The sequence below is a fragment of the Nicotiana tomentosiformis genome, chromosome 5 (assembly GCF_000390325.3).
Source record: "Nicotiana tomentosiformis chromosome 5, ASM39032v3, whole genome shotgun sequence".
Classification (NCBI taxonomy): Eukaryota; Viridiplantae; Streptophyta; class Magnoliopsida; order Solanales; family Solanaceae; genus Nicotiana; species Nicotiana tomentosiformis.
The window spans coordinates 129,438,818-129,560,887 of record NC_090816.1 but is presented as its reverse complement, the minus strand read 5'-3'; the positions used below and the strand labels follow the sequence as shown (position 1 = coordinate 129,560,887).

Below are 122,070 nucleotides of genomic sequence, written 5' to 3'. Positions count from 1 at the left end.
GTAACAGATCTTTTACAAGATCAATTTGGATTGACTCTAGTTCGTCTTAGAAAATGATATATTTTGCCGGCAAGATGCCAATTATCTTTCCTTCCTGCCAACACAACCCCATTTTCCTTTTAATAATTGAAAGTTGGGACCAAAAAGTGAAGGAAATTTCTTGAGACAAGCAGCATAATTCTTTGTTATTTATAAATGCATAATGTATTTGGTTCTTTATAAAGATTTGCAATGAAGATTGGTTTCATTCCTTAGAATGTGCCTCTGAATATTTTTGATGAATTCTTGAACATGCACTTCTTTACATGCTTTGATACTCCTATAATTGTAGCCCATATTTGACTACATCCACTGAATTCTTCTCTTTTTTCATTCTATTTTTCTAATGAAAATATTCTCTTGGTTCCTATTTAATTATTACCAATAAGAAATCAGAAAATTTAAATAGAATCTATGCAATATGGCCATCTTTAAATCCCCCCAAAAGGGAGTATATGTAATTTAGTTGCATATTATACAAGGTGACTTTCATAACATAATTTTAACAGAGATATGTTAATGTCACATAATTCTTTTTGTCTTTTTTTTTAAAGAAAAAAAATAATTTTACGTTAATGTTTGATCCGCATAATACAAATATTGTTGCGATGTGTCCACATATATGGTAATAACATAAATTGAGTTTAAATAGAGAAATGATATTTTATATAGTCAATCCTAATTTATTTGAGTTCAATGTGTAGTTATTAATGTTGTTACGTTAATATCTGGGTAACGAAAATACTTCCCGTATTTTTTATTGTTGTAAAAAAGAAAGAATCATTATGAATTCATGTACAACTTTTTTTTATATCATGTTATGCCACATATATTGGTCGGGCAGATCTAAAAATAATTATATTCTGTTTGCCACTAACAAGCTGTAACATCACTTATATTAATTTTATATGATAAACTATATTCTTAAGGACAACCTATTAAAAAACTTACAGAAAAAAAACATTTTTTGGACGGAGATTAGTAATTTTCAAATAACGTGTTGAATGGTAGGTTGTCTGATTTTTAATTAGGCCTATGATTCTCTGCCTGGTCAAATATATGGGACTAAGAAGGAAAAGGACTTTACTTTATATTTTTACATTATTACAGCATTTTAATATATTGTAACATGTAACTTATCACATTTTTTGAGTTACTAATTCTCACTTTTTAGGAATGATTAGCTGTCATCATCATTTAGATAACTTGATGACATAAAAATTATTTTACACAATCAATATATATAAATTAAACTCAGATAAAAATAGTTGCTATAATCCAAAGGCTCAAATTCACAGACTGCAAAAATAACCACTTGAACTAAGCCTAATACTCCTACAATAATTGAATAGTACTGTAATAAAGATCTAGGTCCAAGTGCTTTTTAGCTGGAACCAGGACAGAGGAAACAACATTGTATTAAGTGCATAATTTAGCAGTCACCATCATTTTCCAATAGTTCATTACTTCATTATCTCAAGGCACATTAATCTCCATTAAACACTTGGATCCATATTTATAACATAAATCAAAACCTAACACGAAAATGATGCAGATCTACAAAGGGGAGGGTAATAAATTAAAAAAAAAAATTGCTCAGATACTCAGCACCTCCACCTACAACCTCAGGGTCGTGGGTTCGGTCACTAAAGACGCAATAGCTCCAACAAAGGGGTTTAAAGGGGAAGGGAATACAATAAATAAATAAAAGAATTATCGCAAAATCGTGCTCGTCACATGAGTTAACATTTGACTTGTAACGCGATCATGCTCATGTTCCCTGTTCGAGCCTAGGAATGAAGAACCTTTTGGTATAGAGCATTTTGCCCTGTTAATAATAGACCTACTCAATGCAAATTTCAATTAGTTAGGCTAGTGGACTTTGATATCAGAAAAAAACGTATATATATTAATAATACTTAACACAATGGCGCTTAACTGATGCTTTCATTATAACAACATACCCAGTATATTCTCACAAGTGAAGTCTGGGGAGGGTAGTGTGTACGCAGACCACCTACCATAGCAGCCATTTGTAAGAACCAAAACATAGAGTACCTAACAAAATTGGACAGAACCCTAATTCGGCTCCATGTTACAAGATGCCTTCTCTTCATCTCTACACTTCCTGTGGTGCAAGGCTGCAATTCTTGATATTCTCCGCGACAAAAAGTAGTTAGGACAGTGCTATCCAGAAGTATTTTGTATATATATACTATGTACAATTTGCTATACTCTAATAGAAGTAGTTGTTATCGTTGTCATTTACAGCGTCTTTACAAAGCATTGATCGAACATCTGCAATAGATCTAGGTGGTTCCAAGTCTTTCTCTTGAAGCACATTGCCTAGAAATTTTTGCATTTCTGATGCAAATATGTCGTCTAAAATCTGCAAATTGAAAACAAAGCCATCAAGGGAAATGTACACAGTAAACAAACAAATTAAGCTAATAGGCCCTTCTTTTATCTTTTTCTTTTTCGACAGGAATTTCATAGAACCTCTATTCTCCACAGAAAAGTTGGAAAAAGTAGCGAAAACATTTTACAACGGAGGGAGAGATGTGAACCAATGGTTACATAGAGAAGGCAGAGATATAAAATGGTTTAGATAGGAATCGTCTAATTAGCTCCTCTATAATCATTCATTCACAAATAATAATCATCATATGAAAGTTTTGAACCTATAAAGAACCTGAAGATCACCATTCCCTTATTTTCGTATGACATGAAGATTCTAGATTACACAACTTAATTTCCTGGCGGAAAAAGTAGTACGCAACGCAAAGTTTCAAACTATGTGATGATTCTTGAATACAAGATAGACTTTACTAGAGGAAAAGTAGCATCAACTCACAGATACTGCAACGCGTGATGCTTTGTACCAAGATCTATTGTCTTTCTTCTCCTCCAAAAACTTCCGCACATCCTGCAATTAAACAAGTGCGAGTCATTTAAAAAGTGCACGAGATTAGGGAAGAGTTATTGGATAAGCCATTATTAGCTGTTTGAAAAAATATGCTATTTACTAACCTGCCCCATTCGATCCCAGAAGCCTCGGCAAATAATTATGAAAACTTGTGTATCAAATACCATATGAAGTTGCTCTATTGTATTTTCCAGCATATCCTTCAGCGGCTGAATCCTAACTCGTAAATCAGACTCCTGTGTACCTTCCTTAGCATCTTGGATTATCTTCTTCAGTTTAGTGGGACTCTGCAATCTTGTCTGTATATAGGAACAGTTTATTCAGACCCCTCTTCGTAGATATCTTTAACTCTAGAATTACAGGAAACCGCTATTGATTAAATCTTCAAAACTCTTGCAAACAACAAAGAAGAATTTTAAAGAAAAACTGAAGAGCACAAGACTGTAATGCATTCTAATAGAATACCTACATTTTCGACAAGTTTATCCATAATTGCTTGCATATAACCTCTGAATTTGGTTCTCAACATAACTGTAATTTCACTGATACGATCTCCTGGGGTGACGTGTCCACCATCTGGCAGGCAAGAACCCCATGACTTGAATTGCAGTTCTATCTGCGGCCGTAGAACATCCAGCATTCTCTTCATGGAATTCAAAAGAATTCCCAGCTGAAAAATAAGTCAGATCGTTGTTCTCTTGGAAGTTGAAAACAGAAAAATAGAGGATTCATACATTTACAAGGCTATTGCACAAAGACCGCGGAGCTCACCTCTTTGCAGACAGCATAAGGACATACTGTGCCTTTGGTAATTTTCTGGACATACTTGAGACCTAATTTAATGGGCATTACATTCTCCTTTAATGGAGATAAAACATCTGCATAGTGCTTATCCAAGGCTCCAATAACTGCCTTTTCTACATCTGCTATAGCCTTTTGAAAAGACGTGGAAATATAAGTGTCGTTAGTCACTGTAACAAGTCGTGAAAAATAGACAAACTTATTTAACTTTAGTGAGTAAGAAGAGATTTCACATATATAATCTTGCTTTCTAGAAGTCCATCATTAATATGAGAATCATATATAACATTTCTAAAGTGTTCTCACGCCAAATGCTCCACAGCACAAAGGGAAGGGAAAAGACAAGATGAAGAACTCCCATCCCCCCCCCCCCCCCAAAGTTGTTACTGGCTTTAATTTAAAGAGCAGTCAAGTGCACAAAGGAGTTGAAGATGAAGAATTTGAAGAGCAAAGTTTGTACATACAGTTTCCAACGAGAAAAGGTACTCAGGCCAGCGTCTTATGACAGCATCATATTCAGCTAATGTCTCCTTTATTCGTTCATAGATATCATCAACAAAAGGAGTTGTCGAATGCTGTGTATCTACACAGGGCCACTTTATCTGCAGATAATACAACTATAGTCAAGTACAGAATTCTAAGAAAGCAGTTCAGATCTCTCTCATTAAGCACATTTAAAAGGTCTTATACAGTCGAGGCACTTTAAGCTCCTCATTTGCCTTAATAAATTCTTTAGTAACCTTATCACAATAAAACACAGATTATTTAGTATAGGAAGGAAATGGACCCGTGTAAAGTAGAATGGAGACAGGATTCATGCAGCTGAACCAACAAGTTTGGAATTGAGAAGAAGTTTATCAACTGATTGTACGATATAGCCACTGGGACTTGGAAGTCAGGTACTTAATGTACTGATAGCTTTCTCCTTGAGGAAGCAATGAACAAAATGTCGGATTGCGAAGCTGTAAAATGTAGGAACAAAAACCACTAGAAATTGAAAGACACAAGACGAACTACCTATGGTATACATCTCTGTCCTGTATGCACACAAAATCACAATACATATATTATGTGCATTAGCTAAGTCATTTGAACATACTGTTGACAAATCACAACAATGTGGGGATTGACATACCTTGTCAGGTTTACAGAATTCGAGCAAAGCAAGACGCTTCTCCTTGATCCAGAGGGTAATATACGGATGGAACAACTCTTTTGCGTCAATTCCACCTTTGACAGGACTGAAAGTTTTTTCACCTCTGTTAAGATCATACACACAGGACGAGCAGTAAAAATTGAACTAAAGAACATGCATTACCTGATGTTCCAGGCACTAAAATCCTTCTGAAGATCAGCTGTCGCGACAATGAGTTCTGCTACAGGAGACGAGGGACCAGTGGGAGGATATGCAACAAGGAATGCGCGCAATCTGCTACATAGCTCCATGGAGTATATAGCTGAAGAAAGATTTGGGAGGTCTAGGAAACTACACAAGATTAAGCCAGAAATAGCTATGAGTAATGGCATTCCATATAGTAATTGCCTGATAACATATCTACATGCTATCAGAAGATCTTTCCGCTGTCTTTATTTAATGTCTTCCTCTTTTATCTTCTTAGCAGCAAAGAGAGATGATTACTAGTATCAAGAATAGACCAACATCCAGAGTTTTTTTTTAAAAAAAAAATTATGGGAGACTTACATAAGAACCAACAAAATACACGAATATTTCTAAACAATTCTATACTAACAAGACTAGGTCAAATTTTATCCATAAGAACAAACAAACAGATCATAAAGAAGGTGGGTGAGACAATAATTTATTTCCTCATACGGACCACAAAGCACAAAGTGTAATTTCCTAAGAAAGCTCCACAATATATCTGCAACAAAATGATTCACACCTTTACTTACCATGCTTGAATGAAGGTATTGAGCATGCAACTTGGAGTAAACCAGTCAATAAGTTGGTGTTAATTGATGCAAATCAAAAGATATGCATATCCAATTATGATTAGAACCAATATGAATAGACTTTGATTGAGACAAGTTTAAATGGAGCGACATGGATAGTGAGAATTCATATAGTCGACCCCCGCTAGCTTGTGGTTGAGGCTTAGTAGTAGTAGTTGCAGTTGTTATATAAGTAGACTGTGTTGTATTTACATGGTTCACCGACTCAATTATCCAAATTAGCAAGCAAAAGGAATAATAGATTGATCCATCAAAATCGTTATCACAGGCAAAATGACCAGCGAACTTCAAATAACCAGCATTGACCATCTAAATTTCCAGCTTTATAGATGACAAAGGACCACATTCCAATGAGGAAAGGGGGGTAAAGTACCTTGGAAGTATATTCTGATTATGGATCTCCATGTCAGTACGAACTTCATTTCTGATATTCAAACAAAGTAACACCATCTTCTGGTAAGCGGTGGAGCGAGCCACAGGATCCATCAATATGTTGTCATTGTTGTTGGAGACAAACTCATCTGTTTCTGCCAAGTGTCTTCTGGATCGTTTCTTCGCAGCAATCTACACAAAAATTGATGTGCAAAAGTAAGAAGCTTCTCCAGAAAAAAAGGAAGGTCTCACATCTTCCGCTCCTTTTAAAAGAAAATAAGTAGGAAGATAGTTTCCAAAACCTGAAAATATTTGCATAGCTTCAACTGCGCCTCCGGAGAAAGTATATCATTAAGACGACTATACAGCTTCAAAGCAGGAGACAGTGCGGGAGCTGCAACTCCAGTAGCAGGTCTGAACACATCCGCCATCCCTGGTGGTAATGATTCGTCTAAAGACTTGTAGTTCTCAAAAACTAGTGCAACGATCAGCTCGATCTTTTCGGAAACTTCTCCTAAAATACGATTCTGGTTCATGATAAAAAGTCAAACAAAGTATTGCAGTGAATACAAACACGTTTCATTATCCTGGACAAACTGAAAAGTAATAAAATAACACTAAATTCTGGAACACAAACTTGCATGTGCATAACATGTTGAAAAAAATTACATGTTAAAAAGACTGAAAGAGATATGAATTTGGAAGATAAACCTAAAATATAGGACAGAATTCATAGAAAGTGGACATTTTTAACACTTTTTCATATGAATTAAAATTGTTTAAGATAACCAAAAAATAAACAGAACCACCTATACAATGTATGGGTGTCTAACGGGCCGGGTTGACCCGGTTCCGGACCGGACCGGCCCAGACCGGTTTTAGACCGGCCTGGTAGGTAGGGGGCTGGGCAGGGCTGGATTGGGACGGGGAAAGGGTTGTGCCGGGTAGTTTCGATATACCGGTTTTAACCGGACTGGTCAAAACCGGTACTGTCAAGTCATAGTTGAACCGGTTAACCGGACCGGCCCGGATCGGTTCAACAGCTATTTCAGATTTTTTTTTTTTTTAATTGACTGTTGGCCTGCCATTTTGACCGTTGCCCAACGGCTATTTTGCAAGAATAGCCCTTTGTTTGGGCATTTATTTTCAAAAATAACACTTTTAGTATTTACTAATTTAGCCCTTTGAAAAACAATAAATATACCCCCCTCTTCTTCATTTCTTCACTCATCTCTCAATTCTCAAACCCAAATTCTCAATTGTCATTCTCTCATTCTTCACCTAAATTGCAATCAACTATTTGCCTCTCATTAAACTTTGAATTTACTCTTTTCTTTAATTTAAATTTAGTTGTTGTAAAATGTAAACTTTAATTTGCAAGTTTGAATTAAAAAAAGAACTTGCAAATTATAAGTTCAATTTTTTTCCATCTTTATTATATTCTATTATCTTAAATTCTTAATGAAATATTCAAATATAAGGATTTTAAAGCCTTTGAAATTTATTCAAACACTCTTTTTATAAGATTGTTTTTATATTTTACATTTTTACTTTATTTTAATATAAATTACAGTAGTTATACAAAATACAAATAAATAAATAAATAAATAAAACCGCCCCGGCCCGGCCCCTTAAGCCCGGAACCGTTCCGGTTCAATAATTCACCGGAGGGGCTAGGAACCGATAAAACCGGTATTAAAACCCCGGTAACCGGCCCGGTCCGGAGACCGGCCGGTCTCCTTTTCCAATAGCCCGGACCGGACCCTTGACACCTTTAATACAATGTAGTGACATTTTTACCACTTTCTTTTTTGTTTGTCAAAAAGGTAGTTAGAGAGGTATTTAGGAGGCGAAAAGTATGTGATAGGCTTCATTAAGCAATTGCTTCACTCTCCCTTAACTATTAGTATAGATAAAGAGTTCGTAAGAAGGATCACAGAAACTTATGTTTGGAGCAGCCGAAAACATAAAGTAACTACAACTGCAAATTACCCCATATTTTGTGAAATCAAAGTGCCTCCTATTACAGCTTTAATTAAACAAACCAATCTGTCTGACCACTCAAACTATGTTTTATCATTTACATTCGGTTTTTAATGCCACCAAACATGATGTTTTTCATTTTCTCGAGATAAGCTGTAATTGCCTCCAAAAATATTTATGGCTAGGGAAAAAAATCTTTTTTCTTTTTCTATATATATATGGTAATCCCCACTCTGCCAACGGTCCCCTCCCCAGGAGCCCAATAGTAACTCTTACCACTAAGCTATCCATTCCTGCTAATAACTATATGGAAGAAGTCAATTAACTAAAGGGAAAAAAAAAAGTCCCACAGCGAACAATTCAAACCAAAATCCTCTTACCTCTTGATGACTTAGGGTATTCTTAGTTCTGCCTTTAGAGACCACAGGTAGTAGCAAATCATATACCAACCTCAGACAGTCCGCTGTAGGCGTCGCAACATCCATGACATAAGAAAGATATCTAACACACAAATTGGAAATTTTTAGCAGAATTCCCCGTGTGTTCATTTATCAAATCTCTGAGTGATACCAAGTATAAAATGTTTTCCAAAATAATCTACATACCTTAGCCTAGTGTATGCATCTGAGACTCCATAGTATGATGCAAATTCAGTTACCAACCATCTCCAAGCACCATGAAGTAACAAATTTCTCTGCTGAAACTGTTGAACTTTCATTGCTACTTCCAGAACACAATCATATGCAACGGTTTCTGCGACAGGACCACCCTAGCAGAAAAATAAGCAACAAATCAACTTCAAGAAACCTAACTTCTGGTCATCCATCATACCACATAATCGTGAACATACAGAAAAATCAATGAAGAAATATATATACCATGTTTAGTTTATGGCAGAATATACCTAGAAAATATGTTGCATTGTCATTGTTATAAAATTATCATAGCAAAAAACTGAAAATATGCTTCTCTTTCTTCAGGGGATGATCTAATTATCAATATGTTCAATTATTCGGCACTACTTACAGGGGCAGCATAACAATAAACCTTTTGTTAAAGCTAACTCCGAATAACAATAATTTGACATTCACCAAATAAGCGTGTGTATAATGACCACGCATATGGTTATATAAGCATGAGTAATATAGAAGTATTCAAATAAAGCAACTTAGTGATGGCATACAATATGAATCTACAAATCATGGAGAAAAAGCTACGATACTTGAGCTTTCACAAAAGAAATTTTGTGTTTGTTAATTCAGAAAAAGGTAGGTGGATGAGTACCAATAGTTAGATTCTGGAAGTTTTTTTACAGCCAAATAATACAGAAAAATAAGGTTTTTGCAGGATTTTTGATACCTTAGTGTGGCTATTTTCATCAGGACTAGTAGAATAATTTATGTACAGTTGTACTCTTCCAACAAGTTCATGCTCTGGTTCATGATATATGGACCACCAACGGAGTTTGTCTCCCTGCATTTTTGCAATCAAAATTAAGTTTTTTTTTTTTTATGAAATAAGGGATATCATTAATGACATCAAGTAGATGCAATTAGTACAAAAGATATCAAATGCAAAAGTGAGTTTGTTAGCTCAATTACAATGTGGCCTATACTAAAGATAAGGAGCTAACAAAGTCCAAAAACTTATCAGTGGAGTTTACAGGAAAGAGATTACTCCAGCTATATAAAAATAAAAGACAATTAGCCTTGAGAGTGTGGTTAGGAGTTGATATTCCATCAAAACATCTTCGGTTCCTTTCTGTCCAGATACACCAAAAAATACAGGCAGGAATCATTTTCCAGTTCTTTCTAATGGACCTACCAACTTTCCAAGAACTCCAGCACATGAAGGCATCCTTAATCCTCTCAGGCATTACCCAAAATTAAGTTTTCCTCCAAATAAGTTAAACCTCAATAACAGAAACAATTACAGAAGAGATCCAGAAAGTATACCGGATCATCAGCAATATCAGCAACCTGAGCTACTGCACGGCCACAGTAGTTTCCCTTTGAGTCATGTACTTCAAGAATTAAGTCATCCCCAAGCCCCTCTGGTAAGCTGAATTGTATTACCGATAATATAAACCGTCAATGTCGAGAAGATGAAAAACATGTACTAATAATTAAAAATTGAGCAAACAAGTCCACATACAATAGATGTGTTTCAGCGGATCCAGCTTGCATTTTTACTGTGTCCTCTTCAGGTAAGCTTTTCAATCTCAATGAACAAAAGTATGTCTCTGCATCAAGACAAAAAAATCGAATTCAGTCGCATTGTCTAGAAAGAACAAAGCACCATCCCGATTTGCAGCAATGCACTTATCATATTATTTTACTGAAGCTTAGGCACAAAGTTTTAATATCAAAACCTCTGAAGTCCTAAGAAGAAAGAAGTGAACTGGTACATTATTCCTCAAATTTTCCAATTCCAAATCCTATGCAAAATAGGCTATCAACTACCCACTAGATCCATAGTAATTGGACCATAATAAGTGCTTTCCACCTTAACAGTCTCCGAGGACAATTGAATAGAAGAAAAGGAAAGCAAAGTTGCTAATAATCATAACTCCAAGAAGGCAAGAACTCAGCTAAGAGTTGCATACCTGGAACTACTTCATATGATGTTGAACTGCTTCGTAAAGTAGTTGCACCAAGTTTCAAAATCTCAGAAACGTCTTTTACATAACGAGTACCGGCATGGAGGTATGCCAAGCTTTGACGTGATAAAGAACCATTTGGAGGAATCCTTGGAGCCACACGTACTTTTCGTATGGCTCCCCACTCAGAACTGAGAGTTGATTTCACGTTAGACAACTGAGAACGTATAGCCTCCAGTTTTACCTTCGGTGGTTTCAGAGTGGAAAAGCTGCAGCCCGTGGGTGGGTCCAATGCCATTTTCACTTTACGCACTACAAGAGAATCATACAGTTCAGTTTGACAACTGATTGGTTTAAGCAAGAAATCATCAAAACTTTAACATGAAACCTCTAAAGCACCTTGTACTTTCAGTTTGCCAAAAATTTTCTTTGGCTTCATCGAGGCTCCCTCACCGACAAGTTCCAAGGACTTTTTCTTCAATAGCTCTTCCTCCGATTGTAACAATACTTGCCTTACACTGAAATATTTGCAACATAAGGTCAAGAATTACAAATAAATAAAACGCATGGGATGAACCGACATGCTATCACAATATGCAAAAACATTACAAATCAAACAGTGTACACCATTTACACTCGGTATGCAGCACCAGCAACAAAATCATCATTAAAATAAAAGCGCAACTTAAACTTTCTGTTATAAGTTGACAATAATTGGTATCAGATAAGTCTTAGCTTCTGAATCGTCCTAATGTGATCACACTCTATACAGATAACCTCCGGCAGCATATTAATTAATCTGTAAAAGAAAGCATATTAATTAATCTGTAAAAAACAGGACTATTTGAGACTCCAAACAAGATAATAGCTTCTTCCGTATTTTGCCACGATGTAGAATGTACAGAGCATGGAAACAGAAATAAAGCATAGTGTTGGAACGAAACGCACCCAAAACCATCTCGCAACAAGGCACATTCATTTTCCAAGAAAGCTGGAGCCTCGTTGAAACCCTTCGCCCATGAGTGAAGACATAGTCGAGCACATGCCTCGTAAGCAACAAAAGCTTGCCAACTACCTCGTACACTGTATCCAACTCAAATTACAAAAGAAGATGATGAATACATCAAATACTCTTAACAGAAACTTTATGATAGAAAAATTTTAGACCACTCTGAGTGAAATACCTTGCATGATATGTTGGAAAGAGGGCAGATGAAGAATTAGAAGGTACACCACCAACCCTGGGAATGACAACAAGGTTGTCACTTTATGTCTTCAAAATCCTCGACGATTATTCAGAAAAGAAAACATGTCATGATTCATACCTTCCGGACGGATCAGACTGTCCATCTTTTGCAGCACCTGCGGATGCAGTATTATATACTTTAGCTTCATCCATTGCTACAGAACAACCTGATATTTTTGGGAAGGATATATCATCTGCCGCAAAAGGTTTACGTTGCTCAGAAATTTGATCGCGTTGTTGTAATGAACTACCTAACGGGGGTGCACTGGGAATATCACCATTGGACAACTTCAGGCTCTGCTTCATCACAGAACAGAATCAGTAGACAGAATAAGCGTAACATATTTGCATAGGAAAGGTTACTACAAAACAACAGAGCACTTGATCCTCGATGTAACAGTTATACAGACACGTGGTTATGGAGGCACATACGATCATAGTTTATACCCAAACAACGAACCAATCAGAGATTTATACTTCTGGTCCACCTTCTCGCAAATGGTTTTAAAGGCTTAAACTTTCAGTCCACCTTCTTGGAAACTTATGCCAAATAGAAACCTAAGATACTTGGTATCATAAGTAGTGGCAATCAGCACCCTACTCATGAAGAGAAATAAGTTTAACAAAAAATGGGATTCCTCTGATTAGCACTCCAATAACAATATTGTTAGATGTTATCTCCACTTTCCTGGTAACTTTAGAGTCTCATTAATAGCCATCTAATGCAGAGGCGGAACCAGGATTTCAAGCTTATAGGTTCATGACTCTAATGCTTTTAAGTTACTGGATTTTATATTAATAGTTTGTATATATTCAATAAAATTTTTCGATAAATACAAGATTTGAATCAAACCTACTAGGTTCAGCGGAACCCATAGTCGGCACTCGGCACTCTGGCTCCGCCCCTGATCCAATGGGTCCTCATAAGAGACTATAACCGTTGTATTTCCCGAGAAGGACAAGCATAAACAGGCCAAACATAAATTTTGCCTCAAATTAAGTCTTATTCATTCACAAGGATATCAGGTTGAGCATTAAAGTAATCTCCAAGAAGATTTCACAGTGGTAGTTATTTATTTCACTCGACAAGTAGAAACCATCCCTAGCTTCCACTCTCCTGCATTGTTTACCAAGAGGCAAAAGTAGAACTGCAAACCTGTCTCGAAAATGGCACCGAAGCTGTAGTTTTAGAACTTGCAACAGAATTTGATGGTTTTTTAACTCCATAACCAGGCTGCACACTCTCAAAATTGTTCTTTAGAATACCAACATTGTGAAACTTATCATCTTGAGGTGAAGTTTCAACTGAGTAATGTCCACCATAAACCTCATCGTCCGAATCCGAACCAGTATCCATATCAGACCCCCACCCATTATCATTACCCAATGGAAAAAGCCCAGCTTGAAACTTAGAACCACATAGTATTCCAAAGCCCAATCCATCATTTTTTCGGCCAAGAATAGGATCAGATTGCATCCTCCGAGTATACATTGTAAAGTAATCTGTTCTTCACACTATCTCCTACCTAATTCAAATCAAGGGGAATCCAATTTTATCATAAAAACTCAAACACAACAAGCACAACACAAATAAGAATACAATCTTTTTTTCTATTTTCACAAACAAAAGACAGTTTTAACATATGACATTAATCACCCAGAGCCAGTTAAAAGCATTGTTGCACCAGAACAAGTAAAAAAAAACAAATAAAAACACAATCTTTTTTCAGTTCTCACAAACAATAGACAGTTTTAACATTGTGATTAGGGCTTTTGCACTAAGTAAACCATTAAATACCACACAAAAGTACATAACAATGAGAGATAAGAAAATTGTTAGCAGAAAAAATCAATAAAAAGTAAGCAGAACTTACAAAGAGCAAAGAAAGCCCAGTTCTTTAATGAGAAAGATTGAGGAAATCACAGTTTTAAAGATTCTCTTTTTAATACACCCAAATTCCCAATTGTCCCAATTTTCCGATCTTTCCTAAGAAATCAAGATTTAGCGTAATAAGCAAAGTTAAGTTGCCATAAATAACCAGGAACTGGAAATAGAGCAAAGTATAAAAAAAATTGACTAAAAAAGGCAAAGAAAAAGACAGAAGAAAATAAATAAATAAATAAATAAGCAAAAGATTGAAACTTTTTCTCTTTATGTGCATGTATATGACAGATTGTAATGCACTTTGGACTGAGGTGTGAAAGTGACAGCAAGTTAGAAGGAAAACCCTCTTTCTCACTCTCGAGCATAAAGCGTTTAATGGTGTTTTCCTTTTTGTTTTTTCACTTTTTCATAAATAAATAAATAAAGAGGTTGGAGGGAGAAAATGGAAATAAGTGAAAATTAAAAAAGAAAAAGATTTCAAAAGGAGATTGGTTTATGCAAAATTATCTATACAATCGAGTAATTTAAAAAGTAATTATTAATTATTACATTTAACAAGTATTTTAATTAATAAAATAAATAAAAGATTAAATTTCTTATATTGTTTGAATATATACTTAATTTTCTTTAGAAATTCCCCAAAAGATTGAGAAACAGTTTAAGGCACTATTAGTGTATTCGAGGTCGCTGAAAAATTATATATTTTTTGTATTTTAATACCTATCAATGAAAATACTAGATCCAATAAATTTCTCCTATATTGTTTATGTCATCGGTTTGAAACTTTGAGTTCTTGTACATTGTTGTCTAGCTAATCTTTTATGGGATTTTTACACTAATAGCCGGTCGGATACGTTATTTATCTTTTCTAGACGATATACATAGATGATAGATTATTCACTAATTATACACGGTTATACATAAATTATATATGAATCATATATATATATATATATATATATATATATATATATATATATATATATATATATATATTATACATACACCGGTTATATTTAATTTAAATGATTGGGTGGACGACTATTTAGGCTAAGTTCTCATCTTTTATACCTTATTTTGTGCTTTTAGTATAGACTCCCTTATTCCTTTTATTTATGTTTTATATATTGATAGATTAATAACTTTTTTATGATATTAGTGTAATTAACTTATTATAGTAGACTACTCATTGTTTTATTTTATATTAAATAAAAATTATTTATAACTATCTTTTAAGTAACTTGATTGTATAAGTATTTTGCCATTTATTAATTATGTAAAATAAAAAAGAAGAAAAAAGAGGCATAGATTGACGGAGAAAAGGGCAGAATAGACGTAGAGAAGATAACGTCAGTATGACGTGGCAAGGGCATGTTTGTCTTGTACTAACGGTCAGTCGTTTAGTGGCGCGTATTTGCCGCGGGGAGAGCGGTATTGGTTACAATTGGGTGCACCAAGTTTCTGTGCTACTTCTTTTTTTTTTTTAAAATAATTATACTATTATTTTGCTATTTTGTTTGTTTTGAGAGAATTATTTTCTATTTTCAAATTGACTGATAGGTGATAGAATGTATGAAAGAAACAATCTAATATTTAGATTATTCGGTGCTTTATCTTATTGACTAAGAAACGTTTCAGAAAAAAATGAAATAATATTATTAAATGTTCTGTGATTTGGAAAGATCTAAAAATAGATTCCTTTGAGTATTAAAATGTGTCTTTTTGGACTAATGTTTTTACTTTTTAGTTGCATTCCTTAACTTTTGGTCTGAATCTCAAAAATAAATAATTGATTATTGTCTACATATGCTAGAAGACTTTTCGTCGAATTAAGGTCGAACATATCAATAAGCTTGATCTATACTGCAAGCTGTTTCCTGCTACAAAAAACTCGAAAACTCAAGAAATTTATTGGACGGAAGGATTCACTTCTCTTACGGCCAACATAGTGTAAGATTTCATATAGATGTTAATACACACAACGAAAAAGACAATAATAATTCTAGACAAAATTTTTCGTATTTAAATTTTATTTACATGTTAAAGATCGGATCTAAAACATACCTGGTGAAAAGAGTCTCGTTTCAAAATCTTCTTCCATAGTGCGAAGATTCTATATGTATCTACACCGAGACCGATCCTTGCTATCAACTCTTTGATCAATGAAACCCCTGAACAAATTAAACCAAATATTGTATTAAAATTTTTCCCATTCCAAATGGGATGAAATTGACGACAAGTTCCTTTTGTGAACTTTACACGTGATTTAATCCAATTTCAAATTGGAATTACTAACAAGCCTTTTATTAATATATATTTTATATACATCTCTTATATAAAATAAATATTAATTATATACATAACATATATATGTTTCAACCAAGAAATATAATTCAATTTTTATTCCAAATAGAAAACTTCAATTTGTACACAATATTAATTATACCCTTTGTGCTAGCAAAGAATATAATAATATTTTATTTGGACTAATAACTTTATTTATTTGACTAATTAAATTCTTTAATTTAATTATCAAATAATAAATTAATTAATCCTTAGCAAAGATCAGAACACTCGTTAGTGTGCGACCCCATAAGCTCAATACTAAAGCGGTAGTAAATTAATCATATCAATATACTAATCAAGGGTGGCGTCTAGCAATACTCCTTAACGACAGGATAGAATGAAGTATACAATTTACTCTCAAGAACCATTAGAAGAATAATGTAGTAATTCCTTATGTCCGTATAGCTCTAAGTCACCCTAGGATATGGTTTAACTGTCAAATCCTAATAGGCGACCAACTATGTGTTAATGTCAAATATAATCGACCATTGAATGACCTAAGAAACTCTTTTCTTCTTTCATTCAATTGCCCTGGCCAAGGTCTTAGTTTGGTTGTTTATAATTCATGACAACATGGAGCTTAAACTCATTACTAAGAGTCGACAGATTCCATCTTGATCAATCACTAATTCTACAAATATTTAATCGTACCCAATATCCTTTCAACTATCGCCCTAGGGCTATAGGTGTCTAGTATCAAAGCACAATAAATAACTTGTCAATTACTATGACGATCTCATGTCAAAGGAAACTCTTACATTGCATTCTTCAAGAGAATATCCTATTGACAGTTTATGGTAATTCTAACTATTAGGAATTATCCAATGAGTCGGTTAAATGATCATATCTCTATATGCATCATCTATCTATGTGATTACTTAATGAGATCAACTAATCTTTATCCCATAAAGACGATCACATAAATATTGATCTAACTGTATTACTAATGTCCAAATTAACAATCCTACGATCAAGAACAAATTTAGATTAAATTGTAAGAGACTTTACTCTCATTATCATGATCTCCATCACAATGACAAGTTTAAACATTTATTCAAGGACCTTATTAAATTGATAAAGTAATTAATAATAACTATGATAAAAGAATATCAAATACCATATATATTTTTATATCAAATAACGTTCACAAAAATATGTTCAAATCATCAAATATGAGATTGGATCTAAGGCATATCTAATAGTCCTCCACGAAACACAAGATAACTTTACAATTGTCTCAAAGTATCATTTCTAATATATCATTGGGAAAGGCTCGGATATATTGAGTACATCCTATATACGTATCATAAATCTTTACTGAATATAACATTTGTGCTATTGTAATATTTTCTCTCGTTATATATGGGGAAAAGAGTAATGGACTCATATTTAATTGAATTATAGATTAATCTCAAACAATGAGTATAGGATTCCTTAACTATATAGTTCCCTAGATTCTTCTTTTGAGTCCAATATATACGTGCCAATATACTACGTATTGTAAGACGTACAAAAGGTGAATATTTTCTACTCCCTTTGATCCTTTATGTTTGTCATTTAAAGTTGACATCATTTAATTGTAATTAAATTATGATTAAGTTTGTTTTCTTAGTTATCGACTATATGCTATCTTGAAATAGATTTAAAATATAATTTATGTTTTTTTTGAGTTTATGAAAAGTGATTTGTTTTTAGGTAAAGTAATCAATAAAATGGACCGCCAAAAGCTTTAATGAATATTAAGTGCAAAGAGTAGAGCTAATAAATGCTAAGTTTTAATGAAGTTAATTACATAGTCATGTTTAGTTGGGGATTTAATGAGTCAATTAAGAACTTATTAAATACTGGTGACCAATTGTGATTTTGGCTTTAGTAGTGCATACAAAAGTGTACACTATAGTGACTACTATCCCGGGGCCCTGTTTCCAGGTTATATTTTGTACTCCTCTTTCATTTCTAATTCTTTTGTTTATGACCGTGGTTTCGGTTTGTGCGCACCTTAATTGTTTTACTAGGTATTTGCTATCTTCAATCAGTATAAAACTATAGATATGTTTACCCTAAAATCGGATAACAATTAAATTTATACGCGGTTTTAAGAATACGTAATATAACTTGATACAAACTGAGAGAACAAATTAATATTGAAATTAATGAGAATAAAATAAATACAAACCACACAAATTGAACAGCCTTAGCCTTGAAGGTTGGTCACTCTCTAGTCAAGAAATGCCACAACTGGTGCCAGAACAGAGCAATGAGATAATAATAATTAGAAATGGCAGTTTATTGCTTTAGGATGCCTGCTACAATGTGTTTTACAAATAATCAGACCCCCTTTTATATAGTAAGGGAGTCTCATTCTTGATACAATTACATTAAAGGTATAAAATCACATAATTTACTAAATGACCAGCCTCTCCTTGAGACGCGCCGAGATTTTCGTCGTGATATCTAACCAATTGCGGATATTTTAGCCTTCCGTTATTTGGCTCGACAATGTTTCCTCGATTTTATTCGGTCCCGGAGTTACGAGCTCAATGATTTAACTTCGCGCCTTGGTTTGATATAACTCGAGGTCGAGCTTCGACCTATCACGTTTCTGTCTCGACTGGTCATACAATAGACGAGCCCGATTTCGACCGTATACAGATAATCTCCTCGTTTTTCGGAGAGAAGATGATGAGAAACGATATGAACTTCCGAGCCTCACTTCGATAACTCATGACGTAAGCGACAAAAGGTAACTGAAACGCCCGGACGGTCCAGTCTCCAAGGCATTAAATGTGTGTTAGTTGTTGGTTGACCACTACGGGTTTTGAACCGTCATTTACAAATTATAAATAGTTCATCCTTCCATCCATTAATACTTTTACATTCAAACGTTTGTTATTTTGCTTTTAAAAAAAAATTCATCGCCATCATCCTCTGGTTTTCTGGTTTAAGTTTAAAACTTCTTCCTTTATAGTTTTCTCACAATTTTCATAAACTATCCGCCAATTCCCTCTCTTTCATCAGTACCATCTCTTCACCCTTCCTCAGAAGCAATGGCAAAGACTTCTAAATTTGTTCCTCAAAAGGAAACTCCTTCTTCCTCGAGACCGTCTAAAGAAGAAAAGGCTTCGTCTACTACTGTCGAGGAAAAGACACTGGAACCTTCCTCAACTGTGTTCGTTCCTGCGGGGTGTCCAACCAGGATCGACTTCAAGATCGAGAAAACCCCTTCCGTACTGGATCGATGCGAGCCGGTCTCTAGGTATATATGCTCCATCACTGGCGATCTCCTCCCCAAAGTCAAGAAAGATTATAATTGGGCCAGTAAACACGTGGTGGTACCTACTCCCAAAGAGTCAATCACTACCCACGTGAAGGGTTTTCTAAGTGTTTACACTTATCCCTTCACGTTAGGCCCTTTAGACCCAATTATCGTAGCCTTTTGCAAAGGTATGAAGTGACACTCGGGCAGATTAATCCTTCATTTTGGAGGATTGTTATTATGCTTTATTCTTTGTGAGCAAACTCGACAAGTGCCCCTTCACCATCGACCATCTCATGCATCTGTACAGTCCCCGACTCTACCGAGGGGGATTGATAAAGCTTGCCCATCGGGCTACTAAGGCCCCATTCTCGAGCATAGATAAGGACCGAGACCGAGGCTAGTTGGGTTGGTTCATTCGAGTAAAGACCTCGGATCTAATCCCGGTCGAGGAAATATTATTTTTCGAGAAATGGAACATGAAACGTAAGTATAACTTCACTTTTAAGATTTTGATTATTGTTTTTCCCTTTCCCCTCTCTTAATCGATGCTTCGTGGTGCAACTGTCATTCGGATGCCAGATGCAGTTCCCTGACTCAATGAGTGGGTCGAGGGCATCATATCTCAAAAGCAATATTCCGAGCGCGCATGGTGCGAACTTTCAAAGGGCCGGTGGGAGGGCCGTTCTCACGGTAAGATTCTTTCCTAGTACTGACATCACTTGGATTTCTTTCCAATCTTATTCATCGCCTTTTTCTTTGTAGGCCTTGGGAAGGATGTTGCAATGAGGCCCTCATCTGCAGATCAAATCGTCCTTCCCCAATCTCCTGCTCCGAAGCAGGATAAAGAAAATAAAAGAAAAGGGGCTCCGAGTTCCCCGAACTCGGAGAAGGAAAAATCGAAAAAGAGACAGGCGCGCAAACCCAAAGAAAGCATCGGTGCCCTCTCATCGAACTTAGTCCACCGACTGAGGGATGAGTCTGAAGAAGAAGAAGATTTTGAACTGGTGGCTCGGGTGCGAGTCCATACCGCATTGCCCCAAGCCAGAGAGGCTGTTTAGATGGCAGTGACCGGGGTCTCTGAATCGGAGAAGGACGAGGCTGCTATGCCCCAAGCTAGGGAGGTGAAGAGGAAGCCGGGGCCGATATTCCTCGAGTAGGGGAGAGTGGCCCGAAAGATGCACTTGGGGCGATTGATCTCACCGGATCTCCGTTATTCTCCGATTCCATGATCAACGAGGCATGTATACTAAAGGATCGTTTGCACAAGGGGCCTCAGGGGGCGGCAGATCTCAATAACTTCTTCGATGGTTTAGAATCCACTGCCTCGAAGGATGTTACCGGGTTTGGTAATTTACCGGTGCCAAAGAAATCACCGTCTTCGGAAGCCAGCGGGCCTTCTTCGAGCCCGATGTTAGTGGGACGGTTCCCAGCTCCGAGTACTGATCCTGACCAAAAGCGGTCAATAGTTATCTCTATCCCAGAGGACGCTCGGGTTCTCTCCGCCCCCGTGGGGGTTGCTAACTATCTTCGGTGCTTGGTGACCGAAAAGGACCAGGCCAAGATGGACGAGGTGGAAGCGTCTTGCCTGTTCAATGAAGCTCAACATGTGTTGAATCGGGTAAATTCAAGTGCCTCTATACTAAGTACTTAGATTTTAAGTTACAAATAATGGTAACATTTTTCTTTATGCTCGCAGGCCTCTGTACTTCACCATGAAACTTTTCTCCGATATCGGGAGGAGTTATCCCAACACGAGGTCGAGGTTTGGGGGTTGACTAAGAAGAGGGACACCTACAAGCTTCTCAGCGACAAACTCCAGGCCGAGCTAGAAGCGGCTCGGAAGGAACATGTCGATCTGGTCGAGCAGGTACGACGAGTATTCGAACTTAGTGATGATGATTCAGACACAATGGCTAACGACTCGAACCCGCAGGTTCAGAACAGACTTGACCAAATCGAGCAACTCCAGGTGGATGTGGACACAGTGAAGGCTGAGGCCGGGGAATGGAAGAAAAGTATGGACCGCCTGGCTTCGGAAAAGGAGACCGTCCGAGAACAATTGGCTTCGACTGAGGTTCATCTTCGGGCTGCAAAATAAAAAACCTTGGTGCAGGCTAAGAAGATCGAGGAGCTCCAGTCTCAACTGAGCTTGGTGGTCTCTGGCCAACAAAATCTAGCCAAGGAACTTGATGTGGCCAAATCGGAGGTTGTTGCGGTTAAGGCTGAGGCTGGTGAGCGGGTGGATCAGTATAAGGCCGATACTAAGGCGGCTCAGGTCCAAGCGAAAAACTTGATAGAGCACATGAGGTTGCAATCCCGAAGGGAGGCCCTGGAAGGAGTTCAAGCTCAGGGCTTCGACCTGCTGACTAAGATCGAGAATGCCAAGTGTCACGACCCAATTTCACCTTTAGGTTGTGATGGCGCCCAACACCACAGTTAGGCAAGCCAACTTAATAAATTAAGCATATATACTAAATTTAAAACCAAGAAAAATAATAAAATACCAAATTCTACCAATGTGTATGCCAAGACCTGGTGTCATAAGTGTATGAGCATCTAGTACATTATACAAAATCTCAAATATTGTCTAAAATAAAAATAGACAGAATAAAAAATACAAGGAGAGACACTAGTAGCTGCGGAACGGCTTAGAAAGGCAGCTCACCACTATGTCCCTGGATAACGTGGGTGTAAGACGATAGGTCCTCCACTAGTACTTGCCCCAGGTCCTGCACAAAATGTGCAGCAAGTGTAGTATGAGTACGTAAACAACGTGTACCCATTAAGTATCAAGCCTAATCTCGAAGTGGTAGAGACGAGATGGCCGACTTTGACACTCATTATGGGTCAATAATAATAATTGAAATACAAGTAGGATATTTAAATCAACATGATTTACAGAATTTACAATAATTTATTTAATCAGCGGAAATAATCAAACTCCTTCAAATGCAACAATTCTCAATATATTAATTAAATTCCTTCAATTCAAATAATTTTTAATTTATCAATTAAATCTCATTTACAGGAATAACAATTAATTCCTTAACAAGCAGGCATAATAATTCATTAGATTCCAAGGATTCTCAAATTCATCAATTGACTTCGCAAGCTGAAATAAGCTATTAAGGTACCGTGTGATTATTATTATTAAGCACGATTTCTGTCGAGGACGTACGACCCGATCTAAAGTGTCGTGTACACTGCCGAGGGACGTGCGACACGATCCATAGATGCATCTATCCTGCCGAGGCATTCGGCCCGCTCCACAAGAAAGGAGGACATTTTTCTTATGTACCTCCGGAAGGAGAGTATATTTATTATAAGATAAATTTGGGAGGAAGAATAATTTCTTTTAACAATTAATTAATTTAAACAGAAAATCAAGCATATGAGATTTTCTTCCTTTAATATCTTTATCTAACAATTCACAATATATTCATATATATTAATTAATACTAATTAAATAAAGAATACAATGTACACAAGTAATTTATGCTTTGAGTCCTAAACTACCCGGACTTTAGCATTAATAGGAGATACGCACGGACTCTCGTCACCTCGTGCGTACGTAGCCCCCGCAATTAGCAATAATTATTCAATTTAATCCCTATGGGATAATTTTCCCCTTACAAGATTAGACAAAAGACTTACCTCGTCTCAAAATCCACTTTCCGATTACTACGTCGCGTTGAATTCTCGATTCGATGCCGAAAAATCTAAAACTATCCAAATATTATACAAAATAATTAATATATGCTAAATGATTCAAAATTTATCTATTAAATAAATTACCTTATCCAAAATAGTAAAATTCCTAAAATTTACCCCGGGCCCACGTGCTCGGATTCTGAAAATTTTAGATGAAAACGTTACCCATAATCTCAAGAACTTAAATATATAATTTATACCCAATTCCATAACTATTTTCGTGGTTAAAATCTCACTTTTATAAAAATCTAGGTTTTTCATCTAAATCTTTGATTTCTAAGATTTACTAATTATAATCTACCTATAATCTATGTATTTAACTCAAGGAGTGTGGAATTAACTTACCTTCAAATTGCTAGTTGAAATCCCCCTCTCAGAATCTCTGAAATCGCCCGAAAATGGAGGAAAAATGGGCTCAAAATGTCTGAGCCCTGATTTTAACACATTCTGCCAAGTAGGGGTTTCGCACCTGCGGAAAAGCCTCGCAGGTGCGAGCTTAGCTTAACTGCCCAGCTCCGCATCTGCACTCTTGATTTCGCACTTGCGCATTCGCAGGTGCGCCCGAGATTCCGCACCTGCGATGGCAGGCCTCCCCTTCCCCCTTCGCTTCTGCAAATAAATCTCGCATCTGCGAGTGTCGCTCCTACGAGATTCTGTCGCACCTGCGGCTGGACAAGCACATGTGCGATTCTGACAGTAGCTGGGAGCTTCAGTTCTGGCTCCCAATTTCTAACTTGGTCCGAGCCTCGTCCAATTGATACTCGGGGTCCCCGGGACCCCGCACAAACATACCAATAAGTTTGAAATCATAAAACAGACTCGCTCGAACTCTCGGAACGCGTAAAAAATATCAAATCTAAGAATCATATCCTAAACCAAATTGATTCAAACTTAAGAATTTCAAGTTCTTCACTTTACCTCCAATGCGCCGAAATATACTTAAACTACTCGGAATGACACGAAATTTTGCGTGCAAGTCTTATATCACTATACGGAACTATTCCCAAATTCAGAATTCTAAACGGACTTCAATTACTCAAAAACCTACCCCAAACCAAATTTAAAGAATTTTAAACCTTCAAATAGTTGATTTTTACTATTAAGCGTCAAAATGCTCCCGGGTTATCCAAAATCCGATTTGGACATACGCCCTAGTCCAAAATCATCATACGAACCTATTGGAACCGTCAAATCCCGATTCCAGGGTTGTTTTCTTAAAATGTTGACCGAAGTCAAACTTGGCCTTTTAAGGCTAACTTAAGGAACCAAGTGTTCCGATTTCAACCCAAACGCTTCCAAATCCCAAACCAACCATTCCCGCAAGTCAATAATCATTAAAAGTACATACTAAAAATTTAATTTTAGGAAACGAGGTTATAAAAGTTAAAATGACCGATTGGGTCATTACACCAAGGTATTCGAGGCCTAGGCCAGGAAGTTGGCTTATCTCGAGGAGGAAGATTCCGAGGGATCAGAAGACTCGGAAGGGCCCGAAGGCGGTGAAGGCCCCGAAGGCGACGACACGGCTCCCGATGAAGATTAGGCCACTTAGGATCTTTTTAGATATTTTGTCTTTGCCGTTTTGGCTATTGTAAATTTCTATATCGGGGCCATTTGGCCCTTGTAAAAGAATTTTTGGTAAATATATACAAGGCTTTCTTTCCCTTTCAGCTTTCAGATTTTTCCTTTGTTTTTTCATTTGTATTCGCAAAAAGTCGAAATGCCTTAGTATGAAATAAGTAGGTTATGTTTGAAGGTTCGAACAAACCTTGCCTTTAATGTTACTTTATGTTAAGGTATTGTAGGGATTCGGTGTTACCGAAATCTTTTTCCTAAAATAGTTTAGGGTTGCAGCTTACTGAGGGTAGCTTTTAGAACCGGTTATGAAATTTTTTTCAAAGTCCTAGTTTTAATTACGGGTCTCAGACGTCTCTAAGCCGTGCTAATATGGCCGTAGCCTTTTAGTTCGGGAGCCGCCCATCAGACATGCTTTCCCGAGTTATCCAGGCTTGCCCAAGATAACAGTCCCCGAGCGGGGATAGTCGTGGCCTTTAAAATTCGGGGGTTGCCAAATAGGTCTTATGCCCCAGAGGTCTAGTAGCTTGGGCCGTCCGAATTTTCGGTCGGCAATCCCTGTGAGCACCTAATGTTTTATCATATTTGGAGTTTTTATCACTTTCAGTATTTAAATATTTTTTAAGTTTAATCTTGATATTTTAGCTTGTATTTCACCTTTTTATAGGTTTTATTTGATAAAATTGAAAATCACAAAAAGAAAAGAATATTTAATTCGGACTAGTTCTCCAAAAGTCTTGCTTTGCTCAAATATCCAAATCATGACCTAAATTGGGCAAAACCTGAACCCAATAGCCAAAAGTCCAATTTTTCTCAACCCTCTAGCCCAATTCCATACCCACTAGATCTGAGCCCAATACCCTTTAAGCCCACCAAAAACTTAATCCCATAACTATAGTCTCATCCCCCACTTCCCTAAAAAGGAAGATCAACTCAAAACTTAAGAAAAAAAAATGAGGAGAGCGAGCAGCCCCACATACAGAACAAAAATTGGTCGACCACCCATTTCCTCCATTGAAGCACTCTCTCTTTCACTTTGAGAGAACCGACCATTCCTTCGCTTTTTCTGAGAGCGCTCATCTCTCCCCTCATTTTAAAGGGAACAACTGCAACAACACCAACACAACAGCCAAGATACTCATTTTTTTTTTCCAACTTAGCGTGGCCATGAAAATTAGTAAAAACCTCCCAAACTCCAGCTCTTAAAACCAGCAAACCCCAGCTCATAACTAAGGTAAAAACCCCTTCAAAATGACTCCGAAATTGCCGCTACAGTGAAGTTGCACTAGAGTTCCGTCTGTCGAGTTCGCCGCCGTCGTTGGAGTCTCGGTCATGGTTCTGTGATTCAGTGGTCATCGGCTCTTTGTCGGAGCTTTTCTCTGTTGCTATACAATTTGCTTTGAAAATAATTTTATCAAAAGGTCCACCTCTCAAACTTGTTCTTAAATTCATACATTATAGTTAATTTTAATAAATGTTAAATCAAGTTTATGATTATTTTGTGATGGAATGCCTTTTATTTAGTTTAATGTATTATTTCTATGATGCCTACTGGATTTGGTGTGTTGTGGCATTAATTTAATTGGTTATGCAACATTGGTACTCTATTTAGTTTGATGAGAAGGCTGCCTATTTGTGAACTTAGTTGCCAACGAAATATATTTCTTTATGAACATAAAATTTCTTAATTGAGTTGGGATGAATCCGTTGGAGCTTAAAGATCATTTCCTATGGACGTTCACTAGCTCTTGATATGATTTCAGACGTATTATCATTGTTCTCTAGTATCTTTTGAGGCAATGGAGTTACTAAGAGTTATTACTATTCGCTTTGCTTGATTTGTTGTCACACTAGCTTTGGATGTCATTACTTTATCTGATCTTAAAATGCTTAGTGTTTTGTTGCTGTAACAACAACAACAACAACAACAACACCAACAACCCAGTATAATCCCACTCGTGGGGTTTGGGGAGGGTAGTGTATACGCAGACCTTACCCCTACCATGAGGTAGAGAGGCTGTTTTCAATAGACCCTCGGCATCCTTCCCTCCATGAACTCCCCACCTTGTTTTGTTGCTGTAAAATGGTTTTAAATACAAAACGTTTGGTTAGCTCTTTCCTCTCTAATGTTTTTGTTTTGCAATCCTCGTCAATTGTATGTCTTAATATATTTTCCATCAATTACCCTTGGCACTGCTGGTTAAATTGTGGCGCTAATCCCTTTAGCTGAATCAAAAAGCTTTTCTTTTTCCATCAATTACACTCGCAGTTTGCTTTAGACACGATTAATAAATCATCGTGACTATGGGTACGGTACCCGTGGCATGATCACGATACGTAAATCCCAATTAGAGTGTGCGTTTCACATGACTCGACCAGAACTTCGAAGAATAATAAAAATTAACATGTTGTGAATCGTGAGTGCATTTCACGTGGCGCGATTCGCAATGTATACAAAAATAAACGAGTGCGCGACATCGCAAATTGTTCAAATAAATTTCATAAATACTAAAAGCGGTTAAACAGTAAAAATGCACAATATATTTCAAATATATATTAATTCAGATAATTAGGGCAATTATTAATAGTTGAGCGACCGTGCTAAAATCACGAAACTCGGGAGTGCCTCACACTTTCTTCTGGGTTAACAGAATTTCTTACCCGGTCTTCTATGTCCGCAGACCATAAATAAGAGTTAATTTTTCTTGATTTGGGATTCTAACATAAACCGGTGACTTGGGACACCATAAATTATTCCAAGTGGTGACTCTGAATCAAATAAATAATCTCATTTCGAATAATGTCACTTTAATTGGAAAAACTCCCCATTCTTCGAAAAAATGAGGTGTGACAGCTCTAGTGACTCTGCTGGGACAAGAACCCAGAACTTCTGATTCAGGGTCAGAATTCGAGCTTAGAATAATTGTTATGCTTGGCTTTCTTGTGATTGTCTCATATTACATGTTTGGGCCTAATGTGCTAATTGCCGCTCTTTACCGCTTTGATATTCCCGTGAACTGTATATAAAATTGTTACGACACCCTTATTCTCTCTCAGACTTCTAAATCTTCTATGAAGCATGCGCTTCGCATGGCTTCTTTTCTGTTAGATTCATACCCCTAAGTTTAGAACGAGGATCAGACAAGTTGCAAATCCGGTTAAGCTTCTGTATTCCCGGTACGCTGCCCCTCATCGGCTCGAGTTGTCCTCTCGGGTAAGCCTTATCTAGAACTCCAAATCGTAAGGTTTAAACTTAGAAGAACAAAGCCTCATGTTGAATCCCTTGCATCATGTGCATTTGACTTTGGGGACTCAACATAGGGGTTGGGTCCGTCTAGGACAAGTGTACCCCCAAATAAAAAGACCATCCTGATGCATCTTACGTGCTACTTGCTGCATTTGTTTGTTCTGGTTTGCATGAAGACTCGCTTCTAGAATAGGGAAAGAAAATCAATAAAAACAGGAGAGAGAAAATTGACCCGATTCCTGAAAATCCCGGTATTTGAAAAAAAGGAGAATAAGATCTTGAAACTCTGTCGAATTTTTAGAAGGTTGTCACAAATTAGTCCAAATTTTCAAAAATGACATTGTCCCTCGGTCCTGAAAAACTGACCGAACTACGTGGGTCTGATTCTCACCGTATGTGAGATACGTAGGCAAACCTCATCGGTTCAGGCCCCAATTTTAAAAAATCCAAAAATATTTTTCTTTTATTCATTCTTTGGAAGTCTTTCCTTAGAAAATCCCAAATAAAAGAAATTTTAAAACCAAAAAAAAATCTTTCTTTATAGAAGTCTTTTATTCGAAAAAAGAAACAAATCAAATCAAAATCCAAAAATATTTTCTACCTTTTTAGAAGTCTTTCTCCCATAAATCCAAAAAAAATCCAAAAAATATTTTCTTTCTTTTCAAATATTCTCAAAAAAACAAAAAAAACAAACAAACAAATCAAATTCCAAAAATATTTTCTTTCTTCTTTATAAGTCTTTCTTTCGGAAATTAAAAAAAATCAAAATCCAAAAAAAAAAGAGTTAGTTTATTTCCTTTATTTTTGATCTTTCCGAACTACGCAAGATCTGTTCATGTTCTCACATGATACGTAGGCAACCCACATCAGGTTCGATCGAATGGTTTAAAAAAAAGAAAAAAAGAGAAAAGAAAGAAAAAAAAAAAAGAAAAAGGAAGAAAGAAAATGTCCATTCTAACATGTTTGTTGTTTTGAAATAAAACCTAGTTAAAGGTGGTCGGTTTGTTGGTTTTCAATAGCGAGTCCAGGATCCCTCGGAAGGAACAAGAACCACTATTGTTGATCCAACTAAGGCCACGAAAAGGCAAGTAGACAAGGTGGTGATAAAAATGGAGGCAAATGTTGGCTAACTTTTACCAGTTTTAAGCAACAGGACATGATCTGCTTGGATGATCTGTGTAACGATCTGACCGGTCATTTTGAGAGTAATAGCCCTGATCCCCTATTAACTGCTTTCCCCAAAAAAATTTCTGCTATTTTGACTTGCCGGGATGATCGGTATTGAGTTTCGAAGTATTTTGGGACACTTAGTCCCTAAATGAGAGCTTACGCCTTAGGATTTGGATCGTAGTCGAAACTGTGTGAAGACGACTTCGGAATGGAATTCTGTCAGTTCCGTTAGCCCTGTTAGGTTATTTTGGGTTTAAGAGCATGTACGGATTGTATTTTGGAGGTTCGTGGCTCATTTAGGCTTGAATGGCGAAAGTCGAATTTTTGGAGTTTTGGCATGGTAGTGAAATTTTTGATATCAGGGTCGTTTTTCGATTTCGAAAGCTGGAATGGGTCCATAATGTTGATTATGACTTGTGCGCAAAATTTGAGGTCAATCGGACGTGATTTGATAGGTTTCGGCATCGGTTGTAGAATTTTGAAGTTTCAAGTTCTTTAAGTTTGAATTGGAGGGTGATTCATGATTTTAGCGTTGTTTGATGTGATTTGAGAGCTCGACTAAGTACTTATGGTATTTTAGGATTAGTTTGTATATTTGGTCGAGGTCCCGGGGGCCTCGGGTGTGTTTCGGATGCTCAACGAGTCATCTTTGGACTTAGAGAAGTGGCAGATTTTCTGGTGTTTTATTGCAGAAAAATCCTTCATCGCGTTCGCGAGAGGTGCCTCGCGATCATGTAGTGTATCTGGGAAATGCAGCGAAGTTTTTCTTCACGTTCACGATGTTGTTCCCGCGTTCGTGAAGGTGTGGGACCTTAAGCCTACGCGTTCGCGATATGGTCCTCGCGTTCGCGTAGAGGAACGGGGCAGAGGAAGATTCGGGCATTAAGCCTACGCGTTCGCGAAAAGAGGTTACCGCGTTTGTGAGGGGTCCGTCAGTGGAAGGTACGCGTTCACGAGAGTCCCCTTGCGTTCGTGAAGGAGGAAATTTTGGCCAGTGGAAGATTGTTCATCGCGTTCGCGAAGAAGAACGCACCTAGGCATAATTTAAGGTTCAAAAACGAGGGTTGAGTTCATAACACAAAATTTTGATTGAGAGCTTGGTAGAAGGCGAAATTTGGAGAGATTTTCGGAGGAAGTTTTTGGGTAATGATTCCTAACTCCTTTATGGTTATATTTCACTAATCTATGGTTGATTTCATCATTTAATTTTGGATTTGGGGTGAAAAATTGAGAAAGATTCTTAGGCCGAATTTTGGGGTTTTGATCGAGATTTTGGTATCGGATTTGAGCAATTTTGGCAAGAGTAAACTCGTGAGTGAATGGGTGTTCGTATTTTGCGACTTTTACTCGATTCCGAGACGTGGGCCCGGGGTGACTTTTTGGGCATTTTTCCTAATTTCACGCTTTAGCTTCGAATTAATTAGCTAAATTAGTTACTCGTAGTTATATTTATATTATGCAATTTATTTGAATAGATTAGGGCCATTTGGAGTCGGATACTCGTGGCAAGAACATGTTATCGAGGTGATTTGAGCGGTTTGAGGTACGTGGCTTGCCTAACCTTGTGTTGGAAACTTCCCCCTTAGGATATCTTGATATTATTTGGTGTGTGGGCGCCGTGTACGTGAGGTGACGAGTACGTACACAGGCTATTATTGCAAAAATCCTGTCTAACCTTTTGATATCATAAATTACTTCTCTTATTAAGTCGTACTAATATGTTTAATTGTGTAGTTTAGACTAGAAAAGCATATTTACGTGTTTTAACTGCCTAATTGACATTCTGTGAGTCATGTTTAGCTAAGTCCTTATTTGCCTTATCTGTGTCCAGTATAAACTGTACAACTTGATGTCATACCTATAATTTCATCTTGCGTTGCATATTTACTTTGGGACTACAAACGTATTCCGGGAGATCCCCTTGTACTGCATATTTACTTTGGGACTACGGACGTATTCCGGGAGATCCCCCAGCATTGGGACTACGGACGTATTCGGGAGATCCCCCTGTACTGCATATTTATTTTGGGACTACAGACGTATTCCGGGAGATCCCCATGTACTGTATATTTACTTTGGGACTACGGACGTATTCCGGGAGATCCCCCTGTACTGCATATTCATTTGAAACTACGGGACGGTATCCCGAGAGATTTTCCCACTGTGTTTACCTTATTTTAAGCCGAGGGCTCCATTAACTGTTAAATTTTTGAGAATTTCTTTAATTATGTTACCGTAAATTTTACTTATATCTTTTACTGTTTAATTTATTATATTTCCTCCGGTAGGGCCTTGACCTGACCTCGTCACTACTCGACCGAGGTTAGGCTTGGCACTTACTGGGTACCATGGTGGTGTACTCATGCCTTTCCCTGCACATGTTTTTTGTGCAGATCCAGGTGCGAGCTATCAGCCTCGGGGTTAGTACATGCTGCTGATTCTAGGAGACTTCAAGGTACTTCTACTTGCGTCCGCAGATCTTCGGAGTCCCCTTCTACTCCCTCGCCTAGATACTTTTTTTATAATCTTCAGACATTTGTATAGAGCTACATAGATTACAGCAGCTTGTGATTTAGTGATATTCCGGGTCTTGAGAAATTATTTTGTATATGTCGAGTGGTACTACTCTTGGCTATTTATAATATGTTGTTTATCTTTAAAATATTGTGTTTCTTTATATTTTTGCAATATTAGGCTTACCTAGTCGTAAAGACTAGGTGCCATCACGACACCTTACGGAGGGATAATTTGGGGTCGTGACAAGTTGGTATCAGAGCACTAGGTTCATAGGAGTCGCGATTCATAAGCCGGTTTATTAGAATCTCGCAGATCGGTGCGGAGACGTCCGTACTTATCTTCGGGAGGCTATGTAACTATTAAGAACAGTCATATTTCTTGATTTCCTTGTCGTGCGAGTTATTGACACCAGAAATTCTAAGATTCTATTCTATTCTTTCTCACAGATAGTGAGGACCCGTACTGGGAGGAGCGACGATCAGGCACCCGAGCTCCCTGCCAGAGCCGCCAGAGGCCGAGATCGGGGTAAAGGATGACCACGCGGTGCAGCCCAAGCACCTGCGAGAGCTGCGTCAGAGGAGCCCCCAGCAGCTCCAGCTGGAGGGCCAGCACCGGAGATCCCTATTGCTACTCCAGCCCTCCCAGAGACTTTAGCTCAGTTCTTGAGCATGTTCAGCACTCTAGCTCAGGCTGGACTATTTCCGATAGCTCCCGCTACATCTCAGATCGGGGGAGGGCACAGACTCCCGCATCCCGCACTCCTGAGCAGAGGGTTCAGGTTGATCAGGCCCTAGAGTATATTCCTATGCCCCAGTGGATCCGGTTCAGCATGAGATCAGGGTAGCTGCTTCTGAGGCAGAGCAGCTCAGACTTGAGAGGTACAAGAAGTACCACCCACCTACTTTCAGTGGACTAGCTTCATATGATGCTCTAGGCTTTCTTGAGGAGTGTCATCGTATTCTCCGTACTATGGAAATTGTGGAGATGAGTGGGGTTTCTTTCACCGCTTTCCAGCTGAGGGGAGCATCATATCAGTGGTGGCGTGCCTATAAGCTGAGTAGTCTGGACGAGGCAGCCTCACTCACTTGGACTCAGTTTTCAGAGATTTTCTTGCGTGAGTATGTTCCTTAGAGCCTCAGGGATGCTTGGCACACAGAGTTTGAGCGGTTGCGTCAGGGTGCTATGACTGTGTCGGAGTATGCAGTCCGTTTCAGTGAGTTAGCTCGCCATGCGCCGGCTTGGGTTGCTACAGTCAGAGAGAGGGTTCGTTGCTTCATTGAGGGACTCCACCCAGTATTCGGACCAGTATGGCTAGGGAGTTAGAGATGGACATCACTTATCAACAGGCAGTGAGTATTGCCAGGAGGGTGGAGGGCATGTTTGCCCGGGACAAAGAGGAGAGAGAGGCCAAGAGGTCTCGAGAGACTGGTCATTATTCAGGAGCTCGTGCACCAGCAGCACGCTATGGTAGGGGTTTTGTGAGTCACCCTGTTCATTCAGCTCTTCCAGCAGCCAGCGGTGTTCCAACTCCTCTTAGACCTCAGGAGCCCTATTATGTACTGCCAGTATCCAGTATGCCTCTTACTCGAGGTGCTATTACCGGCCAGTCCAGCAGGCCAGGTCTGAGTCAGTCTCAGCCGTCGCGTCCTCCGAGAGGTTGTTTTGAGTGTGGTGACACTCGTCACCTGGTTAGAGATTGCCCCAGATCCAGGAGGGGTGCACCTCCACAAATTTATCAGACTCCACGTGCTCCACCGGGTCCTCCGGCCATTCTTCCAGCACCAGCTACCACCCTACCTCCTCAGCCAGCTCGATATGGAGGTCGAGGAGGTCGAGTTCGCCCTAGAGGGGGAGGCCAGGCTAGGTACTATGCCCTTCCAGCCCGTTCAGAGGTTGTTGCTTTAGATTCAGTCATCATAGGTATCGTCCCTGCCAGTCATAGGGATGTATCAGTATTATTTGACCGAGGCTCTACGTATTCATATGTGTCTTCTTATTTTGCTCCACATTTAGGGATATCTCGGGATTCTTTGAGTTCCCCTATTTATGTATCTATTCTTGTGGGAGATTCTCTCATTGTGGACCGCGTATATCGGTCGTGTTTGATTGCTCTTAGTGGTTTTGAGACCATAGCCGATTTGTTATTATTCAGTATGGTAGATTTTGATGTTATCTTGGGCATGGACTGGTTGTCGCCTCATTATGCTATTCTTGATTGTCACGCTAAGACTGTAATGCTGGCTATGCCTGGTTTGCTGAGATTAGAGTGGAGAGGTACCTTAGAGTATACTCCCTACAGGGTTATTTCATTTCTTAAGGCTCAGCGAATGGTTGAGAAGGGGTGTGATGCGTATTTGGCCTATGTGAGAGACGTCAGTATTGATACCCCTACAGTCGAGTCGGTTCCAGTAGTGAAGGACTTCCCAGATATGTTTCCAGCTGATCTTCCGGGCATGCCGCCCGACAGAGATATTGATTTTGGCATTGATTTGTTGCCGGGAACTCAGCCCATATCTATTCCTCCATACCGTATGGCTCCTCCTGAGTTGAAGGAGTTAAAGGAGCAGTTGCAGAAGTTGCTTGATAAGGGTTTCATCAGGCCCAGTGTATCACCTTGGGGTGCTCCGGTCTTATTTGTGAAGAAGAAGGATGGTTCTATGCGTATGTATATTGATTATCGGCAGCTGAACAAGGTTACAGTGAAGAACAGGTATCCTTTGCCTCGCATTGATGATTTCTTTGATCAGTTATAGGGTGCCAGGGTGTTTACCAAGATTGACTTGCGTTCTGGCTTTCATCAGTTGAAGATTCGGGAGCCGGATATCCCGAAGACTGCTTTCAGGACCAGATATGGTCACTATGAGTTTCTTGTCATGTCATTTGGGCTGACCAATGCCCCAGCAGCCTTTATGCATTTGATGCACAGTGTATTCCGGCCTTATCTTGATTCGTTCGTCATTATGTTTATTGACGACATCCTAGTATATTCCCGATCTCGGGAAGATCATGAGCAGCACCTGAGGACCATGCTTCAGACTTTGAGGGAGAAGAGGTTGTATGCAAAAGAGGTTGTATGCAAAATTTTCTAAGTATCAATTCTGGCTTAATTTAATGGCATTCTTGGGCCACATAGTGTCTTGTGATGGGATCAAGGTAGATCCGAAGAAGGTGGAGGTAGTGCAGAGTTAGCCTAGACCGTCATCAGCTACGGAGATCCACATTTTTCTTGGTTTGGCGGGGTATTACCGTCGCTTTGTGGAGGGATTTTCATCCATTGCAGCACCTATGACTAGGCTGACCCAGAAGGGTGCTCTGTTCAGGTGGACCGAGGAGTGTGAGCAGAGCTTTCAGAAGCTCAAGACATCTTTGACTACAACCCCAGTATTAGTATTGCCTACAGGTTCATGGTCCTACACTGTCTATTGTGATGCCTTGAGGATTGGCCTTGGAGCGGTATTGATGCAGGACGGTAGGGTGATTGCCTACGTGTCTCGATAGTTGAAGGTGCATGAAAAGAATTATCCAGTTCATGATCTCGAGTTAGCAGCTATTGTTCACGCCCTGAAGATCTGGCGTCATTATTTGTGCGGTGTTCCCTGTGAGATTTACACTGACCACCGGAGTTTGTAGTACTTGTCCAGGCAGAAGGACCTTAATTTGCATCAGCGTATGTAGTTGGAGCTACTTAAAGACTATAATATCACTATATTGTACCACCCGGGGAAGGCCAACGTAGTGGCCGACGCCTTGAGTCGCCGGGCAGAGAGTTTGGGGAGTTTGGCATATCTTCCGGCAGCTGAGAGGCCCTTAGCCTTGGATGTTCAGGCCTTAGACAACCAGTTCATGAGATTGGATATTTCAGAGCCTAGCCGGGTATTAGCTTGTATGGTTGCTCGGTCTTCTCTTTATGACCATATCAGGGAGCGCCAGTATGATGATCCTCATCTTCTAGTTCTTCAGGACTGGGTTCGGCTAGGTGATGCCAGAGATGTGACTATTGGTGATGACAGTGTGATGAGGATGCAAGGCCAGATCTGTGTGCCCAATGCAGATGGGCTTCGGGAGTTGATTCTTGAGGAGGCCCATAGCTCACGGTACTCCATTCATCCGGGTGCCGCGACGATGTACCAGGACTTGAGGAAGCACTATTGGTGGAGAAGAATGAAAAAGGATATAGTTGGGTTTGTAGCCAAGTGTCTCAACTGTCAGCAGGTTAAATATGAGCACCAGAGGCCGGGTGGATTACTTCAGAGGTTAGAGATCCCACAGTGGAAGTGGGAGCGGATCACCATGGACTTTGTAGTTGGACTTCCACGGACTTTGAGAAGGTTCGATGCTATTTGGGTGATCGTGGATCGGCTGACCAAGTCAGCTCATTTTATTCCAGTGTTGACCACTTATTCTTCTGAGAGGTTGGCTGAGATTTATATCAGAGAGATTGTCCGCCTTCATGGTATTCCAGTATCCATCATTTTAGACAGAGGTACACAGTTCACATCACTGTTTTGGAGAGCCGTACATCAGGAGTTGGGTACTAGGGTGGAGTTGAGCATAACCTTTCACCCTCAGACGGACGGGCAGTCCGAGTGCACGATTCAGATTCTTGAGGATATGCTCCGTGCCTGTGTGATGGAGTTCGGAGAGTCATGTGACCAATACTTGCCACTTGTAGAGTTTGCTTACAACAACAGTTACCAGTCCAGCATTCAGATGGCACTGTATGAGGCCTTGCATGGCAGCGTGTCCGGATTGTGTTTTGGAGGTTCGTAGCTGATTTAGGCTTGAAATGGCGAAAGTCGAATTTTTGGAGTTTTGGGCCGGTAGTGAAAATTTTTGATATCGGGGTTGTTTTCCAATTCCGGAAGTTAAAGTGGGTTTGTAATGTTGATTATGACTTGTGCACAAAATTTGAGGTCAATCGGACGTGATTTGTTAGGTTTCGGCATCGGTTGTAGAATTTTGAAGTTTTAAGTTCTTTAAGTTTGAATTGGAGGGTGATTCTTGATTTTAGCATTGTTTGATGTTATTTGAGAGCTCAACTAAGTTCGTATGGTATTTTAGGATTGGTTGGTATGTTTGGTCGAGGTCCCGGGGGCCTCGGGTGTGTTTCGGATGCTCAACGAGTCATCTTTGGACTTAGAGAAGTGGCAGATTTTCTGGTGTTTTATTGTAGAAAAATCCTTCATAGCGTTCGCGAGAGGTGCCTCGCGATCGCGTAGTGCATATGGGAAAGGCAGCGAAGTTGTTCTTCGCATTCGCGATGTTGTTCCCGCATTCGCGAAGGTGTGGGACCTTAAGCCTATGCGTTCGCGATATGGTCCTCGCGTTCGCGTAGAGGAACGAGGCAGAGGAAGCTTCGGGCATTAAGCTTATGCGTTCGCGAAGAGGTTCCCGCGTTCGCGAGGGGTCCGTCAGTGGAAGGTACGCGTTCGCGAGAATCCCCTTGCGTTCGCGAAGGAGGAATTTTGGGCCAGTGGAAGATTGTTCATCGCGTTCGCGATCGTGATGTCGCGTTCGCGAAGAAGAACGCACCTAGGCATAATTTAAGGTTCAAAAACGAGGGTTGAGTTCATAACACAAAAATTTGATTGAGAGCTTGGTAGAAGGTGAAATTTGGAGAGATTTTCGGAGGAAGTTTTTAGGTAATGATTCCTAACTCCTTTATGGTTATATTCCACTAATCTATGATTGATTTCATCATTTAATTTTGGATTTGTGGCGAAAATTGAGAAAGATTCTTAGGCCGAATTTTGGGATTTTGATCGAGATTTTGGTATCGGATTTGAGCAATTTTGGCACGAGTAAACTCGTGAGTGAATGGGTATTCGTATTTTGTGACTTTTACCCGATTTTGAGATGTGGGCCCGGGGTGACTTTTTGGGCGTTTTTCCTAATTTCACGCTTTAGCTTCGAATTAATTAGCTAAATTAGTTACTCGTAGTTATATTTACATTATGAAATTTATTTGAATAGATTCGGGCTATTTGGAGTCGGATACTCATGGCAAGAACATGTTATCGAGGTGATTTGAGTGGTTCGAGGTAAGTGGCTTGTCTAACCTTGTGTTGAGGACTTCCCCCTTAGGATATCTTGATATTATTTGGTGTGTGGGCGCCGTGTACGTGAGGTGACGAGTACGTACACAGGCTATTATTGCAAAAAATCTATTTAACCTTTTTAAATCATAAATTGCTTCTCTTATTAAGTCATACTAATATGTTTAATTGTGTAGTTTAGACTAGAAAAGCATGTTTACGTGTTTTAACTACCTAATTGACATTCTGTGCGTCATGTTTAGCTAAGTCCTTATTTGCCTTATCTGTGTCCAGTATAAACTGTATAACATGATGTCATACCTGTAATTTCATCTTGCGTTGCATATTTACTTTGGGACTACAAACGTATTCCGGGAAATCCCCTTGTACTGCATATTTACTTTGGGACTACGGACGTATTCCAGGAGATCCCCCAGCACTGCATATTTACTTTGGGACTACGGACGCATTCCGGGAGATCCCCCTATACTGCATATTTATTTTGGGACTACGGACGTATTCCGGGAGATCCCCATTTACTGCATATTTACTTTGGGACTACGGACGTATTCCGGGAGATCTCCCTGTACTGCATATTCATTTGAAACTACGGGACGGTATCCCGAGAGATTTTCCCACTTTGTTTACCTTATTTTAAGCCGAGGGCTCCCTTAACTGTTAAATTTTCGAGAATTTCTTTAACTATTTTACCGTAAATTTCACTTATATCTTTTACTGTTTAATTTATTATATTTACTCCGGTAGGGCCTTGACCTGACCTCGTCACTACTCGACTGAGGTTAGGCTTGGCACTTACTGGGTACCATGGTGGTGTACTCATGCCCTTCCCTGCACATGTTTTTGTGTGCAGATCCAGGTGCGAGCTATCAACCTCGGGGTTAGTACATGCTGCTGATTCAAGGAGACTTCAAGGTACTTCTGCTTGCGTCCGCAGATCTTCGGAGTCCCCTTTTACTCCCTCGCCTAGATACTTTCTTTATTATCTTCAGACTTTTGTATAGAGCTACATAGATTACAGCAGCTTGTGATTTAGTGATATTCCGGGTCTTGAGAAATTATTTTGTATATGTCGAGTGGTACTACTCTTGGCTATTTATAATATGTTGTTTATCTTTAAAATATTGTATTTCTTTATATTTTTTGCAATATTAGGCTTACCTAGTCGTAAAGACTAGGTTCCATCAGGACACCTTACGGAGAGATAATTTGGGGTCGTGACAAGTGTGATGATAGGGAGCCGTGAGAATTCTTCCAAGTCCTTTGGCAAATTAGTTACTGTGAAAATTCCCATGTTATAAGTCCTAAAATCCGATAGCCCAATGGGGCGCGGTTTGATCAAAAGTCAAAATTTGAGTGCTGAATCAAAAACAATAAAAGGATTGAGTGTCGTAGTAGTGCTGATGTGCAAATTTGTGGCTAAATATCGCTTAGCAACTTGAAAGTCACTCATCTTTTAGCCAGGGAGGAGTCTTGGTAACTTATTTTGTCGTCTTTTCTGTTATCTGGGTTATCCAGGGTTGTAAATCATATTTCAGTTTGTTTGTCTTGTCGTCAAATCATTCTATCCGTTATTCAATGAAATACAGTTTGTCCTTTTGTGTCATTCTATGCTTAGTTCTTTTGCCGCTAGTTCTAGTGACATGATATGCATGCGAAAATTTTGGCAAGATCTTAGAAAACTAATTTAGTCTTGAACTAGATAACTGAGAACAAGGCACTTTTGAGGATGAGTAAAGAGTCGAAACACTTTGAAATTAAACTCGAGAAACACTCACGTGGAACTAGAATAGTCATACCCCTGGAGGTTAATGATCTTTACCTTCAAATCATTATTGAATATCGGGTTTCAAAAAGAATCAATTAAAGTTTGGGGGAAGTTTGACATTAATGGATGGAAAGTGTCTCTCGAGCACGACACGTCATGATCCAACTGTTAAAAATTGCACTAGACAAGACCAAGAAAGTAGATATGTTCATCTATACTATGATCGCAAAAGGATACTATGCTTGGCGTTCTCGGGGCTTTGAGGCCCCTTTTCTGCTACTTAAATACTTTATACCCTTTGTTACTCCTTTTGAGCCTGTGGTATTTTCTTTGACCACCCTCTTTTGTAATCAAGTTTAGAGTCAAAAATTCAAAATCAAAAAATGAAAAAAAAATACATGCTCGGCAACACTTAGAAGTTCAAGTGAAAAAAGAAAAGAAAAGAACATTCAAAGGTCCATGCCCCCAGGAGATAGAAGTTGGGGCAACTTGTTTTGAAAAAAAAACAAAAAAGGAAAAAAAGACAGAGAAACAGAAAGAGAGATGAAAAAATAGTCAGCTGAGATGTTTGAACTACGTTTGACATGATTCCTTAAAAAAAGGATACGTAGGCAGCCTTACACGGTTCGATCTAACCAAATAAGAATTTTAAAAAAATCCCTAGTATCTTAAACTGGGGCAAAGATTTTATTTCAGCTTTTGAAAGAGTCGATTCCAAGAGTTGTAAGTCTATAACCTCCTCATTTTGAGTCTACTTTGAGCCTTCATGTCGTCCCTTCTTTCCAACCATATCCAAAACCTTCCGAATAAATACCTCCTGACCAGCCTTCAAGAATGCCAAGGGACGCATGCAATGAGCAGCAGTTTTCACACGACATAGAACACTGTCAAGTTGCTCACAAGAGAAAAAAAAAGGAAAGAAAAAGAAAAAGAAAAAATAAGAGAGTCTTACTAGTGAAAATCCTCATGGGCACTGTAAGGCGACGGTAAGTAGAGAAAATAAATGAGAGAGTCTTGTTGGCGAAAATCCCTCGGGGCACCACTAGTCGAAGGTGAGTCGTGAGTCTGATGCAAATAATTGGCACAAAGATGCTCGATTTCAAAGCTCGAAGGAGTGACAAGAGAAAATGTTAGAGTGATTTGAAAGATCAGACCGCTAAGTCTAAAATGCATGTCATGATCATTAAGGCTAGCTGCCACAAAAAAAATCTTCCTCTTTTCCTTCCCGACAGGGGCATTTCTTGTTAATATTGTTTCTTCGCATCATTGTGTCCTTGGCTCTAAGTCAGTCCTTGTCAAAACAAGCGAGAAAAGATTTCAAAATCTGCTACCTGCTTTTCAGTTGCACAAAGTAAATTTGGCCAACACACTCAGTTGTTACATCCAACATGTCTTGAGGATTCGTGCAATACGAAAGTTTCCCCCAAAAGACTCTTGTCAGCCTACTTGGCTAAAGTAAGCAAAGATAACCTCAAGGTTAATTAGGGACTCTGTAGTACCGAATGAGGACTATGAAGTATGCACATCGTGCAAAAGGCACTTACCAGTTGTGATTCTCTCTGACAGACAAATTGCTCCAAAAGCAAAAGTCATTCAAGTTATCAGAAAAAGTTATCTAAGCAAAGAAATATCTTTTGAGATAAGGTTGATTAACCCACAAAATACAAATGGAACCGGTAGCGAAACAGTCAGTGTTGATACAGAAAGTAAAGGTCCCTTGAAAGCAACAATAGAGTCTCCCAGCAGTGCAGCCAACTACCAATGCAGTCGGTCTTCCAGAAGCGAATGGGCACAAGGCCAAGCTGCCAAAGACATCAAGGCCACAAATCGGCCACCACTTTCAAAACTGACAATTTTTTTTGTTCGAAACAGGAACAAAGCAGCGCAGGGAAAGTGTTTTAAAAAAAGAGAGAAAAAAATTAAAAAAAAAGTCGTCGAAGGGAAGTTTCTCGAAACTTTGCCTTTACTTTTCTTGCTAGTGTGCATAAAATCTTACCATTGCTCTTCACATTTTTCCTCCTATGGTAATACACCCTAGTCTGATGGATTTTCTTCCCAATAAAAATGATGAATCTTTCTCCTAAGATAAGAAAACCTAGTCTGATAATTTTTTTTCCTAAGATAGAAATCTTAGTCTGATGAATCTTTCTCCTAAGATAAGAGAACCTAGTCTGATGAATCTTTCTCCTCGGATAGAAGTCTTAGTCTGATAAATTTTTCTCCTAAGATAAGAAAATCTAGTCTGATGAATTTTCTCCTGGGATAGAAATCTTAGTCTAATGAATCTTTCTTCTAAGATAGCAAAAAAATAATCTAGTCTGATTAATCATTCTCCTCGGATAAACGTCTTAGTCTGATGAATCTTTCTCCTAAGATAACAAAAAAAAAGACCTAGTTTGATGAACTTTCTCTTAGGATCAAAATCTTAGTATGATGAATCTTTCTCCTAAGATAGAAAAAAAAAACTAGTCTGATGAATCTTTATCCTAGGATAAACGTCTTAGTCTGATGAATCTTTCTCCTAAGATAGAAAACCTAGTTTGATGAATTTTCTCCTAGGATAGAAGTCTTAGTCTGATGAATTTTTCTCCTAAGATAACATAAAATAAAAAAGACCTAGTCTGATGAATCTTTCTCCTAGGATCGAAGTCTTAGTCTGGTGAATTTTTCTCCTAAGATAAGAAAACCTAGTATGATGAATCTTTCTCCTAGGATAGAAATCTTAGTATGATGAATCTTTCTCCTAAGATAACAAAAAAAAACTAGTCTGATAAATTTTCTCCTAGGATCGAAGTCTTAGTTTGATGAATTTTTCTCCTAAGATAAGAAAACCTAGTCTGATGAATTTTCTTTTAGGATAATTAAAAAAAAGAAGCCTGGATTTAAAAAAAAGGGTCATTTGTTCATTCCCTCAGAAAATAAGCATTGGGCAATTTGTTTAAAAGAATGATTTTCTCAACAAAAAAAAATCCTTCTTGGTTCATTTTAGACATAGGGTCTCCATTTCCTAGTTGATGTTATTTTTGACATAGGGTCTACACTCCCTAGTTGATTTTATTTTAGATATAGGGTCTCCACTCCCTAGTCTTATTTTCCAACATAGGGTCTCAACTCCCTAGCTAATTTTATTCTAGACATAGGGTCTCCACTCTCTAGTCTCCTTTTCAACCTTTGTTTCCTTTTCCAACATAGGGTCTCCACTCCATAGTTGATGTCACTTTAGACGTAGGGTCTCCACTCCCTAGTTGATTTTATTTTAGACATAGGGTCTCCACTCCCTAGTTGATTTGATCTTAAATACAGGGTACACCACTCCCTGATATCTTTGCCAATATAGGGTATACCATTCCCTGAGCGCATTTTCCCAACATAAAGTACACCAATCCTTAGTTGAGACATCTTTTTGATAATAAAGGAACACCATCAAAAAATAAATCATCATGATCTTTTCAGGGTATACCATTCCTGACATTTTATTGCTTTTAATAAAGAAGTAATTTAGAATTTTGTTACATTAACTCACGAAATTTTCCTAGTAAAAATTGGGGCAAAACAATTTTGTCCGTTTGTTTATTTTGGTGTCTGAGCAGATTTTACCACGAGGCACAGGGTTCGAGACGACCAAAATAAGAAGTCTCGATCCAGAATAAAAGAATAAAAGAAAAGAAGTAAACCCAAAATGCAGAAGCAGATGAAAGATGTGAGCTGCTCAAGACATGCCTGAAGTCACGAGCACTGCATTCCCCGTTTTTATCAGAAGAAGCCGTGAAAGATGAACTAGCACCTGCAGCTAGCAAGCATCAAACTTCAAATCAAAAGTCTGCATGAAGAACCATTCAAGACTCAAAATCAATCTTCAAAAGATTTATAGATATGAATCTTGTAACTCATAGCTGATAGGTTGGTTTAGTTTCTTTAGATTTTAATTTTGATGTAATAATAGGACCACGAACCAGAGTCTCGACGGAACCTCACTCGACTCTCCAACTCATCATTCCATAATTCTCCTTGAACTACACGCGACCTGATTCTCTTATAACCCTGGATATGTATGATGTCTAAAATCAGGACTCGATTGCACCCTTTCTTTTGTTTATTTTCCCTTTTGAATAAAGATTTGGTCAAATATTAGTCACATGGATCACTTTGTCTTTTCTTGAAAACTCTTCATGTTTCCAAGAAAAGAGTACCATATTTGGAGTTTTTATCACTTTCAGTATTTAAATAGTTTTTAAGTTTAATCTTGATATTTTAGATTGTATTTTACCTTTTTATAAGTTTTATTTGATAAAATTTAAAACCACAAAAAGAAAAGAAGATTTAATTCGGACTAGTTCTCCAAAAGTCTTGCTTTGCTCAAATGTCCAAATCATGACCTAAATTGGGCAAAACCTGAACCCAATAGCCAAAAGCCCAATTTTCTCAACCCTCTAGCCCAACTCCATACCCACTAGATCTGAGCCCAATACCCTTTAAGCCCACCAAAAACCTAATCCCATAACTAGAGTCTCACCCCCCACTTCTCTAAAAAGGAAGATCAGCTAAAAACTTAAGAACAAAAGGGAGGAGAGCGAGTAGCCCCACACACAAAACAAAAATTGGTCGACCATCCATTTCCTCCATTGAAGCACTCTCTCTTTCACTTTGAGAGAACCGACCATCCCTTTGATTTTTCTGAGAGCTCTCATCTCTCCCCTCATTCTAAAGGGAACAACCGCAACAACACCAACACAACAGCCAAGATACTCATTTTTTCTCCAACTTAGCATGGCCATGAAAACTAGTAAAAATATCCCAAACTCCAGCTCTTAAAACCAGCAAAACCCCAGCTCATAACTAAGGTAAAAACCCCTTCAAAATGACTCACAAAACTGCCGCTACAGTGAAGTTGCACTAGAGTTCCGTCTGTCGAGTTCGCCACCGTCGTTGGAGTCTCGGTCATGGTTCTATGATTCAGTGGTCATCGGCTCTTTGTCGGAGCTTTTCTCTGTTGCTATACAATTTGCCTTGAATATAATTTTATTAATATGTCCACCTCTCAAACTTGTTCTTAAATTCATACATTATAGTTAATTTTAATAAATGTTAAATCAAGTTTATGCTTATTTTGTGATGGAATGCCTTTTATTTAGTTTAATGCATTGTTTCTATCATGCCTACTAGATTTGGTGTGTTGAGGCATTAATTTAATCGGTTATGCAACATTGGTACTCTATTTTGTTTGACGAGAAGGCTGCTGATTTGTGAACTTAGTTGCCAACGGAATATATTTCTTTATGAACATAAAATTGCTTAATTGACTTGGGATGAATCCGTTGGAGCTTAAAGTTAATTTCCTATGGATGTTCACCAGCTCTTGATATGATTTCAGACGTATTGTCATTGTTCTCTAGTATCTTTTGAGGCAGTGGAGTTATTAAGAGTTATTACTATTCACTTTGCTTGATTTGTTGTCACACTAGCTTTGGATGTCATTAATTTATCCGATCTTAAAATGCTTAGTGTTTTGTTACTGTAAAATGGTTTTAAATCCAGAACGTTTGGTTAGCTCTTTCCTCTCTAATGTTTTTGTTTTGCAATCCTCGTCAATTGTATGTCTTAATATATCTTCCATCAATTACCATTGGCACTGCTAGTTAAATTGTGGTGCTAATTCCTTTAGCTGAATCAGAAAGCTTTTCTTTTTCCATCAATTACACTCGTAGTTTGCTTTAGGCGCGATTAATAAATTATCGTGACTATGGGTACGGTTCCCGTGGCATGGTCACGATACGTAAATCCAATTAGAGTGTGTGTTTCACGTGACTCGACCAGAGCTTCCAATAATAATAAAAATTAATATGTTGTGAATCGCAGTTGTGTTTCACATGGCGCGATTCGCAATGTGTACAAAAATAAATGAGTGCGCGATATCGCGACTTGTTCAAACAAATTTCATAAATACTAAAAGCGGTTAAAAAGTAAAAATACACAATAGGTTTCAAATATGTATTGAATCAGATAATTAGGATAATTATTAATAGTTGAGCGACCATGCTAAAACCACGGAACTCGGGAGTGCCTCACACCTTCTCCCGGGTTAACAGAATTCCTTACACGATCTTCTGTGTCCGCAGACCATAAATAAGAGTCAATTTTTCTCGATTTGGGATTCTAAAATAAACTGGTGACTTGGAACACCATAAATTATTTCAAGTGGCGACTCTGAATCAAATAAATAATCCTATTTCGAATAATATCACTTTTATTGAAAAAAAACTCCCCATTCTTCGAAAAAATGAGGTGTGACAACTCTGGCAACTCTGCTGGGGAAAAGAACCCAGAACTTCTGGTTCAGGGTTCAAATTCGAGCTTAGAATAATTGTTATGCTTGGCTTTCTTGTGATTGTCTGATATTACATGTTTGGGCCTAATGTGCTAATTGCCGCTCTTTACCGCTTTGATATTGCCGTGAACTGTATATAAAAATATTACGACGCCCTTATTTTCTCTTAGTCTTCTAAATCTTATGTGAAGTGTGCGCTTCGCGTGGCTTATTTTCTGTTAGATTCATACCTCTAAGTTTAGAATGAGGATCGGACAAGTTGCAAAGGCGGTGAAACTTCTATATTCCTGGTACACTGCCCCCCATCGATTCGAGTTGTCCGCTCGGTAAGCCTTGTCTAGAACTCCACAACGTAAGGTTTAAACATAGAAGAACAAAATCTCATATCGGATCCCTAGTAGGTACGCTTGTTTGCATCATGTGCATTTGACTTTGGGGACTCAACATAGGGGTTGGGTCCGTCTAGGACAAGTGTACCCCAAAATAAAAAGACCATCCTGATACATCTTGCATGCTACTTGCTGCATTTGTTTGTTCTGGTTTGCATGTTGACTCGCTTCTAGAATAGAGAAAGAAAATCAAGAAAAACAGAAGAGAAAAAATTGACCCGACTCCTGAAAATCCTGGTATTTGAAAAAAAAGGAAAATAAGATCCTGAAACTCTACCGATTTTTTAGAAGGTTGTCACAAATTAGTCCAAATTTTCAAAAATGACATTTTCCCTCGGTCCTGCAAAACTGACCGAACTACGTGGGTCTGATTCTCACCGGATGTAAGATGCGTAGGCAAACCTCATCGGTTCAAGTCCCAAATTTAAAAAATCAAAAAATATTTTTATTTTATTCATTCTTTAGAAGTCTTTCCTTAGAAAATTCCAAATAAAAGAAATTTTAAAACCACAAAAAAATCTTTCTTTATAGAAGTCTTTCATTCGAAAAAAGAAACAAATTAAATCAAAATCCAAAAATATTTTCTAACTTTTTAGAAGTCTTTCTCCCATAAATCCAAAAAAAAATCCAAAAAATATTTTCTTTCTTTCCAAAAATTCTCAAAAAAAAAAAGAAAAAACAAACAAACAAACAAATCAAATTCCAAAAATATTTTTTTTCTTCTTTATAAGTCTTTCTTTCGGAAATTAAAAAAAATCAAAATCCAAAAAAAAAAGAGTTAGTTTATTTTTTTTATTTTTTATCTTCCCGAACTACGCAAGATCTGATTCATGTTCTCACATGATACGTATGCAAAACTGATTCAAGGGAAAAAGAGAGCAATGCGTTCTTTCAAACCTAAAATCTCGTACTTTTCCTTGTCAGTCAACTACAAGAGTTAGTCCTAAATAAAAGAAAATGAATGGGGTCGTACCTTAGCAATAATATCGTTTTAGGTGAGTCACATTCCAAGTGCTCGGTAGCTATTCACCGTTCATCGTCCCGAGCTTGTATGATCATTGTTTAGTGATTTCGTTCATATGATACTGCCCTTCCCAGTTCGGCCTCAACTTTCCCTCGTTCGGGTTCCAAGTGTTCAACCTTCAACGTAACCTTCCTTAGCACTAAATCTCCGACGTTAAAGTACCAAAGGTTGGCCATCCTATTGTAATATCTTTCGATCCGATGCTTTTGGGCAGGCAGCCGAACAAGGGTGGCCTCACGCTTTTCATCCAATAGCTCCAGGCTTGTGTTCATGGCCTCGTCATTTGATTATTTTGTTGCATATCGAAATCAGATGCTTGGCTCTTCAACCTCGACCGGTATCAAAGCTTCAACTCCATAAACTAATGAGAAAGGAGTGGCTCCGGTACTGGATTACAAGGCCATACGATATGCCCAAAGAACTTCGGGCAAGAGTTCCTTCCATTTTCCTTTGGCGCCGGTCAACCTCTTTTTATGGTTCTGGAGTATGGTTTTGTTGGTTGATTAGGCTTGTCCGTTCCCACTAGGGTGATAGGGCGTTGATAGGATCCTTTTGATCTTGTGGTCTTCGAGAAATCTAGTCACCTTGCTAACGTCGAAATGTTTCCCGTTATCGCACATGATCTCGGCTGGCATTCTGAATCGACATATGATATGGTCCCAAATGAAATCGATGACCTTCTTCTTCCTGACCTTTTCGTATGCCTGGGCCTCCACCCACTCAGAAAAATAGTTAGTCATAAACAAAATAAATTGAGCCTTACCGGGTGCCCATGGAAAGGGGTCGACGATGTCTATTCCCCACTTCATGAATGGTCATGGCGGTAAAATCGAATATAGCAGCTCCCCGGGTTGATGTATCATCGGAGCATGTCATTGGAATCCATCACATTTTAGTACGAACTCCTCTGCATCCTTTTCTATGTCGATCCAGTAGTAACCTGCCATGATCACCTTCCGAACCAATGATTCGGCGCTCGAATGATTTCCACAAGTGCCCTCGTGAATTTCCCTCAGGACATAATCAGTATCTCCTGGACCCAAACATATTGCTAGCGGGACATCGAACATTCTTCTGAATCAAGTTCCATCCTCAGACAAACAAAATCGGGATGCCTTTGTACGGAGGGCCTTTGATTCTTTTGAATCCGAGGGCAATTTGCCGGTCTTTAGGTATTCTATGTATTTGTTTCTCCAATCCCAATTCATGCTTGTAGAGTTTATCTCGGCATGCCCCTCTTCTACCACTGAGCTCATGAGTTGCACCACTACTCCCGAATTAAGCTCGTTGTCTTCGACCGATGATCCTAAGTTAGCAAGGGCATCGGCCTCACTGTTTTGATCTCGGGGGACGTGTTGTAAGGTCCACTCCTTGAACCGATGTAATGCTACATGTAACTTATCCATGTATCTTTTCATTCATTCTTCTCTGACCTCAAATGTTCCATTAACTTGGTTTACCACGAGAAGGGAGTCGCACTTGGCTTCAATCACCTCAGCCCCCAAGTTTTTGGCTAGTTCGAGACGTGCGATCATGGCCTCATATTCGGCCTCATTGTTAGTCAATTTCACAGTCCTAATAGATTGTCTAACTACATTGCTAGTTGGTGGATTTAAAACGATGCCGAGTCCGGACCCTTTTGCGTTCGAGGCACCGTCCGTAAAGAGGGTCCAGATTCCCGAGGACGTCCCCGAGTTTACCAACAACTCTCATTCCACCTCGAGTATTAGGGCCGGCGTAAAATCGGCCAGGAAATCTGCCAAAATTTGAGATTTTATGGTTGTTCGGGATTGATACTCAATATCGTACCCACTGATTTCAACGGCCCACTTAGCCAATCTTCCCGAGAGTTCGGGTTTGTGCATAATATTTCGTAATGGGTAAGTTGTTACAACACATATGGGGTGACACTAAAAATAAGGTTTTAGTTTCCTAGAGATGCTTAGTAAAGCGAGCGCCAGTTTTTCTAGGTAAGGGTACCTAGTCTCCGCCTCTCATAGGGTCCTGCTAACATAATAAATTAGAAATTGCGTACCTTGTTCTTCCCAAACTAGGACTCCACTTACCGCTATTTTTGATACTGCTAAATACAAGTATAGTTGTTCGTCTGCCTTCGGCGTGTGAAGCAGCGGCGGGCTCGATAAATATTACTTAAGTTATTCTAAGGACCGTTGACATTCCGGGGTCCATGTGAAGTTGTTTTTCTTCTTTAGTAATGAGAAAAATTTGTGACTCTTATCGGAGGACCTCGAGATGAATCGCCTCAGGGGGAAATGCATTGGGTTATCCTTTACACGACCATCATATTGTCTACTACCGTGATATCTTCGATAGCTTTGATCTTGTCGGGGTTGATCTCGATTCCTCAGTTGGATACCATGAACCCGAGGAATTTACCTAAACTGACTATGAACGCACATTTTTCCGGATTCAGCTTCATGTTGTACTTCTTCAATATACTGAAAGTTTTCTGCAAATGCTTTAAATGGTCCTCTACTCATAGGGACTTTACTAACATATCGTCAATGTAAACTTCCATGGATTTCCCTATTTGTTCTTCGAACATCCGGTTTACTAGGCGTTGGTAAGTGGCACCGACATTTTTTTTTAATCCAAATGGCATTACGTTATAGCAGTATGTGTCATACTTAGTGATGAAGGAGGTCTTTCCCTGATCATCCAGGCTCATTCGTATTTGGTTATACCCGGAGTAGGTATCGAGAAAACTGAGGATCTCGTGGCCGGTCGTGGCATCGATCATATGATTGATGTTAGGCAAAGGGAAAGAGTCTATGGGACATACGTTATTTAAATCCTTATAATGTACACACATTCTCAGTTTGTTCCCCTTTTAGGGACTACTACTACGTTTTCTAACCAATCCGGGTATTTAACCTCCCGAATGGATCCTATTTTAAGGAAGTTAGATACCCCATCCTTGATGAAAACGTGTTTGACCTCGGATTGGGGCCTCCTTTTCTGTTTGACCAGATGGAATTTCGGATCCAGGATTAGCTTGTGGATTGTTACCTCCGGGGGAGTCCCTATCATGTCAATATGGGACCACGCGAAACAATCTATGTTAGCTATAAGAAATTAAATGAGTTTTTTCTTGAGGTCGGGGTTTAGCCTGTGCCCAGGTATACCTTTCGATTGGGAAGATGTTCGATCAGTACGACCTGCTCCAGCTCTTCGACCGTTGATTTTGTAGCATCGGAATCAACGGGGATTATAAAGGATCGGGGGACCACGTAATCGTCGTCTTCGTCAGTCCCCTGCTTATCTGGTTGGGTCGAGGCTGGCATCAATGATTGCTATTTGGCCTCTTGTTTTGCTTCCGACCTTGGCTCCTTTGATGTTGCAAGTGTTGATATCGAAATTAGTTCATCGACTGCAAACATCTACTTTGCTGCCGGTTGTTCTCCGTAAATCGTCTTAATCCCTCTTGGCGTTGGGAATTTTAACATCTAGTGAAGGGTCAAAGGCACTTCCCTCATGTTGTGGATCCATGGCCTCCCGAACAGGGCGTTGTATCTCATGTCACCCTCGATCACATAAAACTTGGCTTCCTGGATGGTACCAGCGGCATTGATTGGTAATGTTATTTCCCCTTTAGTGGTTTCACATGCCATGTTGAATCCATTCAAGACTCGGACTGTGGGTACGATTTGATCTTGTAGACCGAGTTGTTCCACGATCCTTGATCGAATGATGTTGGTCGGGCTACTTGGATCAATTAACACACGTTTAACACGAATTTTATTCATGAGTACAGAAATTACCAGTGCATCATTGTGGGGTTATACGATCCCTTCGGTGTCCTCATCGTTGAAAGATAAAGTTCTTTACGGTACGTAGTCTCGAGTTCATTTTTCCCTAGTGATGGATACTTTGGTGCGTTTCAACATCGTCCCCTGTGGGATATCAACCTCGCCGATGATCATGATGATGACATGCTTAGGTTCTTCTTGTTCTACCCGTTTGTTAGAATCCTTGTTCCTGAAGTGATTCTTGGCTCGATCGCTCAAGAATTCTCGAAGGTGCCCATTGTTTAATAGACGAGCTACTTCCTCTCTCAACTGTCGACAATCTTCGGTTTTGTGATCGTGAGTGCCATGATATTTGCACATCTGGTTAGGATCCATTTGGTTTGGATCGGTCTGTAGAGGTCGAGGCCATTTGGTATCTTTGATACGCCCGATAACTAATACGATAGTGGCAGCATCGACATTAAAGTTGTATTCCAATAGCCTTGGTGCGTCTTTGGGCCCGATGGGTCTGTCAAAGCCATTTTTGGTCATAAGTCCCCTGTTATTCTAACCTCGGTCATTTCTCCTTTCGTTTTTCATGGAGTTACGCCCGGACCCATTGCTTCTCCGATCCCCATTATATGGATGATACCGATCTCTATTTGTCCTTGGTTCTTGGTCAATATCTCTCTTGATTCTGTCGACGGGTCTAATAGGATAGACGGACCCAGAAGGATCCCCGAGTTGATCGTCTTCGATCCTGATTTTTGATTGGTACCGATTATGCACATCGGCCCAAGTAATAGCCGGGTACTCTATCAGATTTTGTTTCAACTGTTGTGAAGCCACCGAGCTTCTAACGTTGAGCCCTTGGCTAAAGGCTTGAATGGCCCAATCATCAGCGACCAGTGGTAGGTCCATCCGTTCCATGTGGAATCGAGATACGAATTCTCTAAGCATTTCATTGTCCTTCTGCCTTACTTTGAAAAGGTCCGACTTCCTGGTTTCGACCTTGATGGCTCCCGCATGTACCTTTACAAAAGAATCTGCAAGCATAGCGAAAGAGTCAATAGAATTAGGTGGAAAATTGTGATACCATATCTTGGTTCCCTTTGACAGGGTCTCTCCAAATTTCTTTAACAAAACAGATTCGATTTCATCATCCTCTAGATCGTTCCCTTTGATGGCACATGTGTAAGAGGTGACATATTCGTTCGGATCAGTCGTTCCATTGTACTTAGGAATCTCGGGCATGCATAACTTCTTGGGGATCGGTTTTGGAGCCGCGCTCGAGGGAAAGGGTTTTTGCACGAACTTCTTGGAATCCAAGCCTTTCAATAACGGCGGTGCTCCCGGTATTTGATCTACCCTGGAATTGTAGGTTTCTACCTTTTTATCGTTGGCCTCTATCTTCTTCTCCCCTGATTCTATCCGTTTCGTCAATTCCTCGAGCTTCTTTATAAATCTCGGGGTTAGCCCCTGATTCATTTTCGTTCGTCCTTTCTATGACCGGTTGATCCCTGCAGGTGACTTCCCGGGGAGGATCGGGCTCAACCTTGCTTGGTGCACGGTTTTGGTTTTGGTTTTGTAATTGGGATATTGCCACCTGTTGTGCTTGCAACATTTCGAAGATCACTTGTAGACTGATCCCGTCCCCTTCAACATTTTGTGTGTTTCGAGTTGCTGATCGGACTCCACCACGAATGATATTTTCGGGATCAATAGGCAAGTTTGCATCGATAGCCACATGTGAATTAGCATCAATCGGATCTACGATCGGAATTCCAGCGGGATCGGCAGGTGTTATCTGGTTACCAGGTGCTATGTTGTTATTTTCATCTTGGTGACCGGACTCGTTGTCAGCGTGCAAAGGTGCTGATCGAGAATTTGACATTTTTGTGTTTTAGCCTGGAATCAAAGACACTTCAAAGAGCAAGTGTAAAGTAGTGTGTGTTATAGAGATTTATATCAAATAATCACTATTATCCTCAGCCCTACGATGGGCGCCAAACTGTTTACCCTAATATAAGATAACAATTGAATTTATACGCTGTTTTAAGGATACGTGGTATAACTTGATACAAACTGAGAGGACATATTATTATTGAAATTAATGAGAAGAAAATAAATACAAACCACACAAATTGGGCAGCCTTACCCTTGAAGGTTGGTCACTTTCTAGTCAAGAAATACCACAATCGGTGCCTGAACAAAGCAACGAGATAATAATAATTAGAAATGACAGTTTATTGCTTTGGGATGCGTGTTACAATATGTTTTACAAATAATTAGACTCCCCCTTTTATATAGTAGGGGAGTCCCACTCTTGATACATAATTTACTAATTGATCGGCCTCTCCTTGATACGTGCGGTTTCGACCTTGAAGGTTTCGCCGTGATATCTAACCAACTGCGGATATTTTGGCATTTCGTTATTTGTCTCGACAAAGTTTCCTCGATTTTGTTCAATCCCGGAGTCACGAGCTCAATAATTTAACTTCGTGCCTTGGTTTGATATAACCCGAGGTCGAGCTTTGACCTGTCACATTTCTGTCTTGACTGGTCATATAATAGACGAGCCCGGTTTCGACCGTATACAAATAGTCTCCTCGTTTTTCGGAGAAAAGATGACGAGAAATGATATGAACTTCCGAGCCTCGCTTCGATAACTCATGACGTAAGAGACAAAAGGTAATTGAAATATTCGGTCGGTCCAGTCTCCAAGGCATTAAATGTGTATTAGTTGTTGGTCGGCCACTTACGGGTTTTGAACCGTCGTTTACAAACTATAAATACTCCATCCTTCCATCCATTAGAACTTTTATATTCAAACGTTTGTTCTTGTGCTTTTAAGAAAAATTTCATCACCATCATCCTCTGGTTTTCTGGTTTAACTTTAAAACTTCTTCCTTTATAGTTTTCTAACAATTTTCATAAACTATCCGCCAATTACGCCCTTTCTTTCATAAGTACCATCTATTTACCTTTCCTTAGAAGTAATGGAAAAGACTTCTAAATTTGTTCCTCAAAAAGAAACTCCCTCTTCCTCGAGACCGAGAAAACCCCTTCCGTACCGGGTCGATGCGAGTCGGTCTTGAGGTATATATGTTCCATCACTGACGATCTCCTCCCCAAAGTCAAGAAAGACTCTAATTGGGCCGGTAAATATGTGGTGGTGCCTACGCCTGAAGAGTCAATCACTACCCACGTGGAGGGTTTTCTAAGTGTTTATACTTATCCCTTCACATTGGGCCCCTTAGACCCAATTATCGTAGCCTTTTGCAAAAGGTATGAAGTGACGCTCGGGCAAATTCATCCTTTATTTTGGAGGATTGTTATTCTGCTTCAATTTTTGTGAGCAAGCTCGACAAGTGCCCCTTCACCATCGATCATCTCATGCGTCTGTACAGTCCCCGACTCTACCGAGGGAGATTGATAAAGCTTGCATGCCGGGCTACTAAGGCCCCATTCTCTAGCATAGATGAGGACCGAGATCGAGGCTGGTTGAGCCGGTTCGTTGGAGTAAAGACCTCGAATCTAATCTCGGCCGAGGAAATGTTGTTTCCCAGGAAATGTTGTTTCCCGAGAAATGGAACATGAAACGTAAGTATAACTTCACTTTTAAGATTTTGCTTATTGCTTTTCCCTTTCCACTCATTTAATTGATGCTTCGTGGTGCAGTTATCGCTCGGATGCCGGATGCAGTTCCCCAACTCAATGAGTGGGTCGAGGGCATCATATCTTAGAGCCATATTCCGAGCGCGCATGGCGCGAACTTTCAAAAGGCCGGTGGGAGGCCCATTCTCACTGTAAGATTCTTTCCTAGTACTGACATCACTTGGGTTTCTTTCCAAGCTTACTCATCTCCTTTTCTTTGTAGGCCTTGGGAAGGATGTTGCAATGAGGCCCTCATCCACAGATAAAATCGTCCTTCCCCAATCTCCTGCTCTGAAGCAGGAAAAAGAAAAGAAAATAAAATGGGCTCCGAGTTCCCCGAACTCGGAGAAGCAAAAATTGAAAAAGAGGCAGGCGCGCAAACCCAAAGAAAGCATCGGCGCCCTCTCATCGAACTTAGTCCACCGATTGAGGGATGAGTCTAAAAAAGAAGAAGATTCCGAATTGGTGGCTCGGGTGCGAGTCCACACCGTATTGCCCCAAAGCCAGGGAGGCTGCTGAGAGGGCAGTGACCAGGGTCCCTGAATCGGAGAAGGGCGAGGCTGCTATGCCCCAAGCTAGGGAGGTCAAAGAAGAAGTCAGGGTCGATATTCCTCGAGTAGGGGAGAGTGCCCCGAAAGATGCGCTTGGGGCGATTGATCTCATCGGGTCTCCTTTATTCTTCGATTCCATGATCAACGGGGCAGGTATACTAAAGGATCGTTTGCATGAGGGGCTTCGATGGTTTAGAATCCACTACCTCGAAGGATGTTACCGGGTTTGGTGATTTACCGGTGCCAAAGAAAGCACCGTATTCGAGAGCCAATAAGCCTTATTCAATCCCGAGGTTAGTGGGCCGGTTCCCGGCTCCGAGTACTGATCCTGACCGAAAGCGATCAATAGTTATCTCTGTCCCGGATGATGCTCGGATTCTCTCCGCCCCCTGGGGGTTGCTAGCTATCTTCTGTGCTTGGTGACCGAAGAGGACCAGGTCAAGATGGACGAGGTGAAAGCGTCTTGTCTATTCAATGAAGCTCAACATGCATTGAATCGGGTAACTTCGAGTGCCTCTTTACTAAGTACTTAGATTTTAAGTTACAAATAATCATAACACTTTTCTTTATGCTCGCAGGCCTCGGTACTTCACCATGAAATTTTCCTCCGATATCAGGAGAAGATATCCCAACATGAGGTCGAGGTTCGGGGGGCTAACTGAGAAGAGGGACACCTACAAGCTTCTCAGGGACAAACTCCACGCCGACCTAGAAGTGGCCCGGAAGGATTATGTCGATCTGGTCGAGCAGGTAAGATGAATATTCGAACTTAGTAATGATGATTCAGACACAATGGCTAACGACCCGAACCTGCAGGTTCAGAAGAGACTTGATCAGATCGAGCAACTCCAGGTGGAGGTGGACACGGTGAAGGCTAAGGCCGAGGAATGGAAGAAAAATATGGACCGCCTAGATTCGAAAAAGGAGACCATCCGAGAACAATTGGCTTCGACTGAGGTTCAGCTCCGGGCTGCAAAAGAAAAAAACTTTGGTGCAGGCCAAGAAGATCGAGAAGCTCAGTCTCAATTGAGCTTGGCTATCTCTGGCCAAGAAAATCTAGCCAAGGAACTTGATGTAGCCAAATCGGAGGTTGATGCGGTTAAGGCTGAGGCTGGTAAGCGGGTGGATCAGTATAAGGCCAATGCTGAGGCGGTTCAGGTCCAAGCGAAAAACTTGGTAGAGCACATGAGGTGACAATCCCGAAGGGAGGCCCTGGAAGGAGTTCAAGCTTAGGGCTTCGACCTGCTGGCTGAGATCGAGAATGCCAAGGTATTCGAGGTCAAGTCCGGGAAGGTGGCTTATCCCGAGGAGGAAGATTCTGAGGGATCTGAAGACTCGGATGGGCCCGAAGGCGGTGAAGGCCCCGGATGCACGATGTGGCTCCCGATGAAGATTAGGCCACTTAACCCTTCGATTTAATTTCTTGAAATGTTATCTAATTATGGAAATAATCTACCAAATTTATTTTTCTTTACGATAATAAAGTCACATAATTATTGCTTTTTATCAAAAAATAAAAAAAATACTCATTTGACATGTCATGTCATATTAAATCATCTTTTAATAATAAAACTCATTTAACACATATTTCATATACCCATTTAACCCACTCTATAATCCATTACGAAATATTATCCCACATCGCTTTCGTTTGAATTCACATTTCGCACTAGATTTTTAACGAAGTAGTGCAATAGAATCTACCTAAATCTATTTGATTGAAATAGAACGGAATATAATAAGGTATACATCAAAATTCAAGAAGTATGACGTGATGATTCGATCAAATAAAATATTCGCTTTACATACAAGTGATGAATATGAGCAAACGTTATAGAAAGACTTTCCTTATTTTATGTTCTTTTTGCATGATTAGAGAATTAGAGCCCGTTTGAATTAGCTGATTCTAAATATCTCATACGTTTGAAGTGTTGAAACTGATTTTTTAAATAAGCATTTACGTATTTGGATAGAGGTGCTGAAACTGATAATAAACATTTGATGTGTTTGGTAAAAAAAGCTGATAAGTAATTCTTTTATTAAAATAACTAAAATATCCTTAAAAACTTTACAAAAGATTATAAATTAAAAAGTTTTTTGTAAATAAAAAGATGAACAATGAATATGAAATGAAAAGAAAGTTAGAAAATTTATTTTGGGAAAAATATTTTGTGAATTAGAAAATATTATTAAGGATAAACTAGTAAAAACTTTGGTCAAACTAAAAGTGCTTATAAGCTAAAAAGCCATAAGTTGGCTTATGGCTAATTTTAGCTTATAAGCACTTTAGGTATTTAACAAACGCGTAGATAAGCCAAAAAATGCTTATAAGTCAGTTTGACCAGCTTATAAGCTTAGCCAAACACCCTATTAATCTCTTGATATGATTAGAAAAAACTTTCCGTAAGCCAGAGTTGGTAATAATTAGATCTATATCTATATCTATCTATATTATTATAAAAGTACGAATATTTCACGCTAAATGTTGGATGATAAAAATATCCTTAAAATATTGATCGACTTTTATGCCCTTAAATAGTTAAATAATTTATTAAAAGATATCGTACAAAATAGTAATATATAAACTTTACCTAAATAGACATTGAATTGAACTAAAATTCAGACTAACATGAAATTGTATGGACTTCTACTATCAATCCATTTTGGATTTCTCTACGTAAAACAAACTACAAAATTAGCTTCTTTCTCAAAGAGGCTAAGTTCATCATTCCAGAGGATTAGGAATATTGAGCTTTGGCACTAAATTTCTGCAAAGCAGTTGTACTCTATTGATCGGTCCGCCTAAAATATGCTAAGAGATCTCTTGCCATTGGTATATGAAAACGATATCTATTATTTATATTTTGTCGTTCTGGCTTTAATCTTCTATGTCACATTGACAATGTGATCTCACCCTATTGGTTATTATAAAGTTTGCTTATCTTAATTTATATAAGTTCAAAATATAATTGAGATGATATGGTGAATTGACTTTATTATTGCAGGTTCTAATTAGTCTGATGGTTTGGACTGAATATTATAAGTGAAGAAACTGATAGAGGTTATGATCTAAATTTTCAAACGATCTACTGGCCTCCATATGGAAATTGACAATTACAAGGTTTATCAAGGAAAAACAAGCTTATAATTCACACTTTCTCCGAGTTAATTTATATCAAAGTCCTTGACACAATAATTTTGAGTGTGATCAATCTTCTTTTTATGTTCTATTACCTATATTCGCCATTGAATTACTGATCCTGCTGTTGCTATATCGATATAGCGATGTAATCGAATTAAGATGCTTTCTAATTAGAATTTATTTAGAGGATGGGATCTTTGACTAAGAAATAAAAGTCATAGTGAAACGTTCATGGTGTGAATATATTAGCTAAACAGTGGCATCTTTAATATCTTCATAAGCTGCATGAAATCAATTTTTTTCGTAATAAGAATTAGTCGAGTTTATTGCTATATATCTCTAATATCTACTATGTCACGTTGCCTTTTCATTTTCTCATCTTTCTCTTCTTAGTTCTAAGATTTTACGTGCGAGGCACATGGAGACTAGTTATTATAAAAGCACGAACGTTAGAACGTTAAATGTCAAGCGACAAAAATACCCTCGAAATATTGATCGATATTTATACCATTAATTATTTATATATTAATTTTCATAAGTAATCATAAAAAAAGGGCACAACTGAAAATACAACACTGCAATTTAAGTTCTACATCAACACGAATATTATCTAAGGATAGAATTCCTTTTCAATTTAAAGTCTGCCGACATGCAAACCTATCATCTAAGAACATCCGGACTTTAGTTTGTATAGGATTTAAATATATTGCACATGTAGAAAAAGAATAAGCCAAATACTCCTATAAAAGAAGTTACTATTTCAGTTCCTTATTGGGTTTGGTATGAGTACATTTAGATTGATTTTATGTTACTATTTCAGTTCCTTATTGGGTTTGGTATGTGTACATTTAGATTGATTTTATGTTACTTTTATTTTTCAATCAATTCTTCTCTATTTTAGTTGGCGTTTGGACATAAAGAATTGTAAAATTTCAAAATAGGGGGAAATTTTTTTTTAAAATAAAAATGGTATTTAAAATTTAGAGTTGTGTTTGGACATGAATATAATTTTGGGTTGTTTTTGAAGTTTTGTGAGTGATTTGAGTGAAAATTTTGAAAAACAACATTTTGTAGTTTTTCAAATTTTCAAAAAATTTCAAAATGCAATTTCAAGTAAAAATTGAAAATTTTATGAACAAACGCTAATTTCGAAAAAAAGTAAAATTGTTTTGGAAATTTTTTTTTATGTCCAAACGGGCTCTTAATCTACATGATACAGGTATATTTATAAAGTGAAGGCTGCATTACCTCTCGCCGTATATGTTCCAGAACGACAGGTAGATTTTTAACATAATAAACTTCATACATATTAGTTTTATGCACATTTTATCATATTTAAAGTTTGTGACAGATAGAGTTCAAGTTGAAATTGTGTGAAATCCATATATTTTTAACCATGTTAGTGCAAGTATTCTATTGATTTAATAACATTGATTTTCAGCACTAGAAAAGCTATTGCATTTTCCACGTTAAATGCTTCAATTACAATGATTTTATCAATGTATATAATCTTGCTAAATTTAATTTCTTATCTTTTTTCTTTCTTTTCACCATTTAATTTGTTATCCTTTCACATGATTGATATTACGTGCAACGCACGTACATAGAGACTAGTACTATATTAAAAGCACGAATACCCTTAGCGAAATATCTTTCGATTTTTTACCCTTAAAAAGTAGAATTCATATTGGTTAACATTGTCATTTAATTATTCCCCTAATAACAAGAGTGAGTTGCTCTAGTGGTGAGCATCCTCCACTTCTAACCAAAAGGTTGTGAATTCGAGTCACCCCAAGAGCAAGGTGAGGAGTTCTTGGAGGGAGGGAGCCGAGTTTCTATTGGAAACAGCCTCTCACCCCAGGGTAGGGGTAAGGTCTGCGTACACACTACCTTCTCCATACCCCACAAGTGGGATTATACTAGGTTGTTGTTGTTGTTAATTATTCCCCTAATATATTAAGACTTTAAAAAAAAATTACTCTTTCCTTATTTGAACTAGGTAGAATGTCTAATATTTAGAATTTTCATATGAATGAGCTTTATTTCCTTGTAGGTAACTATAATTTACTCAACGCATTGTAGTGAGATATTTGCTTCTTCTCAAGTTTGTCTTTTTCCTTTTCTTACTTTGTTTAATTCAATCGTTTTAAACAAACTTAATTAAATGATCAATAAATTCATTAGTTAAAACTTAATATCATTGCAACCAATAAATATATAAAATTTACCATATACTAATTATCTCTTAGTTGTATGCCATCTATGTAGTTAAATTCGAGTATCCTATTCCTAATCATACAGAAATTAATAATTATACTTAAATTAGAAAAATACATCTATAAGGATTTAATACATTGGTGATTGTGATATGAATTTAAGTTGTATAATATTCGTTATCTGTTTATAATATCAGTAAATTGTACCCGGTGATAGTTATTTGATACTATTTTTAATATAATTGCTATGTTTATCAAGAGACTACATGCAACTATCTTAAAAGTTATATGATTATGCAAACTTTCTGAACCAATGCCTAGAACTTGAACTTAATATGATAGTATGATATAAAGGGCACAATGAGGTTTGTTGATAGTACAATTTTTTTAATAAAATATATAGTAAAGTATTCTCTTTAAATTTTAAATTAAACTTACTATGAATTAATTTATATTTAAGGAAATTATTAAGATAGAAAAGTCAACATATGTTTTATTTCACTTTGAACATCTCTTTCAACCCTTCTTGTCTTTTTTCTTGTTTAAATAAATTTTTGTTTTACTTATTAGGTGACAGTAGTTATCTTTGTGAAGCCACGATAGAGAATTATTTTTATTATATAAAAAAAGAATTTTGAATTGTGTGGTAAATAAGTTTTTCATAGTAAATATTTATTTTAGACTAATAATTTTTATGGTAATATACTAGATTCTCAAGCAAGCTGTTCTAAGCTGATACTTTAAAGTTTAATTTAAATTTATTCCATCTTAAATCTTCAATGATTGTATATTCTTATTGAAACTGAAAAAGAAACATAATAGCCCGTGAAATTAAAGTGATAAAATTATGAAACCGAAATAAATTCTAAGTTGAACATATCAATGGATGATTAAGGATTTCTTTATGATAATTTCGTTTATTGAGTTAGCTATATAAGATCAATATTCATATTTTTCATGAACATAGAGTTTTCTTTTATTACTCAAACACAAATTTTCATATAATATCTATGCAATTTTTTAAAAAAAAGTTTATTCATATAACAAAATAAGAAATATACAGTTTGGTTAAAAATATAGTAACTCTGGCTTACGGAAATATCAGGTCGTCATTTCCAGAAGCGACCCACGGGAATATCTCTTATAAAGAGAGAAAAAAATAAGGGTGTGCTATTTATGGAATAGGGTGTTGATATTGACTCACTTCGTTCTTAATTTTATTTCGTGCTGATCTTTTAGAAGTGTCTTAAACCCAAACTAAAAAGAAGAGTTCTACTTTAGGCAAACAAACAGATTTACGATTTTTAACAATTATTATATACAAATGTAAAACGTCTAATTTTGCCTATGAAAGAACATTTCCGTTTCTTTTTTTGAAGTCCCAAACAAAAACTAGGACATGTTGGAGGATTACAGTAGTGCCAACTTGTTTCCTCTTCGTATAAAATTGTGCTCAACTGAAATCTTCTCTTTAAAAAGAAATGCGGTTGTATTGTTTACCATTTCTTTCGGTCTCCACAAGAAAAACGATAATTTTCGAATTTCAAGTGTTAAGCTTCTTAATTTAACATTTTCAAAAAGAACTTTTTTTCCGGGTGGAATTTAAAGAGAGAATGAAAGATAGGAGTAGAAAGTCAAGTTATGAGCTACACAAATTCAATCAAATTACTAGAACTGCCCAAGGATTGCAAATCAGAAAAACAATTGTGACCTAGCTCTGAATCATTGAATCTAACTTCTTGGTGTAGAAAACTTGGAACTATTTCATAGAAATGAGTTCGATCTTTCAAATAAAATAAAAGCATAATATATACGAAAATTTCTATTATTCACACATTGGCATGAAAGACTGCAAGCCAATTTCTTCTACTAAGATACAGCTCCCTTGTGCACAAAACTAAAAGGAACGGAAGTTCTTTCGACGTAAATCAATCATAATTCGACCCTAATACCTCCTGCTTAAGCTCTTCAATTTTAGCAGCTAGCTCATCCCTATTTTTCTGCAGATACAATATCATATGAAACAGTTAGAAACAATAACTAAAGGTTAAACTTCTGGAGATAATTCCTAAAAGATGAATCACTACTGGTAAACTCCGAATTTGAGGGTATAGATTGCTTTGCTGCAGCAACTTGAGAAATTTATATTAGTGTAGTCATTACCTTGAAAAGTAGATAGCGGGTACTAAACCAGACAGTGTAGCCAAGACCCACCACTTCGAGTAATTTAGGAAACTGAAAAATAATACAGTAACAACTCATATAGTTGTCAACAGAGCCCAGAGCATATTAGAATAACAAAAATGTGAATCTTTAGCGAGGAATGTACGAACCAAAGGAATAGAATCGATGGCTCCAACAATAGCAGTTGTCAACCAAAGAGCAGTGACAACACCACCACCATAGAGGATAAGTGAAGAGGAATCTTCGGGATCAAACTGGAAAATAGGAACTCTTTGTGTTAACACTTGAAAAGAAATCTCAGTATGTAGACAGACAAGGCAAGAAAATTTCTAATATACGGAATGAAATAGCGACATGACAACAAAAGATGGCTAGTTTCTTTAAATTTCCCACGTTATTACAAGATGAGCATCATATACACACAGCTTTTGAACATTTTTACATTTAAGCTACAAAGAAGTTCCAAAGACATGTCGGATTCGTATGTTGATAAGTTCAGCTACAGTGAAAAGAAAATCTTTTTTCTCTAATGGTTATTGAAAACTAAATCTTTGTTAATCTTTGTTAGCCTCTCCAAAGCAAGCACTAAGATGGCCGCACACAAAACCACAAATTTGAGATAACAAGAAAAGTTGTTAATTACCCCCCAAAAACTACAAATTAATAATGCATCAAGTACATTGCATAATTAAAAAAAAGGAGCATTGCACACTTAGTATATGCATACCACAGGAGCCACAACAGCACAGAGAAAGGGAGAATTATGAGAAGAGGACAGACGGACAGTACGATACTAAAAGAATCGCATGGAAGGTGAGATTGCTCAGTTAACCGCTCAGAATCGACATGATTGCCAATGCATCTTCAAGCCTCGCGACTTTCAAAAGCTGAATTCATCACAGCAACCAGATTTAATCACTCAATATTACCTCTATAGAATAATTATTATGAGAGGAGAACAGAAGGACAGTACGATACTAAAAGAATCGCATGGAAGGTGAGGTTGCTCAGTTAACCGCTCAGAATCGACATGATTGCCGATGCATCTTCAAGCCTCACGACTTTCAAAAGCTGAATTCATCACAGCAACCAGATTTAATCACTCAATATTACCTCTATAGAATAATTATTATGAGAGGAGAACAGAAGGACAGTATGAAACTAAAAGAATCGCATGGAAGGTGAGGTTGCTCAGTTAACCGCTCAGAATCGACACGATTGCCGATGCATCTTCAAGCCTCGCGACTTTCAAAAGCTGAATTCATCACAGCAACCAGATTTAATCACTCAATATCCTCTATAGAATAATTATTATGAGAGGAGAACAGAAGGACAGTATGAAACTAAAAGAATGGCATGGAAGGTGAGGCTGCTCAGTTAACCGCTCAGAATCAACATGATTGCTGATGCATCTTCAAGCCTTGCGACTTTCAAAAGCTGAATTCATCACAGCAACCAGATTTAATCAGTAAATATTACCTCTATATTGAGGAATAATTATTTTGAGAGAACATAAGGACGGTATGATACTATAAGAATGGCATGGAAAGTGAGGATGCTCAGTTAACCGCTCAGAATCGACATGATTGCCGATGCATCATCAAGTCTAACGACTTTCAAAAGCTGAATTCATCACAGCAACCAGATATAATCACTAAACATTACCTTTATTGAGGATTAATTCAGTGAAAAGTAGAAAAAAATAAAAAGAAATTTTGCAAGATGATCTTCACACCAAAATGGTCACATCGTGTTAGTTAGGGAAATGGTGAAGCGATAAAACACCTCCACAGGAATTTTATTAAACAGCAAAATCATTTGTATCCAATAGAAACCATTTATATTTTGATGAAACATGTCCTGCAACTGAACATGTATTTCACAAACTTTTGAAAATAAAGACTAGAAAAAAGTGATTAAGATATGACTGCTCAGTTAACTGCTTAGGATCAATATTACTGTTCACAGTTTCATCAAGTATCAAAACTTTCAACAAGTACTGAGTATCATCTTAGCTATCTACTTTTTAGAAATAAGAAGATCAACAATCAAAAGAGGGACAAATCAAAGTGATTTGTCAAAGAGACAATACACAGCAAATTGTGATTTCGGCAAACTTCTAATATGACAGCAAACTCCAAGAAAATGGAACATACCTTAATATTTAGCTTATCAAATAACTTTGCGAATTGCGAATCAAAGTCCAGAGGAGACTCTTCTATTGTTGATTCAGCTTGAACAACTCCGTCACCTTTCTCTTCAACTTTGGGAGGTTCGTATATCAAAGTCGCATAAGCATCTGTCTCTTTGTCTTTTCCAGTATCTTGAATTGGTGCTTCACCCTGAATAGCTCCATCATCCTTAGGAGGTACATATAACTCATAAGGGCTTGTATAACTTGACGATTCCTCTGATGTTGCTCTAATAGCTGAACCCGTCCGGTAGAGCAATCCTGAAATATAAACACAAGACCATAATATGGAAAACAATCAATCTTCCACCTTGATTATTCAATCAAACAAGAGGGAAATTTTGAATTTTATGAGTTTGGGATTCTTAAAGCAACATCAAGTGCTTATATTTGAGTTTGAATTTTAAAATTTGTTCTTTTTTGTATGGATTTCATAACACATATACAAGGTCTGAGTCATCGGCCAAAGCTACTGGGTTCAGGTCCGAGCCCATATGCTACACTCTACATTGCCCCCTCAGTCGAACAAGTCAAGAAATACAATGCCGAATAACTAAATTTTACTGTGATAAAGTGGATATTGGAGATTTCAGACAAATTACATAAACATAGCAGCCTCTAAGTAAGAACAAATCTGATGGAAGCAATCTCTAACCGAGAAAGGATATATTATTTTTTGCACAGTTAGTCTAAGTTTTGAATCCTGTCATTAATACAGAAAACAAAAACCCAACTTGAAAACATTTATGAGCCCATTAACCATAGTAAGACTGCATAATTTGATAAATACCGAATTACCGTACCGAAATCGAAAATTTTGTTATTTGGTTTTCGATATTTTGGTATTCAGTATGGTATTTGGTTTAAGTTTTAAAATATATTGGTACTAGGTATGGTATTTGGTATTTTAAAATGAAATACCGAAATAATGATACCGTACCGAAATATATATTATATTACACAATACACATTATTAATTATAACATAAATATAAAAATCTAAAATTTACTTTCCTTTATTTTCTAAGTTAATCAATTAACTCTGAGCAAGTAACAAGACATTTCTAACGATCAAATTTATTCGTTTATGTATAGTTCTCTTTCTAGGTTGATATTTGCTAGTTTTGGACAAAACTTTTGTCTAACAAATGTTTTTAATTTTGTACTTTTGAGTACTTTAATTTACAATATTAAAGTCTATGACTCTATGCACTAGTTAATATTCAAACCGAATAAACCGAAGTTACAAAACCAAATAAACCGAAACTGAAAAGAGAAAAACCGAACCATACCGAATTTAATTAGGTACAATATTGGTATTGCATTTTAAGAAATCAAATACCAAAAATACCTAACCAACATGTCTAATTACCGTACCGACCGCCGACCGATGAACACACCTAAACCATAGTGACCATACAAAAAAGGAAAACAGATGTGTGCAAATAATGGGGTCGGCTATATATATTGTCACTGATCATGTTACTCCATTTAAATCATCTCGTATCAATATAATGCAAATACAAATAAAAAGTATCAGAAGTTCTTTATATTTTCCAAATTTATAGATCTCTAAAAGGCTAAACCACAACTAGAAAGCTACATTCAAAGTGATAACGTCTAAAATATATTCTCAACTAACATGTATCCCCTGTAAACTAGAACTTAGTAAAACTATTGTTTAGAAATGAAAAATTCAACCTTACACCCAATATATATAAACTATGTATCGGAAAATGGACGGTTCTCAACTTCTCATTAGCATTTGAACCGCAAGCAACAAAAAAATTATTTAGCTTTAAAACAACTTAAGAAATTATACCTTGGTTGAAGCGAAATTTTGGGGGCTTTTTGAGAAGAGAGGGTTTCCACTGAAAATGAGCGTGATTGGGATTGATAAGCCGATGATTTGGAAGTTTCGAGAAGGTTTGAGGTGTACACAGCTCCATTTTTTCAGCTACCGCTTAAACCCTGACTAGTGGGGTGAGATGGAGAGGGGAAAATTCAGCTTTATATAGGAGAAGAATGTGGGAGAGAGAGTGCTAGGGTTTTAGGTGTGGTGGTGGTACTGGGCTCAGTGTGTGTGTGTGTGTAATCCTCGTAATGTCAACCAGGTAAAATGAGTGAAGCAGAGACTGAAAGTACAGTAATAAGATATCTTCCTTGCTATTAATGGGTTGGGCCTTGAACATGGGCTATCTTGAAGCTAACTAAAAAGGTAAAGTGACAATTGAACTCAAAATAATAATCGAAAAAAACTATTTTTTGTACATATATATATTTTGTATATTGTATACAAAAATTATATAATTTTTTGACTATCAAATTTAAATAGTTTCAGACGGAGGTTAGAAGTAGAAAAAAACTCAAGCTAAAACCTTAGGACCACCGCTCTAGTTTTTGGGCTTTTTTTCTTTCTTTGAGAGCATAAGAAACATTGGACTTCATGGATTCAAAAAAAAGTTTGTGGGATCTTTACACAAATGACCTATCCGGATTTACTGTTTATTTTTTCTAGCCGATATACATAGACTATATGTGTTATACACATATTATACATATATATATATATATATATATACACACGAATATTTAGGCTAATTCTTCTAAATTGTTTTTATAGGTGAGCTCTTCTCCACTTAGTTCATTCTAGGTATATGGCGATGCAAAAACCTAAAAGAAGGAAAAACAGAATAACCATTTCAATATTCACTAATTTGGACCTTGCTTATAACTTATAAGTGAGGCCGATATAGTCGTAGAAATTGACACCAGCCACTTTAAGGGGTACTATTTAAGAATTAATTAATATATTCTAAATTTTAATTTTTCAGTTCAATATTTCGAGACCCAATTATTCTGAAATTAAAATTATTAGTTCAAATTCGTAAATAGTAATCCTAAGAATAGTTATTTGTGCACTTCTCCAAGCTAACCAACACCACTTAACACGGGTTGTCAAGCAGGAACATATATATTCGATGATTTATCTTAATCAAGGACTTAGACATTACTCGTAATCTATAGTTTGCCTGGACCAGGGACGTACACAGAATTTTTTGTAAGCAGTGTCTTATTTAAATAAATAATAATAAATAAATAAGTATTAACTAATACTATTTTCCTATAAGTTGAAAGCCTTGGCCCAATGGTTGAATTAAATATTATCCCAAAGAAAGTGTAGGTTCACTTATCTTTAGCCTCAATTTTTTAACAAAAATACTCGCTCAAAGATGTTCAAAAAATAGAATGTCTAGGTCCAGCCTTGAACCTGCGGCCTTTAAAAGGGCTACGTATGAGCTTGACCAGTGGACCAATAAGTACTCTTTGCTAAGAATAAGCGGTGTCTTCATTATTATATTACTTCATTTCTACACAATATTAGTATAAATATTTAATATTTTTTCCGGTCCGCCCTGGTGTAAGGATCAATCATGTAAAGATCCGTTACTTTTTGATATTAATTACGACTAATATCGGGACTAATCAAGTAATTAAAGCAACCTCGAAGTGTTTCCGAACCCACACGAGGGTAGATGAAGTGTTTACCAACAATCAACTTAGATAAATACTCCCTCCTTCACTTTTACTTGTTCATTATTGATTTTGCACACCCCTTAAGAAATATTCAATGAAATGCATAATTTACCATGATACCCATATTAATTGATGCATATTTTTAATGGATTTGAGAAAATAATTTGAAATAAGTAGTTAATATTGTGTGTATAACTAAAAAAAAATAAATTGTCTTCTCTTTATATGCTAAAAGTGACAAGTAAAAGTGAAAAATTATTTTTAAAATATTGGACGAGTAAAAGTGAACGGAGTGAGTAACTTAGATAAGCAACTTCATCTTTAATTTAATTGCATTGTCACGTTATAACTTATATCAATACTAATCTATGTCAGTAATAGATTACTTACTTTCTTTTTGAGTTATCATATATATATATATATATATGCATTTGATAATGCAAAAGTGTAAAGAAGTTTTATAATGTTATTGCTATTTAATAGATTACTTACTTTCTTTTTGAGTTATCATATCATGCGTAAAGAAGCGGGAGGATTAGGTCGAAGTAGTTGGTAAAATCGTAATTTCATTCTTTTCTTGCTTTCGTCACGACATTTGACTTCGCGGCAAGCAACATGAAGTGATTGTAGTTTTGCCCTCACACCACCAATCTCTGCTAATTTCGGTCCAACTTTGCCTCTGCAAATACAATTCGAATGAATGTTAAATCAGGAGCCGAGTTTACTTTACTCCTGGTGAACGGTTGTCTTAACAACACTATGGACGTAAGTGACTATGTAATCACGACTTCCGACACAACATTCATCCAAACAAGTCCATCGGCTACATATTAGTAAAAGATTAATTTAATCTAATTGTGTAAAAATTATTTTTTGTATTATTAGTGCATAAAACATAAGCTCAATTGTTATGTGTAAACTCCGAACTAACATGAAATTCTTGTCTAATACTTCGACAACACAAACTTGACAATTGTGAAAAACAGAAGAGTAGCACTAGAAATTACAACATATGATGAATTTGATACAGCTCATGAGTCATATGATAACTGATATGATACTAGTTTTCATAAATTTTCTTGGGGATCTTTACATTTATTTTCTATGTAATTGTAATTAGTGACAAGTATATATGATGGACTTGATGGTTGACAAGTATTTGAAATGACTTGCTTCATGGTAATTTCGCCATTTAAAAACTATTTCCTCCTCTAAATTTATATGGTGTTGTTTGCACTAGGCACGAAATTTAATATTTTTTTGTAAAAAAATTTATTGTCTAAAACAAATAAAAAAGACTATTGTAGTTATAAATCATCTTATGCATATGCGTCGACATATTTAACAATGTTTGTACGTTATTCGTTTACAACAACGACAAGTACAGGGGCGTAAGCACCTTGCTTCGAATTTTTTTCGTTAATATGTATATATAAATAATAAATAAAATTAAAATATTTGTATGAATATAAAGTGATACCAATTGCCATTACATCAACTTATTTATTTGTTCAGTTTTTCGAATATTGACACCATTTATGATAATTTTTATATGCGCCACTGACGAGACATAACCAGTAAAATCCCACAAGTTGGATCTACGGAAGATAATGTATATGATGTATGCATACCTTATCCATATATTGTGAATATAGAGATGTTGTTTCTGATATACCCTCATGTCATGACCCGCCACGTGATCAAGCTACATAGGTGCCACTTGACATATATTTTTGCCATATGGAAAGCTTACATATGAAATATACTAGCACATGTGAAAAGATTCTAGAGAAATATGGAGATTTCTCATGGAAGACCTTAGAATCCTATGAATTTTCTAGGAAAGTCCTTGAAATCTTCTAGGCTTGTAGAGAATTCTAGAGAAAGCCCTTTTTTGTAAATATTAAGGACTTGTGTAATAATTAATATTTACACAATAGCCCGTATGAGACTAGTATATAAAGGGGCCATTCATTTGTAATTCAACAAGCAAAACAATCAAGTTCTCTCTAATACAAAAACTTCATTTGGCAATTCTCTTGTGTTCTAATATTCCCTTAGCGATCTCGAGTGCGGTAAGGTTGACTTGGCGCAGCAAGAACATGAGCAAGTTGTGCAAGATCGTGAGCGAATTGTCAAGTGTTGCACGTGTACTTAGTTAACAACTAAGGACGTGACAATGTGGTATCATAGCCAATATTATGACTAAAGGAATATTAGAAAGAATACAATAGATTGCTAGCAGGAAGCTTTATAGGGAACCATGGTCGGAATTACTAAGGGCATGGTACTTGCAAAAGGGACCAATGTGAAGGTCCCTAAGCGAAAGCAGTATGGCAGTGCACGGGACGCACGCGAGGTGGCAGACTTACTTTGGAGGATGGACAAGTACTTTGAGGTAGTTAAGGAGGATGATGAAGTTGTTAAGGTACACAACGCCTCAATGTACTTGACCGAGGTTGGCGCATTATGGTGGTGTCGAAAGTGTGCTGGCATGGAGAATGTGATATGCAAAATTGAGACATGGGAGCAGTTCAAGAAGGAGTTGAAGAGCAATTCTACTCGATGAATATGGTGTATGAGGCTAGGCGGAAGATAAAGGAGCTCCGACAGACGGCCACAATTCGGGAGTATGTGTGCGAGTTCACTACCTTAATACTGCAAATCTCGTCAATGTTCGAGGGAGATTCACTCTTCTACTTCATAGATTGGTTGCAAAATTGGGCAAAGCAGGAGTTAAGAAGACATCAAGTATCCAACATGGACGATGCCATAACAGTAGCCAAGTCACTCGTTAACTTCAAGATGGAGCATGCCAAATCCAAAGAAGGCAACGCCGAGAGGGGTGAAGGAGATCATGACAAGGACAATGGGAAAGGAATAGCCGAGGTATACAAGGGCAATGACAAGGGGATATACCATAATAGACAGGGGTCCAAGAGAAACAGAAAGGGGCCGGAAGATGGTAGTGAGTACGTGCCTAATGGAGGGTGCTACTTCTGTAAAGGATCACATCGAGCAAGTGAATGCCCAGAGTTGGGGAAGCTTGCAGCAATGATCGGGAACTTTGCTCAGGCATACAAGGGTAACATGGGAGGGACTGCCTGCATTGGGGGAATGTGATTGGAATCTAAGCTGAAAGTAGGGGATTCCAAAGCTATCTTGGCACCAAGCAAATGGATCACGGCGACATCAAAAAAATGTTGGGCGGACATAGTTGAAGTGGAGGGCGAGTTATAAAGTGATGACATGCTATTAAACTTAGACGATGCATCAAGCAGAGGGGTCAAGTTTTCCAGTAAGGCTGGTAGTCTAGGACCACGGAGGACAACCAAGTAGGGAGTGTAAGCATGGACCCGTTGAGAAGCTGCTAGAATTGATTGAGTCATGGGAAGATTCTGGCCAAGAGCAAGGAGAGGCATCCGATGGGCGGAGGATCGAGGCCATCATTTGCTATCCGTCCAAAGTACAAGCAGGGCAAAAAGAAAGATGACCAGTACCTTGTGACATGGGAAGGCGAACCACTTCATAGGGCATCATGGCTAATGGACAAAGATTTTTGGCGATGCCAAGGCGAGGTGCGCACGTACGTGCCGATGCTTTGTGCTGAGGGCGACACAAAATTGGGTGGGGGAGAGTGTCATGACCCGCCATGTCATCATGCCACGTAGGTGCCACTTGGCATATATTTTTGCCATATGGAAATCTTACATATGAAATAAATATACTAGCACATGTGGAAAGATTCTAGAGAAATATGGAAATTTCTCATGGAAGACCTTAGAATCCTATGGATTTTCTAGGAAAGTCCTTGGAATCTTCTAGGCTTGTAAAAAATTCTAGAGAAAGCCCTTTTCTTGTAAATATTAAGGACCTTTGTAATAGTTAATATTTACACACTAGCCCATAGGAGACTAGTATATAAAAAGGCCATTCATTTGTAATTCAACAAGCAAAACAATCAAGTTCTCTCTAATACAGAAGCTTTCTTTGGCAATTCTCTTGTGTTCTAATATTCCCTTAGTGATCTTGAGTGTGGTAAGGTTTACTTGGCACAGCAAGAATGTGAGCAAGTTGTGCAAGATCGTGAGCGAGTTGTCAAGTGTCGCACGTGTACTTAGTTAATAATTAAAGGGTCATTTGGTAGCCAGTTAGAGAGGAGTTATCCATATATTAAAACTAGGATAACTTTATATATTGTTTGGTTAAAAGAATGAAAAAAATAATCTCCACATAGAAGCTAGCATAAGTTATATAATGTTTGGTTATTTTTTCCTCTTTTTCACAAAAAATGTAGCATTGCTAATACAATGTTTGGTTCATATTTTTCTTTTCCGGATAACTAATACATGTATAAGTTATGAGGGAATCTATGTATTATTTATACAGGGTAGAAGGTATAATAACTTATACATGTATTAGTAATACTTGCATTAAAACACAAAATGATAAGAATACCCTTTATTCAAACTTGTATTTTTTAGATTAAAAATATATATTTAAACTATACTAACAATTTTAATAAAATAAAGTAAGCTAATAATAAATAGCACTCACATTACATTTATATTACTAATCCTTATATAACTACCGCATAACTAACCTATGCATAACTAACCTATGTATAAATAATCCCAACACAACTCAACCTTGCACAACTTATCCCTGCATAACTAATCTCTGCATTACTTGTTCCTCCATAACTAATACATACATAACTAATATCTGCATAACTAATACATGTATAACTAATACATGCATAACTCTAACCGGCAACCAAACGACCCCTAAGGACGTGACTGTAAGCATTTAAATTTTATCGAATTTAAATCCATAAAATAATTTGGACTATATTAAATTCAAGATATTAGTCCATACAAATATTATTGTTAGTAAAATGGGCTAATTATTTAAATCAAATATATATGTATTGGGCTAGTTCATTTAATTTGACGACAAATTAAATGATAAGTCCACTTCATTGGCCCAAGGTCCAAATGGCTATTAGTCCATCTAAAAGTCCAGGCTCATGCCATGTGTCAAGTGATGTGGCAATCCAAGTCAAAAGAACGAGCCAATAAAATCACGCCACGTCTCAAATGATATGGCGATCCAAGATTAATAAATGAGCCAATGAAATCATGCCATGTGTCAAGAGAGGGTGGCATACTAAGTCAAATCAACAACCAATAGAGTTGTGCCAAGTGTCTGAATGGTATTGGTAAGTTCAAATGGGACCAATCAAATTGCACAGCCACACTAATCCCTACAACTATAAATAGAGGTCTTCATAAAGCTAGAATACACCAGAAGTGATAACAAGAAGCAAGCAGAGAGCTCGTGGATCAAACACCGCAAATTTCTCTACAAGCTATAAGTTCAAGCACTCAAGCTACAAGTTCAAGTTCAAGTTCAAGATCAAGAACAAAGCCAAATCAAATACCAAGGCATTCAAGATCAAATTACTTGTTCGTGATCAAATCCAAATTCAAGCTCAAGAAGAAGATCCAAGACCAACCTTTACAAGCCCTTGAATCAAAATCAAAATCAAAATCAAAATCAAGCTCATCAATATAGTTTATATTCTTGAAGAATCAGAGTAATACCATAGAGATTGTAACACGTTCATTTGTTGAAATCAAATACTACATTTATTGCGCAATTTTCCAGTGTTGATTATTTATTTTTCTCGACGCGAAAATTTGTTGTTACAAATTTCTGGCACGCCTAGTGGGACAATCTCTACCTCTCATCTTTTCAATTATCAAATTTTAAGAACACAGAAATGGCTCCTAAGAAGATCAACTTCAAACTCACTACTGCTAAGGCTACAGATTCCAAGTTTTCATCTGATGTGGAAAACTTAATGGATGCTACTATGGAAAACGTAGGACCTGTCACTAGGAATAAGACAAACTTGCTGGGACAACAAGCATTTCAAATGTCGCCTGCATCAGTTTCTATCTTTGATTTTCGATCCTCAAAGGGGGCAAGATCATTTTCAACTGAATTGGAAGAAGGAGCGAACATTGTTGAAATCGTTGAGAAGACATTGGCTCTACTTAGCCCATCTAGATCTAAGAATCTCATCACACAGGATGATGATGATGTCTTGATCACTAGATCTGCTCCAAGCACTCTACGTGAGTTCTTCCACTCAAAGTATGGTGTAAGAGAAAATCCATGCTTTGCTCTACCATTCACGACAGTTATCCAAGCAATGGTGACTAACACTTCAACTGTTGAAGAACAACTCACAAATTTAACAAAGGCAATTGAGGGGTTGACGAAGCATATGCAAGATCAAGATAATCAAATTGTCAAGTTGACAGATAAAGTTGAAAGCATGATGGTGGGAGATTCAAGTCATGCACCTGGAAAGCTCCCAATGATGCAAGATAAAGGAGACTCATCCGCAAGGCAGACAACGACTCCTAAAGAATTTCAGATTTCATCTGATGGGGTTATTCCCATTGACCAATTGAAAGACTTCATCATGGGAACCATCAAAGATAAGTACGATGTTGTTGCCAAGTCTTCTCTCGCATATGTGAAGCCATACACTGCGAGAATTGATAGTTTGAAGATGCCTGCAGGTTATCAACCCCCAAAATTTCAACAATTTGATGGAAAGGGAAATCCAAAGCAACACATTGCACACTTCGTCGAAACTTGTAATAATGCTGGAACCTATGGAGATTATCTTGTCAAGCAATTTGTCTGTTCCTTAAAAGGAAACTCTTTTGATTGGTACACTGATCTCAAGGCTGGTTTCATCAATAGCTGGAAGCAACTTGAACATGAACTTCTCAATCGCTTCTATAGCACAAGGCACACTGTAAGTATGGTTGAACTCAGAAATATACGTCAATGGAAGGATGAACCAATCGCTGATTTAATCAATCAGTGGAACAATGCAAGCCTCAACTGCAAAGACAGACTTATTGAAGCTTCTGGAATAGAAATGTGTATCCAAGGAATGCATTGGGGACTCCGCTACATCCTACATGGTATCAAGCCTGAGTCTTTTGAAAAATTGGCTACACGTGCTCATGATATGGAGTTAAGCATGTCTTCAAGTGGAAATCAAGGGCCGCCTGTTTATAAACCTCGTACAGTGAAAGATAAACAAGAAATAAAGAAAAGAGGCAAGTTCGTGCCGAAGTCTGAGAGCAAGGAATCAATGAATGTTAACACCTCATCATTAAAGGTCACTGCAAAAGTGAGTAAGAAGCAAAGTGTGAACACAACGTCCTTACAGGATGAAGTTGGCCGGAAATTAACTATGAAGGAAATGCAAGCGAAAGATATCCATTCTTGGACTCTAATGTTCCAGCAATTTTTGAAGAACTCCTTGAGTTGAAACTCATGGAGTTACCTAAAATGAAGTGGCCAGATGAAGCTGGAAGGACTAATGATTCGAATTATTGCAAGTATAATCGGTTGATTGGCCACCCTATTGAAAAGTGCTTTGTCTTCAATGAGAAAGTCATGGACTTGGCCGATGAAGGGAAAAATCTTGCTTGAGGATGAGAAAGACAATTTGAATCAAGTCTCTTTCGTTTTTGGTTCACTTGATCCCATTTTCCTTTGCAATTTTGTCGAAGTACATGAATATGATGGCATCCAAACTACATCATCACCAAATATGATTAAATTTTGGTGACTTTGAACCTATCGATGTGAGCAAGCCATTGCTTCTCCCTATAGTGTATAAACTATTAGTGGAGGAAAGATCTCAAGAGGAAGGTGAATCACGTGATGATCAAACTGATGATGAAGGTTGGATTCTTATGACTCGTCGAAGACGCTGCAAGGCAAATTCACAAAGGGAATCAAATAAGCAGTTGACTAGGGGAAAATGGTAAAAAGACCCAAGAAGAAAATGATAAAGAAGAATTGGAAGAAAGCAAAAATGGCGGAGAATCACTGTCAAAGTCCACGTCGTCCAGTGACATTTAATGAATTTCTGCTAAGCTGGTTACACCCGCAAGCTTCCCGTGAATATATCAAGGCCTCATGTTGTAATATAGATGAAGAAAAGACAAAGAAGGAGGATCCATCATTGTTGCCACCTCCCTTTCCTGAAAAACTCACTGAGAATTCTGAAGAAGCGGACATTTGTGATGCAAAAATCACATTTACTAATGATGATCTTTTGCTTGGTGAAACACACCATAATCTTCCCATATTCATGGTTGGCTTTGTGCAAGAATAGAGAATAAGTAGAATCTTGATCGATGATGGATCTGGCGTCAATATTCTCCCAATTCGTACTATCAAAGAGCTTGGAATACCGATGGATGAACTATGTGAAAGTTGTTTGATGATTCAAGGGTTCAATCAAGGGGGTCAAAGAGATATAGGGGCTATCAAATTAGAACTAAATATGGGAGATTTGCATTCGAGTGCATGTATGCACGTGATCGATGCAAAGACCTCATATAATATCTTGTTAGGAAGGTTATGGATACACAAGAACAAAGTGGTTTCATCCACCTACCATCAGTGCTTGTAGTACTGTGAAGATGGGGTCGAAAAGAAGATATTTGTTGATGATAAGCCCTTTACCGAGGCTGAATCATACTTTGTCGATGCGAAATTCTACTCAAAGAATTATATCTCAAAGAAGGTTAAAGTTGATGACGTGACGCCAACCAAAAGTGTTGCCAAGAAGGTTGATGTCACAACTAGCAAGGCAAAGATTACGGTTGAAAAAGATCATGTGCTTTATGATAGGAACAATATGAATGAGGCATCTTCAAGTAAGAAAGTGACTCATGTTCTTCGCTATGTCCCAAAGGCAAGGAAGGTTGAAGATCCATCTTCTGAACTACAAGGTAATATGTTAGGAGACTTGACCCTTCCTATCAAGTGAATTGATGCAATTAAGTCGTCTACAAAGTTGCTGAAAGGGTTTGTCAAATCATCAAATCACAATTCGCTTCTAAATCTAGCACTTCCTGCAAAGCGCATAGATGAGAGCTTTGACCCAAATGCCTACAAGTTGTTAGCAAAAGCTGGATATGATCCCAATGAACCATCCAAGTTGGAAAAGCTCCCGCCTGAAGCTTCAAACCCTACTCAAAAGATGATGATTGAGAAAGGGTACCCACTGAAGCAATCACGTGAATGATTAGGTTACAAACAACCCCCGCCAATCCATATTTCCATTAAAAGGGCAAGTTGTAACTACATTACTGCTGAAGAAGTGTCAATGACACTTAATAAGAAACCTTCTGTGTTAGATCGACTTGCAAAACCAAGGACCTCAGTCTTTGATAGGTTGGGCCACTGAAGAAGGAGAACAAGCATCATGGAAGTGATAGAAGGATTGGAGCACCTATCTTCACTAAAAAGGAGATTTTCACCACAGACTGCCTAAGCCTGATTCCTTCTAGAATGAGGCAAGAGACCAAAGTTGTAGTTTCGTGTGAAGAGGTCCTCAAAGCAAAGGCTCATACTATAGTCCATACTAAAGAACGAAAGGAAGATAAAGAAAGTATGGGGTCATCATATCATATCATCATTCATGACGAACAAAATGCTTCATCTTATGCGAAAATCAAGGAAAAGTGCCTTGATATCCATGTATATAATCACATATGTTTCAATGATGGTGATCCTCAAGAGGATGAAGACGCTAAATATGCACCACCTATCTTGAAGAAGGGGTGAAGACAATGATTGATGCACTAAAAGAAGTCAATCTCGGAGTAGTTGAAGATCCAAAGCCCACATATGTAAGTGCCTCTTTAACTGGTGATGAAGAGAGCAAATATATTGAGCTACTTAAGGAGTTCAAAGACGTATTTGCTTGGAGATACAAATAAATGCCAGGTTTAGACCCCAAGGTGTATATTCATTACCTTGACGTCAATGAGGTGCTCATCCTGTGAAGCAAGCACAACGTCGTTTTAGACCAGAACCGGTTCCCATGATTGAAACCGAAGTTAACAAGCTTATTGAGGTTGGTTTTGTTTGTGAAGTTAAATATCCTACAAGGATTTCAAGCATCGTCCATGTAAGAAAGAAGAATGGCCAAATCTGAGGTTGTATTGACTTTAGTGACCTAAATAACGTTTGTCCTAAGGATGAATTTCCTCTTCATATCTGTGAGCTCATGATTGATGCAACGACTGGATACGAGGCGATGTTTTTCATGGATGGTTCATCTAGATATAATCAAATTCGCATGGCACTGAAGGATGAAGAACTTACTGCCTTTCGCGTATATACTACTACAAGGTAATGCCTTTTGGCTTGAAGAATACTGGTGCCACATATCAACGTGCCATGCAAAATATTTTTGATGACATGCTTCACAAAAATGTGAAGTGTTATGTTGACGACTTGGTGGTAAAGTCAAGGAATAAAGATGATCACTTGCAAGATTTGAGGATGGTATTTGAACGGCTTCGGAGATACCAACTTAGAATGAATCAGTTGAAGTGCTCCTTTGGAGTTACTTCTGGGAAGTTCCCCGGTTTTATTATTCGACACTAAGGTATCAAAATTGATCAAGCTAAGGTGGATGCTATCTTGAAAATTCCCGAGCCTAAGGATATTCATGAATTAAAAAGCTTACAAGGTAAGTTGGCATATCTTAGAAGATTTATTTTGAATTTGGCTGGAAGATGCCAACCATTTAGTCGCCTCATGAAGAAAGGGTTTCCTTTTGAATGGAACTAAGCTTGCAGAAATGCTTTTGAAAGAATTAAGTCTTATTTGATGAAACCTCCAGTACTGGCAGCCCCCATACCTGGAAAGCCATTAATATTATACATTTCAGCACATGAAAGGTTAGTAGGAGAACTTCTAGCTCAAGGAAACAATGAAGGCAAAGAAAATGCACTTTATTACTTGAGTAGGATGATGGCGCCAAATGATCTCAAGTATTCACCTATTGAGAAGTTATGTTTGGCACTTGTCATCTCCATTCAGAAGCTAAAGCATTACTTCCAAGCTCACATTGTGCGACTCGTCTCAAGAGCGAATCCTATCAAGTTTGTCATGTCTAAACCAGTCCTAAGTAATCGATTAGCGAGGTGGTACCTCCAATTTCAACAATTTGGAATTGTGTATGCTCCTCAAAAGGCGGTAAAAGGACAAGCATTAGCAGACTTCCTAGAGTGCCATCCAATTCTAGATGATTGGGAGTTGTCTGATGAATTATCTGATGAAGATGCAATGGTCATAGAAATTCAACCTCCTTGGAAGATGTATTTTGATGGCGCTGCACATCGTGAAAGAGATGGCGCTGGATTAGTGTTTATCACTTCTCAAGGAGAAGTTTTGCCATATTCTTTCACTCTAACACAACGGTGCTCCAATAATGTATTTGAATATCAAACGCTTATATTTGGGCTTGAAATGGCTCTGGATATCAAAAAATTGCAACAACAAGTTTTTGGAGACTCCAAGTTAGTGATCAATCATATTTTGGGTAGCTATAAGGTCAAGAAGCCAGAGTTGGTGCCATATCACAAATATGCTCAAATATTGGTAAGTTGGCTTGGAGAGGTAACTATTCAACATGTGCCGAGAAAGGGAAATAAGAGAGCTGATGCATTAGCAGCCTTAGCTTCTACATTATCTTTTCCTGATCAAACATAAGTCGTTATTTGCCAAAGATGGGTAGTTCCTTCACCAAATGACTATGAGGAAGAAGAAAGCGAAGTTGAGCATCTTGCTTCTGTTCTTGAGGTTGAAATTGAAGATTGGTGACAACCATTAATCGATTATCTTTGTTATGGGATATTGCCAAAAAATTCTCGAAGGAAGACAGAAATTCGAAGGAGAGCCCCTCATTTTCTTTATTACAAGAATACACTCTATAGACGATCATTTGATTGAGTGCTCTTTGTCGCGCCCCCTTTTTCTCGTGAAAGTCGAGCTTCGATGTCGTGACAACTCTTTTAAAGGAAGGGTTATTCAAAAGAGAGAGTCGCCACCTAACGGATTAAGGTGTGTTAGGGCACCTATTTACAAATGACTTGGGTTTGATAGTTTGCATCATCAAAGATCGGGTAAGGGCTCAAATTACCTCGAGGAGAAGGTGTTAGGCACTCCTCGAGGTCCACAACGGTGGGTCCCGGCCGAACTCGAATTATGTGAATTAGTCTAAGAGAAAAGAAATAGTTTGGACAAATAAAGAAATATTTTAATAGGAATGGTGGGGGGAGTCCTAAGTTTTTTAGCCTAAAGGATCACCCCGTGCAACATAAATAATACTTTATAACTCCCTCAAGATGGGGTGTTACTCATATTATTCAGCGGGCACAGACTATCATCTCCCGCTACCCTATTACTATCTTTAAGTTATTTACCTAAAGCGTACTAGTTAATTATAAGTCATACCCTATGCGTGCACTACCCGTCCCATGCCTATGGTACATGAGGCATTTGGACCTCTATTTCAAGGTGGTTCTAGACTTCAACTTAGGTTGCTTAAAAAGGGAAAATACTAGGCAACATGCAAAACATTTAGGACTTTCACTTATAAGCAAATAAGGGCTCAAGTTAGCCTCCGTATCTAGACAACAATTGCACGCCAAACTTATTAGCATTGACAGATTATAGATTTTGATAAGTTTGCAGAATCCTATAGGCAGGATCTCTATGTGATGTTGAATTCAATGTCGTATATGTGGTGCTGCTGCCCCAAGTTAACTAATTTGTAGATTATGAGGGGGTTATGAAACCCATAGACGTGATCTCTAAGCGACTATACAATTTAGAAGTATTTGGTATTACACGTTAATTATTGAGACTATATGTTATAAGTTAATAAACTGATAGACATGATCTATAAGTCATTATACACAGTAGGGACAATAAACCTATTGGAAATGCTCAAAATTACTTATGCCTCCTAATAATCGCGTGGATAACAACGTTTGAAGAACTAGTAGTGAGGTCCTATAGGCATGATTTCTAGAGACTGTCGATTGGGACTTATTCTCATATATTTAGATCATATAGGCATGCTTTCTAAAGGTTGACAGTTTGAGCTGATTTTATACATATTTAGCTCCTATAGACATGCATTCTAGATGGACAGTATGATGTAATAACGAATTTAAATAATAAAAATCCTACATGCATGATATCTATTGAGCATGGTGCAAATTGAAAAGGTTGTTATTAGCATTCATTCCCTATAGGCATGATATCTATTAATCGGAAAGAAGTATACATAAGAGTAGGTAAGACATTTAGTCAAACGATCATGCTTTTGAATAATGTGCAGGCATTAAACAAGTTAAGTGAAGTGTGTGATTTCCTATAGGCATGATTTCTATAATTTGATCAGAACAGTGCGTAAACAGAAATTTGCATACATATTGGATCATACCATAACATAATTGAACCAAGCATTGACCCTATGGACATGGATGCTATCGCATAATGACTGAACATAATAATTTACCTATAGGCATGATTTCTAACACATCACATATGATAACACATTGTTGGACCTATAGGTAGGATTTCTAACCCTTATTGCAAATATAAGATAAAAATCACTTTCCGAATTTCACTAATACCCCAACTGTTATTACAATAATTATTACAAACCAGAATGAATAGCATGGATTACATAGGAGACTAAATATATGGAGCCTACAACATGCCCAAAATACACCTGGACAGGCCTGGCCTTTATTCTCACAAATCACAACAGTCTCCAAGTTACACACTCATAGACATACAACAACTAGGAATTAAATGACTCACTTAGTGAGCACAAGATGGAGTTGAGCATATAAAACCAAGGCCCTAGTGTGTCATAGTTCCCGAGGGCTTTAAAAACCCAGGGCAGTGCTCATACTAGGGTGGTTAACAAGAATAGTTCAGAGGAGGGATTAGGGACCAAATCCTAGTGTGTCAGAGTTCACAAGGGTCTCAATTGGACCCTGAGCAGTGCTCACACTAGGGAGGTCAAAGGGCAGAACCTAAGTAGCCTTGGCTTTCAGCCGGCTAAGAATAAGAACTCAAAGAGACCAAGTAGTAAAGGAATAAAATGAGGTTAAGGGACAACACTGAGGGATACAAACAGATTCAAGTTGAGCACATGAACAGACTTTAGCAAAGTTTCAAAAGAACAAATTCAACACATAATACATATGTTACCAAAACAGGTTTGCAGGATTGATGTGCACAAACTTATGGTAAAAAGTTCAAATTATGCTAAATGTAGAATGCTAGTATCACAAGAAGAAATCATATAAATAAGAACTTAATAGGATTAGGGCAATTACTGGGGAAGTCAAGGCATGGTGAAAGCAGGATCAAAACAGGCTACATGTCATCACAACAAATTCAGAAACAAACTTGTGCTATATACTTATATATGCATACTTAGACAACTAATCCATAGAAAGAGGATATGAGAGCATGTTCCAGTAGCAATTTTAAACAGTAGAGGGGTGGCTATCAATAACACATAGGCTAGGAAGAATTAAAAAAAATTAATCAACTCAGGTATAAACATGTCTCAAACTACAAACGTAATGGCATTCAGATTAGCAAAGTCTAAAACTGAAGTAACACATGGAATGAAAATCTTCAGAAGTGAAAACTCATGTTAATGACAGGTAAATCAGAATGAAATGACAAAAGTTTGGTAACTCACCAGTTAAATGAAACAAAAAAGAAAGGAAGCCTGTTGTGTTATGAATATCAACGAAATAGCAAGAACCCATAATTTCTGGTCTTGGATTTCAGCCAGCCAGGAACAAGAATATATAGAGAACAAAGTGCGATAACTTCAGTTTTTTTTGTAAACCTTCACGATTCAAGTCTGTCTCAAAAGGGGAATGGGGAGGGGTTTATATAGTAGTAGAAATTAACATCCAAACAAGGAAAATCATCAATCAAGCACGAGAAAGGAAAGAATCATCACATGCAATCAAATCAGTAAGGAAAAGAGTGAAAATCTCAAACCCTAATTTTAGGGAAAGTGTAAAATCGGCAAAAATCTAAAAAATAAATAAAAGGTAAAAATCACACGTTGCATAGAATAGGATGAATATAGACAGGAATGCCTTTTAAAATCAAAGGATCGAACCAGATTTGGTTCGATTTAAAAGGAATCTGAAATCCTAATTTTAGGGTGAGTAGGAATCACAGAAATACACAAAGATTTATACCATAAAAGAACAAGAATGAACATAGACGGAAATAGGCCAAGGAATTGAACCTGCTTTGGTTCGACGTTGATGAAATCCGCTTGCCATGTTTGGGCAAGCGGTATATAGAAGGTTCCAGTACCAGGGGGAAGTAGAATATGGCAAGAAACAGCCATGTAACCCCATGTCCGGTGGGATTAGGGGAGGAGATTTGGGGGGAGATGCTAGGGTTTGAGAGATGAGATATGAGACTATTCAAGGGCGACGGGCGGTGAGGTATGGTTAGGGTTAGGGGAGTTTGGTTGATTAAAAAGGGACGAGGTAATATGGGTCGTTGATCTCGGAGATCAACGACCACGATTAGTCGGGGGTTCTGGGTCGGGTTAGTTTATTGGTTGGGTCGGGGGGTTATTTAGTTTGGGCTCAAAGGTTATTTGGTTGGGATTGGGTAGTTTTAGGTCCGAAAATAGGTTAAAATTAGGCTATTATTTAAATACCCAGTATTTTATCAATAAATAATTTATAAAAGTAATTAATAAATATAAAAAATATCATTTGTGCATGAAAATTATTAAAAATAATTATTTAACATTATAAAAAATATAAAAAGTTATTTTCTGCACAAATAATGTAATTATACATGCATATGGGCTATTGTTGCAAAATATGCAATTTGGCCCTAAAAATGCAAATGTAATTATAAGAAATGCCCTGAAAATATTTAAAACCTCATATTGGTATAAATTATAAGTTTAAATGATTAGATCTTCATAATAAATAATAATTTGGAGGGTAATTATTAGATATTTATATAATAAAAATGCAGAAATAAATTGATTTAAAGTCTTTAAGAAATTATGGAAAATTATGAAAAATACTTGTGTATGCTTGTAAATCAAATGATAATGCATATGCGCTATTTTGTATCAACAACTGCCCATCTTTCCCGGAAAGGATGAAAGAGTTGTCGGGTAAAGAAATGATGACCAATTTTGACCGAATGGGGTGTTTTGAAAAATATAGGCCGCACTCTGGTCTCTGAGTTACCCACATATCCATGGTTTTAAAGTAATCAAGTTATGTGTAGTTCTTGTGATTACCCAAAATATCATCTTTAAATATAATAAGTAATTCTGTATTCTAAGACCTCGAAAAGTACTATTTATCATTCCCCGAATTGCGTGCGCAGTCCGTACAATTTTCCGAAAAGCTTTTATGTGAAAAATGGATTAAAATGTGAAATAGAGCTTTAAAAACTCAACTGAGTTGACTTTAGTCAACATTTTGAGCAAACGGACCCGGACCAGTATTTTGACAATTCCGGTAGGTCTGCATCGTGATTTGGGACTTGGGCGTATGCCCGAAATCGAATTCTGAGGTCCCTAACTCGAGATATGGAATTTTGATAAAAAATTAAAAGCTTGAAAGCTTAATGATTTTTAAGAATTTACTGATGTTGGATTTATTGACACCGGATCCGTATTTTGGTTCCGGAGCCCGGTATAGGTCCACTATAATATTTATGACTTATCTGTCAAATTTGGTGAGAATCGGAGTTGATTTGACGTGATTCGGACGTCCAGTTGTAAAAATATAAGTTTAAAGTTTTCTTGAAAATGTCCTCTGATTTGGTGTCCGATTCGTAGTTCTAGGTGTTATTTTGGCGATTTGATCGCGTGAGCAAGTTTGTACGATATTTTAGCACTTGTGTGCATGTTTGGTTTGGAGCCCCGAGGGCTCGGGGTGAGTTTCGGATAGGCTACGGGATGATTTTGAACTTAGAAAATCTGGTTTTTGAGCTTCTGCTGTCATCTGGTGCATTGTGCTTCGCGATCGCGAAGCCATTCTTGCGATCGCGAAGAGGAAATTGTAAGTAGTAAGTTTTACCCTTCGCGTTCGCGAAGATAGGCACGCGATCGCGGAAGGTAAACTCCCAGTGCATTGCGAACGCAAGGGACCAGCTGCGATCGCGTAAAAGGAAGGAAGGCAGAAGGTAGGCACGTCAAATGTGCTACGCGATCGCACAATTAAGTACGCGATCGCGTAAGGCTGGAAAAATGTACTTCGCGATCGCATGAGCATTTACGCGATCACGTAGAGTTAAAAGTCTAGGCAGCCAAAATGTGCTTCGCGATCGCGAAGCCATTCCCGCGATCGCGAAGAGTAAAATGAACCTGGGCAAAAGTTGTTCTACGCGATCGCGATGAGTAGAAATCCCAGAAACAGAACTAAAGTTCTGGAAATGGGGTTTCGACCCATTTTTAACTCTTTTCCATTTTTTAGCTCGGGTAAGGCGATTTTCACGGAAAAATATTGGGGTAAGTGTCCCTTATCCTATATTGATTATATTTCATGATTTCATACTCATTTATATCATGAATCCGTGAAATTTTGGAAGAAAAATCAGATTTTTATAAAATCTTCCAAAAACAAAAATTTAAGATTTGAAGGTCCATTTGACATCGGAAATGGATAATTTTTGTATGGTTAGACTCGTCTCGGATTGGGTGTTCGAATTTTATAAGTTTTCTGATATTTGAGACGTGGGTCCCACTATCGAATATTTTGATGAATTTTGGATTTTTATCCAGAAAATTTATAAATTTATATGGAATTAATTCCTATGATTCGTATTGAGTATATCGAATTGTTTGTGAATAGATTTGAAGCTTTTGGAGACAAATATAAAAGGAAAAGTTGTGGTTAAATAATTAATTAAAATTTACAAAGCGAGGTAAGTGTCATGGTTAACCTTGACTTGAGAGAATAGAACCCTTAAATTATTTGTTATGTGAAATGCATGTGAACGACGTATAGGCGAGGTGACGAGTGTCTATACGTCGTCAAATTAATTGTTTGCGTATTTACTTGAAAAATCATAAATTGTGTTAAATTATGAATTAATTATTATAATAATTATTTCTCTCCTATTCTTTGCCAAATATTAATTCTTGAATTCCTGCATTAATTGTTACATGCTATTTGAATTATGTGCCTTAATTATTATTTGACATTTAGCATATTAAATATTAAACTGCATATTTTTTCTCTGATTTCTATAATAATTTGCTATTTGCCTTTGTTTGTTTCGTAATTAAATCATAATTATTGTATGCTTGTTGTCTTATAATTTTTATTAATTGTTGCATTTATTGGGAAAATTCTTCTATAAGAATTGGTAAATGAATATGTTGGAGGAGCGGGTTGTACGCCGCAACAGGATTGATTATAAAGAATATATTGGAGAATTAGGTTGCACGCCGCAACGGAATTAATTATAATGAATATATTGGAGGATCGGGTTGCACGCCGCAACAGACTTATTAAAAGTTCATATTGGAGGATCGGGTTACACGCCGCAACAGACTTGTTAAAAGTCCATATTGGAGGATCGGGTTGCATGCCGCAACAGACTTATTTAAAAGTCGACATATATATATATATATATATATATATATATATATATATATATATATATATATATATATATATATATATATATATATATATCGGGTTGCACGCCGCAACAGACTTGATTAAAATGAATATATTGTGAGAACAGGTTGCACGCTGCAATAGAACTGAATGTGAATATATTGTGAGAGCGGGTTGCACGCTGCAACAGAATTGTGTGAAAATATTGTGAGAGCAGATTGCACGCTGCAACAGAATTGAATGTGAAAATATTGTGAGAGCGGGTTGCACCCTGCAACAGAATTGATGGAAATGATAATTGGTTATGACTGCTGAGTTGGCTTCAATTATTATAAATGAGTTACCCGATTTATTTCTATTATTGTTGTTACTAATATTGCGTACAGGAAATGTAAGTGACCCGCCTTAGCTTCGTCACTACTTCATCGAGGTTAGGCTCACCACTTACCAGTATATGGGGTCGGTTGTACTGATACTACACTCTGTACTTCTTGTGCATATATCAGAGTTAGTCCCAGCGGAGTGCCATAGACTTGCTCGAATTTCAGCTACTCGGAGGAGACTTGAGGTATAACTGCATGGCGTCCGCAGTTCTGAAGTCCCCGTCTATTTTACTTTAGCTGTGTGTTTATTTCCAGATAGCTTCATTTTATTTAGACCTTTATTTGTATTATTCTAGAAGCTCGTGCACTTGTGACACAAATTCTGAGATGGTATTTAGACACCGTTATTTTTATGAATTATTTACTATATTTCAAACTTTGCTTCCGCATTTGTTTGAATAATATGGGGGGGGGGGGTTGCAACGTACCTTGGCATCTGGTTGATTTATACGAGTTGTGAAGGTTAATATTGTGGACCATCGGACGTGGTGAACTTTGACTTCGCGCCGAGTGGGGGAGTCCACTATCAATGAATGGTTTGCGAGTCATGTGTTATATCAGGTTTGGCCTAAAATATATATATGTGGTACTGAAAGGTTCTCCCAAAATTTACATGTGTTTAAGGCCTGAGATCTTATAGAGAATAAGGTTGGGACTTGTGGTATGTACGCCTCCGAAATAATCTTATGCTTCAGTACCAAAGGAGTTAGAGAAATCACATTAAATTTACAGAAGGTCTACTCAGCGTGGACGTCACAGTTGTGGATTTTGGGGTGCTTCAGAGGAAGTACAATGGTTGACGAGATTATGGACTAAGAATTGTCTGTATGGAGCTCTACTTTTGTGATCATTGTATATAAATAGAGGTAAAGTTTACCCCAAAGAAGAATCGAAGAGTATGTTAAGAAATGGGTCAGCTCAACAGTGTTGAGTCAGCATAACAAAAGAAGAAATTGGCCTTGGGAGAGATAATTCTCCACAGGTGTCTGTGGCAAGCCTATGAAGAGGGCAGACCAGCCAATACAACACCGCCCACTTGGCTCGGTTCTCAGAAATACTTTTGAAAGAGTTTGTTTCCCGGATTATCCGTAATGCATGGCGCATAGGATTTGAATGATTACGTCAGGTCACCATGACGGTATCATAATATGCCATCGGGTTCAATAAGTTAGCCCGGCATATTCCTACTTTGCTTCCTACAGCCAGAGTGGGAGTCCACATAATCATTAAAGGACTCAATTATGATTGTAAATTTTTGTATGAATCGGGAGCTACAGGCTGATACTTCATTTTCACTAATGGTAGAAATTGCCAAGATATTAGAGCGTGTTCGGGGTGAGGAAAAAGGAAACTAAGGAGACCAAGACGTCTCGAGGTTCTGGGGGATTCAGTGGATTCTAGTCTGCGAGTATAAATCACTATGGCGGGGGCTTGGGCAGTCGGCCAACCCAGTTTGCACATCGGATTAATCAAGGTGCTCCAGTAAGTTCTTTTAATGCACCACTAACATAAGTGTCCTACAATGGTTATTTCAATTATCTGGCACAGACTCAGTATGAGCAGCCAAACTCGCAAATGGGTTGTTATGAATGCGGTGATACTAGGCACATCATGAGAAACTTGTCCCATACATAGGAGAGACATATTTCATCAAAGCACTCAGGCTACATGCCCCATTGCAGTTACTACACCACCCACACAACTAGGTAGGGGTGGAGGACATGCGGGTAGAAGGCATCCTAGAGGTGGAGGCCCAACCGTTGATATAATTGTTTTATGGTATGGCGGAGGTCGATACATCAGATGGTGTTGTTACAGGCGCGACCTCGATTTAATATAAAGGAATAATTTCCTTAACTTGATTTGGTTCTGAGTATCGAGACAAGTCCTCCTATTGTGCTCCATTTATGAGTGAGCTTCGTAATTCTATAATCTACTTATGTGTTTACTCTTGTTGGGAGATTCTATGGAGATAACTATGCCTATCATTCCATGTTGGTCACTAATAAGAGCTGTGAGGCTAAAGGTGGCTTTCTATTACTCATATCGATAAGTTTTGATGTAATTTCCAGATAATTAATTACAAATTATGAATTATATGCCCTACCGGTGTGGGGTTCATTATGTGTTGTGATTTTGTGTAACCGAAATTATTTAAAAGGAGAAAATGGAAATTTTCAATTGGCACGATGTGCATATTACTTGTGATTCAAAAATGAGGACGAGATCCTCGCATTTTAATATAAAATGATATGTTTAAACCGGGCTACGAGCTGCGGTAGAAGTTATATAAGGACGAGATCCTTGTGATAAAAATCCTTGTGTTTAAATCCTCCCTTGTGAAATTAAATTTGTACTATAGTACTAATAGAAAGTTATGCCTGCTAGGCTTATTTTAAAATATTTATATGAAATTCTCTATGCATACTTGCCAAATTCGTGTTGTAATATTAAGTTGTAACCTACGAGGTAGGTGGCATTAAATGTGACTCGTTAATTAGGGTAAATAATTATGAGGTCTTCATGCCTCGCATCTCCTTATTAGTATTGTGAAGGATTGAAACGAGATTTTTATTAACATGAAGTTAATTGACGATTTTGTAATTGATTATGAACAACTATTAAGACCAGATTGACCCAGAAGGGTGCCCCATTTAGATGGTTAGACGAGTGTGAGTTGAGCTTTCAGAAGTTCAAGACCACTTTGACTACAACGCTAGTGTTGGTATTACCCACAGGTTTAGGATCGTATACGGTATATTGTGACGCCTCTCACATTGGGCTTGGTGCAGTATTAATGCAAGATGGCAGGGTGATTGCATATGTGTCGCGACAGTTGAAAGATCACGAGAAGAATTATCTTGTTCATGACTTAGAACTGGTAGCCATTATTCATGCGCTGAAGATTTTGCGGCATTACCTCTACGGTGTCTCGTGGAGGTATTTACTGATCATCATAGCCTTTAGTACCTGTTCAAACAAAAAGATCTTAATTTAAGGAAGAGAATATGGTTGGAGTTGTTGAAAGACTATGATGTCACCATTTTATATCACCCCGGAAAGGCCAATGTGGTAGTCGATGCTTTGAGTAAAAAGGCTGGTAGTATGGGCAATCTTGCGTATATTCCAGTTGGTGAGAAGCCATTAGCTGCAGATTTTTAGACTTTGGCTAATCAGTTCGTGAGGTTAGATGTTTCAGAACCCAGTCGGGTTCTAGCTTGCACAGTCACTCGGTCTTTCTTATATGAGCGCATCAGAGAGAGGCAATATGATGATATTCAATTACTTGTCCTTAAGGACATGGTGCGGCACGGTGATGCCAAACATGTTGTTGTAGGGGAAGATGGGGTTCTGCAAATGCAGGGTCATATTTGTGTGCCTAATGTGGATGGGTTTCGTGAATTACTTCTTGAAGAAGCACACAGTTCCAGGTATTCTATTCATCTAGGTACTGCCAAAATATATCAAGATTTGCGAAAACATTATTGGTGGAGGAGAATGAAAAAGGATATAGTTGCATATGTAGCTCGGTGTCTGAATTGTCAGCAAGTTAAGTATGAGCATCAGAGACCTGGTGGTTTGCTTCAGAAGTTAGAAATTCCTGAGTGAAAGTGGGAGCGTATCACTATGGATTTTGTTGTTTGGCTCCCACGGACTCAGAGAAAACTTGACGCAGTTTGGGTCATTATGGACAGGTTGACCAAGTCAGCACATTTCATTCCAGTGGCAGTTACCTATTCTTCAAAGAGGTTAGTTGAAATTTACATTCGTGAGATTGTTCGCCTTCACGAGATGCCTGTGTCTATTATTTCAGATCGAGGTACGTAGTTTACCTTACATTTCTGGAGGTCTATACAACATGAGTTAGGCACGCGGGTGGAGTTGAGTACAACATTTCATCCACAGACAGACGGATAGTCAGAGCGCATTATTCAAATATTGGAAGATATGCTCCGCGCTTGTGTTATAGACTTTGGAGGTTCTTGGGATCATTTCTTGCCACTTGCGGAGTTTGCTTATAATAATAGCTACCGGTCGAGTATTTAGATGGATCCATATGAGGCATTATATGGAAGGCGATGCCGATCGCCAGTTGGTTGGTTTGAACCAGGAAAGGCTCGGTTGTTGGGTACCGATTTGATACAGGATGCCTTGGATAAGGTCAAGATTATTCAGGATCGACTTCGCACAGCTCAGTCTAGGCAAAAGAGTTATGCTGACCGTAAAGTTCGTGATATTGCATTCATGGTTAGAGAAAGAAAATTGCTCCGGGTTTTACCTAGGAAAGGTGGAATGAGGTTCGAAAAGAAGGGCAAGTTGATCCCTAGGTATATCGAACCATTTGAAATTCTTGAAAGGGTGGGTGAAGTAGCCTACAGGCTTGCATTAACACCTAGTTTATCAGCGGTTCATCCGGTGTTCCATGTGTCTATGCTCCAAAAATATCATGGTGATCCATCTCATGTGTTCGATTTCTGCTCTGTCCATTTAGACAAGGATTTGACTTACGAGGAGGAGCCGGTGGCAATTCTAGCTCGGCAAGTTCGCCAGTTGAGGTCTAAGAGTTATCCTTCAGTTCGGGTGCAAAAGAAAGGTTAGCCGGTAGAGGCATCTACCTGGGAGTCTGAGTCGGACATGCGGAGAAAATATCCATACCTTTTCTTCAGCGCAGGTACTTTTTTTCTAACTCCGTTCGAGGACGAACGTTTATTTTAGAGGTGGAGAATGTGATGACCCAAAATGTCATCTTTAAATTTAATAAGTAATTATGTGTTCTAATACCTCGAAAAGCACCATTTATCATTCCTCGACTTGCGCGCATAGTCCGTATAATTTTCCGAAAAGCTTTTATGTGTTTAAAATGTGAAATAGAGCTTTAAAAACTCAACTGAGTTGACTTTAGTCAACATTTTCAGCAAACGGACCCGGATCAGTGTTTTGACAATTTCGGTAGGTCTGCATCGTGATTTGGGACTTGGGTGTATGCCCGAAATCGAATTCCGAGGTCCCTAACTCGAGATATGGAATTTTGATGAAAAACTAAAAGCTTGATAGCTTAATGATTTTTAAGAATTTACTGATGTTGGATTTATTGACACCAGGTCCGTATTTTGATTTCGGATCCCGGTATAGGTCCACTATAATAATTATGACTTATCTGTCGAAATTGGTGAGAATCGGAGTTGATTTGACGCGATTCGGACGTCCAGTTGTAAAAATATAAGTTTTAAAGTTTTTTGAAAATTTCCTATGATTTGGTGTCTCATTCGTAGTTCTATGTGTCTTTTTTGGCGATTTGATCGCGTGAGCAAGTTCGTACGATATTTTAGAACTTGTGTGCATGTTTGGTTTGGAGCCCCGAGGGCTCGGGTGAATTTCGAATAGGCTACGGGATAATTTTGAACTTAGAAAATCTGGTTTTTGAGCTTCTACTGTCATCTGGTGCATTGTGCTTCGCGATCGCGAAGAGGAAATTGTAAGTAGTGAGTTTTACCCTTCGCGTTCGCGAAGATAGGCACGCGATCGCGAAAGGTAAACTCCTAGTGCACTGCGAACGCAAGGGACCAGCTGCGATCGCATAGAAGGAAGGAAGGCAGAAGCTAGGCACGTCAATTGTGCTACGCGATCACACAATTAAGTACGCGATCGCGTAAGGCTGGAAAAATGTACTTCGCGATCGCATGAGCATTTGCGCAATCGCGAAGAGTTAAAAGTCTGGGCAGCCAAAATGCGCTTCACGATTTCGAAGCCATTCCCGCGATCGCGAAGAGTAAAATGAACCTGGGCAAAAGTTGTTCTACGCGATTGCGAACAAATTTCCGTGATCGCGATGAGTAGAAATCCCAGAAACACAACTTAAGTTCTAGAAATGGGGTTTCGACCCATTTTCAACTCTTTCCCGATTTTGAGCTCGGGTAAGGCGATTCTTGGGCGATTTTCACGGGAAAACATTGGGGTAAGTGTCCCTTATCCTATATTGATTATATTTCATGATTTCATACTCATTTATATCATGAATCCGTGAAATTTTGGAAGAAAAATCAGATTTTTATAAAATCTTCCAAAAAAATTATAATTAAGATTTGAAGGTCCATTTGACATCGGAAATGGATAATTTTTGTATGGTTGGACTTGTCTCGGATTGGGTGCTCGGATTTCATAAGTTTTTCTGATATTTGAGACGTGGATCCCACTATCGAATATTTTAATGAATTTCGGATTTTTATCCGGAAAATTTGTAAATTCATATGGAATTAATTCATATGATTCGTATTGAGTATATCAAATTGTTTGTGAATAGATTTGAAGCTTTTGGAGACAAATTTAAAAGGAAAAGATGTGGTTGAATAATTGATTCAAATTTGCAAAGCGAGGTAAGTGTCGTGGTTAACCTTGACTTGAGGGAATAGAATCCTTAGATTATTTGTTATGTGAAATGCATGTGAACGACGTATAGGCGAGCAGACGAGTGTCTATACGTCGTCAAATTAATTGTTTGCGTATTTACTTGAAAAATCATAAATTGTGTTAAATTATGAATTAATTATTATAATAATTATTTCTCTCCTATTCTTTGCCAAATATTAATTCTTGAATTCCTACATTAATTGTTACTTGCCATATTTACCAATGTGCCTTAATTGTTATTTGACATTTAGTATAATAAATATTAAACTGCATATTTTCTCTCTGATTTCTATAATAATTTGCTATTTGCCTTTGTTTGTTTCGTAATTAAATCATAATTATTGTATGCTTGTTGTCTTATAATTTTTATTAATTGTTGCATTTATTGGGGAAATTCTTCTATAAGAATTGGTAAATGAATATGTTGGAGGAGCGGGTTGCACGCCGCAACACGATTGATTATAATGAATATATTGGAGGATCAGGTTGCACGCCGCAACATAATTAATTATAATGAATATATTGGAGGATCGGGTTGCACGCCGCAACATACTTATTAAAAGTCCATATTGGAGGATCGGGTTATACGCCGCAACAAACTTGTTAAAAATCCATATTGGAGGATCGGGTTGCACGCCTCAACAGACTTATTTAAAAGTCGATATATATATATATATATATATATATATATAGAGAGAGAGAGAGAGAGAGATTGGGGGATCGGGTTGCACGCCACAACAGACTTGATTAAAATGAATATATTGTGAGAGCAGGTTGCACGTTGCAATAGAACTGAATGTGAATATATTGTGAGAGCGGGTTGCACGCTGCAACAGAATTGTGTGAAAATATTGTGAGAGCAGATTGCACGCTACAACAGAATTGAATGTGAAAATATTGTGAGAGCGGGTTGCACCCTGCAACAGAATTGATGGAAATGATAATTGGTTATGACTACTGAGTTGGCTTCAATTATTATAAACGAGTTACCCGATTTATTTCTATTATTGTTGTTACTAATATTACGTACAGGAAATGTAAGTGACCCGCCTTAGCCTCGTCACTACTTCGTCGAGGTTAGGCTCAGCACTTACCAGTACATAGGGTCGGTTGTACTGATACTACACTCTGCACTTCTTGTGCAGATATCAGAGTTAGTCCCAGCGGAGTGCCATAAACTTGCTCGAATTTCAGCTACCCGGAGGAGACTTGAGGTATAACTGCATGGCCTCCGCAGTTCTGAAGTCCCCGTCTATTTTACTTTAGTTGTGTGTTTATTTCCAGACAGCTTTATTTTATTCAGACCTTTATTTGTATTATTCTAGAAGCTTGTGCACTTGTGACACCAATTCTGAGATGGTATTTAGACACCGTTATTTTTATGAATTATTCACTATATTTCAAACTTTGCTTCCGCATTTGTTTCTTTGATTAATAATAATTTAGAAATTATTTAAAAATTATTTAATATTATTCTAACGTGGCTTGCCTAGCAAGTGAAATGTTAGGCGCCATCACGGTCCGAAGGTGGGAATTTCGTGTCGTGATAGTTGGTATCAGAGCACTAGGTTACATAGGTTTCACGAGTCACGAGCAAGCTTAGTAGAGTCTGAAGGATCGGTACAGAGACGTCTGTACTTATCTCTCAGGGTCTATAAAGTTTAGGAACAATATCACCTCTTTCATTCCTTATCGTGCGACATTAATTTTGCTTGAAACCTATATCTCACATTCCTTTGTATCTACTCGTGTATGACATGGCGCACTCAGTATCAGTTGTGCGTCGACGGTTCGTGATGCCACAGATGAACTACGAGGGAGCCAAAGAGGCTCAAATATTGCCTCAACGTGTGATTCCGACTGAAGATGCGGACGTATAAAGAGATCACCCAGTGAATAATATTGGGGGGGGGTGCAACGTACCTTGGCATCTGGTTGATTTATACGAGTTGTGAAGATTAATATTGTGGACCATCGGATGTGGTGAACTATGACTTCGCGCCGAGTGGGGGAGTCCACTATCAATGAATGGATTGCGAGTCATGTGTTATATCAGTTTTGGCCTGAAATGTATATATGTGGTATTGAAATTTTCTCCCAAAATTTACATGTGTTTAAGGCCTGAGATCTTGTAGAGAATAAGGTTGGGACTTGCAGTATGTACGCCTCCAAAATAATCTTATACTTCAGTACCAAAGGAGTTAGAGAAACAACATTAAATTTACAGAAGGTCTACTCAGCGTGGACGTCACGGTTGCGGATTTTGGGGTGCTTCAGAGGAAGTACAGTGGTTGACGAGATTCTGGACTAAGAATTGTCTGTATGGAGCTCTACCCACCTTAGCCTCATGCAAGATGGAGACAATGTTTAGCCTCGTGCAATAGGAAAGTCAGAGCTTATCCTTATGCAAGTAAAGGTAATGCTTAGCCTTAACCAGGAAAAGGAAATGAGTGATAGCAGAGTATTTCTTAGCTGGAGATATGTTTGCGTTTGGTAGCTTTGTCGTTATGAAGATAGTGATTCCGAGGTGTGCCCAAATTTGAGAATATTTCTTGTTCCTGCATCCAAAGGACAATCGTGAGTTTTACGGGGTGAAGGTTGGTTCGTGCCTCCGCCTGCTTGCTTTGACTCGCTCTACATCGAAATCCTGCTCGGGTCACCATGGGTAGCATCTGGCTATTTCATAAAATAAAGTTTTCGAAAAAATATGTGTGCATATGATGAATATAGTTATTTAAAATACATTAGTATGCAATATTGGATAAATTAGATGAACCAATGACTGTGACACTTTAGAGACATTGCGACTTCCTTAGAATTTTGAGGGTCCTCCTCAAAATTCTGCCCCAGTTTACTTAGGAGATTCTCTGACCGTTCTGTATATGATGACGTTGGCTGGACTTGCTCCGGATTTTTGAGGGCCCTTCTCAAAATTTTGCCCCAGCTTTTGATTGTGGGGAAAATGGTAATTTTATTGAATTGTGACCGAACCCACAAAGCTGCCTAAGGATACCCTCTTAAACGGGAATCAGGTCAAGTGTAGTTCAGTTACATCAATTGCATAAATGTAAACAGCTTTAAACATAGTTTCTTTTGACCGCATCTGAATTGATAGGCTTTGGCCAAATTTCTCCATCCATTTCTGCGAGTATGAGTGCTCCTCCTGTTAGTACTCTTTGAACCATATAGGGTCCTTGCCAGTTGGGTGAGAATTTTCCTTTGGCTTCATCCTGATGGGGAAAGATTCGTTTTAGCACCAGCTGCCCCGGTGCAAACTGTCTAGGTTTGACCCTTTTGTTGAAAGCTCTGGACATTCTATTCTGATAAAGTTGACCATGACACACTGCATTCATTCTTTTCCCGTTAATGAGAGCTAATGATTCATAGCGACTTCTTACCCACTCTGCATCACTGAGTTCAGCTTCCTGTATAATTCTTAGGGAGGGAATTTCTACCTCGGCGGGAATGAAGGCTTCAGTACCGTAGACCAATAGGTAAGGAGTTGCCCTGGTTGACGTGTGGACTGTGGTCCAGTACCCCAATAAGGCAAATGGTAACCTCTCGTGCCATTGCTTGTGGTTATCTACCATCTTCCTCAGTATTTTCTTGATATTCTTATTTGCGGCCTCCACGACTCCATTCATTTGAGGCATGTATGTTGTGGAATTCTTGTGCTTGATTTTGAAGGTCTCGCATATAGCTTTCATTAGGTCACTGTTGATATTGGCAGTGTTGTCGGTGATGATGGACTCTGGAACCCCAAATCGGAAAACAATACGATCTTTGACGAAATCTGCGACGACTTTCTTGGTTACAACTTTGTAGGATGCAGCCTCGACCCACTTTGTGAAGTAGTCTATGGCAACTAAAATGAACCTGTACCCGTTTGAAACGGCGGGCTCGATTGGTCCAATGACGTCCATTCCCCAAGCAGCAAAAGGCCAAGGTGCACTCGTTGCATTGAGTTCATTTTGTGGCACCCGTATCATATCTGCGTGTATTTGGCACTGATGACATTTCTAGACATTACTGATGCAGTCTGTTTCCATAGTCATCCAAAAATAACATGCCCTCAGTATCTTCTTGGCTAAAACAAAACCATTCATATGTGGTCCGCAAATTCCAGAGTGTATCTCTTCGAGCAGTTTGGAAGCTTCCTTGGCGTCAACACACCGTAATAATCCTAAGTATGGAGTCCTTCTGTACATAATTCCTCCACTTTGGAAGAAATGGTTGGACAATCTTCGGAGCGTGCATTTTTTTAGTATGATTTGCATGCTCCGGGTACTCTCCTTTTGCCAAGTACTCCTTGATATCATGGAACCATGGATTCCCGTCTGCTTCTTCTTAAACATGAGCGTAGTAAGCTGGTTGATTATGAATCCTTCCCGGAATGGGGTCGATGAAATTCTTGTCCGGATGCTATATCATGGAGGACAAAGTGGCCAATGCATCTGCGAACTCATTTTGGATTCTCAGGACATGTCTAAACTCTATCTTCGTGAACCTCTTCATCATCTCTTGCACATGATATGGATATGGTAATATCTTGGTATTCTTTGTAGCCTATTCTCCCTGCACTTGATGTACCAGCAGATCTGAATCGCCAATTACCAGTAATTCCTGGATATTCATGTCAACGACCAAATTGAGCCCCAATATGCAAGCCTCATATTCTGCCATATTATTGGAGCACAAAAATCTGAGTTTCGTGGATACCGGATAATGTTGACCTGTTTCTGACACCAAAATGCTCCAATACCCACTCCTTTGAAGTTTGCGGCTCCATCGAAAAATATTCTCCACCCGTCGTAGGCTTTGGCAATATCTTCTCCTACGAATGATACTTCTTCATCAGGAAAATACATTTTTAGTAGTTCGTATTCTCCTCCTACAGGTTTTTCGCAAGATGATCCGCTAATGCTTGTCCCTTAACCGCCTTCTGAGTCACATAGATAATGTCGAATTCACTCAACAATATCTGTCATTTTGCCAGCTTCCATGTAGGCATGGGTTTCTGGAAGATATACTTGAGAGGGTCCATCCTTGATATGAGATATGTGGTATAGGCACAGAAGTAGTGCCTCAACTTCTGGGCTATCCATGTCAAAGCACAGCAGGTGCGTTCCAACAAAGAATATCGTACTTCGTAGGGTGTGAACTTCTTACTCAGATAGTATATGGCATGCTCTTTCCTTCCTGTCTCATCATGTTGTCCCAAGACATAACTGAAAGCCCCATCTAATACGGAGAGATAGAGTAGCAGTGGTCTACCAGGTTCTTGCGGGACCAGGACTTACGGTGTGGACAAATATTCTTTGATTATGTCAAAAGCGTTCTGGCAGTCTTTAGTCCAATTGATTGCGGCATCCTTCTTTAACATTTTGAAAATCGTCTCACAGATCACGGTTGATTGGGCTATGAAGCGGCTGATGTAATTAAGACATCCAAAGAAGCTCATCACGTCTTTCTTGATCTTTGGAGGTGGAAAATCTTGGATAGCCTTGACGTTTGATGGGTCTAGTTCAATTCCTTGGCGGCTGACGATGAATCCTAATAATTTTCCTATGGGGACCCCGAAGGCACATTATGTGGGATTCAATTTCAAAATGTACCTCCGAAGCTGATCAAAGAATTTCCTCAAGTCTGCTATGTGATATGTACTTTTCTTGGATTTGATGATGACGTCATCCAAATATACTTCTATCTTCTTGTGTATCATGTCGTGGAAAATAGTTGGCATGGCCCTCATATAAGTGGCCCCAGCATTCTTCAGACCAAACGACATCATTTTTTAGCAGCACACCCCCCATGGTGTGATAAAAGTTGTCTTTTCGGCATCCTCTTCATCCATCCAGATCTGATGATATCCCGCGAAGAAATCCACAAAGGATTGGAGTTCATGCTTGGCGCAGTTGTCGATCAGTATGTGTATGTTGGGTAACGGGAAATCATCTTTGGGATTTGCTTTGTTTAGGTCCCGATAATCGATGCATACTCTGACTTTCCCCTCCTTCTTTGAAACTGGCACGATATTAGACAACAAAGTTAGATATTCAACCACTCTGAGAACCTTAGCTTTGATCTGCTTGGTGACTTTTTCTTTTATTTTCAAACTCATATTCGGCTTAAGCTTTCTGAGCTTCTGCTTTACCGGTGGACACATTGGGTTGGTAGGTAGTTTATGAGCCACTATGGATATGCTCAAACCGGTCATATCATCATAGGACCATACAAAGATATCCTCATATTCCTTTAGGAAATGAGTGTATTCTTCTTTCTTCTGATAGTGACACGTGAATGCTTACACGTGTTTCTTTGACTGTTTCGGAGTCTCCTAGATTAACTGTTTCAGTCTCACCCAAATTGGACTTAGGCTTGTTTTCAAAGTTTTCCACTTCTCTCACAATTTTCTCGGGTATTATATCCTCTTCCAGATCCTCTGAATCATTATCCTTATGTTGCGTTATCTCATTACATGTCACAGTCATAGATTCATCGGGATAGGTAATAATAATGTTGTAGAGAAAAATGTAAAGAATAATAATAAATACTAAAACAACAATGCATTTAGATAAATCTTGAAAACGTCAAATAGGTACGACTCGATGACCCGAGCAATTATTTCAAAACAAAACATGCTTAAAACAAAATAATAAAAATGCCTTAAATTCTCATAAAAATTGCTTTTAAAATGAATGATGCTAATTGCCAGGATACTCAGGAACTCGATGGGCCCTTGATGGTGCAACAGTCCAGTTCTTGAGAACAACTCCCTTCTCCACAGTCTGAATAATGAGGTCTTTCTCCTCCTCCTCCTCCTCAACTATCGCACCGCAATCTATGCCTTCATTATCCAAAAACAGATTCCTTATACTAGATAGAACTTCATCTTCTTAGGACTCCCACATCATGTCAGCTTGATGAAATGACTGGCTCAAATGTGGTATTGGTTGCTCAAGAGGGTAATAAGGACCACGCCATGGTGGTGACCAATTCTGATACTCGTGCCAGGTGTATTCATACCCAAGCCCAAAAGTTGTGCCGTGACGCTTTAGCTATATTGGTTTGGTGATCCCCTGGAGATTCTTACCGAGACCTTTCCCAGGCTCATACCTTGTCCATGTCAATATGCCTTCTATCTTACTGCTCCACCATTTGTCCTTTTCAATTGTGTTGACACGCTCGATGCGATGGTATGTTTCTCCACCCAACTTTCTTCTATTCCCGATGACTGGAATAGTTTGACTGGTGTAAATGGGATTACTTCTGTCCCTATAGATGATCACTTCCTGATGGTTCCACTCAAACTTCATGACCTGATGTAGAGTAGAAGCTACGGCCCCAGCGACATGTGTCCAAGGTCGTCCCAACAATAAGTTGTAGGTAGCAGATATGTCCAACACTTGAAACTCAACATCTAACAAGATTGGGACCATCTGTAGGCTCAGGTTGGTCTCCCCAATTGTGGCCCTTTGAGATCCATCAAATGCTTTCACATTCATACTTCCTGCTCGTATCTTGTGTAGGCCTTTACCCAATCTTTTTAGAGTTGTTAGTGGACATATGTTAAGACTCGAATCCCCATATATCAAGACTCTGGCAATGAACTTATCCTCAAATTGCACTGTGATATGCAGTGCCCTATTGTGACTTAGTCCTTCTGGTGGTAGCTCATCTTCATGAAAAGTTATCTTGTGGCTTTCCAACACTTGTCCTACCATATTGGCCATCTCTCCGCTGGTAATGTTGTTGGGTACATAAGCCTCATTCAACACTTTCATCAACGCGTTCCTTTGTGCCTCAAAATTCTGCAGTAGTGATAGAATGGATATCTGAGTATGGGTTTTGTTCAAATGATCAACCAGAGAATACTTCCTCACTTGCACCTTTCTCCAAATATCATCCGGGCCAGTTTTAATGATGGGCTGCTTGGAAGTGTCTTCTTTACTTGTTCCCCCCAAATGCTCGGGCATGTAAACCCTACCAGTTCTGGTCATACCTTGTGCTGCACCAGTTTCTTTCATTTTCCCCTTTCCTTTCCTTCTTGCTTCTCAACTTCTATTGGTGCCTGAGTTTGTACCATGATAGGTGTGAGAGTGACTAGAGATATTTCGGGATTATCCCCTTCTCGAATGAGTCCAATTGACCCCTATGAGACCCATTCTTCATTGGTCTCTATCATGTTTACCCCTCCACCCTTGTGATCCGGGAGAGGATTGTTACGGATATTGGGTGAAGCCTCCTTTGCCTGTATGAATTTGGTGTCAATTAATTTATGAATCTTATCCTTCAAAGTACGACACTCATCAATACTTTGACCTTTCATGCCTGAGTGATAGGCACATATCTTATTTGGATTGACCCATTGAGAGGAATTTTCCATGGCGACAGCGGGAATGGGAGTGATATAACTGGCAACCTTCAGTCTCTCGTACAGTTGGTCTATAGGTTCAGCAATTGGGGTATATTGTCTGGGTTCTCTGCGGTCAAAATTTGGTCTAGATTTTTGGTAGTTTTAGCGGGCTGGTAGTGAGTGGTAGTATGCGGGTTGGGTGTTATAGGTATGGTAAGTGGTGGCAGGTTATTGGTATCTGGGAGGTAAAGGCTGATATGTGGGTGGAGGTATTTGGTATGTGAGAAGATACTTCGGACCTTGGGCTACCATTACTGCACTTACTTCTTTCTTCCTGGACATACCTCCTGACTGCAGGACCTTATTTGTGGCTTGGAGTGCTTCAAAATTTGTCACCATTCCGCTTTTGATCCCTTCTTCTATTCTCTCTACCAACTTGATGATATCAGAAAATGTATGGTTTTCAATAATCATCAATCTTTCGTAGTATTGCGGATCCTAAGCTCTGACGAAGAATTTATTCATCTGTTCTTCTTCTAGCACTGGCCTTATTTTTGCAGCTTCACACCTTCACCGAGTAACATACTCGCGGAAAGTTTTTGTTGGCTTTTTCTTGAGATTTTGAATATAGAAAATGTCTGGTGCATTTTCTGTGTTAAACTTGAACCGATCCATGAAATCTGATGCCATGCTTACCCAATTAACCCATTTATTTGGGTTTCGACTGATGTACCAAGGCAAGGTATCTCCTGTGAGGCTTCTCATGAACAGCTTCATGCGGATTCTTTCATCTCTACCAACTCCTACAGGCTTGTCACAATATGTTCTCAAGTGCACCTTCAGATCATCTGTTCCGTCGAACATTTCAAACTTGGGAGGTTTATAACCCTCTAGCAGTTCTACGTCCGGTTGAATACACAAATATTCATAATTTAAACCCTCAACGCCTTTGCCCCCTTCGACATTTTGAACCATGCCGCTAAGTTTCTTGAGTTCTTCTGCATGTTCTTGATGAGCAGGTCCTTCTCGGCGGATTCGAGTATGTATAGGGTCTGTCGTAGGGTGTGGGGTAAGGTTTCTACATATATGGGATTACTTTGGTGGACTCCGGGAATCTGGGCATAATGGTGGTCATTGGTTGAGTTTTGCGGGTCAGGAGTAGGTTGTGGTGCATTTTGAGGAGTGTGGTATGTGGTAGTTGGTGGGTACTGGGTCGGATGATGATGATACTATAGAGGAGTTGGTGTTGGTGGAGGATTAGGATTTTGGGGAGGTGTGGCGTATTGATGAGGTGCAGGAGGATTTTGCGGGTGCTGATTTTGTGTGTTTTGAGGAGGTGTTGAGTTTTGGGCATTTTGTTGGTTGATGTCGGGAACATTCAGGGTAAGGGAAAGGTTTGCCAGGTTATGGACCTACTCAAGTTTCCTTTGTAACTCCAGTATCTTTTGCTCTAATCGCAAAACCAAGTCGTTCTGTGCCGGAGTACCCCGACCATCTGAAGTTTCAACATTCTCTACATGTGTAGCGTTGTCTTTCCTAATACAACTCAGATCATCCATCTTAGCTTTTCCTTTGTTCTTAGGATCAATTGGAGGAGGAGGAGGACCTCTAGATCTGGTATGATATGTCGATGATGCCAGTATGCACAAACCAACCTTGGGGATGGGAATAAACAAAGAAAAGAACAAAAACAAAAGGTAAACCAGTCAGTAAAGGGTATTAAAAGGATATTTACGATATTTAAACACGTATTGCGGAATTCGCATCCTAATTTGGGGACCTCATTGTGCCCGTCTAGCAACATATAGCTTTGGAGAAAACTTAATGCCGATAACTGCAACATTTCATTAATATGATAAATAGACCGAATCTCTACTCAAACGACAATAATTATAAAGAGTCACTAGTGGCATTTGCCTTATTACAATCAAATTCTAAAACGAATCTAGAAAACATCATTCCTAATCTACTTGGTCCTAGAGAGACCTTCTCCAAGCCTGGCCTTCTTAACCCCGTCAATCAGATTCCCCAAGTCGCGCATGTCCAATAGCAGATACGCCCTTGCTAGATTTCCTCCTTCATTGCCCTATACGTTCTGATAATCCGATACCCTTTTCCTAATTTTCCCCTCAAGTTCCATCAAACCCTGCTCCAAATACTCCATCCTTTCTGTTGATTTAGTAGCAATCCCCCTCCATTTATTGATTGCTTCTATGTCCACTTTATGTTGTTCCAAACGCCTGGACTCAGATTCAAAGACCCTTTTGTGCAACCTCCTGCATTTGACTTGTGCTTCAGCAACGTCGTCTATGACCTTATTTCTTAAATCAACCCCTGGCTTGACCTCTCCTGCTATGTCATCGACCAACCATGATAGGTAGAAGTACACGTGGCCGGCATGATACCTGTCTGGCTCGATGGTATCTTTCTCCTCAATAATGTTTTGATGCCACATGTGTTGTGCCTCGCACTTGAATGGAATGACATTCCCTTGGAAATCTGCTTTGTAATGAACCATTTTGGAAACTCGTGGTATAACCTGCTTTCTCCCAGCTTGCCTCATGACTCTGATAGGAGCATAAGAATAGATACCCCTTAATCTAATTAGCACTAGATGAGGAACATCTCTTGACCTGATGATGAATTCGCTAGTAGGGAACCACTCAAACATCCAATGGACCTTGTCGTCAGTCAAATTGCTAAAAAAGTGTATCCAGCCCACAACGTTTCCTGGTTGTGCAAACCTATCCGGGATAAAAGTCATTCTTTTAGGATGGTAAAAAGCTATGTGGTCATTCCATGGTCGCCGCGGAAATTCTTGACGGTGTTGTCCCCTTTGAAGATGTTCCAACAACCATATTTGTAGTAACAGATTGCAACCCTCAAAATACCTATATCCTTTCTTCCAACGGTCCAAGGCTCGGTATATCTCCGTTACGATCATTGGGACAATAGTGTAAGTCTGTCCCTCAATTCCTTCCATTAGGGTCTTAGTAACCATAGCTAAGCGAGTGTGAATCTTTTCTCCTTGTATTGGGAATATCAGCATCCCCAAAAAATAGACAATGAACACAAAAACCCGGCGATGAGTCCAACCCAGAGAGATGATAGCAAATTCATCATGATAAAGATGGTAGGACTTGTTGTGACCATAACACTCGTAAAGGAAGTCGAATGGTATGTAAGATTTCATCAGACAGACTAACTCATCATTTTTTCTGAAACCCATCATTTTTAGGAAATCTCGAGAAGTGCAATTTTCCGGTACCAACAGATCAGGGATGTCCCAGGGAAGCCTAGCAAAGCCTCTTATTTCCTCTAGAAGGGGAGTCATTTCTATGTCACCAAAATGTAAGACGGCCGTCTTCTCATCCCAGAACATAGTAGCAGCCTCGATTAGTACATTGTTTGGCTGAATGTCTAACAAAGAAAGTGGATTTCCAAGAACTCTTTTCACATAGTTTTTGTCGCTTGGAGAGAGATTTTCTCACCAGTCTAGCAGCAAATGTGGGATGCTTCGAACCATGCCGAACCTGGGGACTTCGTGCCTCATTTATGCAAAACAGAAAAAGTTAGCCCTTTTCCCCTCCGGATTCGACCCATTTACACATTAATGATTAGCATATCGACATGTTTTCTCCAAATAATGCACATATCATGATCGTGCCCGTTGGGATTATGGAAACCCCGATGGGCTTTGGACAAGGCTTGCCTTAGAGAGTTATTACACAGACAACATTCTAACTTATACTAGGTTTAGACATGATGCATGCACAGTTAACATCAGAGTGTGGTTTCTATGAGAATCTAGACTGGTACCCTCAAGTGGACAACTTGAGAGGAAAAGGCACGGAACCGTCGATTGCACCGCTGATCGACTAGTTTTACCGCAAATAAGCCTTTCCAAATTTAAAAAGGGTAATAGAGGAAGAGCGCGGACACTCATCAAGTGTCGCTATGGTATTAATTGCGTATGAGTGGAATATGATGTAGAACATGCTTTATGCAAAGATAAAACAACACGTTGTCAAGTATTTTGCATGATAAAAGCGATAAAAGCAGTATTTAATAAATGTAACGACAGAAAAGAAAGAAAAACATGGAAGAAGTTAGTTCGTATATAAAAAAAAATTGTAATAAAGCAATAAAGGGGTAAGGATTGGGAAAGTCATGATATAACAAAATTTTAAAAAGTCGGAGCCAGTGGAATGCATATTGTAACTAGATTAAGCGAAGACTTGCATGTAAGTTTATATAAAAGGGGAAATAGGGAAGGGGGTGTGCATGTAGCAATAAAAGGGAGAATGAAAGCGGGATATTCAAGTATCAGCAAAATAATAAAGACACACTTATCGAGAGAGACTAATTCATATAGACCAAGTTCGCAATGGTAAGAGCCTAAATGTCCCCAGCAGAGTCGCCATACTGTCACGCCCCCTTTTTTCTCGCGAAAGTCTGGCTTCGATGTCATGATAACTCTTTTAAAGGAAGGGTTATTCAAAATAGAGAGTCCTCACCTAACTGATTAAGGTGCGTTAGGGCACCTATTTGCAAATGACTCGGGTTTGCTAGTTTGAATCACCAAAGATCGGGCAAGGGCTCAAATTACCTCGAGGAGAAGGTGTTAGGCACTCATCGAGGTCCACAATGGTGGGTCCCGACCAAACTCGAATTATGTGAATTAGTCTAAGAGAAAAGAAACAGTTTGAACAAATAAAGAAATATTTTAACAGGAATGGTGGGGGGGTCCTAAGTTTTTTAGCCTAAAGGATCACCCCGTGCAACATAAATAATACTTCGTAACTCCCTCAAGATAGGGCGTTACTCATATTATTCAGCGGGCACAGATTATCATCTCCTGCTACCCGATTACTATCTTTAAGTTGTTTACCTAAAGCGTACTAGTTAATTCTAAGTCGTACTCTATGCGTGCACTACCCTTCCCATGCCTATGGTCCAGGAGGCATTTGGACCTCTATTTCAGGGTGGTTCTAGACTTTAACTTAGGTTTCTCAAAAGGGAAAATACTAGGCGACATGCAAAACATTTAGGACTTTCACTTATAAGCAAATAAGGGCTCAAGTTAGCCTCCGCATCTAGACAACAAATGCACGCCAAACTGATTAACATTGACAAATTGCAGATTTCCATAAGTTTGCAGAATCCTATAGACAGGATCTCTATGTGATGTTGAATTTAATGTCGTATATGTGGTGATGCTGCCCCAAGTTAATTGATTTGTAGATTATGAGGGGGTTATGAAACCCATAGACGTGATCTCTAAGCGACTATACAATTTAGGAGTATTTGGTATTACACACTGATTATTGAGACTACATGTTATAAGTTAATAAACCTATAGACATGATCTCTAAGTAATTATACATAGTAGGGATAATAAACCTATTGGAAATTCTTAAAATTACTTATGCCTCCTAATAATCGCGTGGATAACAGCATTTGAAGAGCGAGTAGTGAGGTTCTATAGGCATGATTTCTAGAGACTGGCGATTTGGACTGATTCTCATATATTTAGCTCCTATAGGCATGCTTTCTAAAGGTTGACAGTTTGAGCTGATTTTATACATATTTAGCTCCTATAGGCATGCTTTCTAGATGGACAGTATGATGCAATAGCGAATTTAAATAATTAAAATCCTACAGGCATGATATCTATTGAGCATGGTGCAGATTAAAAAGGTTGTTATTAGCATTCATTCCCTATTAGTCAAACGATCATGCTTTTGAATAATGTGCAAGCATTAAACAAGTTAAGTGAAGTGTGTGATTTCCTATAGGCATGGTTTCTATAATTTGATCAGAACAGTACATAAACAGAAATTTGCATACATATTGGATCATACCATAACATAATTGAACCAAGCATTGACCCTATGGACATGGCTGCTAGCACATAATGACTGAACATAATAAAGTACCTATAGGCATGATTTCTAACACATCACATATGATAACACATTGTTGGACCTATAAGCAGGATTTCTACCCCATTTATTGCAAATATAAGATAAAAATCCCTGTCTCAATTTCACTAATACCCCAAATGTTATTACAATAATTATTACAAACCCAGAATGAATAGCATGAATTACATTAGAGAATAACTACAGGGAGCCTACAACAGGCCCAAAATACACCTGGACAGGCTTAGCCTTTATTCTCATAAATCATAACAGTCTCCAAGTTACACACTCATAGACATACAACCGCCAGGAATTGAATAACTCACCCAGTGAGCACAAGATAGAGTTGAGCATATAGAACCAAGGTCCTAGTGTGTCAGAGTTCCCAAGGGCTTCAAGAACCCAGGGCAGTGCTCACACTAGGGTGGTTAACAAGAATTGTTCAGAGGAGGGATTAGGAACCAAATCCTAGTGTGTTAGAATTCACAAGGGTCTCAATTGGACCCTGAGCAGTCCTCACACTAGGGAGGTCAAAGGACAAAACCTAAGTAGCCTTGGCTTTCAGCCGGCTAAGAATAAGAACTCAAAGAGACCAAGTAGTAAAGGAATATAATGAGGTTAAGGGACAACACTGAGGGATACAAACAGATTCAAGTTGAGCACATGAAAAAAAAATGTAATAGAGCATGCTTGGGTTTTAAGAACAGACTTTAGCAAAGTTTCAAAAGAATAAATTCAACACATAATACATATGTTACCAAGACAGGTTTGCAGGATTGATGTGCACAGACTTATGGTAAAAAGTTCAGATTATGCTAAATGTAAAATGCTAGTATCACAAGAAGAAATCATATCAATTAGAACTTAACAGGATTAGGGCAATTATTGGAGAAGTCAAGGCATGGTGAAAGCATAATCAAAACAGGCTACATGTCATCACAGCAAATTCAGAAACAGACTTGTGCTATATACTTATATATTCATACTTAGTGAACTAATCCATAGAATTAAGATATGGGAGCATGTTCCAGCAGCAATTTTAAACAGTTGAGGGGTGGCTATCAATAACACATATGCTAGGCAAAATTAAAAGAAATTAATCAACCCAGGTCTAAACATGTCTCAAACTACAAACGTAATGGCATTCAGATTAGCAAAGCCTAAAAATGAAGTAACACATGGAATGAAAATCGTCATAAGTGAAAACTCATGTTAATGACAGGTAAATCAGAATAAAATGACAAAGGTTTGGTAACTCACCAGTTAAATGAAATGAAAAAGAAAGGAAGCTTGATGTGTTATGAATATCAATGAAAGAGCAAGAATCCAGAATTTCTGGCCTTGGCTTTCAGCCGGCCAGGAACCAGAATATAGAACAAGAATATTTAGAGAACAAAGTGCGATAACTTCAGTTTTTTTTGTAAACCTTCACGATTCAAGTCCGTCTCAAAAGGGGAATGAGGAGGGGTTTATATAGTAGTAGAAATTAACATCCAAACAAGGAAAATCATCAATCCAGCACGATAAAGGAAAGAATCATCACATGCAATCAAATCAGTAAGGAAAAGAGAGAAAATCTCAAACCCTAATTTTAGGGAAAGTGTAAAATCGGCAAAAATCTAAAAAATAAAGGTAAAAATCACACGTTGCATATAATAGGATGAACATAGACAGAAATGCCTTTTAAAATCAAAGGATCGAACTAGATTTGGTTCGATTTAAAAAGAATCTGAAACCCTAATTTTAGGGTGAGTAGGAATCACGGAAATACACAGAGATTCATACCATAAAAGAAAAAGAATGAACATAGACGAAAATAGGCCAAGGAACTGAACCAGCTATGGTTCGACGTTGATGAAATCCGCTTGCCATGTTTGGGCAAGCGGTATATAGAAGGTTCCAGTACCAGGGGAAAGTAGAATATGGCGAAAAACAACCATGTAACCCAATGTCCAGTGGGATTAGGGGAGAAGATTTGGGGGGAGACGCTAGGGTTTGAGAGATGAGAGGCTTCAAGGGAGGCGGGCGGTAAGGTATGGTTAGGGTTATGGGAGTTTGGTTAATTAAAAAGGGACGAGATAATATGGGTCGTTGATCTCGGAGATCAACAACCACGATTAGTCGGGGGTTCTGGGTTGGGTTGGTTAATTGGTTGGATCGGAGGGTTATTTGGTTTGGGCTCAAAGGTTATTGGGCTGGGATTGGGTAGTTTTAGGTCCGAAAATAGGTTAAAATTAGGCTATTATTTAAATACCCAGTATTTTATCAATAAATAATTTATAAAAGTAATTAATAAATATCAAAAATATTATTTGTGCATAAAAATGATTAGAACAATTATTTAATATTATAAAAAAATATAAAAAGTTATTTTTGCATAAATAATGTAATTATACATGCATATGGGCTATTATTGCAAAAAGTGCAACTTGGCCCTAAAAAATACAAATGTAATTATAAGAAATGCCCTGAAAATATTTAAAACCTCATATTGGTATAAATTATAAGTTTAAATGATTAGATAATCATAATAAAAATAATTTGGAGGGTAATTATTAGATATTTATATAATAAAAATACAGAAATAAATTGATTTAAAGTCTTTAAAAAATTATGGAAAATTATGAAAAATACTTGTGTTTGCTTGTAAATCAAATGATGATGCATATGCACTATTTTTAAGGTGTATGTATGTATATGTATATATATATATATATATATATATATATATATATATATATATATATGGAAAATGAGGGGAAAATTGGGTATCAACACTCTTATGTTTTTTGGGGATTGATGAATCCCTTCAAGCCCTGCAAGAAGCACACTCTGGAGTATGTGGTGCGCATCAATCTTGGCCAAAACTTCATTTCCACATAAAAAGAATGGGGTATTATTGGCCAACCATGGTGAAAGATTGTTTAGATTACGCTCGAAGGTGTAAAGCTTGCCAATTCCATGCTAACTTCATACATCAACCACCTGAAGTATTACACCCAACCATTGCTTCTTGGCCATTTGATGCTTGGAGTTTGGATATTGTTGGTCCATTTCCAAAGTCTTATGGTGGACATCTATACATTTTGGCTGCGATTGATTACTTCTCGAAGTGGGCTGAAGTTGTTTCTCTTAAAAAAGTAAAGAAGAAAAATGTGGCTAACTTCATCTGAGTCAATATTATCTATCGCTTTGGAATTCCTCGATATATATTGACGGACAATGATAATCCATTTGATAACAAGTTGATGAATAAGATTTGTGATCTTTTTGTCTTCAAGCAACGCAATTCCTCCATATATTATGTTGCTGCCAATGGACTTGCTGAAGCATTTAACAAGACGCTCTGAAACTTGTTAAAAAATATTGTCTCTAAGTATAAGAGAGATTGGCATGAGACAATGGAAGAATCTCTTTGGGCATACATGACCACATATCGCACACCAACACAAACGACTCCTTATTCACTTGTTTATGGAGTTGAAGCAGTCCTTCCACTTGAGCGTCAAATCCTGTCGTTGCAGCTTGCCATTCAAGAAGGACTCACTGATGAAGAAAATGCCCGGTTACGCCTTGAAAAATTGGAAGCTTTTGATGAAAAGAGGCTAGAATCTCAACAAAGCCTTGAATGTTATTAAGCTCGCCTGTCTCGATCTTTTAACAAAAGGGTGCGCCTTAGATCTTTCCAAGTGGTTGACCAAGTTCTTATGGTCAAAAGGCCTATTATTACCTCTCGTCGATCTGGGGGAAAGTTCTCTGCTAAGTGGGATGGACCATATGTTGTACAAGAGGTATACTCAAGTGGCGCTTACAGGATAATTGACTCAGAAGGTTTACGGATTGGCCCCATCAATGGAAAATTCATGAAGAGATACTATCCTTGAAGAAAACAAATATGCTCCTTAACATACGAGCATAAAATACATGTTACTCTTGGTCCGCAAGAGTATAAACTGTACATGGCCCACACAAAACAAAAAGGACTGCTGGGTTGAAAACCTCGAAAGAGGCGGCCTAGGTAAAAGTTAGGACATGCAAAAAAAAGAAAAAAAACTCACCCATTTAGAACTATGGTATGACTTGATCCTTTTCACGGAGGTACGTAGGCAGCTTAGAGTTTCATTCTAAGTTCAGTCATATGAGTTCAAAAATACATATTACCCAAGGTTTTATTCAAATGAGGTATGATGGAATATAATTCATTTGATTGACACTTGAAAATTAGGTATAAATGTATTCTTTTGTTGAACTCTCTATCTTATTTTGATGGCTCAATGGGGGCAAGTCCTCCATGTCAAATTGAGGTCTTTGATGGAATGATTGTAGTTTCTTTAATAAGAGAATAAATATTCAAGTTAAATGCTCCAATTCTAAGTCAAGTTGATTTTGTCAAGTCCATTATATCATCAATTTGAAGTATTCAAGCCCGTTAGGTATTAAAGTTGCAGTATTCAAGTCCGCCAAGTCTTAAAATCCATAAAGTATTAAAAAACTCACTTGTTATAAACTGCTTAATGATTTGATCCTCTTCACCGGGATTGGTATCTTTGAGACACTTATAGTCTTTAGCAAGCTACAAAATTTTCAAGACCGTAATGTCTTTGACCTGAATTTTTCAAGTTTGCTAAGTCGTCAAGTTGAATTCTTCACATTTTCTATATCATTGATTTGAAGTCTCTGGCATGCTAAAACTTCAAGTTGAAGTTGAGTTAAATTCTTCTAGTCCGCTAAGTCTTCAACTATCCTAGTTTGCCACGTCTTCAAGTTGAATTCTTCAAAGTGGCTACATCTTCAAGTTTAACTCGTATACTCTAACCTTCAAGTTTAATTCTTAAAATCTACCTAAATCTTTGAGTTTAAGTCTTCAAGTCCACCAAGTCTTCTCGATTTTTCAAATCTGCTAACTGATGATGAGACCTCGAATTCGGCAAATCTTCAAGTTAAAGTCTTCAATTTTGGGAAGTCCTCAAATTGAGTCATCAAGTTAAAGTCTTCAAATTCACCAAGTCAAGTTGAGGCCTTCGAATTCGCCAAAAGTTGAAGTCTTCAATTCTACAAAATTTTCAAGTTGAATCATTAAGTTAAAATCTTCAAATCCACTAAGTCTTCAAGTCGAAGTCTTCAAATTTGTCAAGTCGTCAAGTAGAAGCCTTCAAGTCTGCCATGCCTTCAAGTTAAAATCTGCAAGTTAAATTCTTTCGAGCACCAAGTCTTCAATTGAAAGCCAATAAGAAGTCCCCATAATAGTCTTGAAGTCTTCAAATTGATATAGCCTTCAATTCTTTAGTTGGAAGCTTCAGTATATCTCCAAGTGTATGGTAAAAGCCTTTGATATACCTGCACCATCTTTAAATATTTATATCTTGAATTATTTGAAGGAAGGTTTTAATATATCTTCAAATCTTCAACTGAAAGTATTTAAAATGTTGCCTTGCATTACTTGATTTATGTTGCAGAAAAAAATATTTTTCGACTGTGAGGTTATCTTTACTAAAGTAGTATCTTTGGATGAGATCTTGTTTTACCTGCAAAAAAAAAAAAGAAGGGAGAAATATATCTATGTAAAGGAGATCATAAAATTACATGTGAAGATTGAAATTGAAGAGATATTCTTGATGGTCAGCTTTTTTTTCACGCTTCATACAATCTCCGATTCATGCATCTCGAAATAAAGACGAATTTTCGTTCCTTTGCACCAAAAAGTCAAATCGTTTGGTAGTAAAGTTAAATATGCATGTTACACTCTATAATGATCTTCGCTGGTCTTCGTCTTGGATAAAATATAGTCTTCAATTTAGACGGTGTAATGGTCTTAACCTCGGACAAAGTAAAGTCTTCAGCTTAAATGGTTGTCTTCACCTTTGCAAAATATAGTTTTCAACTTAGCCGGTGTAATAGATTTTGCCTCGTATAAAGTAAAGTCTTTGGCTCAGATGGTGTAATGGTCTTTATCTCAGACAAAGTAAATTTTTATCTCGGATGGTGTAATGATCTTCACCTCAGACAAAGTAAAATCTTTGGCTCAGACGGTGTAATGGTCTTCGCCTCAGATGAAGAAAAGTCAAATTTGTAAAAAAAGTACGATCTTTAGCTCAGACGGTGTAATAGTCTTCACCTCATACACAGTAAATTTTTGGCTCAGATGGTGTCAATGATCTTCACCTCAAATAAAGTAAAATCTTTGGCTTAGACGGTGTAATGGTCTATGCCTTAGATAAAATAAAGTTAAATCTTCAAACAAGATAAAGTTTTCAGCTTAGACGGTGTAATGGCCTTTGCTTCAGACAAAATAAACTTTTTGGCTCAGACGGTGTAATGATCTTCACCTCAGACAAAGTAAAATTTTTGGCTCAGACGGTGTAATGGTCTTCGCCTCAGATAAAGTAAAGTCAAATCTTCAATAAAAAAAAAGATCTTTGGTTTAGACGGTGTAATGGTGTTCGCCTCGAACAAAATAAAGTTCGGCTTAGATGGTGTAATGATATTCGCGTCGGGCAAAAAAAAATATTTGACTTAGACGATATATCGGTCTAAGCCTCATGTAAAGTAAAGTCTTTGGTTTAGACGATATAATGATCTTTGACTCATATAAGGTAAATTTTTTGACTTAGACGGTGTAATGATCCTTTGCATCGAACAAAATAAAATCTTGAGCTCAGACAATATAATGATCTTCACTCCAAACAATGCAAAGCCTTCTCATTGGTCAAGGTAAAGTAAAGCCTTCGGCTCTAAAGTAATAAAAAAAATCTTCGCTTGAACAGAATAAGGTAAAGTCTTCTATCTGAACGAAGTAAACTTTTGGTACCACTTTAAAACTAATGTTTGTATCAGAATCGACTTCATTTGAGCCTTGAAAAAGAAATGAAAAGTAGAAGAATGTACAAGAAAAGGAAAGAACTTCACCTGGCAAGGACAGATGAATTAAATCTTTAAGGTGTCACCTGCTTGATGCACAAAATAAAAGAGGAGAAAATCAGTATGAATTCAAATATTTATATGTACAATAAGACTAAACTCGTAAAATTGCACGCAAATTCACGAGAGCACTATGTAATGAACTGAAAGCACTTAAGAGAAGCCAACTTCCGAGTCTGCTTGGGTCATCTATCAGGGACGCATGAATACAATTGTATCTCAAGGCTAGTATTTATAGGCGTGGACACAACTACGAGTTATTGTTTATGGAATGAATTCTATAAATACTAAACAAGTTTGTTTCCTTAAAATAAGGAAATGAGAATGGTATTTGAATCCATAAATAAAGGATAACAGATCCTTTATCCTATTGGAAGATAAGTGCAAAAGTAATGCAAAAGGAAGATCTTGAAGCCACCTATTGCCACGTATGGAACCTGTAGTGTGTAATAAAGATCTTAATGAAGTAGAAAATATTTTTCCTATTTAATGTAGAGGACTGACCCAAGTCAGGAAGTATTCCAAATCAAGCTAATCCCAAGTAGTGACATGGCAAGAAGTTCATTGGATAAGTATGGATAAGAAGCCTTCACAGTGTTTGATTACCATGAATTACCATCTTTTGACTAATTCTGTAAACGACAAAATCGTTTCCTTAAAATAAGGAAATAAGTTTATGTGAGAATTGACTGGGCGATTACATCCTTAAAAAAAAGGACCAAATCCCTTTCCAATTGGAAGACAAATGCATAAGACATTACCGTAATGCAACATGCTAACATGATTAATAAATATTGAATCATTATGGTACATAACCTATTGATTACCACACAAATATTGGTAGCCTTGCAGCATTTACGTGTGCTGCCAAATACTCAAATGAAGCAAGATGTCAAATTAAGTGAAAAACAATCATCACGTACTTCAAGACTAGTCTTCCAAGTTCAAAACAACAAAAGTCGTAGAGTAAGGGTATTTGTAAGCATTTAAATTTTACCGAATTTAAATTCATAAAATAATTTGGATCATATTAAATTCAAGATATTAGTCCAAATAAATATTATGGCTAGTAAAATAGGCTAATTATTTAAATCAAATATATATATATATATTGGGCTAGTCCATTTAATTGGACGACAAATTAAATGATAAATCAACTTCATTGGCTCAAGGTCCAAATGGCTATTAGTCAATTTAAAACGTATCAAGTGATGTGGCAATTCAGGTCAAAAGAACGAGCCAAATAAAATCATGACACGTATCAAATGATGTGGCGATCAGAGATAAATAAATGAGCCAATGAAATCATGCCATGTGTCAAGAGAGGATGGCATACCAAGTCAAATCAACAACCAATAGAGTTGTGCCAAGTGTCTGGATGTTATACCAGTCCCTACAACTATAAATAGAGGTTTTCATAAAGCTAGAATACACCAGAAGTGATAACAAGAAGCAAACAGAGAACTCGTGGATCAAACACCGCAAATTTCTCTACAAGCTACAAGCTACAAGTTCAAGCACTCAAGCACTCAAGCTACAAGTTCAAATTCAAGATCAAGAACGAAGCCAAATCAAATATCAAGGCGTTCAAGATCAAATTACTTGTTCGTGATCAAATCCAAATTCAAGCTAAGAAGGAGATTCAAGACCAAACTTTACAAGCCCTTGAATCAAAATTAAAATCAAGTTCATCAAGATAGTTTATATTCTTGAAGAATCAAAAGAATACCATAGAGATTGTAACACTTTCATTTGTTGAAATCAAATACTACATTTGTTACGTTATTTTCCAGTCTTCATTATTTATTTTTCTCAAGTGAAAATTTGTTGTTACAGTGACGCTACTCAAATAAAGTATAATCCTTCTGCGCTATTCTTTTATTTCATGATTATTCTACCATTTGAGGGTTAACAAAAGCCGTACATATTTATTAAGTACACATTTCACAAGTATTACATTCAATATATGCAAGTTGTTTACTTTAGTTGGTACTTTTGTGATAATTATTTGCCATTGTCTAAAATGCAAAAAGAAAATGTGAAGTTGACATTCAAGTACGGGCTTAATAGTCTTTTCCTCATTTAGAATTATTTGATGGTTCATGTATTTTACAAAAATCTACAAAACTTTTAGAAAATATCCTTTACATTTTTGTTTTAAATATTTCTAAATTTAAAAAAAAAAAAAAAAAAAGGCCAGCGCCGAAATTTGAGAAATAGAGGAGTGGCGGTAGTGGAAGCTGACTCTCATCCTTCTCACCTGTAATCTCTATCCTCTCAGTCTCATAATTATTGACCAATCACACACCATCCTACTCGCTTCTCATTTACTCGCACATGTACTCGCTCCTTTTGTTTCTCAATTATGTCAAATTATCTTAAAGTTATTTTTCTAATTGTTTCATCAAATAAATCTATACATAAAGGAGAAAAAAGATCATTATTATTACGTTATGTACAGATTTTGACGATAAGAATATATTGCATCAAAAGATGAATCATATTACATGATATTTGATTGGACACCAAATTAATTTTATTTTTTTTGAAACTTGTGATTTAAAGAGAATCAAATATTTGTGTGAATATAAATTATTTTATTGAATATTAAATTTTAAGGTTAAATTATTTTTAAATATAAAAAAATATTTTTTTAAGATGAATATTTTTTTAAAACATATTAAAAGAAAATATGCTGCCTAAAATGAGATAACAAAAGTAATACTCAAGTTTGCTTTATAGATAAATTCCCCCCCCCCCTCTCTAACTCTGATCAATAGTCATTTTACCCCTTATATCCTATGCTGTATGTCTATTTCGCCTGACATTTTCAATTCCGCTTCTCTGTAATACTTTTTATATTTTCTATATTTTTTTAATGTAGTTATATTACCTACAATTTAAATAATATTATATCCTGATATTAAATTTAAATTAATTTCATTGGCATTATAAGTAAAATAATCTTGTTATGAATTTGTTAAAAACTCTACCACTCTTTTTATGTTTATTATTTCAATATTATGTGTATTAAGTGTGTATATATGTGTCTCCCTCTTGAAGGATTGCATATTGGTGTTCATAACACGCAACGGAAGACAATAACAATCCTAAAAAGTCTTTTCAGATGTAAAATTTATTTACATGTCAAAATTCGGATCTGAGATGTACCTGGTGAAAAAAGTCTCGTTTCAAAAATTCTTCGATAGTGTAAAGACTCTATGCGTATCCACACCGAGACCGATCATTGCTATCAACTTATGATCAATGAAACACGCAAACAAATTGAATGAAAAACTTATGCTGAAATTTTTCTCAAAAAACTCAACTCAATGACAGAAGAATAAAAAATATTTTCTTGTAATTATATTTTCTCTCTTAATTTTGTATTGTATTCTCACATTCACAAAGTAACTTTTTTTCTTCTCAAGAGTGAATGATGGTGCAAATTTATGTAGCATCACCTATAAATCATTTTTTTATTTGGTTGAGATAATGATTACTTAGGGTAAAAGTTTATTCCAAAAATAAACTTTATGAAATTTTCGATGGACAATTCGAAATCCCATTCAACGGGTCTCGTGACTGACAATCTTCGTGGACTTTCCACAGAGTCCAATTCCAATTTAGATTATAAAATCCTTATTAGTATTTTAATATAGAAAAATCAAATTTCATTATTAATGGGTTAAATTAGCCGCTCGTCCTTTCATGGACTTTATAAGTTAATTCAATTCAAAATTGAATTTAACAAATAATTAACTATTAATATTTTATATACATACTTTACATAAATAAATTAGTTATATACATCACATATATATTTCAACCAAGATATATAATTTAATTTTCTATTCCCAATAGAAAACTTCAATTTGTTCACAATATTAATTATATCATCTGTGCTAGCAAAGAATATAATAATATTTTATTTTGACTAATAACTAAATTTATTTGACTAATTAAATTCTATAGTTTAATTATCAAACAACATAATAAAGTAATGAATCCTTTAGCAAAGATCAGAGCACTCGTTAGTGTGCGACCCCATAGGTTCAATACTAAGCCGGTAGTAAATTGATCACATCAATATATTAATCAATGGTGGTGTCTAACAACACTCCTTAACGACCGAATAAAATAAAGTATACAATTTACTCTCAAGAACCAAATAGAAGAATAAAGTAGTATTTCCTTATGTCCTTATAACTCCGAGTCACCATAGGATATGGTTCAACTGTCAAATCCTAATAGGCGACCAACTATGCGTTCATGTCAAATATAATCGATCATTGAATGACTTAAGAAACTCTTTTCTTCTTTCATTCAATCGCCCTGGCCAAGGTCTTAGTTTGGTCGTTTATAATTCATGATAACATGGAGCTTAAACTCATTACCAAGAGTTGACAAATTCCATCTCGATCAATCACTAATTTTACAAGTATTTAATCATACCCAATATCCTTTCAACTATCGTCCTAAAGCCATAGGTGTCTAGTGTCAAAGCACAATAAATAACTTGTCACTTACTATGACGATCTCAGGTCAAAGGAAACTCTTACATCACATTCTTCAAGAGAATATCCTATTGACAGTTTGTGGTAATTCTAATCATTAGGAATTATTCAATGAGTCGGTTCAATGATCATATCTCTACATGCATCATCTATCTATATGATTTAGTCAGTGAGATCAACTAATATTTATCCCATAAAGACAATCACATGAATATTGATCTAACCGTATTACTAATGTCGAAATCAATAATCCTACGATCAAGAACAAAATTTAGATTAAATTATAAGAGACTTTACTCTCATTATCATGATCTTTATCACGACGAGAAATCTCAAAATTTAATCAAGGATCTCATTCAATTAATCAAATAATTAATAATTATTATGATAAAAGAATATCAAATGCCATATATTTTTATATCAAATAACGTTTATAAAAATATGTTCAAATCATCAAATATGAGAATGGATGTAGGGCATATTTTACACCTCTATGTGTATGTGTGATTTCTCTAAGTTCCATTTTTTCCTTATTCTTCCTTGTGTATATAAAATTTGAGTTGATACCTTTATTGAAGAAGAGGAGGTAGAAGAAGAAGAAAGGATTCATGAAGCCTAGCAATGAATCTCCGCCAACAATAATGGCGAATTCGTCGGAAGGCGGTGATGATGATTTTTAATGGTGTGTAGAATATCTTGTGTAGTCGGGTAGGATCATGATACATTCTTGTAATAAGCGGGTGGTTGATAAACACGTATTATTGGGAAATGCAGCATGCAGACTAAAGCACAAAAAGGGGCGAGCTTGAGAGTTGATCTTCTTTCAGCCGAGGCCCCTTCCATTTCGTAGGCAAGAGTAATTTACCCGTAATGCGAACTTAGTCCAGTCCTATTAAAGATGGGGGCGAATTTGGAGGGGGGATTGAAGATTAGGAAAATTAGCACTTCATTTTTAAAACCATATAAGTTGCATTTTAACTGCAAATTACGAATCCTTTTAGAAAATCTCAAAAAATTATTTACATCCCTTCAAACTCCCCCTTCGTATTTTATTAGTAGTAATTTCCCCCCTTATAACTGTGGCGAGTACGATAGTTGAACTTACACACGCAAGTGGGCGTTAAACAAAAGAAACCAATACCAAGTTACACAACACTTCCCTCCCAATATAAAAATCATCTCTCAACCTCTTCGACACATTCAAAAAACCCTCTCTCTAAAAACACCAAGAGAAAAAGGCAAAAGAAAATTCTCCGGCGAATCTCCGACGATGGCCGTGCCGGAAAATTTAACCAGAGAGCAGTGCCTATACTTAGCAAAGCTCGCCGAGCAAGCCGAGCGTTACGAGGAGATGGTAAAATTCATGGACCGCCTCGTAGCCGTCTCGGCTTCCTCAGAGCTAAGCGTAGAGGAGCGAAACCTCCTCTCGGTGGCATATAAGAACGTAATCGGCTCACTTCGAGCCGCGTGGAGGATAGTTTCGTCAATTGAGCAAAAGGAAGAAGGTAGGAAGAACGAGGAACACGTGGTTCTAGTGAAGGATTATAGATCTAAGGTTGAATCTGAACTTAGTGATGTTTGTGCTGGAATTTTGAAGATTTTGGATCAGTATTTGATTCCTTCTGCTGCTGCTGGTGAGTCAAAGGTGTTTTACTTGAAGATGAAGGGAGATTATTATCGTTATTTGGCTGAATTTAAAGTTGGTAATGAACGTAAGGAGGCTGCTGAGGACACTATGCTTGCCTACAAAGCTGCTCAGGTATATTAATTATTGAATTTAAGTTAAGCAATAATCTCAGTGCACAGAATTTTCTTACACTGTCTGTAAGTTTTAACATGATATAGTAGGTTACCAGTAATTACGTAATACTTACCTGATTGTGTAAATATTGTTTAAATCCCAGTTCACAGAGCTTAAACTCTTTATTTTTTAAATTTAGTTCAATTTTTAATCTACTTTAATTCTGGAATTGTTAATTTATTTAATACGTCCGTCCTTTGTGTATAAGTAAATGAAAATTACTTTTTTTTTTCGAACTTCAAGTATTTTGGATAATTATGGAAATTGGAGTCTGTGAGTAGCTTGACGATTGGATTTTTAAGCGGTTTGATTTTGACTTTTTTTTTTTAATGTGGATTTGCATATCTTGGTAGTTTTATGCTGTTTTCCTCATTTGGAATATTAAAATGCTGGAGAAGGGCATTAATTTGTGTAATAGTTGAACTTTTAAAAGCTTTACAAGCTGATTAGACTTAACTATACCTCAAAATTGTATGCTTTTGGCATGACTAGAGGGGAGGGAACCTCAAGTCCCCGCTGCTTCCTTTAAATAGAGATGTGCTAATAGCTTGTGCTGCTATTACACCTAGACAATCCAATTTTCCTTCAATGTTTGGACTGTATTACAAATGTCCGATCTTAATGTAGTCATCACTTGTAAAAATTTGATTTTCCTCTAAGCATTGACATCCTGGTAGATGTTTTGGAACATTTTTCCAGCACCGATTCATTTGCTTGCTATTTCAAGGCACAAGGTGTTCTTAGAGATCTCTTGCCACT

At 37.8% G+C, this 122,070-nt stretch overlaps 5 protein-coding genes, 3 long non-coding RNA genes and 6 other non-coding genes across 17 annotated transcripts in view; 4 read left to right on the top strand and 10 right to left on the bottom strand.

The window, feature by feature from the left end:
* Window positions 1-1,967: 1,967 nt before the first annotated feature.
* Window positions 1,968-14,120, bottom strand: LOC104096506 (uncharacterized). Of its 3 annotated transcripts, XM_009602887.4 has the most exons (22): window positions 13,815-14,120; window positions 13,097-13,466; window positions 12,020-12,237; window positions 11,879-11,935; window positions 11,643-11,777; window positions 11,094-11,212; window positions 10,701-11,006; window positions 10,250-10,337; window positions 10,051-10,156; window positions 9,455-9,568; window positions 8,701-8,864; window positions 8,476-8,596; window positions 6,415-6,639; window positions 6,114-6,304; window positions 5,085-5,252; window positions 4,902-5,007; window positions 4,231-4,368; window positions 3,737-3,898; window positions 3,435-3,635; window positions 3,070-3,264; window positions 2,894-2,965; window positions 1,968-2,428 (listed from the first exon to the last, which is right to left on the bottom strand). In XM_009602887.4, the coding sequence occupies exons 2-22, from the start codon at window positions 13,430-13,432 to the stop codon at window positions 2,276-2,278; spliced, it is 3,375 nt and encodes a 1,124-aa protein (XP_009601182.1). In that variant the 5' UTR covers window positions 13,433-13,466; window positions 13,815-14,120; the 3' UTR covers window positions 1,968-2,275. The 3 variants fall into 3 exon arrangements, with proteins under 3 accessions (XP_009601182.1, XP_009601184.1, XP_018626451.1); XM_009602889.4 differs by lacking the exon at window positions 13,097-13,466 and having other exon boundaries at window positions 13,815-14,114; XM_018770935.3 differs by lacking the exons at window positions 13,097-13,466; window positions 13,815-14,120 and adding an exon at window positions 12,798-13,066.
* An 11,528-nt stretch (window positions 14,121-25,648) lies between these two features.
* Window positions 25,649-45,060, top strand: LOC138891662 (uncharacterized). The gene is made up of 2 exons (XR_011408021.1): window positions 25,649-26,609; window positions 44,974-45,060. It is a non-coding gene; the product is annotated as an uncharacterized lncRNA (long non-coding RNA).
* Window positions 44,012-44,914, top strand: LOC108943502 (uncharacterized). Its single transcript, XR_001967431.3, has 2 exons — window positions 44,012-44,312; window positions 44,355-44,914. It is a non-coding gene; the product is annotated as an uncharacterized lncRNA (long non-coding RNA).
* A 17,111-nt stretch (window positions 45,061-62,171) lies between the features above and the next one.
* LOC104086915 (protein CURVATURE THYLAKOID 1D, chloroplastic) lies at window positions 62,172-67,019 on the bottom strand. The gene is made up of 5 exons (XM_009591264.3): window positions 66,721-67,019; window positions 64,865-65,160; window positions 62,858-62,962; window positions 62,688-62,759; window positions 62,172-62,524 (listed from the first exon to the last, which is right to left on the bottom strand). Exons 1-5 carry the CDS (start codon window positions 66,845-66,847, stop codon window positions 62,453-62,455), a joined length of 672 nt encoding a protein of 223 aa, XP_009589559.1. The 5' UTR covers window positions 66,848-67,019; the 3' UTR covers window positions 62,172-62,452.
* On the bottom strand, window positions 63,528-63,613 carry LOC117274336 (small nucleolar RNA snoR128). Its single transcript, XR_004504442.1, has one exon. It is a non-coding gene; the product is annotated as a small nucleolar RNA snoR128 (small nucleolar RNA).
* Window positions 63,712-63,797, bottom strand: LOC117274334 (small nucleolar RNA snoR128). The gene has a single exon (XR_004504440.2). It is a non-coding gene; the product is annotated as a small nucleolar RNA snoR128 (small nucleolar RNA).
* LOC117274335 (small nucleolar RNA snoR128) lies at window positions 63,896-63,981 on the bottom strand. The gene has a single exon (XR_004504441.1). It is a non-coding gene; the product is annotated as a small nucleolar RNA snoR128 (small nucleolar RNA).
* Window positions 64,078-64,163, bottom strand: LOC117274333 (small nucleolar RNA snoR128). The gene has a single exon (XR_004504439.1). It is a non-coding gene; the product is annotated as a small nucleolar RNA snoR128 (small nucleolar RNA).
* On the bottom strand, window positions 64,264-64,349 carry LOC117274332 (small nucleolar RNA snoR128). Its single transcript, XR_004504438.1, has one exon. It is a non-coding gene; the product is annotated as a small nucleolar RNA snoR128 (small nucleolar RNA).
* Window positions 64,637-64,726, bottom strand: LOC117274337 (small nucleolar RNA snoR128). Its single transcript, XR_004504443.1, has one exon. It is a non-coding gene; the product is annotated as a small nucleolar RNA snoR128 (small nucleolar RNA).
* An 11,099-nt stretch (window positions 67,020-78,118) lies between the features above and the next one.
* On the top strand, window positions 78,119-80,051 carry LOC104086916 (uncharacterized). The gene is made up of 4 exons (XM_070176928.1): window positions 78,119-78,244; window positions 78,337-78,405; window positions 78,529-78,683; window positions 79,136-80,051. The coding sequence occupies exons 1-4, from the start codon at window positions 78,119-78,121 to the stop codon at window positions 80,049-80,051; spliced, it is 1,266 nt and encodes a 421-aa protein (XP_070033029.1).
* A 22,670-nt stretch (window positions 80,052-102,721) lies between these two features.
* On the bottom strand, window positions 102,722-103,126 carry LOC138893154 (uncharacterized). Its single transcript, XM_070176927.1, has one exon. The coding sequence runs from the start codon at window positions 103,124-103,126 to the stop codon at window positions 102,722-102,724; it is 405 nt and encodes a 134-aa protein (XP_070033028.1).
* A 9,477-nt stretch (window positions 103,127-112,603) lies between these two features.
* Window positions 112,604-115,283, bottom strand: LOC104088949 (uncharacterized). 2 transcript variants are annotated; one of them, XR_011408020.1, is made up of 3 exons: window positions 114,982-115,283; window positions 113,516-113,600; window positions 112,604-113,412 (listed from the first exon to the last, which is right to left on the bottom strand). It is a non-coding gene; the product is annotated as an uncharacterized lncRNA (long non-coding RNA). The 2 variants fall into 2 exon arrangements; XR_011408019.1 differs by having other exon boundaries at window positions 112,604-113,600.
* A 5,335-nt stretch (window positions 115,284-120,618) lies between these two features.
* Window positions 120,619-122,070, top strand: part of LOC104088948 (14-3-3-like protein D) — a 3,926-nt gene continuing 2,474 nt past the window's right edge. Inside the window, exon 1 of the mRNA XM_009593738.4 lies at window positions 120,619-121,269. Within this exon, the coding sequence (XP_009592033.1) occupies window positions 120,781-121,269 (489 nt within the window). The 5' untranslated portion in view covers window positions 120,619-120,780. The remainder of the gene's footprint in view (window positions 121,270-122,070) is intronic.

Excerpts from the sequence above, each read along its gene's own strand:
- LOC104086915 (XM_009591264.3), bottom strand. The coding sequence starts at position 66,847 with ATGGAGCTGTGTACACCTCAAACCTTCTCGAAACTTCCAAATCATCGG. Across the intron at positions 65,161-66,720 it reads AAAATTTCGCTTCAACCAAG|GATTGCTCTACCGGACGGGT; the intron begins GTATAATTTCTT and ends TTTATATTTCAG. Across the intron at positions 62,963-64,864 it reads TTGATAAGCTAAATATTAAG|TTTGATCCCGAAGATTCCTC; the intron begins GTATGTTCCATT and ends CCTATTTTCCAG.
- LOC104086916 (XM_070176928.1), top strand. The coding sequence starts at position 78,119 with ATGATTGATGCACTAAAAGAAGTCAATCTCGGAGTAGTTGAAGATCCA. Across the intron at positions 78,245-78,336 it reads TACTTAAGGAGTTCAAAGAC|CAAGCACAACGTCGTTTTAG; the intron begins GTATTTGCTTGG and ends CATCCTGTGAAG. Across the intron at positions 78,684-79,135 it reads CGCGTATATACTACTACAAG|AAATGCTTTTGAAAGAATTA; the intron begins GTAATGCCTTTT and ends CTAAGCTTGCAG.
- LOC104096506 (XM_009602887.4), bottom strand. The coding sequence starts at position 13,432 with ATGTATACTCGGAGGATGCAATCTGATCCTATTCTTGGCCGAAAAAAT. Across the intron at positions 10,338-10,700 it reads ATCATATGAAGTAGTTCCAG|AGACATACTTTTGTTCATTG; the intron begins GTATGCAACTCT and ends GTCTTGATGCAG. Across the intron at positions 8,597-8,700 it reads GATGCATACACTAGGCTAAG|ATATCTTTCTTATGTCATGG; the intron begins GTATGTAGATTA and ends TTTGTGTGTTAG.
- LOC138893154 (XM_070176927.1), bottom strand. The coding sequence starts at position 103,126 with ATGGTTCAAAATGTCGAAGGGGGCAAAGGCGTTGAGGGTTTAAATTAT.